The 141,665-nt window shown below is 43.1% G+C and overlaps 1 protein-coding gene and 1 long non-coding RNA gene across 2 annotated transcripts; both read left to right on the top strand.

Moving 5' to 3' along the window:
* The first annotated feature begins 5,723 nt into the window (after positions 1-5,723).
* Positions 5,724-7,218, top strand: LOC127050383 (uncharacterized). Its single transcript, XR_007774204.1, has 2 exons — positions 5,724-5,916; positions 7,136-7,218. It is a non-coding gene; the product is annotated as an uncharacterized LOC127050383 (long non-coding RNA).
* Positions 7,219-74,538: 67,320 nt separating this feature from the next.
* PAPOLG (poly(A) polymerase gamma) lies at positions 74,539-141,179 on the top strand. Its single transcript, XM_050952134.1, has 21 exons — positions 74,539-74,555; positions 83,597-83,755; positions 83,834-83,900; positions 85,819-85,900; positions 85,986-86,095; positions 91,051-91,104; positions 95,982-96,093; positions 97,140-97,229; positions 112,033-112,171; positions 112,363-112,435; positions 112,527-112,647; positions 113,132-113,216; positions 118,384-118,437; positions 123,563-123,682; positions 124,272-124,381; positions 128,853-128,974; positions 129,076-129,251; positions 129,365-129,474; positions 129,556-129,863; positions 139,043-139,102; positions 141,081-141,179. The coding sequence occupies exons 1-21, from the start codon at positions 74,539-74,541 to the stop codon at positions 141,177-141,179; spliced, it is 2,268 nt and encodes a 755-aa protein (XP_050808091.1).
* Positions 141,180-141,665: the final 486 nt, after the last annotated feature.

The following is a 141,665-nucleotide window of genomic DNA, read 5'->3' as shown; positions in this document are numbered from 1 at the left end:
AATCAGGACATCTGGTCACCCTAGACAAGAGTTCCGGAGTCTGATCTGGAGTTGGAGAGCTAGCAGCAGAAGTAAAATCCTATCTTACTGAAGCCTGTACACAAGACAAGCTGTTACCAACCACAATGTGGAAATGACCCTAACATGATGACCAGGTGATGTCCAGACAGCTGGAGGTGGGGCAAGACTAGGCCTGAGAGACCAAGAATCTAAGATTATTTTCATCAGAAGTGTCAAACTCATAGCCTTTGTAACATTTTTGGGGGCCTACATGGTGTATTCAGATTCTGTAGCTTCTCAATTATTTAAAAAAAATATGTTTCCAGTTCTCATGAATGTGAAGAAAAGTTTTTAAACATGAGCAGAGTGTAAACCAATGCAGTGATGTCTACCTGAGTCACAGACAGCCCCACGGCAGGACTGAGAGATGTAAACTCTTCCAGCTACTTCAGAATGTTTACACATAAGCCTAATATGGATACTTTAAATGTCAACATTAACTATTTCCTTGCTGATCGTTTGAGCAGATGGAATGGGAAAGCAGTGGCCCCCTCCGGGGGGTGGAATTTGGGATTTCCTATAGGGAAATAAATAGAAGGGAAAAAAAGATAAACACAGAGAAGAGGGAAAGAAGCAGGGAAAGGTGGATGGGGAAGGAAATGAAACAAAGGGGAGGGGAAATGCAGTGGTCCTAAAAGGCAGCATATTTTCCTACTGAATGCAACAGCAAGGCCAGTAAATAACTAAACACTTAGTTGCTTTCTAAAGGCCATATCTCACCATTGATCTTTGTGAGCCCCTTCCATTGACATCAGTGGCAGTTCCTTTGTGGACTGAGGGGAGAATAGAGTCCTTAGTTTATACACTGTCTCACAGATCGTAAGTAAAAATGGAAGTTGGTCTTCTCCACTGAATGAGTTTGACACAACTGGTTTAGCGAGATCTTGCAGTTACTGAACCCATGGAAATCTGGGGTGTCCTCCTGTTGTGTCCTATCATTGGACTGCTGCTTGGGTGAAATTTGGACATTTTCAGTATCTTTCTCTCTAATTGCTAACTACCAAGACTTGTAGCTAGAATATTTGCACCCTTTCTTTTCTGCCAATTCTAATCAAGAAGTCTCCTTCATTTATTAGATGTGTGTGAGTGTTTAATGGAAACCCACCAAAGGCTAAGGCCTGTACCATCTAGAGTCTGGAGTGTCTACAATACATGTCTCTGAACTCATGGGGCACATATCATGCTACCAAACATCTGAAAGGGATTGGTGTACCACAGCACTGGAACTGAACTCGAGCTGCTAGCCCTGGTTAAAAACACACTTTTTTTTTTTTAAGACATACACACAGTGAAGACAAGGTGGGGGGCAGGAGGGGAAGAAGGAGAGAAGCACTGTTAGACACATATTCAAGAATCATTAGTATGGATCTTTCCATTAAGTTATGTCATTTTTACGTTATTTCATAATTAGACAGTATTGAGCAGGTTTTGCTACTTTTAGTAATCTAGTTAAAAAAGCAAAAGAATAAAACAAAAGCAAATTCAGGTGAAACACGCAATTTACACTCTAAAAATTAAACTATATGGGGTTTAGATAGTGAAAAATGTTACTATTTTTGCTGTTAATGACATTTATGACTGGAATTAGTTAACATGCATTGTCATTTGCATAATGTAAATTGTTCTCCACCATTCAGTGGTCTGCACATGCTCAGACTGAAGGAGGACTGTTTCATATCTGCATTACTAAGGAGAAGGACCTCTGGAAGCTCAGAGCTCTGGGGCCAAGTAGGGGAAATAGAAAATTATGATGTGGACTTTTCCAGAATGCCTTTCCATCAAAAATTCATTTTGTTTCGTGGAGAAACTATCAAGAAATCTGGGTGGAAATTGGGTTTAAATGATATTTAGAATTTTATTCTTGGGGGTGTTCATGTTTAACCCTAAAAGTACTCTCCCAAACTAATAATACCTCTGTTCAGAAGAAAGTATGGCGATCATAAATAGTACTAATACTTTGTTATTTTAAAGCCACTTCCATCTTAGGATCTCAAAGCACTTTACAAACATTAATGAATTAAGCCTTGAAACAACATGCTCAGCTTTCAGAGAGGGGATCTATGACAATGTGTCCAACATCACAATGCAACTGTGGGGTAAAGCAGGAAACAGGACCCCAGATCTCTTGATTCCTGTTCCTATCCTGCTGCTGCTTTTCACAGTGCAGTAGTATTAATGTGAACTCCTACATAGTCTGGCAAAAGCTGAGACACATGAGGTGGGAATGATCAGTTTGGATTTGCACTGACAGCAACAAGATGTAGGTCTGATCCCCACTCTCTAGGAATCCAGGGAGGCAGTGGGGGTAGGAAAGTACACAGGAAAATCTAACAGCAAAGGGTAAAGGTCAAACTGTGTGTGACAGATAGTTCTGGGGTAGGGAAACTCTGAAAGATTTTGTGATTCTTGTTTAAAAGCCCACAATTCTTTCCTGGGTGTCTGGCTGGTGAGTCTTGCCCACATGCTCAGGGTTTAGCTGATCGCCATATTTGGGGTCAGGAAGGAATTTTCCTCCACAGCAGATTGGCAGAGGCCCTGCAGTTTTTATGTCTTCTTCTGCAGCAGGGGACACGAGTTACTTGCTGGAGGATTCTCTGCACCTTGAAGTCTTTAAACCACAAATTGAGGACTTCAATAGCTCAGACATAGGTTAGTGGTTTGTTATTGAAGTGGGTGGGTGAGATTCTGTGGCCTGCATTGTGCAGGAGGTCAGACTAGAAGATCATAATGGTCCCTTCCGAGCTTGAAGTCTATGAGTCTATGAGAACAAGGAGAACACATCCTATAATTTCAACAACTTCAGACCTTAAAAAACACACGCACTTCCGCAGGAGCGGCGCCAGGGTTTTTGGAGCCCTAGGCGCAGGGCCGGCTCGCCGGTCCCGCTGCTCCGGTGGACCTCCCGCAGGCGTTCCTGCAGACAGTCGGCTGGTCCTGCAGCTCCGGTGGACCTGCTGCAGGCATGCCTGCAGGAGGTCCATCGGAGCAGTCTGCCACCTTCCCAAATCCTGGCGCCCTAGGCGACTGCCTAGGTTGCCTAAATGGAAGTGCTGGCCCTGCACGTCCAGCTTCCTCCAGAGACTGCTCTAATGTACACTCCAAAGCAATGGCTCCCTGGCAGTGGTGGCGTAGTGATCACGCAGAGCTTAAGGTGCTTGCAAGAGCTCTGTTTTATTCTGTGTCTGGTTGGAACTGGCTGTTCTGCTGAGCATAGCAACAAGAGCTTCACAGCACCCCGTTCAGACTTCTCTGTCTGAGAAGCTCAGTCTTAATGACACAGCCCCGAAGACCACAGCACCATTGCACAACATGCTCTGGTCACACACCTTTCCTTCCTCAGCATGCCCACTTCAGCTGTGGGGAGAGCATGACATACAGTCTCAATGTCTCCTTGGTGATCCAGTCCACTACCTCTATGTGCCAAAATCTAGCACACCAGCCACAAAATTCAGCATAGACTCCAAACCTTCAGAAAATCCATCTCAGTGGCTAAGGAACCTCCAGGCTGCATCTCTCATTTACCTGGACTTTACTCAAAAGTGCTGTATTTGTATTGCCCATTTTTTTCTCCTAATCTTTCTGGATTGCCTTATATTTCTTACAAAGCTCACCCAAGGCACTGAAGAAGTTGTTGGAGCAGACCTTCTTGACCCTCTTCCAGTTGCCCTTTTCTTTGGTCCCTGCTTACCTCCTTCTCCTTTATATTTTGTCCTCAACTTCTTTCTATTCACTGTCACACCGTGCTGCCTCCAAAGGGCAAATCTAGCAGCACAGCATGGCACCAGCCAAGAAAAGCAGTAGCAGTGACTACAACAAGGGTGGATGATAACAATTATAAGCCAGTTTTATAGATGGAGAGTTGTATAAATGGACCATGTCACAACTGTACTAAAGAGCTGGATATATTTACATGTGATAAAAGTGAACCCATTACCTCACTTGTCTGTAATGAGGTAAGCATTATCTTGTCACCCTAATACACACTATTCCTTATAATTTTCCTTTCAAAGGTAGTAGTTAGTAATAAGACTTTCATCAATGTATAGTCTATTTTCCAGCATTGTCTATACTCAAGAGATCTCTATTACTGCAGAAAACATATCTATTTTTACCTCTCATTTCAGGACAGGTGTAGCTGTCACTTAAAGAACTTTAATTAAGATGGATCCATTGTGATTTCAGTGTAGCTTTTGCCTGAGCTTGATAAATTTATCACAGACAGCCTTAACAATACATAACGAGTTATGTCTGCACTTTCTGCAAGTGTATGCAATTAATTTTCTATTTGTGAAAGGTAATAGAAAATGAAATATTGTTGCTTTTTTAATGCAGAGGCAGGTGTAATGAATCGGCTCTGGCAAACAGTAGTCAAAGTATGTTAACCTGCATCTGGAAATCTCGCCTCCCTCCCCACCCTATCACCACCACCCCCAACAAGTTTTAGAGCTGAGGATAATTCACTTCTTCCTTTTTGTCTTGCTGATATGGCACACAGCAGTGAAGCGGGGGGTGGGGGGGGACTTGTGCTCAGATAAAAAGAGAAGCAGCATCATTCAAACCTTGAACATAATAGGATAGATGGTAGGCCCGTCTTACCAATTTTGTTTGCCATCAGCTGGAAGGGTCCCTGCACACCTGTGGTCACAGGAGGCCACATGTAGGGAGGTTTTTTGTTGTTGTTGTTTTAAAGATGGGCCCTCCCCCACGGATTCTTCTTCCTCAGTATTCCCAGGAGGGAACCAGATTTTCAACAGAAGTCAGGCTATCAAAAGCTAGGTAAAAGCCCTGGCTGTGGATGAGACTACCAACAGCTCCCACTTCCTTCATAATCCCCCCATTACATGAGAAGAGGATGCTTATATCCTGCCCTTCTTCCCAACATACCTGGCTGTGAAGGCCTACAAATTCCAATAGCCCCTTGAACTGTATTTCCAGGGAATCCTTCTGAATGAGAGAGGAGTCTTGTGCTACCCACATGTCAGGGCTCCAGTCCTGGGCTTTAGACAGAGTCAGAAGCTTGGTCTCTCTCTCAAACTACAAACTGCCACCCTGGGATTATTTAATGGGCTGAGGGGTTGCCCTTGTGCCCCTGGGCTCTGTTTTTGCAGTATAACCCCTGGCATAGGGGAGTATGGCCCCAGGGACTTCTCTTCTTAGTCTTAAAGGGCTACTATATCCCCATTAGAGTCCTCAACAAAGCTACCAGCAAAGGGTCTCAACCGCCTACTATGTACCTGGTTAGAAAACCCCTTGCATTCCCAGATAACAGCACACAGGACATGTGATCTGCTGGGGCTGGGAGGTCAGAGACCTCCCTAGGCCTTTTATGTGGGCAGTGAAGTCCCCTCCCTGGAAACAAATTCCAGCTCACTTTGTTGCCTTCTGGTCTCACCACTGCAATTGAATGGCCCATTATCAGCAGCTCATATGGGGTCAGGGAGGAGAAGAGTCAATCCCTTACCCCTTCTTAAGGCAAGCAGTTGTGTTATGATAGATAGCTTCTCAATGAGGGCGTTACAACAGTATTATTATGTATAAGGTCATATTTAGAAATTAAGAGAGCTCATTTTCAGGAAGTGCTTGATGAGAGAGGGCTGTAAATGTGGAGGAAGGACTAAAACCTGAATGTTTCACTGTCTAGACTTTTTCCTTTTAAGCTCACGTGATGGCTGCTCTCTTGGCCAGCACACCAAGGTCTGAAGCAGGGTCCTCCAGAGCTCAAAGCATGAGCTGCTACATCCTGAGCAAAAGAGCAAAGCTCCGTGATCAGCTTTGAGGACAACTTGGAACACACACTCACCAGTAGGTTATACTCACACACAGAATATGGCATCGGAAGTGAGTCAGCTCCTGAAGGTATGTGAAATCAGAAACAAAGAGGAGGGGGAGGAAGACAGGGGACACAATAATCATGGCAGCATGATCTCTGATCTCTATCCCCAAGCAGATGGGCACGAAACAGGGTGTGTTTAGCGCTTGGATGTTCCTTAGAACACAGTGGGAAAACTACAACATTGCAACAGGAATGAATAAAAAGGAAAGCAAAATAAGAGCAACCACGCTATTAGCTGTAATTGGCAAGGGCTGCCGTGAGCTCCAGCAGCATCTGGCTAGGTCAGCAGCAGACCAGGAGGACTCGTGTAAAATCACAGAAGTGCTCCACATACATTTTTAACCCACAAAAAATGCCATGTACAAAAGGTCTGTTTTCAACAAGTATAATCTGAATCTGGAGAAATAGTAGATCAGTATATTGCCAAATGGTGCAAAGTGACTGACTCATTAATATCAAATCTTAACAGATGAACTAATTCAGACTAGGCTAGTAACTGGGATGAAAGATGCAGGAACTCGAAGGAGAATGCTCAGGGAGCCCACACTAACTACCAAGTGCTATAGATGGCAAAACCAGAGAAAAAGCTCACATCAACTGCAGAGAATAAGTGGCACAGATACAGAGATAATTCACCAAGTAACACAAAAAAAGCATGAAAATACAAGTAAAAGTACACCACAACTAATGCAAAAGGAAATGCAAAAATTACAAAACAGAGACAACAAACAAAATTCAACCTCTGGGTACTGGGGAAAAAAATGTTATAACACAAAATGTCCCGCATAAGGGTCAAAATAGGTAGGGCTGGTAGCTCCCGTTGGCTGGGAACAGCGAACCATGGCCACTGGGAGCTGTGAGTGGCCGTACTTTAGACACTCAGGTAAACAAAGCATCTCGCGGCCTGCCAGGGGCTTATCCTGAACAAGCCATGAACCAAGTTTGGGAACCCCTGGTGTGGTGGATCTAAAGGTTCCAAACTTGCTAATGAACCATGCGAGTGTCAATATAATGCAACATAATAAAATGTTTGTGGTTTTGAGTTTCTTTTTTTAAAAACCTAGGAAATTACACATACAAAAGCTACATTAAAAGAACATTATTGAGATTACAAAGTCAAGTACTCAAAAGTTAGGAAATGCCAGAATTAAGGTTGCCTGTGCAATTGCAATTTGGCTTCCTTGTGTGTATACATTGTGACATAATCTTTAATTACATGATCATATACTATTTTTTCCACAGGGCTCCTGTCTCATTCCATGGCCAGGATGGATCTGCTCTGGGGATGAATCAGTGTTGTGTAGTAAAGCAGACTGTTGACTGTACCATCCCTGCCTTATTTGTTACAGAAGTAAGAAGGTATGTAGGGAACGAGGCAGGGGCTGGCAGAAAGAGAAAGAATAGTCTCCTGGTTAAGGCAGTTGAATGCTGCCCTGAAGAACTGGTTTCTATCCTCGCGTATGCCACAGCGTTCCCATGTGATGCTAGACAAGTCAGTTAAAGTCACAGTGTTACAGAGGTGGTCACAAATTATGTGTTCCTCATTTTTCTGGGTGCGTGACTTGAGACCCAAGAGTCTGATTTGCAGAACTGCTTGAGCACTCACAACTGTAACTGAAGTCAATGTGCTTTGCACATATAAAGTACTACATACTCTGAAAAATCAGGTCCTAGGCACCTCAGATTGAACATCCAAAATGAGTGGCTACTTTTGACCTTAATTTCTCTGCGCCTCACCTCCTCATCTGCAAAATAGGGATAATAGCACCCCCTCACCTCACTGGGGTGTTGCAAAGATAAATTCATGAATGTTTGTGATGCATTCAGATACTATAGTGATGAGCATTATATAGTAGACACATAAGGAAAACAAAAGCAGAGCAGACAATGCACAGTGGCATCCCGGCAGCAAAGCTGATAAAAAGATTACCAAGACATTTTGAAGGACTGGGATATCTTGTATGCATGTTGCATCTGGAAATAGATAAAACAATCCAGCCAGTACAACACCTGCCTCACAGAGTACCCATTGCATTATGAGAAAAAATAATGGGAGCAATAAAGCAAATGGAAAAAGAAGGCATCATTGCTAATGTCACAGAGCCCACAAGCTATATAAGCAGCATGGTAGCTAGTGAGAAGCCAGGCAAGCTGCACAGTTTTGAGGACCCAAGCAATTAAAGAAAGCACTAAAAAGAGAGCTCACTGTCAAGTGCCTGAAAAAATATTACCTGACTTGGCAAAAGCAAAAATATTCTCAGTACTTGATGCCAAAGACAGATATTGGCAAGTGTTCCTGGATAAGGAAAGCAGCTACTTCACCACATTCTGGACACCAGCAGTTAGATACTGATGGTTGAGAATGCTGTTTGGACTCAAACCTGTGGTGGAAATATATCAATACTGCCAGCTAAACATACTAGCAGGACTTGAAGGGAACAGCATCATAGATGATGACATTCTGGTGCACAGACACAGTGACAGCATGGCAGAAACTTTGGCAGATCACAACCACAACCTCATCTGCCTGCTAGAAAGAGCCAAGGAAGTACATCTAAAAATGAATAAAAGAGATGGGACTGGGAGAATCATTCCTACAGAAGAGAGAGCTGGTAGCTTCATGTCAAGGTTCCTATTACCAACAGAACAAAGATATGCTCAAGTTTAAAAGGAATGTCTTGTAGCTGTGTTTGCATGTGAAAAATTTAACAAATATGTTCAAGGATGGGAAGCCATTCAAGTAGAAAGTGACCATTAACTGTTGCACAACATTTTTAAAAGCCACTGTTTGCTAATGGCCCCAAACTGCCTTCAGCCCATGCTACTGAAACTGCATTTGTAACTTAGACATACACTACAAGAAAGAGACTGAGATATACATAACTGACTTCTTATCCAGAGCAGACATGTAGCATGAAAATATGGCAATTGAACAAGAATCAAACCCTCAACCTGATAGAAATATGGAAAACACAGAAAGACAGAGAAAGCATCAACCAAGCCAGTTATGTGCCAGTTTTAAGAATCTGAGAACAAACTAGACAAGACAGAAATTTACAAGTGTTCACATCCGTTTTTCTGTCAGGATGGCCATCCACCAGGGGAGAAGCCATACCCGCTTCTTAAGAATACTTGCACTATTAACATAACGTAAGAACTTAAGAATGGCCATACTGGTGAGACCAAAGGCCCATCTAGACCAGTATCCTGTCTGCCGACAGTGGCCACTGCCAGGTGCCCCAGAGGGAGTGAACCTAACAGGTAATGAACAAGTGATCTCTCTCCTGTCATCAACACCACCCTCTGACAAACGGAGACAAACCAAGTGTCCCGGACACCATCATATATAAAAGCAGTCAAATCATAACACCCCAGATCATTCACAGAAATTCTCTCAAAAATACATCAGAGCCATTCTGAATAGAAGCCTGTATCTGGAAAGCCAGAGACTCTATATACTGACCAGATTTGACCAAGATATCTGAAACCTGGTAAGCAATTGAGATATCTGGGTGTAGACCAAGCAGCCAAAAGAGACAATGAAAATACACAGTATTCCCAATAGACCTTGGAGTAAAGTAGGGATGGATCTTTCCATTCAAACCACACAAACTGCATTATTATTATAGTCTACTTTTCAGAATTCTGGGAACTAGACAAATTGTTAGACCGTACACAGCGATCATCATAGAAAAAGCAAGGAAGTATTGCAGCAGGCGTGGTGTCCCAAACCCTGTAACTTGAAACAACAGATCCTGCTTCAGTAGCACTGAGTTTGTGCAATTTACTCAGGAATAGAATTTCAGTCATATCATATCATCATCATAGACTCATAGACTCATAGACTCTAGGACTGGAAGGGACCTCGAGAGGTCATCGAGTCCAGTCCCCTGCCCTCATGGCAGGACCAAATACTGTCTAGACCATCCCTGATAGACATTTATCTAACCTACTCTTAAATATCTCCGGAGATGGAGATTCCACAACTTCCCTAGGCAATCTATTCCAGTGTTTAACTACCCTGACAGTTAGGAACTTTTTCCTAATGTCCAACCTAAATCTCCCTTGCTGCAGTTTAAGCCCATTGTTTCTTGTTCTATCATTGGAGGCTAAGGTGAACAAGTTTTCTCCACACTTCCTGATGACATCATACCACAGCCAGTGACATGGCAACATCAAAATGGCATTTAAAATGGCCAGAACTATTAAATAAAGCTGAAAAACAAAGACAAGAAAACATTTCTCGCTACTATCACCGGTTGAGTGTCTAGGAGTACAGTAGGACACCATGGCTATATGCCACTCTCATAATCAGTAGGTGTGATGCCCTCAGTTAAAGAGTAAGTTAAGTCTTCAGCCAGCATTTCACAATGTTTCCCCCTTACATCCATCATCCCTTGGGTTGAGTTTTGGCCATTTGCTCTTCATTCACATGTTTTTCTTACTCAGGCAAATGTGGTGATGACTCTGTCCTCCTTTGTCTAAAGATGTAGACTGGTTCTTGTCAATGTTTTCCTGGCACTGAAGTCCATAATGTCTCGGGACTTGCCCTAGAGGTTTGACATATATATTGAAAATTACTCATTTCCAGAACTAAATTTGACACTTTCAGGCAGGAACCACAACAGGACCCATCCTTTCAACAGCTTGCAAAAGTAACCCTAGATGGAAAGTCAACAGAAAAAAAGCCCAGATTTCTTCCAACATAAAAATTTAGTGAAAGTATCAAGACAAAATTAATGCACATGATGGGATTCTATACAAAGGACATTAGGTCATAATAGCACAGTGTGATGTTGAAAATAATGGCTAAGTATAACCCACAGTGCTCATCTGAATATAGAATAGTGTTTGAACAAAGCCAGACATGTCTTATACTGATCAGATATGATGTTCTCATTAAAAATAAAGTATCCAAGTGTGAAATCTGCAGTAAACACAGATGTTAAAATAGAAAAGAGCCACAGAAACCACTAGATTCATGCTTGCCCTTGATCCAAGATTGGTGCAGAACTATTAGAATTTAAAAGGAAAGATTAACTCTCATTATTGGACTGTTATTATTGGACTCTTTTTTTTTTCAAATTGAGCTGTTGCACCACACATCAAGTAAAATTAAATTCAATCAATATCTATCATATCAAGTCAAAAAGAATACATGCTTTGTTTAATTTGAAGAAATTATCAGAAACTTTCTGATAAGGGCAGTCATTTTGTAAGCAGGTGACATAAGGGCTGATTCCGTACACATACACAATTTCTCTGCTGCTCACACAATGAATCATAAGGTAGTCTCCCAGCAGTTCTTAAGCGCTGAGGAGAGAGGGAAATTGTAACCTGTTCTGCACGTCAGTCCAGACCCTGAACTTGAGGCAGCAAGCCCCAAACACCTTCCTGAGACCACTTCCTCTTTTGTGGTAAAACAAAATTTCTGCTTCTCTCTTCCTTCCTCCTTCTTTGAGACAGAGCAAGAGTAAAGTGGGTTGGAAACAGCCACAGTCTTTAAAATGCTTCCTCTTCTACACAGGAGAAAGGAGAGCCTTTAAACTAGCAACAACAACTCAGTCTCAAAACAAACAGAGATCCTGTCTTTACTGGGATTTTTTTTGCACTGTTGTAGCTATGCTGATATAGCTTTAACAGTGCAAATGCCCACAAAAGATGTGATTTGCCCTAGTGTGGCTTTTCCCAGTAAGCTCCCAGAGTTAGTTACAACAGGGTAAGCTGCATTTTACCTCAGTATAGTGTGTCTCCATTAATTACACCAGTGTACTTTTCCCTGGTCTAGACAAGTTTGCAGCCTTTAAACTAAACAGACTTATACTGAAGTTAGTTGCATCATCTTTCCGAGAAGCCAAACATCTCCAGTCCAGCCACTGGGATGCTTAGCTACTCCCAGCTCCTTCCTTCCTGAACATAATCTTCAGAAAATGATTACCCTCCTTTCATGCATACTGTGATCTTCAGTGAAACAATTAATCTTGACATTTATATTCTGGATAGGCTTCAGAGTTAACAGCCCATTTGTTTCTCAGAGCTTCAAGCTTCTTTGCTGCCATCGCTGTGTCAATTTACAATGAGTTCACATTTTTAATAGTATCTTCATGATCATAAGGGCTTGCAGTAAATGGATTTTGCCAGCAGAGAAGCCAACAACCCTCAATGTTTAAAAAAAGAAATGCTTAGATTCTGGATCACAAAATGGCAGCCACCAGGGCAGCTCTGCTTGTGTATTAAAGCCCTGTATGAAAAATCCTTATTATACTTTGTGACAGGGATCATCTTTCTGTTCTTTGTGCATATCCACTAACCCTCTTTTTGAATTGATAATCAGTTTTGTTTCCCTTTCCCCCACTTTCCAAGCTCAACATCTTACATTAAGTGGATAGACTAATGACTCAGCAAATTTCATTAAAAAAAATAAGTCATTTTTGAATTATCAGGGTGCAAAAAGGTATGGAAATAATCAAACATCTGTTTTATTATTTGAACGGCACCATAAGTGGACAAAGGACACAGAAGTGATAGCTCATGAGCTTTGCTTATGCTGCATGTACTTCTGAGTTCCTTTTTTGAGAGTAGGCAGGGGGATTTGCGTTCCTTGAAAATAGCTGCTTTCAAGCTGAGATACTATAAGCCTGGTTTCAGCTCCTCATGTTTTTGGTTTTTATTTACATCTCAAGTCATAAACTCCTACAAATAAGAGGATTATAATGAAAAGATTGACAGATTCTTAGCTCTAGTAGAACAAAACTTGTCAGTAAAATTCTTAGTCAGGTTATAAGAGCATTAGGGAGAAGTAGGGGAAATATTTCATTAATTTTTATTTCCACAATGTGTGTGACATTCATCTTCAGGAAGTATGATAAGTTACACAAACACAAACAGTTGTCCACCTAAAATTAGTCATTTTGAAACTCATACGCTGCTATGTTACCGCCACAAATACAGAAGAATAACGCTGGCAGAGAGTCAGTGGGTAATATAAGATGTGCTGAGTGCAAACAAGGAAGGCAAGTAATCAAAGTGTTTACGTGACTTGAGTGAAGGGGCAAAAACGGCAATTTCATTTCAAATACATCTAGAATTTTCTTATTGGGCCATGAAACTCCCAGGTATTAATCATGAAAATAAATGTTCCTTGCCCTTAGGTACAACACAGTTCTTACACAAGAGAAATGACCAATACAACTCTTTCTCTCATCAAATTACTGAAGATTAAATGCATTTTAAAACAATATCCTAGGCGTATTATACATTTAGCTACTTAAGAAGAGACTTTTGTAAGGATTCCCATTTATTATTTTGAAAAGCAATGCTAGTTACTGCCAATAATTAAGCACAGTCCTGTTCATGTCGCACTTATTTTATAGGCTTTGGAGCTGAGGAGTCTATGGCTAGTAGCCAGTCACCCTATTGTTAACTTGAATTTATCTTTGAAAAAGTTTGGATAGCTACAAAATGAATCAGCGGTAGTGCCAGACGGTGTATTTCAGAAAGATTTGGTGTTTTTTTATGCTAGTCTATGGAGGGGTGGGGAGGAAATAAGAAGGAAACACAAGGATTTTATATCTGTTATTTTGATTCGGAAACAAAGGCCCCAATCCTGCAAGCATTTACATACCTGCTCACTGTCATGTACACGAGTAAAACACTGAAACCATAAAGAAGTGGAAAGTCATTTTTGACCCACCAGTTAATGAAGTTTGACTTCAGTTGGAGTACTCACGTGTGTAAAGCTAGGCAGCTGTGTATTTGCTGGATTGGGACAACATGTAGTTCATGTACTGATTTATGTGCTGGCACCAACCTCCACCACTGAAGTCAGTGTGACTCCACGCAGTCATAGCTTCCCCCCACATCCTACATGGTGCCTTAGCTTGTCAAAATCATGAGAGCCAATCTCCTGAATTCTTTGCTGCTGACCCAGTTCCAGAATTGCCAGCCCCCAAGCCTTCAGCAATCATGAGTCATCCTTGCAAAAATCATGAGATTTTTTTAAAAATCCTGATTTTTTAAAAAATAAATTTTAAATTTTTATTTAGTTCCTCATTTTTGAACTGTAGGGCAAAAATCTGACCCTGGTGAAGTCAATGGCAGAACTCCCATTGACTTCAATGGGGTCAGGATTTTACACTTAGGGTATATTCGTGGCATGTTTTCAAGATTTTCTCCTCAATATGAGGGCAAGAAATGTAATGTACTGTTTTTTGAGGTTATCACATAATCCCATGACACCAGGAGCTGGACACTAAATACAGCAAGATTTGTAATGAAATCATAAAAGTTGGTAACAATGCCAGTCTAAAACTCATTTGATTGTAGTCTAATTAGGCTGAAGTATCATGCATACAAGATATCCAGAACAGTAGGTAATTTGCCTTTTTAATATGTTTTCAAATATTTCCTAAATACATTAGATCAAGTTCTACTTTCAGGTACACCATTGTAAATAAGGAGTAACTCTAAAGAAGCAAAGATATTCAGATATGCATTGGTGCAACTCAGAGGAGCATTTGGCCGGTATAGCATAAATACAACAAGGGGGATGTTTTAACAAAGCTAATAAATCCATGTCTGAAAGTTTCAATCCAAGGGTCTCTCTAAAATCACAGCTTTTATATGAACAGGTTAGTAAATATGGGAAAGTTTATAATTATGTCTTACTCGTGGTCAAGTCAATTGCAACAGTTCACCTGCTCTGTAACAATGTCTTTAATTTTAACTCAAGCAAATAAAACTAGTTCCTTGCCATGTTGTGTTCTAATCCCGCCAAATCCCATAAATAAACCAGGTTAAATCAGCTCAGTACTTTGATGGGAGGCCTCCAAGGAACACTTAGGGCTTGATCCAAAGCCCACAGAAGTGAATGGGAGCGTCTCCTTTGACTATGAAGGATTTTGGCTCAGGGCCCTAGATGAGTGCTTCAGGTACTTGTAGTAGTGATTACTAAGTAAGTGGCACGCTTCTATAGAAAAAAATGCCTCAACATGGTGTATACAGAAATGATGATGATGATGCCATCGGCTTTCTAGCAAGATGTTAAATTGAGGTCCGGGACTGCTTGCATGATAACAACAATAAATAATAAATAATAATTATTAATAAATATCTAGATTATATAAATTGAAGTTTACATGCACTTTTCAAAAGATTAGCCATACTAATCCTGGCTAAATTCTAACTGGGGTATTTACATTTCACCCTCTCCAAATTCTCCCTGTCATCATGCCTGTATCTCTTCCTAGCCAAATTGCAGCGTAGCATTGCTGTGCACCATTAAACAGTTGCTTTCTTTCAACTAGGTATTAGGTGATGGGCTCATTCTATCCAGTTTGTAATGTACTTTGGGATGGAAAAGCACTATAGAAATGAAGACTCATTATCACTAAAGAACCTAGCAGTGGTATTGATCTGTATGGTCCTTTCGTTAGTGTTTTCAGCCATCTTGCACTGGCTGTATTAAGGAAATGGTCAAGAAAAATTAATAGAGAAACAAAAGAAACACTATAGCCAAAATCCCCCATAATGTAAGATTGTTCAGCTATGGATTCACGAAACTTTATGCTGAACGGTAAGAGCAAACTGTATGATGGACTATAATTAATTCTAAAGCTAATTCATATGCTTGTGCAGTACTAAAATCGAAAGTTGCTATTCCTAAAGGATTTCTATTTTTGTTAACACTTTAACTAAGGACAAAAAAAATTAAAAGACATTAGAACTATTATCTGTTGCTAAATTACACAGTATAGGGAATGTAAATGTGATCACAGCACACTTCAATTCTTGTAACAATAAACTATTCTGTTTTCCTCCCCCCTGACATTTACAAAATTCATTTGGAAAAGCAAGATATACCTTACAGAGATTAGTGATAAATCATGTATTTTTAATGAATATCAATAGGAGAAACCCCATGACATAGCCCACCATCTAATTTGATTAAACTGTGCTTAAGGCAACACTACTTCTCTAGCTAGGGAATAGCTCTATAATGACTTTGTGAGCATTATTGCAGGCTGTTTTAATGATTTAATGAACTGCCTCTATATTTAGTTCAATAGCCTTAAAATGATTAGTGTTTAAGAAAAATTAGCTCACTTTGATTTGATTCTAGTTGATGGTAAGTTTAAATAACCTAACCCTTCAAAACACAGTGGAAATTTTTTTCCTCTAGAATCATAGCCAGCTAACTGCTAGAAAACATTATGGCAATCATTAATAACGGTTCATTTATGTTTAGCTACAGTACATGGGATGACATGTTCATCCCACAAGATGGGCTGCAGTGATATATATTATATTGTATTTCATAATTTTCCTACATATTTTTCATGTGAAAAATGAAGAAGAGAACAATCACTGTCTGCCTATTTAGTGCAAAAAATATTATTCATCCTTAGGCCACACACACTCAGAATTTTAACTCGGGAGTCCCAAGCACATTTCCTCTTTCCAGTGATACCTGTGCAGAAACCTCCTAGCGAGGAAAAGGAGGGTCTTCAAAGACCTTATGTGGTTGATTTGGCAGGGAGGCCGCTAGGTGTATAATGAGTTGCTTGTCAGGCACTGTGGTATAAGAATATGCTTTGTTGACTGGCATCTCCAGCATATAAAAAGACATCATCCCATGGAGGTGGGGAAAAAATTGAAAAAATGTCAAAGTAAGCAAAATAGCCTTGTCATAGAAATACATTTTATTTCAGTATGATTACTCATAGTACAATTACTCCTGTTACTATTACTGCTGCAAGGCAATGTGGCCAATTGGCTAAAGCACTAGCCTGAGAGCTAGGTTCAATTCCCAGCTCTGCCAGTGACCTTGGTCAAGTCATGTCACTGCTCCAGTCCTCAGTTTCCCCATCTGACCTCCTTTGTAAAGACCTTTTGGGTCTATGGATGAAAAGTGCTATATTATATTATTACCACAAAAACACCATAGGAGTGAGAAGATCTAACATACACCCAGTATATTTTCTAAGATGTTGAGTCTTTATCTTCAATTTAACCACAAAAATATCTTTTAAAACTATGTTAATTTGTCTAACTCATGCCACAAGGTACACTCTTCTGGAAGCCATTCCCACTTGAAGCCTAAGGGATCCAACAGAGCCTGTGAGATTTAACTTCCACTGAAAAACAAACCACTACCATAGGAAACGGGGCATCTGAGTGCACACGAGCACCTTTTCTCAATGGTCTTTTGTAACTTAGTCATGTGACACTGTTGCAATACTGTAACAATTCAGTGTGGTAGTGAGCTATATGACTTTCTAGGAGACTGCTAGCTCTTTTATAGGTCCCTTCATTTACTCCCCTATCTTTTTGCCTTAGCCCTCAAATGGCCAAATCCGTAGCCATCATCTAGACTTTTTCTTCATCTGTTGCTCTAGTATGAGAGATGTACTGAGCTGTTTTATATACTCTGTATTATGGAGCAAATTCTTGCCCCACTGAAGTAAAGGCAGAAATCCCATTGACTTCACTAGAACAGGAGTCTGCCCTAAGCGCAGGCTTGCTAGGGTCTTCCTGGTGCTGTCATTCTTTTACTTTATTTATCAGAAAATGTTGTTCACATTCTCATCTTCTTGCACAGGGATAAATGCTAATGGGAAACACACACAGAAATTGAGATAATTTACCTCTAAATCGTTAACAGCTTTCAAGCTGGAATACACAATAGGTATGTTTGGGCGGAAAGATCTCTCTCACCAGTGAATCATAGGTATCTAGTACTTAATAAAATTCCACTCATATAGGCATGCTGTTGAAAACTGCTACTGTCATTTAGTTTCACAAACAAATGGGCATACAAACCATTTATGTTTTGTTGTGGTCTTAGAAATAGACCAGATTCTGCTGCTGTTAGATTGCACAAGTGGCAATGCTGCACATGCAGGTCTGCAGCTTTATGACACAGCTTTAGATATTCTCACAGCCATGCTCCGGAAACAGGTCCTGGATGGGTGGTAACACACGCCCTCTTCAGAGGTCACCGTGAGTGAGATGATACACCCTTTCCCCCCATCTCTTTCACATACAGTATGATATGTGTGCCTCAGGCTCAGAGGCACACATAGATGACACTCCTGCCTCTAGGCCTTACAGACTCCAGACATTGATGGGTTTGCAGTAAACACACAAACAGTAATAATAAAAAAAGGAGCTTTATTATGACTGGCAGTAAAGAAAAGGTGCAAATAATCTAGGTGCAAAGGGCCAAATTCACCACTGGCACAAATTCCTGCTACTCTGTTGATGTCAGTGCAGTTGTATCAGCTGTCACAAACTGTGAATTTAAGCTAAAATCCTAGGGGCCCAGTCTGACTCCCATTGAAGACAATAGAAATTTTCCATTGACTTTAATGGGAGCAACATCAGGCCCTTAGGTGCAGTAGCTTTTAAATAAACGCCTCTGGCCAGGCAGTATCCCAATATGATATCCCTGCATCAATTTACCATTGTTCCTCGGTTCTGGTACCCAAGATGCTGACCCTTTTCCCTCAGCTGTTGCCTCCTGACTTCTCCATAGGTTTTGACTGTTCAACCTAACATACCCTACTTGCAGCAGCTGGGCTGCCTTCCCTCAGCCTAGCTCTACATAAAACCATCTCATGGTGGGCCTATTCCACCCCACCACAGAACTGTTCATCTCATTCCACAGAGTTCCTTTCCTCTTTCTGAGTATTACACCAGCTTGTGGTCACTTCCCCAGTCTTAAACCGGCTGCTCCATCTGCCCCCAGGCTTAACCAGCTACTACCTATCAGGCCCTGTAGCCTGGTCTCATCTCTGCAACTGAGCTTCCAGGCCACTGCTTCCAGTCACCTGCTCATACAGTGCCTTCTCTCTGTCTTCTCCAATTCACTTTTCCTGTTCACTAGAGACATCACATTGCCTCCTATTGGCCAGCTAGTCACTTGAGGAATGAAGTTCTGGAACAGCCTTCCAAGGGTAGTAGTGGGGGCAAAAGACATATCTGGCTTTAAGACTAAGCTTGATAAGTTCATGGAAGGGATGGTATGATGGGATAGCCTAATTTTGGTAATTGATCTTTGATTATCAGCAGGTAAGTATGCCCAGTGGTCTGTGATGGGATGTTATATGGGACGGGATCTGAGTTACTGCAGAGAATTCTTTCCTAGGTGCTGGCTGGTGAGTCTTGCCCACATGCTCAGGATTTAACTGATCACCATATTTGGGGTCGGGAAGGAATTTTCCTCCGGGGCAGATTGGCAGAGACCCTGGAGGCTTTTTGCCTTCCTCTGCAGCGTGAGGCATGGGTCACTTGCTGGAGGATTTTCTGCTGCTTGAGGTCTTCAAACCACAATTTGAAGACTTCAATAACTCAGACATAGGTTAGGGGTTTGTTCTAGAAGTGGATGGGTAGGATTCTGTGGCCTGCTTTTTGCAGGAGGTCAGACTAGATGATCATAATGGTCCCTTCTGACCTTAAAGTCTATGAGTCTGAGTCCCTCCTCCTCCTCATCTGACTTGGAAGGACTCATCATCACCTTCTCTGCTGACAGATTTGATCAATGTCAGGTCTCATTTTTCACTCTGCAAGATTGACATATGCCTTAGAGCACATGTTGGAAACTGGAATGTCCATTCTGCAGGATCGTCCAACCTTTCACAAGTTGTTTTTGCTCCAAATCGGAATGAAAAGCCAAAATTTCCTGAAAAATGAAAATTCTGAAAAATTTAATTTGAAACTACTGAAATGTTTCCTTTCAATAATGTCAGATTGTTTTGTTTCAATAATGTCAAATGCTTTGGTTTTAGAATGTTGAAACAATATAAAATATTACATATATTATGTTAAATATAAACATGTAATATGTTACCATTAACATTTTACTATCATATTAAAGTCCAAATGAAATTAATCAAAATATTAAAGTTTAAATTACATATTTTTACCTCATCAAAATGAAACAAGAAAGTCAAAAGGATTTATTTTGACTTTCTCCCATCAAAAATGTCTTTGAAATCGGCACATACCTATGACAATTTTTACTTTGACTAACTGCATTTTCTGACAGAAAAACATTCCATCAAAAAAATTCATCTCTAATGTGTCTGACATGTATAATTGACAAAGTTTCTAGGTAAAGCTTTGATCACAGACAATTGCAATCTCTTCACAAGTCCTTGCCCTCTAGACCATCCTAAAGGAGTGTGGGCATCCAATAATAAACCCAAAGGTTTATTAACCCTACCTGATTTTTATCTCTAGTCATTCCTGAGAGTTTCCTGTGAGTTTAAGATCATTCGGTTCAATGGACAGTAGCACCCTGGAAAGTCAAGCCTTTGACAGATAAGAATTGAGACAAAATACAACATGGTTTTACAAAAGGTAGATCATGCCAAACCAACCTGCTCTCCTTCTCTGAAAAGGTAACAGATTGTTTAGACAAAGGAAATGCAATGGATCTAATTTACCTTGATTTCAGTAAGGCATTTGACACGATTCCACATGGGGAATTATTAGCTAAATTGGAAAAGATGGGGATCAATACGAAAATTGAAAGGTGGATAAGGAACTAGATAAAGGGGAGACTACAATGGGTCATATTGAAAGGTGAACTGTCAGGCTGGAAGAAGGTTACTAGTGGAGTTCCTCAGGGATCGGTCTGGGGACCAATCTTGTTTAATCTTTTTATTACTGACCTTGGCACAGAAGGTGGGAATGTGCTAATAAAGTTTGCAGATGACACGAAGCTGGGAGGTATTGCTAACACAGAGAAGGACCGGGATATCCTTCAGGAAGATCTGGATGACCTTGTAAACTGGAGTAATAGTAATAGGATGAAATTTAATGGTGAAAAGCACAAGCTCATGCATTTAGAGATTAATAACAAGAATTTTTGTTATAAATTGGGGACATATCAGTTGGAAGTAACGGAGGAGGAGAAGTACCTCGGAGTATTGGTTGATCATAGGATGACTATGAGCCGCCAATGTGATATGGCCGTTAAAAAAGCTAATGCGGCCTTGGGATGCATCAGGAGAGGTATTCCCAGTAAAGATAAGGAGGTGTTAATACCGTTATACAAGGCACTGGTGAGACCTAATATGGAATACTGTGTGCAGTTCTGGTCTCCCATGTTTAAGAAGGACGAATTCAAACTGGAACAGGTACAGAGAAAGGCTACTAGGATGATCCAAGGAATGGAAAACCTGTCTTATGAAAGGAGACTCAAAGAGCTTGGCTTGTTTAGCCTAACCAAAAGAACGCTGAGGGGAGATATGATTGCTCTCTATAAATATATCAGAGGGATAAATATCAGGAGGGAGAGGAATTATTTAAGCTCAGTACCAATGTGGACATAAGAACAAATGGATATAAACTGGACATTAGGAAGTTTAGACTTGAAATTAGACAAAGTTTCTAACCATTAGAGGAGTAAAGTTCTGGAACAGCCTTCCCAGGGGAGTAGTGAGGGCAAAAGACATATCTGGCTTCAAGACTAAGCTTGAAAAGTTTATGGAGGGGATGGTATGATGGACTAGCCTAATTTTGGCAATTATTTGATCTTTGCTTATCAGTGGTAAATATGCTCAATGGCCTGTGATGCGATGTTAGATGGGGTGGGATCTGAGTTACTACAGAGAATTCTTTCCTGGGTGCTGGCTGGTGAGTCTTGTCTACATGCCCAGGGTTTAACTGATCACCATATTTGGGATCGGGAAGGAATTTTCCTCCAGGGCAGATTGGCAGAGGCCCTGGAGGTTTTTTGCCTTCCTCTGCAGTGTGGGGCATGGGTCACTTGCTGGAGGATTCTCTGCACCTTGAGGTCTTTAAACCACAGTTTGAGGACTTCAATAACTCAGACATAGGTTAGGGGTTTGTTAAAGGAGTGGTTGAGTGAGATTCTGTGGCCTGCATTATGCAGGTCAGACTAGATGATCATAATGGTCCCTTCTGAACTTAAAGTCTATGAGTCTATAATTCACATATAGAAAATCATGGACAGGCTGAGTACCTCAAGCTATTTGGTAACTAGAGCAGTTCATGAAGCAACAACTCCAGTTCTTTATCTCAGCAGCATGCTAATAAAATACACATATAGACTTTGATCCTGCCAAGCGCAGATGTGAAGAATTGCAAGTTTAAGTACATGGTAAAAAGGGATGTGCAGGAAAGGTTGCAGAGGGGAGCCAGATCCTGTGTTAATAAGAGCACGGCTTCATGGCCACCAGATTACATCTAGTAGCAGGAGGTTCAAAAGGAAAAAGTGCTACTAGCTGGTTTTACCCAGGGCTGAACATAATCCATGGTCTTCCAATAAGGAGAAACCATCAGAACATAAAAAGGCTAATAAAAATCAAAGTCAGCTCTGATGCTCATTTATAACTAACATGGAACATGTGCTTAGTTAAACTATCCCCATCACACATTTTCTCCAGCAAATAAGAAATATTTTTCCAAACACCCTGATGTACATTATGCAAAAGTTCAATGCTAGTGTAAAAATATTTTCACTCCTCCCATATATTTAAAGCCTTTCCTTATTTTGGATTCTTGATTCATAATTCCGCTAATAATACAATTGCTTCATTTGCCTTTAACATATTTACACAAAGCCTGTACCAAAGAGTTCAGGCACTTCATGTGAAGGAGAAGCATTTTTCCAGCTCATTTCACTCCTTTACTCCTGTTTTATGCATATTGAATTCCAATCTCATCTTAGCTGTGCCACCACAGTTACACTACGTCTAACTTGAAAAATACATTTTAGCTTACAGTCTTTTCATTTATGCAACCCTTCAAATCTTTTTTTTTTTTTGGCAAGTATCCTACTCAAACTCCAAATGCTGATCTTATTGTCTCCTGCCCCTCCTTCCAGCATTTAGAAATACACGATTTTGAGGCACCTGTTTGCACATGAATGCTCATTGTTTTCAAGGATTACAGTGAAACCTGTCTTTGAACTAATTTTTTCTCTTGATTGATCGCTGCTGCAATGTGTCTGCAGCATAGCTCTCCAAATATATATTTCAAGCACTGACTGCCCTGCACCTACTCTGCAGATAGACTTGATTAATGTAAGGCTTTATTTTTCAGTCAGCAAGAATTACATGTATCTAAAACATGGTTTCTAAATGCATTTCTGACCACAAGGAATCCAGCTCTTCTAGCAAGGGTCCAACTGTAGAAATCAAGCCTTCTGGTACAGCTTGATAAAACATACTTTTTTAAAATGCAGGGTTCTTGACAGCTAGCTTTCCTTTGGCTGTCCATACGTTATCACAAAATTGTCTCCGTCGGGGGCTGTGTGCACTCCACCCTTAGCAAGGAGTCCCATGGGGGGGGGGGGGTGAGGAAATGCCAACCCTGTTCCAAACGGAGTGTGTGGAGGGCAGGGCTTAGAACAAGGCCTCACTAAGAAAGTGCTTTAAGGGGGATCATACTCTGCTCTGGGTATGGGGCTCTACCTACCGGGCCAAAGGGCACTGAGGGTGGGAGACTCTGAGCACAGGCTGCTTTGGTCTCATGGGACTGTTGTAGTTCCCTGTAGAACCAGGTGCAGATGTTAGGCGTTAACCCCTTTGGGGGGCTGGAATAAAACTTTGCTCAGTAGCTACTCCTGTGCTGTGACTTGCTGTAGGAATTCCAAAGACACCCAGACTCTGGCCCCACTGCTCCCAAAGTCCCCTCTTCAGACATCAGTAACTGTATGTCCATCAGATATATTAAAGAAGCATTCAAAACCTAATTTTCATAAAGCAAGGGTGCTGACAGGCTCACTGTATGCTTTTTACAGTGGCAGTGGCTGTAGGGTACACGTAAAGCAGGATGCATCCACACTGCAATGTGTATCTACACACAGCAGTGAAAGGCTCTGGCAGAGGGGAGGCAGCCCTGTTGTTGGAGCCTTTTCCAGCTGCTTCCCCCCTGCCAGAGTCTTTCTCTGCAGTGGCTGGGGGGCACAGCAGGACACTACACTGCTAACAATGGCAGGGTAGACGAGGGATGCACTGCTTGGGCATATAGAGAACTGTATAGGGTACATACCATAAGGTTTGTCTTGTCTTTACTCACCTAAGTCATGCCTCACTGCTTACCCTGCTATTTACACCTGTGCTAGTGGGGAATGCAGTGTCAGTACTCTACATGCTGCCATAAGTGTAGACATAGTCACAATGTGGCCGACTTCTTAATAGAGAGAGTGTCTTGAGGATCACCATTCACAAGGGCGCACACCAGCTCCCATCCCAATCACAACTGCATAACATCCCTCTGGCAATTGCTCCGGGAGAGAAGTAACATTAGAAAAGTCCTTAATGTATTCGTAGCTGTCTTGGATACAAAGCTAGCATCTGGAAACAAAAAAAGAGGCAGCTGCATATAACCAGTCAGCTCTCCATGGTCTCTTCTGCGGACCATTGGCATCTACAGACTACAGTTTGGGAACTAGTGCCATAAGGCAAGGCTCATGTGTAATTTTTGAGTGCATTTACTGCAGTAGCGTATGTAACTTGGTCATTTGCATGTGAAATTAATTTAAACCTATTTGTGCACATAAATGCCTGATTGTGCATACAGTTGTGACATTTGCACATACAAAAGTAGGTACCCAATGGATGTGCCTGGATCTCAGGGTTCACTTTATGACTATTAGGCCCTCAGAACTTTTAGCCCCTTATTATTCATGATGTTTCAGATTGTTCAGGGATGGTTAAAGACTGAATAAAACTGGTTCCACAAAACACCTTTTTGTCTCTTTTCCTTCACTCCATTTAAGGAGAATTTTCCTCCCATCTTTCCTTTCCTCGCTCCATCAGACTCTCTTCCTCCCCGACAGGGGTGGCTCTAGCTTTTTTGCCACCCCAAGCATGGCAGTCAGGCAGCCTTTGGCAGCTTGCCTGCAGGAGGTCCCCGGTCCCGCCAAATCCAGGAACCTCCCACAGGCAAGCCGCCGAAGGCTGCCTGGCTGCCACCCTCACAGGGACCGGCAGGACACCCCCCACGGCTTGCCGCCCCAGGCATGCGCTCGGAGAGCTGGTGCCTTGAGCCGCTGCTGCTACCAGATCCCACATGAACTTGTGTCATCCTCATGTTCCTGATTTTCCCTTCAAATGATCCAGACCAAACCTGTCACCCAGTTCCTGAGGACAGCCTAAAATGAACAGAGTATAGTTGCAGTCAGCCATGTGCTATATCACCACCTGCTGGTCTGCCTACAATTCATCAGTGAGCCAAGCCCCTTTGTCCGCAGGACCCAGAATCCAAGGGCCTTGTCTTAATTTACCACTTAGTATTCTAAAGACTGTTCTAGCCACTAGTCAGTCAGTAACATACTCACAGCTTTTTCCAGATAACACACTTATCTTTTATGCTTTCTGGCACCATTCTGGCATCTCCTTTTCTCTATAGGAGCCTTAGTAAGTCTTTGTATGTAGCCAAAATAGCTTTTTTATTCTGCTTCCTCTTTCTAGTAAAACATTGTTCTGAAAAATAATGGGTGCAATATATCTTGTCTTACAGTTTTTGTCTTGCTACAATATTTTCGTTGGGACTGTTTTGATAGAGAAATAGAACTTTAAAGTGGTAAGATAAAACTCTTCCTGAGGATTACATTATTTAAGTACTGGAGAACTACTGAGCTAATCAAGGAGTCAGTGGGTATTGATCAACATCAGGGGACTCAGCTGTAGGGATATGTCTGCACAGATATTGCTGCCTGAGATCCTAAAAGAAAGAATGTGGTTAGTTTAAACCAGAGAGGTGTCTACTGGTTTAGCAATTACTTACATTTCTCAGAACATGATCTGAGAGTGGCTGGTGGAGTCTCCCGTTGCAGGGAAGTGGGCAGGAGCTGGTGGCTCCTGGAGAGAGTGGTAATTTTCCTGCTCCATACTTTGGCCTTGTGCCTAAAAAAATACATGGCTTGAGGACATCTAACCTAAGGTCACCATAACGTCCAGTATTAAACAGTTGCAGCTGTTGCAGATTTCCTAATTCCAGATTTACAAGAGGCTGTGAAATTGCTTGTTTAAATTCATGAAGATCCAGGAATAAAAATGTAGATTTAAAAAACTGTAAAAATTGCACTGGACTGTACAGACTAAAATTGTGATTTTGTGTATTTCAGTGGAATTACAACAAGACTGTCCTTGTATTACAATGTGTTTCCCATTGCTTTTAAACAGAATCACACATACAGAAGGACCCAGGAACAAAGAAAAATAAAAGAAACATGTATTCTTTCAAGGCTGACCTATTTTGTTCAGGTCATCCTCAATTACTTCTTGTTGGCCAGACAAGCAAACCTGTTATTTGACAATGCACCATGATCCAAGATAATAAACTTTATCATGCTAGGGTCATGAGAAAATGGCCAAGGGTACAGTTTGCTAACCTTCACCAGATAATTTTTCACAGTTATCATCTAAGCTCTGTAAAAGCACAAAAGATATCTTATCTTGGAGCTTAGTTTATTATAAGGTGTGGGTGAGAATCCCTATAAAAGCACTTACTAAGTAACTGTTGCACGTTCTTCAGCACAGAAAGTCAAATCAGTAAGACATCTTTTTGATGCTGTAAGACTCTGGAATAAAAGGACAATCTCCTACAGGAGAGAAGCACATTATTTATCATTCCACTCTGCTTTTACCTTCCCTCCCACCCACCTGCTCTCTCCACAAAAAAGCCTTCACTGCTTCATTTGCTATTTTCTAATTTTTATTTTTTTAACACGTTAGTTACTCCAGAATAAATATTCCACGTAATGTTACTTGAAAATAGAGATGAGCCTGAGCCAAGAAGTTCAGATCTAGATCCAAATTTTCTCATCATTTTGCAATGTTTCAATTCAGGATTTTGATCTGGGGCTAGATAGGAAATTTTGACTCATCTTTGAATGTCTCAAAAGTTCATAGGTGTCAAATTAGAGTTTTCGATTCAGGCCCATCTCTGACTTGAAATACTAACTGTCCTCAGTTTCATTATGGACAAAATAGTAAGCTAAATTCACTTCTAGGGTAACTCTATAGACTTCAATATTGATATACTCTGCTTGCTTTTGTCTTTCTCTGAATATTCTTGATAGTCCAAGATTTTGTTGCCCACAAGATCATGTGTTTTAAATAGAGACCAATTGACCTGAGGGATGTTTACTGCTAAATTGAAGTGTAGCCTGGCAATAAAGTTCTACACTGTCTTGGAACAGAATAGCAAAACTCCTGAGCCAGATTCTCTTTAACTCTAAGGCATTTTTACATCACTCTAGCAGTCACCCTTTTCACTGCTTGCACGTCTGTTAATATACATGAAAACCAAGCCCATCGAATCATTTTTTGATACCTCGTAAGTATTGTTGAAGAGCCAAAATTAGCATGGCAAAGTTCATGGCTGGCTGAAATTAAAGCAGGAAATTGTTAATGAAGAGTTATATGCTGAGTGTTCTTCACAGTTCTGCTGTTCTCTACAAGCACATGGCACATACGTATTATAGTCATTATTAGTATGGTGATAGTATAGCACCGACAGCGGCAGGCGGGATCGAACCTGGGACCTCTGGAGCTTAGTGCATGAGCCTCTATATCCTGAGCTAAAAACCAACTGGCTGTTAGCTAAGGCTGTAGAGCAGACTCATTTTTACCTCTCTCTCTAAGTGGTCTCGGTGCCGCTAGATGGGACAGAACACGACACCCACGAGGTGTGTGGGTTACAATAGCACCCAAGGGTCTCAGTCAGGATTAAGGCCCCATTGTGCTGTGTACTGTACAAACTTAGAAGAGAGACAATCCTTGCCCTGAAGACTGGCTACAAAGTGTAAGTAAAGGGGCCAGTGCTCTGAAGCACTGAGCTCCCTCCACTTCCATCAAGGTAAATGGGAGCTGGGGATGCTCAGCCCTTCACAGGATGCACGCAGCACCTCATTTTGGTACAACAGTACAGCATCGGATCATTTATGGCTCCTTATGTCAGTGCAGTTTCACAAATCTGGGTTAATTCTTTTAAAGGGTAGCTTCTATCTGTATGGGTTACTCCCTTGTTGTAACAGACTTTTCAGTAGTGTAGGAAACCAGTGGAGGTTTCAGTTACTCTTGAATCAATTTTTGTATCATGGAAGCTCATAATTCTGCTCTATAGTGAGCTTGAAACAAGTTCTCTGCAGCTACAATATTTTGTGGCACCGTAGCTGGCATTACCAAGACGGCTTGGATTGCGTGAATTTACCATTGACTGTAGACTTCCTGGATGTACTGCTTATTTGATGCAGTGCTGCTGCACAGTACAACCATGGTTTTCACATATTTCCTGTTTAGATCTGGCAATGATAAACAATTAATTCTGAGAGTCTAGGGCAAGCATTTTCCATATGTTCATGAAAATTGTCAGGGAGACCACTGCAAATGTGCATAGTAATTGGTAGTTAGATGCCTAACTATCTGGTCTGTAGTAGAGTGACCAGATAGCAAGTGTGAAAAATTAAGTTGGCAGTGGGGGCATGGTAATAGGCACCTGTATCAGAAAAAGCCCAAAATATCAGAACTGTCCCTATAAATTTGGGACATCTGGTCACCCTAATTTGCATATGCAAATCCAAGCTTCCTAAGCAAACAAATACTTATGCCCCCAAATATGTGCGGGTTGAGAGTGCTCAGCAGTTTGCAGGAGACACTTGACATCTCTCCGTATCAGGCCTCAATATACTTCTGAAATTTCCCCTCTCAGAAGCAGTTAACTTTATACAATCCTTAGCTCCAAATCATCCTGTGGCTGGAGTTGATAATTTAAGTCCTTAAGTGACAAGTTTTCAAATGACCTCAGGCCTGCTTCTAAACTTGCATATAGTTTTTGGTTTCAGAGGGGTAACCGTGTTAGTCTGTATCAGCAAAAACAATGAGGAGTCCTAGTGGCACCTTAGAGACTAAAAAATTTATTTGGGCATAAACTTTCGTGGGCTATAACCCACTTATCAGATGCATGGAGTGAAAAATACAGTAGGCAGGTATAAATATACAGCACATGAAAAGATAGGATTTGCCTTACCAAGTGTGGGGTCAGTGCTAACGAGGCCAATTCAATCAGGGTGGATGTGAAATGGACATATTTTGAGACAGATATGTATGGTTGCTGCCCAGGATTGGATCAGATTAAATGCCATTCCCAACAGTTGACAAGAAGGGGTGAATATCAACAGAGGGAAAATTACTTTTTGTAGTGACCCAGCCACTCCCAATCTTTATTTATGCCTAATTTGATGGTGTCAATTCTAGTTCTGTAGTTTCTCATTGAAGTCTATTTTTGAAGTTTTTTTTGTTGACGAATGGCCACTTTTAAGTCAATTATTGAGTGTCCAGGGAGATTGATGTGCTCTCCTACTGGTTTTTTAATGTTATAGTTCTTCATATCTGATTTGTGTCCATTTATTCTTTTGCGTAGAGAGACAGTCCAGTTTGGCCAATGTACATGGCAGAATGGCATTGGTGACACATGATGGCATATATCACATTGGTAGATGTGCAGGTGAATGAGCCCCTGATGGTTTGGCTCATGTGGTTAGGTCCTATGATGGTGTCCCTTGAATAGATATGTGGACAGAGTTGGCAATGGAGTTTGCTGCAGGGATTGGCTCCTGGGTTAGTGTTTCTGCTGTGTGGTGTGTAGTTGCTGGTGAGTATGTGCTTCAGGTCGGGGGGGGCTATCTGTTAGCGAGGACTGGCCTGTCTTCCAAGGTCTGTGAGAGTGAGGAATTGTCCTTCAGGATAGGTTGTAGATCTTTGATAATGCACTGGAGAGGTTTTAGTTGGGGGCTGTAGGTGATGGCTAGTGGTGTTCTGTTACTTTCTTCATTAGGCCTGTCCTGTAATAGGTGACTTCTGGGTACCCTTCTGGCTCTGTCTGTTTCTTCACTTCCCCAGGTGGGTGCTGTCGTTTTAAGAACGCTTGATAGAGCTCCTTTAGGTGTTCGTTTCTGTCTGAGGGATTGGAACAAATGCAGTTGTATCTTCGGGCTTGGCTGTAGACAATGGATCATGTGATGTGGTCTGGATGAAAGCTGGAGGCATGTAGGTAAGTATAGTGATCAGGAGGTTTCCAGTAATAGGGTGGTGTTTATGCGACCATTGCTTATTTGCACTGTTGTGTCCAGGAAGTGGATCTCTTATCATTTTGGGGCATCTAAGTATTTGTGAACCCAGAACACCTAGGTTTGTGCATGCTGATGAGGTTATTAGATACTTAACTATGTAGACAAAGGGATCTTCATTTAGGGCCTGATCCAAAGCCCAGGGACATCAATGAGCTGTGGATAAGACCAATCATCACAAAATCTAAACTGGAAGTAAGTGGAAAGCCATGGTTGTTTGTGCTGCGACACAGTGATGAGTTAGCAGTATATCCAGGAACTCCATAGCCAATGGTAAATTCAAGCAATCCGAGGCATCTCAGCAACGCCAGCTACAGCTCAATACAACAATTACAGAGAGACAGCTGTACTGTTTCAAACTCACTATCACTTATAGAACAGAATCACACCATGAACTTCAGTGATAAGAAAAGCGATAAAACAGCAGCGAAAATCACCAACAGTTCATGGCGCCACAGGAAAGTGTGTCTCTCTCTAACATCCTGGGACCGACATGGCTTCAGCTACACTGCATACAAGAGTATAACACAGACAGAGGGAAGTGATGGTTTAGAGAGAATGAACGTAGACTTGTGAAACTGCAGATTGCCATAAGTGGAGAAACTTAGGTTAATTTCAAGAACAGACTAAAGATCTTTCTGCCAAATTTACACCTGAGGCCTCATTCCCCACTGCCTTGCTCCTTGTGTAGTCATTTAGACCTAGCATTTAAATACATACTTACCTTTAAACACACAAGTTGTTCCAATGAAGTCTACTTATTTGCTTAAAGGTAAGTACACACGTAAGTGCTTTATTGGCTCAGGGCTCAGCACCTAGCAGAACTGAGCCCTAAACTAGCCAAATGTGCAAACTGTGGAAATGATGTCTAGGTTAGAGTGCTAGCAAAAAGGACCAGAGACTCACAGAAGTAGCTGTTGAAAAAAGGTGCTCTCTGATTGAGTCAACTGAAGCATTTAATCTGATCCAGTTCTGTGCAGCAACCATACATATCTGTCTCAAAATATGTCCATTTCACAGTGCAAAATAAATAAACAAAACAAAAAACAGCTTATAGCCTTTATATTGTTAAATATCTTAACAGTATATGCCAGCAAATGTATTCTCAATATGAAATTTTTGGGGGTGTTATTTTGTTCAATTGCTACTGAAGATAGATTCATATTTTTAAAAACCTCAGTGCAATGAATTATTGTCTTGAGACACCCACTGATTCGTGCTGAAGTAAATCTGCACTTGACCCACACACCTGGGCATCATCTGATCCAAAACAAACCGGCAATCTTTGTATTTATATCCTGCTGCAGTCAACCTGAAGGAGCATCAGCTGGTGAAAGGAAGTACAAAATAGCCATGAAATGGAGAAGAATTTTTTTTTTAATGCAGCAGTCAGTAATCCTGAAAATGATCACATTAGATGAAAAAAAGGAGGTCTTTAGGGCGGCATCCTAGCATGTGTATGGTCATGCACCAAGCCATGGAAGAGCCCTGTCTCTGTCACCTCTTCATTTTCTACAGGAAACATACATACATATGCCACAGTATATTTTTCATCTACTCATTTAAAAAAAATTGGTTATCTTAATTGTAATTCCTTTTCATTTATCTGCATTTTATTTCAATTCTATTCCAGCTACTGGTCTGGATAGATTATACTTAATGGCTTTCCCTGTTATATTTTCAGGTTTTCATTTTTTATAATCCCTTGTTTTGTTTTTCCTTCTCATTTTGACTCAACTCCCTTTTCAAGTTTTAATCCCTTAGGCCTGATTCTCTACAGCCTTGCAACTTGGGTGACTATTTACAGCTGTGCTAAGTGAGTATAGAGTAACCCAATGAAAAGTTACACTTCACAACTTCTGTTGCTTTTCTTACCAACCCTCATGTTCCACTGCACTTAATCAAAATGTGTAAAACAACAGAATCTGAGTTGGAATAAAAGTGGATTTTTTTTTAAACACAATGGTAACATTTTAAAATCTGAATGTAGACAGGGAAAGTCATAGTTTTAACACATTTTAGCTGAATGAGATGAACCCCTAGGTGAGGGAGAGAAAAATGAAGATATACATGTAAGACAGAACTATATGATCTCATAAGATTTCAAAGGAGAAATACAGCTCATATACTCATATTCCACCCACAATACTAATAGCTATACATATGAATCATTTTACACGTAAATGATTACCTGATCTACTCATATGGGCAATATCTAGTCAGTATTTTCTTCTCTAGCTAGAACAAAAACTGGTACAAATACCTTGATCCTACTTGTGTTCTGACTCCTGTAAATAAGACGCGGCCGCAGTGAAGTCATTGAGATTACACCAGTATAAATGTGTTCTCAGAACAGACTCAGATTTCTTATGTATAGCTACCATACAGTGGCAACTGGAGGTGATGACAATTCATACAGCTGATAGTGGTCCCCAAAATGTTCTTCCTCGGTCTTTCTCCTGCCTCTTTTCTCTAAGCACCGAAAGGCTGGGATCACCAGGCAAACCTGCACACATTACAATGAAACCATCAGACTGGTATGGATGAATGCAAATTTGTAACCAAACCGATAAACGTTTTCATTGAGTATCAGAGGGGTAGCCGTGTTAGTTTGGATCTGTAAAAGCAGCAAAGAGTTCTGTGGCACCTTATAGACTAACAGACGTATTGGAGCATGCGCTTTAGTGGCTGAATGCCCACTTCGTCGGCATCCGACGAAGTGGGCATTCAGCCACGAAAGCGCATGCTCCAATACGTCTGTTAGTCTATAAGGTGCCACAGAACTCTTTGCTGCTTCATTAATTGATGCACTCTGGATAAACCTTACATGAGGTCAGATAGATAAAGTCCACAAAAGGAAAAATTAGATTAGTCTGTGAACCAATTTTGATATTTGATATTCCATTTGTTCTATTTGCATTGGCTAAAGACTCTGTCCACTCAGGCAATTTCTAATGGTTATCAAAGTGAATATAACTCTAAATGTAACAATTTATTTTATGGCCTATTTTTCATTTGTCTGAAAAAGCAAGGATGGCCCCCTTTTGACAACTTTAAATGTTTTCCATATAATACCAGGAGAGAGAGCAGTAGGTATATTTTCCTTAAAAAAAACAATGTTGTTTGCTTAGCAAACATTCTATTCCTCAGCAGATTAGGGTTTAATCTCCAGGTTTCTTAAAACCATATGGAGAACTTTGCCAGTTAAGATGCATATAAAGAAGAAATTGTCTAAAATTACTTTTGCCAGGTAGCAAGGACTGTAAAAACACTCTCTCAAATCAATGGAGAGACAAAAGACGTGTTGGGAGATAAATATACCAGTGCAGCATTGGTCCATTATCTATTAATCAAAGGATGCTCTATGTATCAGAGAGGTAGCCATGTTAGTCCATCTTACAAGTGGAGAACCAGTACTGACAAAGTCAATTCAGTCAGGGAGGATGTGGTCCACTCCCAATAATTGATCAGGAGGTGTCAATACCAAGAGAGAGAGAAAATTGCTTTTGTAGCGAGTCAGCCACTCCCAGTCCCTATTCAAGCCCAAATTGATGGCACTAAATTTGCAAATGAATTGTAGCTCTGCAGTTTCTCTTTGAAGTCTGTTTCTGAAGTTTTTTCATTGAAGGATGGCTACTTGTAAATCTGTTATTAAATGTCCAGGGAGATTGAAGTATTCTCCTACTGGCTTTGGTAGGTTACCATTCTTGATGTCTGATGTGTGTCCATTCATTCTTTTACATAGAGACTGTCCGGTTTGGCCAATGTACATGGCAGAGGGGCATTTCTGGCACACGATGACATCTATCACATTAGCTGATGTGCAGGTGAATGGGAAGCAGGTTTAAAACAAATAAAAGGAAGTTCTTCATTGCATAGCACACAGTCAACTTGCGAAATTCCTTGCCTGAGGAGGTTGCGAGGGCTAGGACTATAACAGGGTTTAGAAGAGAACTGGATAAATTCATGGAGGTTAAGTCCATTAATGGCTATTAGCCAGGATGGGTAAGGAATTGTGTCCCTAGCCTGTTTGTCAGAGGGTGGCGATGGATGGCAGGAGAGAGAGCACTTGATCATTACCTGTTAGGTTCACTCCCCCTGGGGCACCTGGCATTGGCCACTGTTGGTAGACAGGATACTGGGCTGGACAGACCTTTGGTCTGACCCAGTACAGCCATTCTTATGTTCTTAATGATTCCCTGACAGTGTGGCTGATGTGGTTAGGTCCTCTGATGCATGGGATTTGTTACAGGAATTGGTTCCTGGATTAGTGTTTCTGTAGCATGGTGTGTAGTTGCTGGTGAGTATTTGCTTCAGATTAGGGGGCGAGGACTGGCCTGCCTCCCAAGGTCTGAGAGAGTGAGGGATCGTTTTCCAGGATAGGTTGTAGATCATTGATGATGTGCTGGAGAGGTTTTATCTGGGGGCTGTATGTGATGGCCAGAAGTGTTCTGTTATTTTCCTTGTTGGGCCTGTCCTCTAGTAGGTGACTTCTGGGTACCCATCTCACTCTGTCAATCTGTTTCCTCACTTCCCTAGGTGGGTATTGCAGTTTTAAGAATGCATTATAAAGATCTTGTAGGTGTTCGTCTCTGTCTGAGAGCCTGGAGCAAATTTGGTTGTAACTTAGGGCTTGGCTGTAGACAATGGATCACGTGACGTATCCTGGATAGAAGTTGGAGGCATGTAGGTAAGTATAGCGGCCAATAGGTTTCCAGTGTAGGGTGGTGTTTATGTGATCATCACTTATCTGCACTGTAGTGTCCAGGAAGTGGATCTCTTGTGCGGACTGATCCAGGCTGAGGTTGATGGTGGGGTGGAAATAGTTGAAATCCAGGTGGAATTCTTCAAGGGGCTCCTTCCTGTGGGTCCATATGATGAAGATGTCCTCAATGTAGTGCAAGTAGAGGAGGGGTGCTAGGGGATTAGAGCTGAGGAAGCGTTGTTCTAAGTCAGCCATAAAAATGTTGGCATACTGTGGGGCCATGCGGGTACCCGTGACAGTGCCCTGACTTGAAGGTATAAGTTATCCCCAAATCTGAAATGGTTGTGGGTGAGGACAAAGTCACAAAGCTCAGCCACCAGGTGTGCCGTGGCCTCATCAGGGATATTGTTCCTGACAGCTTGTAGTTCATCCTCATGTGGAATATTGGCATAAAGAGCTTCTACATCCATGGTGGCCAGGATGGTGTTTTCAGGAAGATCACCAATGTATTGTAGTTTCCTCAGGAAGTCAGTGATGTTTCGAAGATAGCTAGCAGTGGTGGTTGCATAGGGTCTGAGGAGAGAGTCCAAATAGCCAGATAATCCTGCTTTAAGAGTGCCAGTGCCTGAGATGATAGGGCATCCAGGATTTCCAGGTTTATGGATCTTGGATAGCAGATAGAAGACCCCTGATTGGGGCTCTAGGTATGTGTCTGTGTATATTTGTTCCTGTGCTGTAGAAGGGAGTTTCTTGAGCAGATGGTGTACTTTCTTTTGGTACTCCTCAGTGGGATCGGAGGATAGTGTCCTGTAGAATGCGGTGTTGGAGAGTTGTTTGGCAGTCTCCTGTTCATAATGTGACCTGTTCATAATGACACAGCACCACCTTTGTCAGCCCCTTTGATTATAATGTCAGAGTTGTTTCTGAGGCTGTGGATGGCGTTGTGTTCTGTGTAGCTGAGGTTATGGGGCAAGTGATGCTGTTTGTTCACAATTTCAGCCTGTGCACGTCTGTGGAAGCATTCTATGTAGAAGTCCAGTCTGTCACTTTGACCCTCAGGAGGCGTCCACACAGAATTCTTCTTCCTGTAGTGTTGGTAGGAGGGTTCCTATGGGTCAGTGCACTGTTCAGTGGTGTGTTGAAAATATTCCTTGAGTCGGAGACGGCGAAAGTAGGCTTCCAGATCACTGCAGAACTATATCATATTCGTGAGGGTGGTGGGGCAGAAAGAGAGTCCCCAAGATAGGACTGACTCTTCTGCCAGGATAAGTGTTTGGTTGGATAGATTAACAATATTGTTGGGTGAGTTAAGAGTACCACTGTTGTAGCCCCTGTGGCATGTAGAAGTTTAGATAGTTTACTGTCCTTTTTCCTCTGTAGAGAAGTAAAGTGTGCATTGTAAATGACTTGTCAGGTTTTTGTAAAGTCCAGCCATGTGGAAGTTTGTGTGGAAGGTTGGTTTTGTATCAGAGTCTCCAGTTTTGAGAGCTCATTCTTGATCTTCTCCTGTTTGCTGTACAGGATGCAGATCAGGTGGTTCCTCAGTTTCTTTGAGAGTGTGTGGCACAATCTCTCACCATAGTCAGTGTAGTATGTCGATTGCAATGGATTTTTTTTTTACCTTCAGTCCATTTAGTATGATGTCCATCTGTTTGCACTTGGAGAGGAAGATGATGTCTGTCTGTATCTATGTGAGTTTTTTCATGAAGTTGATGGATTTCCAGTTCATAAGGCTAAATTCAGTGCTTTGCATGGTGCCAAGTATCAGAGGGGTAGCCGTGTTAGTCTGTATCCACAAAAACAACATCAGAGGACCTAACCATATCAGCCACATCATCAGGAACTCATTCACCTGCACATCTACTAATGTGACTGTAGCGAGGCGGTGTGGCTCCCCTCCTCCCCAGGGAGGGTTGAGCCCCATCAATCACCCCCCAGGGCGGAACCGCGGGGAGGAAGTGCCGCCCCTCAAAGGGTGAGGCAGCGACCCGGAAGGATAAAAGCTGGGCCCCAGCCCTCAGTCAGGGCTCGGCCGCCGGCAGGAGCAGACGTGCCCGCTGACCCTCATCACCGGGAAGCCGCTGAGGCCCGAGGCCGGTACGACGAGGAGCTGCCGGAGCTGCCCCGCAGTTGCTACGACGAGGAGCTGCCAGAGCTGCCCCATCCCTACTATGGCCCCGAGGAGCCGCCAGACCAGACCTGGCCCGCCGTCCCGGAGGTATTCCCGGACCTACCGCCCTGCCCTGGCTGGAAGGAACCCATGGTGCTGGACACCCCAGCGGACCAGGTAGGAACTGGGGGGGTAGGCTGGCAGTAGCCCGGGGGCAGCTGACTACAGTCAGGCTGCAGAAGGCCCTGCGCCTATGTCAGTGTGTTTCGATCAGGACCCCCCCCACTGACCGCCACTAGCGGTGGCAGCCGCTACTAGGGCCCCGGGCTGGAATGCAGAGGAGTGGGTGGGCCTGCGTTCCCCCTGCCACCCGTAACCGGGTGGCAGACTCCTCCTCTTCCCAGCCTAGTGCCACTGCTCTGCCCTGCTCCAAAGGCCAGAGCTAACTGCTGTGTTTGTTGGTGCCCGCCCGAACCAAGGGCTGGGCCCCTTTGACTTTACCACTGCCCTGCCCTGCTCCAAAGGGCCAGAGCTAACTAGACTTGTGTTTGGTGCCCCGCCCGAACCAAGGGCTGGGCCCCTTTGACTTTACCACTGCCCTGCCCTGCTCCAAAGGGCCAGAGCTAACTGCTGTGTTTGGTGCCCCGCCCGAACCAAGGGCTAGGCCCCTATTATGTAACTGTGTAGCTGTTCAGTCCCGCACACAGGGTCCGAACCACTGGAGCGGACTGCGGTCCCAAGGGCAGAGGCCCTCGGACGACGAGAATAGGCCAGTGCGGCTCCCCTCCTCCCCAGGGAGGGTTGAGCCCCGGCACCCCCCTCGTCCACAGTGATATATGCCATCATGTGCCAGAAATGCCCCTCTGCCATGTACATTGGCCAAATCAGACAATTTCTACGTAAAAGAATAAATGGACACAAATCAGACATCAGGAATGGTAACCTACCAAAGCCAGTAGGAGAACACTTCACTTCAATCAACAATAGATTTACAAGTATGAGAGGGGTAGCCGTGTTAGTCTGGATCTGTAAAAGTGGCCAAGAGTTCTGGGGCACCTTATAGACTAGTAAACATATTGGAGCATGAGCTTTCGTGGGTGAATACCCACTTCATTGGATGCAAGATTTACAAGTAGCCATCCTTCAACAAAAAAACTTCAAAAACAGACTTCAAAGAGAAACTGCAGAGCTACAATTCATTTGCAAATTTAACACCATTAATTTGGGCTTGATTAGGGCCTGGGAGTGGCTGGCTCACTACAAAAGCAATTTTCTCTCTCTCTTGGTATTGACACCTCCTCATCAATTATTGGGTGTGGACCATATCCACCCTGACATAATTGACTGTGTCAACACTGGTTCTTCACTTGTAAAGTAACCCCCTTCTCTTCATGTGTCAGTATATTTATGCCTGCATCTGCAATTTTCACTCTATGCATCTAAAGAAGCGGGTTTTTTACTCATAAAAGCTTATGCCCAAATAAATCTGTTAGTCTTTAAGGTGGCACTGGACTCCTCATTGTTTTTCTGGTATATCTATGTAAATTCTGTTCTTAGTTACACAGCTGGTTGTCTACTATGGAGTTATTGCGACCAATAAATGTAGCCCCCTCTTCACCTATATACGGTGTAATGAAACATCTGAAGGAGCTACTCCAGCATCTCCATCAAAGCTTGTGGCATTTGTACTGTTGATGACTAAGAGAAAGCTGTGGGCTGCTTCGGGTCCAAATATGAAGACACTTAAAAGCTGTTTCACACCTTTGAAATTTTCATGATATTGAACCTAGTTTATAATCACTCATCAGATGCTCTGTGGTGCTCTGCTCTGTTCAATGTTGATATCAATCAGCTGCGTGCATGTGTTCCCTCTGTGTGCTGCCCCAGCTCTGCACAGATAGCTGACACAGCAGACCCTGAGAGAACCCCCAATGACCACAGGCTCCAGTAAGGTACGAAGGCATGTTGGCCAGGTTTATTGTCAAAGAGAGAAACAGTCTCCAGCTCCCTGGCAAACGAAGTCCAAGGTGCTGCTAAGGTGCAGCTAGCCAGTACTTATGTGCTTCCTGGCAATAGACTCAACTCAGTCAGTGGCGGGACTTTCCACTGCCCCCTAGGCTGGACAAAGACACTGCCCCAGGGATGCATTCTTATACACAGGTACAAACAAGTTACACATCACTCCTGACATATTGAGGTGCAACCCTTCTACGCAGCAAGGTACAACCCCTCTACGTAGTAAGGTGCCGCCTCTCACGTTGTACATGTCGGTTCGAACAAAACAACTCTATGCATCATATTCCCCTTTTGGCCCTGTCATTGGGATGGGTCAGCCTGTTCCTTGTTATCTGTGTGGAGTGTGCAAGTATGCGAATGTTCTGATATCTGGTGTTCAGTACCTTTTAGGTATGTCTCTTTTTGCAGTACCAGCCCTTTCCTTGCCAGGCTCTGTGAGCAGGGCCTGCCTCTGGCTCACAGCTTAACTTTGCTTTATGTTAGCAAAGTCTTGACCATTACCTTAGTTCAGGCCTTAGGCCTTAAACCAGGCCTCTGATACCAAAGTTTATATCTCAGGGCCTCCTCTTACTTCAATCACAATTTAATATATACTGAATCTGAAGCCAATTTTGAACACAAAAATCTCTGCAAAGTTCAAGTCTATTCAACCTCTCTCCAAAAAACAGAATGTTTGTGAAAAGCCTTGTAATATTGCTTAAGGCTTAATTGGGTATGGACTTGCCCAGGTCCATAACTATTTCTCAGGGGAGACCACAGTATCTAGGGTACTTTTGCCATCCTTTTCTGCTCCTACCATGCATCCATCTTCTCTTCTAGGCCCTGCTATCAGGGGCTAGTATAACTCCCATTGTTCCCCAGGATTGAACCAATTTCATTTAAACAAACCCTCCGTACAAGGCTCACAGGACTGCAACTTAGTTTTCCAGCTAAGACTCATGGCAGCTAATATTTAATTTATGTATTTATTTTAATTAAGATCCAAAAATTGTCCTAAATAAATGAACACAAATAACAACTTAGTGACTTTCATCCAGAATTCCAAAGAGGTATACAAAGTGATTACAAAGTAGTTTGTTCAGAACCTCACACCTAGCATCCTGAACCCTAGTCAGGAGACCTTGGGTTCTGTTCACAATCCCAGCTCTACCACTGTTGTGTATCCTGAGGCAAGTCAATTCATCTCTCTGTTCCAGTTTTCCCACCTGCAAAATGAGGTTAATTATACTTACCTTCCTTTGTAAGCCACATTAAGATCTATGGATAAAAAGCACTATATCAGAACTAAGTATTATTGTATATTACTTCTAGAGAAAATTCAACCACTTCTAGAGAAAAAACACAGCAGCTGTTTAACAACGCGTAGCAACACTACACAACCATTTTATGATAGAAAGTCCAGAATCCTTTGGCCAATTGAAATAAAGGGAATTGTAGGCCAGCAGAATGGAATAACTGAAACTAGACTTTGGTCAGTCACTAGGGCTAACATCCCTACAGTTTTTACTTCAGTTTCACATCTACTTGGCCTCCATACACAGCAGTAATTCATCATTACTGATCCTGTTCACTGATCCTGAAGTTCTTACTCTACCCTTACTCAGTCCTACCTCAGGCAAAGTCAATGAGACTTTTGCCTGAATAACTAAGGAAGGATTGCAGAAGTTGGCCCATTATTTATTATTTTTTATCTAGATCCTTAAGAGTCCATATCACACACTGCAACTGCATGCAGCCAGCCACGGGAGAACTCCCCAGGCACAGGCCCATTCATTAGGCCTGCCCTGGGCAGCATGCTGGGTGCAGAGCCAGGAGGGCGGTAGGAGGTGTGCAGTGCTATGTACATCCTGATGGAGGCTGCTTCAGCCCCCACGGCAGCCCAGAATTGTCTTGAGGCTCCCAAAAGGTGTATCACAAAATCTAATTCTATACTTTTTATCCTAAGGAAATGAAGTCTCCTTTTGCAATACTTGATAGAGTGAAAAATGACTTCACTGTCGCTTTCTGGCTTTTTAATTTCAGGTCAATAAGTGGGTTTCCTGGGCCAGCAATTCCACCTACAATATTGTTTTTGAGGTGCACTGCTGTGTTCACCAGGGTCACTATGACCTGTTTCAACCCAGTTACTACATTTTCAAAGAGTTGCATGGCTATTTAGCCACACACATCCCATTAAAGTCAAATTGTCTTAGATCAAAAAATCATTGTGTGTCTAATTACCCGTGCACTCCCAGAGAAATTGTGAGAGACTATATTTACATTATAGTCTCACTTTTCTCTTAACGGAGCCAAAGATTTATCAACCTATTTCTTTCTTGAACAAACTAAGGCCTGGTGTACACTACGATTTTAGGTCAAATTTAGCAGCATTTCCTCAATTTAAGTCTGGACCTGTCCACACAATGAGGCCCTTTTTTCGACTTAAAGGGCTCTTTAAATCGATTTCTTTACTCCACCTCTGACGAGAGGATTAGCGCTGAAATCGGCCTTGCCGGGTTGAATTTGGGGTAGTGTGGACGCAATTCGACAGTATTGGCTTCCGGGAGCTATCCCAGAGTGGTCCATTGTGACCACTCTGGACAGCGCTCCTAACTCAGATGCACTGACCAGGTAGATAGGAAAAGGCCTGCAAACTTTTGAATCTCATTTCCTGTTTGGCCAGCGCGGCAAGGTGCAAGTGAGTGCAGATCTCATCAGCAGAGGTGACCATGATGGAGTCCCAGGATCGCAAAAGAGCTCCAGCATGGACCGAACTGGAGGTACAGGATCTGCTTGCCATATGGGGAGACGAATCCCTGCTAGCTGAGCTCCATTCCAGTAGACAAAATGCCGAAACATTAGAAAAAGTCTCAAAGGGTATGAAGGACAGAGGCCATAACAGGGACGCTGTCAAGGGTTTTTCCCCACTTTGAACTTTAGCATCCAAAAACTGGGGACCTACATGATCACTTTTAAGCTTAATTACTAGCTTAAATTAGGTATGCTGCCACCAGCCAAAAATATAGTGTTTGGCACACTTCCTGTTCCCCAAAACCTTCCCTGGGGAACCCAAGACCCAAACCCCTTGGGTCTTAAAACAAGGAGAAATAAACCATCCCCCCTCTTTTCCCCCCCACCAGACTTTCCCCTCCCTGGGTTGCCTTGGGAAGCTACACAGATCCAAACTCCTTGGATCTTAAAACAAAGAGGAATTAACCATTCCCTTCCTTCCCCCCACTCCCCCCAATCCCTGGTGAGTTTAGACACAAAGTTCCATGAAAGTGTCCTTTACGCATGCGAAAGTTTCACAGCCACTGGGAATCGTTCCAGACATGCAACACTACATGGTCCCACCAGTCTGTGCTTGTTTCCTGGGCCCACAATCGGCATTCCACAGCATGAACCTGCCCCATTAACACCATGATGTGCACATTGCTGGGGCTCATACTTTGTGAGAAGTCTATGTCCATGTCTATGTCCGCATCACTCTCATCACCGCGCTGCCATTACAAAACAAAACAAATTGGGTCTCTTTCTTGTTTTGATCCACTCCATCTATCTTTTACATCTTTAGGCTGGCAGCAGACAGTGCAGTTCGACTGCTAGCCATCATCATGTCCTGGGTGCTCGGCAGAAGATGCTGCATTATGACTGCTAGGCATTGTCATCTCCTGGGTGCTCGGCAGAGGATGGGAATGACCTGGCTGAGTCACTCCCACGTCTGCCCAGGTGTCCCTGACTGACCTCACCAAGGTCAGCTAAAAGAGCACCCAGGAGTACGACGACAATGGCTATCACTCATAATGCACCGTCTCCATGCTTGCCGTGGTATGGCATCTGTGCAGGTAATCCAGGAAAAAAGGCATGAAACAATTGTCTGCTGTTTCTTTCATGGAGGGAGGAAGGGTGGGAGGAGCTGATGACATGTACCCAGAATCACCCACGACACTGTTTTTGCCCCATTGAACATTGGGATCTGAACCCAGAATTCCAATGGGCGGTGGAGATTGCAGGAACTGTGGGATAGCTACCCACAGCGCAGCTCTCTGGAAGTTGATCCTAGCCTCGGTACTGTGCACACAGTCCACCGACTTAATGTACTTAGAGCATTTTGTGTAGGGGGACACACAATCGACTGTATAAAAACAATTTCTGAAAAACCAACTTCTATAAATTTGACCTAATTTCATAGTGTAGACATATTTCATGCATGTTTTCATTAGCATGTCATTCACTAATAGCACTGGCCTTGATCATTTTTCATTAGCAGCACTGGCCTGACAATTGAAAAATTCTAACCTAGTACAGTGAAGGGATCTTGGTCTAGATCATATGCTGATGTAAACTGTCAATGGAACTATGCTGATATATACAAGCTGAGGATCTGGCCCATTATTTCTAAGCAAGGAAGAGATGAAACAAAAAAATAACCAAATTCTCTATCCTGTCTAACATTTATGCAAACAGTGTCATTATAATAGCCCACATCCAACAGAGCTGCTTCTTCCAAGTGCTGTATCAGCACAAATATCAGGTAAAACCTGGTGACAGAAAATTAATTCAAGACCCTTTCCCAAAGGTATTTTCTGTGTTGTCATTGTAAGGAATCTCTGTCTGCTTAAATAGAGAAGTATTTGCTATTCTGTAAGCAAATTAAGATCCTGCAGTTAAAGGAGGTCACCTTTCCTAAAGGTTCTCCATCCATCATTTAAGGGTCAGATCCTATATGGCCGTAAGCATAACCTGAGAAATGCTGAGTGCCCACCTCTGGAAATCTCAGTTAAAGCAAATAAGCACTCAGACTCTTTCAGGAGCAGGTTCTAACATACAGATATGACTGGCTAAATCCAATAGTCACAAAACAGTCACAAAAACCAAACTTCAGAGTTCATTATTTATTTACTTTACCTTGATTTGATTTAATATATAGTTAGATTTTTTTAACACGTCTCTTCCAATGCTCTAGACCACAAGTTCTCAGACTAGTGGGGCATGCCAGGGAGAAGAGGAGTTGAGACGCTTTAGGGGAAAAAAACGTATTGTGCACATTTTACCCACAGCAATAAATAACAAAGCTAATTCCTCCAGCATATCAGCTCCTCATATGACAATATGCATTTGATCCTAGATGGCACTGTGCATTTTGATGGATTTCTGTTAAGCTTGCATAGCTTTATACAAAGTCGTTGCCCTCTATACATTAATCCATTTTCTATGATGTGGTGTGCACATTTAAGTGTAAGCACTGACGACAACCACAGTTTTGCTTTTGCTCTTATTACAATGGATCCTTGGCTCTGTTTGAATCAATGCTTACTGTTTTAATAGTAAAAGTTGAGTGTTGATTTTTTTTTTCAGTATATGTTCTTGTGTAGTGGGGGTGGGGGAATAAACTACTACAGACACACAGAAGGGGGACACGATCAAATCAGTTTGAGAACCACTTGTCTACACTCATCTACTAACATTATAAACATATACATAGGAAGTAGGGTCTAGAGTTCCTAAATAGCAAGGTCCTCCTAAAATCCAACAGCTTAAAAACCCTCTGCATTTCAAAACATGCCTTTCCCATCAACCTCACCCACTTTTCATCCCTCTTGCTCCCCAATAGAGTGGAGAGCTTCAGTTGTAGTGGAACGTGGAGGAAATAAATTCAGGTTAACTGCAATTCCAATCTCGATGTGGACTCATACCACCCCATGCCAAACTTCAGCAGGGCATTCATTTTTGTGGTTTTCAGTTTAGACCTATCTTTAATTGCTGGTTCTACAGGTCCTTATTTTATTTATTTATAGATTAGATTATATATATATATATAGAGAGAGAGAGAGACACAGACAGACAGACAGACAGACAGACTTCCTTATGCTACCCAGGCCTTTAGCAGCTTAGAGTGGTTTGTATTTGTTCCCTCCCTTGCCTAATACTGCTATAAGAGGTTTTACCCTTCTCTTTCCTAATATTATTCACATTTATACTTAGTTTGGTTTCTGGTTTTCTAAAGTAGGGCTGTATTCAGAGATAGTAATCACTTGATAGATTTAGAAAATTAATTTAAATCATTTTAGCCTTTTTAGAGCTCCAAGAACATTCACTGCTATGCTTCTCTGACCACTCTTTCATTATTAAGTAGCTTAGGGATGAGATTATTCTTTGACTTAGAGAATATATTATTGGCAGCAAGTTCCAAGGAGATCCTTTCTTTTCATATTCAGTGTGTTTAGCATTCACTATCAGCTCTGGGATTTACTGCAAACTCAGAAAAGTCTGTTCTCTTATTTTGTCAAAGATTAGAAATTTTAGGATTTTCTATAGACATAATGAATTGGTTTCTAGAAATCTCTATCACAAATGAACTCTGCTTTGCTGAAATTAAACTCGTATTGTTTAGAAAATTCTCAAGATCATATAGTCAGTATCAAAGGGATTGAATCAGTGGCTGCACAACCTGCACTTATTATACCCCTCTGTTTACCAGAAAAGAAATGGTTACCTACCCCTCATAACTGTTGTTCTTCAAGATGTGTTGCTCATGTCAATTCCAATTAGGTGTGCGTATGTCACATGCACAATTGTTGGAAGGCTTTTCCTCTAGCAGTAACCGCCGGGTCGGCTGTGGAGCCCCCTGGAGTGGCGCCTTTATGGTGGTTTATATAGGTTCCTGCTGACCCACCACCTGCTCAGTTCCTTCTTGCTGGAATACTCCAACAGAGGGGTAGGAAGGTGAGTATTGGAATGGACATGAGCAACACATCTTGAAGAACAACAGTTAAGAGAAGTAGGTAACTGTTTTTATTTCTTCAAGTGTTTTCTCATGTCCATTCCAATTAGGTGACTCCCAAGCCATACTCTTGGAGGAGGGGTCAGAGTTCATCTGGTTGCAGATTGCAGCACTGCCCTGCCAAACGCTGCATCATCTCTGGACAGTTGCGAAATTGCATAATGCGAGGTGAAGGTATGGATAGAGGACCATGTGGCTGCCCTGCATATATCCTGAATGGGCACTTGAGCTACGAAAGTGGCAGTTGTAAAGTGTGCCATCAATGTCAGGGCTGGAATTTTGGCCAAGTCGTAGCAAGTCCTGATGCATGACATGATCCAGGATGATATGCATTGGGAGGAGATCGGAAGCCCTTTCATCCTCTCTGCAACAGCAATGAAGAGCTGTAGGGACTTCCAAAATGGCTTTTTGCACTCAATATAGAAAGCCAGGGTGCGTCTCACATCCAAGGAATGAAGCATGTGATCTCTGTTATTGGCTTGCAGCTTGGGAAAAAACACTGGTAGGAAAAATGTCCTCATTTATGGAATTGAGAGACTACCTTAGGGAGAAACACGGCCATGGGCCTAGTTACACCTTGTCTTTATAAAAGACAGTGTAAGGGGGCTCAGATAGTAGCATAGCTGGTGGGATTCAGCAGAAGGAGCTGCTTCTGCTCAGGCCGGCAGGCGCGGAAGCGGTGCCTGTCGGCCACACGGCCAGAGGAGCCGTGGGGCAGCAGGCCAGCTCGGAAACGCAGGAGGGAAGGTGAGCAGGGAGGAGGGTCTGGTCTGGGGGCATAGCCAGAGGGGGAGCCAAGGGGGGCACCTTTTTATGTTTTTTGCTCCCCCTACCCTGAAAACCTGGCTATGCCACTGGGCTCATATGTCAGTGCCTTGAGTTTGGAGACCCTTCTGGCTGAGGTGATGGCCATGGAGGAAAGCTACCTTCCAAGACAGACAGAGCAAGGAACATGTCACCATGGGCTCAAAGTGGGAATGGGGGTATCCATGAGCCTGGAGAGGACTAGATTGAGGTCCCAAGGAGGAAGAAACTGCCTCACCTGAGGATACAGTCTATCAAGTCCCTTGAGGAAGCAGCTTACCATTGGGTTTCCAAAGACCGACCTACCCTCCACCCCTGAGTGAAAAGCAGAGACGGCAGTCAAGTGAACCCTGATCGAAGAGGTCTCCAACCCCTGCTATTTCAAGTTGAGCAGATAGTCCAAAATAAACGGGATCTAGGCTTGTGGTGCAAAAGTACCCTTCTGTATAGACCAAATAGATAACCACTTCCACTTGGCAAGGTAAATGGCTCGAATAGAGGGCTTCCTGCTTCCAAGAAGGACCTCCTGAACTGAGTTGGAGCACTGAACTTCAGACTGGTTTAACCATGGAGCTTCCACGCCATGAAGTGGAGGGACTCCAGGTTGGGATGTCGTAATCTGTCGTGGTCTTGTGTGATGAGGTCTGGGAACAGGGGAAGGGCTAAGGGCCTGTTCACTGATAGGTCCAACAGCGTGGTGAACCAGTGTTGGCAGGTCCATGCTGGCACTATGAGGATCAATGAGGCCCTGTCCTGGCAGACTTTGAGGAGGATCCTGTGTATGAGAGGGAAAAGCAGAAACATGTAGGGCAGGTGATTCGCCCATGACAGGTGAAACACATCCATGATGGAACCTGGGCTGTGGTTCAGGAAGGAGCAGAAGTGCAGAAACTTCTTGTTGCTCCATGTCACGAATAGGTCCAAGTGGGGAAAGCCTCACCTCCAGAAGATGTCCAGGACAATATCCACTCTAAGGGACCGTTTGTGCCCACTGAACGAGCGGCTGAACCAGTCTACTGGCTCATTCTGAGCTCCCAGCAGATATGATGCCTCCAGGTGGACAGAACGGGCGACGCAGAAGTCCCACAGGTTGAGGGCTTCCTGGCACAGGGGAGAAGAGTGAGCATCATCCTGTTTGTTTATAAAGAGCACTGCTGAGGTGTTGTCCGTCAGTACCAACGCACAGGTGCCATGAAGATGAGCTTGGAATGCCTGGCATGTCAGACGGACCGCCTCAACTCTCTGACATTGATATACAGCAATAGTTGTCAAGTATCAGAGGGTAGCCGTGTTAGTCTGGATCTGTAAAAGCAGCAAAGAATCCTGTGGCACCTTATAGACTAAGAGACGTTTTGGAGCATGAGCTTTCGTGGGTGAATACCCACTTCCTCAGATGCATGTAATGGAAATATCCAGGGGCAGGTATATATATGTGTGCTAGCAAGCAAGCTAGAGATAACGAGGTCAGTTCAATCAGGGAGGATGAGGCCCTGTTCTAGCAGTTGAGGTGTGAAAACCAAGAGAGGAGAAACTGGTTCTGTAATTGGCAAGCCATTCACAGTCTTTGTTCAATCCTGAGCTGATGGTGTCAAATTTGCAGATGAACTGAAGCTCAGCAGTTTCTCTTTGAAGTCTGGTCCTGAAGTTTTTTTTGCTGCAGGATGGCCACCTTAAGGTCTGCTATAGTGTGGCCAGGGAGGTTGAAGTGCTCTCCTACAGGTTTTTGTATATTGCCATTCCTAATGTCTGATTTGTGTCCATTTATCCTTTTCCGTAGAGACTGTCCAGTTTGGCCGATGTACATAGCAGAGGGGCATTGCTGGCATATATTACATTGGTGGATGTGCAGGTGAATGAACCAGTGATGGTGTGGCTGATCTGGTTAGGTCCTGTGATGGTGTCGCTGGTGTAGATATGTGGGCAGAGTTGGCATCGAGGTTTGTTGCATGGATTGGTTCCTGAGCTAGAGTTATTATGGTGTGGTGTGCAGTTACTGGTGAGAATATGTTTCAGGTTGGCAGGTTGTCTGTGGGCAAGGATTGGCCTGCCACCCAAGGCCTGTGAAAGTGTGGGATCATTGTCCAGGATGGGTTGTAGATCCTTGATGATGCGTTGGAGGGGTTTTAGCTGGGGGCTGTATGTGATGGCCAGTGGAGTCCTGTTGGTTTCTTTCTTGGGTTTGTCTTGCAGTAGGAGGTTTCTGGGTACACGTCTGGCTCTGTTGATCTGTTTCCTTATTTCCTCGTGTGGGTATTGTAGTTTTGAGAATGCTTGGTGGAGATTTTGTAGGTGTTGGTCTCTGTCTGAGGGGTCAGAGCAGATGCGGTTGTACCTCAGTGCTTGGCTGTAGACAATGGATCGTGTGATGTGCCCGGGATGGAAGCTGGAGGCATGATGGTAGGCATAGCGGTCGGTGGGTTTTCGATATAGGGTGGTGTTAATGTGACCATCACTTATTTGCACCGTGGTGTCGAGAAAGTGGACCTCCTGTGTAGATTGGTCCAGGCTGAGGTTGATGGTGGGGTGGAAGCTGTTGAAATCATGGTGGAATTTTTGTGCCTGGGACCACCTGCCCTGTGTCCTGATAGTGCTCAGGTGTGCTTCCACCCAAGCGCCAAGGCATCCATGACTAACTCTAGTGAGGACTGTGGTTTGGCAAAGGGTACTCACCCGCAGACCACCCAAACCTGCAACCACCAACCAAGGGACTCTAGAGCCTGAGAGGGAAGTGTGACTATTTTGTCCAGAGAGTCCTGACTGGGCTTGTATACCTGTGCCAGCCACATTTGTAGGGTACGGAGACGCAACCTGTCATTGTGGACCACACAAGTGCAAGCTGCAATATGCCCCAACAGTTTTATGCAGTTTCTAGGAGTGGTTGTGGGGAATCAGTGGAGGTTCTCAATAACGTCCCTGAGAGCTTATAAGTGGGCTTTGGGCAGGGATGCCCTGGCTTATGTGGAGTCCAGGAGAGCCTCAGTGAATGCTATCCTCTGCACTGGGGTCAGTGCGGACTTGGGAACGTTCAGCATGAGGCCCAACCTGAGAAAGGTAGCACGAATGAGGGCCAGGTGTGCCTCCACTTGTGCTTGCGACCTGGCCTTGATGAGACAGTCATCCAGGTATGGGAAGACTTGGACCCTATGTTTGCGGAGGAAGACCACCATGACGACCATGCATTTTGTGAATACCCAAGGGTCTGCTGAGAGCCCGAACAGGAGCACGATAAACTGGTAGTGCTGGACGTTGACCACAAACCAGAGAAATCATCTGTGGGCCAGGATGATGGAGATGTGGAAGTATGCGTCTTTCAAGTCGAGGGCGGTGTACCAGGGAAGGAATGATGGATATCAGGGAGACCAAGCAAAACTTCATTTTCTTAATGAATACATTGAGGTCTCACAGATCTAGGATAGCTCTGAGCCTGCCCTTGGCCTTGGGGATGAGGAAGTGTCGGGCGTAGAACCCTTTTCCCCTGAACTCCTGAGGAACCTCCTATCATAACCTAGTCCCAGATTTGGACCTTAGCGTCCAAAATATGGGGGTTAGCATGAAAACCTCCAAGCTTAGTTACCAGCTTGGACCTGGTAAAGCTGCCACCACCCAAAGATTTAGAGTGTTTTGGGGCACTCTGGTCCCCCCAAAAACCTTCCCTGGGGACCCCAAGACCCAAATCCCTTGAGTCTCACAACAAAGGGAAATAAACCTTTTCCCTTCCCCCCTCCAGGTGTTCCTGGAGAGAGACACAGAAGCAAGCTCCGTGAATCTAAACAGAGGGATTCCACCCTCCCCGTTTCCAGCCTTGGAAAACAGAAGTACCGAGAGCTAATCTCTCTTCCCCCCTCACCCAGAGGGAATGCAAAGTCAGGCTAGTAAATCTAACACACACAGATTTCCCCCTGATTTCTTCCTCCCACCAATTCCCTGGTGAGTACAGACTCAATTCCCTGAAGTTCCCCACTAAAGAAAAACTCCAACAGGTCTTAAAAAGAAAGCTTTATATAAAAAGAAAGAAAAATACATAAAAATGGTCTCTCTGTATCAAGGTGACAAATACAGGTTCAATTGCTTAAAAGAAATATGAACAAACAGCCTTATTCAAAAAGAATACAATTCAAAACACTTCAGCCACTATACCCATGTAAATACAAAAGAAAAACAATAGAAACCTTACTGCCTTACTATATTTGTACTTACAACTTGGAAACAGAAGATTAGAAAGCAGGAAATAGAGAAATCCTTCCCATAGCCAAGAGGGAGTACAGGCAGAAGACAAAGAACTCAGACACAAACTTCCCTCCACCCAGACCTGAAAAAGTCTGATTTCCTGATTGGTCCTCTGGTCAGGTGTTTCAGGTTACTTTTTTTCAGGTGAAAGAGACATTAACCCTTAGCTATCTGTTTATGACACCTCCTCTATCACCTCGAGAGCAAGGAGCAATTGCACCTCCTGTAAGAGGAGTTGCTCATGAGAGGGGTCCCTGAAGAGGGATGGGGAATGGGGATGGGAGGGCAGGAACAGAATTGAATAGAATATCCCACCTCTACCATGCTCAGTAACCCAGCCATCTGAGGTAGTCTGGGCCCAGGCACGGAGAACTGGGACAGACGGTTCGCAAAGGGGGAAAAGGATCCGAGAGATGGACTGGTGCTCTGTCCTCGGGCACACCTTCAAAAATTAGGCTTAGGGCCAGGAGGCTGTTTGGATGAACCATGGCCCTGATAAGAAGAGGAGCTTGATGGCCTCCTCCTCCTGTCCCTGCCCCCCCTTCTATTGAAGTCCTGCCTCATGCTTCCTGAGTAGAAGTGCTGGGGATGTTGGGACTTGAAGGACTTCCTCTGCGGAGCCGGGGTGTGGATTCCCAGGAACTTAAGGGTTGCCCTAGAATCCTTCAAACTGTGCAGCCGTGAGTCTGTCTGCTCTGCAAAAAGACCAGCACAGCAGAAGGGGAGGTCCTGGATGGTATTCTGGTCCTCCACAGGAAGGCCCGACACCAGAAGCCATGAGCTTCTGTGCATAGTAATTGCAGGGGTCATGATCAGCGTTTTTGTGGTTTTCACTTTAGACCTATATTTAATTCCTGATTCTACAGATCCTTTTATCTGCTCTAGAGGGATGGAACTGAATATGTGGTTGCTGAGATTCAAGGCAGCAAGTTAGTAGCTCCTGTTCTGTTTCTGTATTAACAGTAAATATTACTTTAATCCCAACCAATAAGAGAAGTTTTAAGACAAAGCATTCTATAGTGCTATAAAAGCTATATGAGGGGAAGACTTTTTTAAAAGATGCAAAGAAGAGGGACTTCCCATGTGAACACCTTGCCTCCACATTATAGAATTTGCATCAATGAGTGAGATATTTGACAAGTTGGCTCTCTTTTTCCTCTGATGAAAAACTGCATCTGTGGGTGTAATTTAGGTCTATTAGAGGTCTTGGTACTTGATAGCACTCTACTATTTTGACATTTAAAAATTTACCTAAATTGTGCCTGCAAGTATTGGCACCACTATATTGTAGGCACAAACAAGGAGACTCATTTAAAGCCAGGATGAAAATCAGCCTGTATGTTTCTACCTTCACACCACTACAGACAAGGTCAAATCCTGTACCCTATGAAAGGGTCACAAAAGGCCTCAGAACAGCAGAACCTCTACAGTTCTGCTGCTGGAAGCTCCCAGCTGTGAAGTCTATCCAGAGGCACTCTGCCCCTGCCATGCAGTACAGAGCAGTGTTTTGTAGTAACTCTCCATGCCACTGCGATCAGAGGCAATTTCAGGAAGCAACAGGTGTGCAGCAATTAGACCACACGCCAAAACCTCCCATGAAGGCAGTGATAGAGGCTGCAGATACTACTGCAACCTTTAGGGTGCATTAACAGCCATGGAAAAGCCCCACAATGGGTACTCTGCTGTGTAGGGAGCAGAAAAGCTTCCATTCTCCCACTGAGAATCCCTACACTCTTCCCTGTTAATAAGTTTTGCATAGGGCTCAGGATTTGGCCCAAAGTGATTTTAAAAATCATGGGGAAAACAAAGATGGATAATGTGTGATGATTACCCAGATCATGGTTCAGATCTCTAAATCAAGTGTTAATAGACAATCCCCAAGACTTGAAGAGTTTTCAGTTTTTGAAGTACCTTTGAAGTACTTTGGGGTTCACTTCAGTAAAAAATCATCCCAATAGAGAGCCACTTGTCTTATTCAGGGAATCATTGCAACTGACGATTATTTATTTGTTATTATTCCCTGTTATTAGCACGCATTCCCATAGTTCATAGGTGCCATTACATACATTAAAAAAAGCAAATCAATGATCCATCAAGAGAAGGAAGCTGTGGTTTGTCAAACAGGATATTGGTGTGGACATGGGTCACATCCACTTGTAAACAAACAACACCCCTTTTCCCTGTGCCATACATTCACCTACTGGACACATGGGGATACATGTCTGTTTTTATCCCCTCAGGCACAATTGCAGCATCATGTATTTTCAGTGTCTAGCAGTTTTCAGTTATCTTAAGTTGACATACTCCTTTATTTTCATGCCTATGTCCATGTGGCTTTTCTGCCAGAATTTGTTCTTCATTAAGGTGCATATGGATTTAGCTATGTAACACTCTTTAATCCCTGTAAATGCTGGTTGTTTGCACAAGTTATGTAGCAAAGGCAGAAAAGTATGTACAAAAAGCAAGTGTTGAAGTGTGACTTTTTAATCTTGTACCTGTCCCCAGCCTCACACTATAATAAAACATCCCCAAAGCTTGTCAGAGGAGAACATAATTAAAAACAACTATGCGCAAATTAATTAATACTGTTCCCTAAATATCTGCAAAGAATGAAATATTACTGTATAAAATAGCAAAGTGCAGAGCAGCAAGAGACTTGCCTTTGAACAGTGAACTGATCCATCCCAAGAGCTGCTACCATATCTAGTTCTCATCAATTAAACAAGAGCTCCTTAAGGAAAACAAAGTGCTTCAAAGATGGAAACCTTATCTATTGACAAATTCCTACTGCATCAAGAAAGAGATTACTTGAAAAACAATAATACAGTACATTGGAAAGCAATGTACAGGCATCTACACTGCAAACACTTCCTTTTTTATTACATTATCACAGACAGCAAGTAGATTAAGTGGAAGGTTTTAGATTAAATTGGAATCGTGTTCCCTAAAAGAAAAAAAGCAAATATACATTATTTAACAGGATGTGGATGGAACAGAATGGTACAAATCTAAAAGTGACTGACACACATACAGTAGGGATGCACTGAGTTATAGCACCTGAATTCTGTGGGCCCAATTCTCAGGTACAGTAAGGTCACTTTACATCATTCTGGTAGTGCAAAGGAGTCTTAAAGTGAGAGTAAATTGTATTTATACACCCTCTAATGCCTCCTTTGCATTGCTAGCACAGTGGAAAGTGACCTTAGTGTACGTAAGAATCAGGCCCTATATTTCAGTAGTTCCCTGCTTTCTTTTCTGTTGGAGCCCCTCACCCATTGTGAGATTGATAGATAGACCCACATTTGCTCGATTCTCCAGCAGGTGTCATGACTGTACATCTTTCTGTCCATTCTCTCTTTCTCTCCAACCCCTTTCCATTCACATTCTTTTTTCCCTTCTCCTCCATCTTTTCTCTCTCTCTTTTAACTTCTCTTTTTATTTAATTTTATACTTCTCCTTGGTTGTGGGGGTTATTTTAGCTCCTCTCTCCTGATTGCTCCCCTTACCTGTTGTCACTTACCAAAAGCCTACATATTCCTTGTGGAGGGGGATCTACTGGAGCTCTGTGGAGATGGCATACAGGTCCTTCCAGCTGAATTACGTGTTGCAAAGACAAAGCTTTGAACCTCTGAGCTGCTTCCTAAGGTCTCAGTTTAGTCGAACACTGAAATACACGCCTAACTTCAAGCACATAAATAATCCCTCCATGTTGAGGAAAGCACTAAGGCATGTGCATAAATTTAAGCATGTGCTTTAGGGACTTTGATGACCAGAGATGGGATTGTTCATATGCTTTATATTCATGAGCTGTTCCTATGACCAGCTGTATAGGGAACAGCACAGAAGAAATGTAGGTTGGTGGGTTTAAAAAAGCTGCTCACTGCTTTTCCCAAAGCAGCACATTTGCAGGCAACAGTTGGAGATTCATTAGCTCAATATGGTACTTCTGTGATTAGAAGTAGAGTGCAAAAGTTAAAGTTATTTAGCTTGGAATGGAGAAGTGCAAAGGGGGATTTGATTGAGGAATTTAGAATTATGAAGGCCATAGTGAAAACTGATTTGTCTTTCCTTTTTACAATGTTAAATAATACAAGAACAAGAGGATTTTTAACGAAGTTAACAGGCAGCACCAATAAAGGGGAACAGTGCTATTTGCACTGCACAAACAACCCATGGAATTCAATGCACAGGTAATTCAGACGATATGAGGGCTAGAGCTAAAAATCTGAGATAACAAAATTAACAGCTGTGCAAGCAAAAAAAATCCAACAACAGGATGCAAAATTTCTCCCTAGTACAACATCTGAGATTCAGGATACATGCAGGAATCATGGAGTAATGTGTCCCTTATGTATAGTTTATACCCACTGGCTAGATGCATTTTTGTCCTGCCATCCTTTAGGGCACTAGGCTACTGCTAGAAGCAGGATACTAACCAGACTGAATCCGACGAAGTGGGTATTCACCCACGAAAGTTCATGCTCCAATACGTCTGTTAGTCTATAAGGTGCCACAGGACTCTTTGCTGCTCTAGCTAGACCAGCGGTTCTCAACCTGTGGGCTGCATACGACTAAAAGCAGGCCTGCGTGCTGGGGTCTGCAGCGGAGGTTGGGGCAGCCGGTCACCCCAGTGTGGTAGGGGGTCTGGGGCAGGCAGCCAGCTGGCCAAGCGCAGCGGAGGTCCGGGTTGGGACTGCTGGCCTGCCCAGCGGGGTCTGGGGCTGCCAGCCGGCCCCACGAGTCCAGGGTCTGACTGGTGCAGCCGTGCGGTGGGGGTCTGGGGTGGGCAGCCAGCCAGCCCCACATGGTGGAGGTCCAGAGTCAAGGTCCAAGCTACCGCTGCCCTGCCACCCAGCCCCTGCAGCCCAGGTAATACATTGTGTAATAAGATGAGAACCACTGCAGTCTTGGGATGCATCAGGCAAGGTATTTCCAGTAGAGATAAGGAGATGGTAGTACCATTACACAAGGCACTGGTGAGACCTCATCTGGAATATTGTGCACAGTTCTGGTCTCCTATGTTTAAGAAGGATGAATTCAAACTAGAACAGGTATAGAGAAAGGCTACTAGGATGATCTGAGGAATGGAACCAATGGTCTGATCAAGTCCCTGGTGGACAGGGAGGAGTATAACATACTGGCTATTAGGTCCCTTACTTGTAACTGAAAGAAGACACAGTGAAGGGGAACTGTGAAGCTTTTACATAGCTGAAAGCACATACAGGAGCTGCTTTCCTACTTGCATACAACGTGCGCTCTGCCCCCTTGACCTCTGTTTACTAGTCATCAAGGCAACAGTGCTATGTTCATGTATACATATTTATGTACAAACATGTAAAACAGCTTCAGGATATGCACATAAAACTATGTAAACCACATAACCTTATTCTGTAACCGTTTCCTCCCTTCCCAAGTTCCTTGTCACGTCGTTTAATGATAATTACACAGCAAATGCATCCCATTTATGTCTATCAAGAGTGGGAGCACAAAATGGAGACAGACACAAAGGAAACAGCTGGAGTTTGTAGAGCCAGCCTACACTCTTTTGATCCCCCTGCACCTCCGGCATTGACCAGAAGTGTAAGTAGTTGGTGAATGCACGCAGTAAACAACAGAAACTTTAAAAATCCAGAACAAATCTGGAATTTACCTAATAAGAGCTGAGGAAATCTTCTAGGTCAATGGGACTCCACCTACACAGGTGTCCACCCACAGAGAACTCATTGTGGGATGAGGTCTCTGTCTCTGACAGCCTGCAGGTTGCATCCTCCTGATCACACTGACTATGGGTCCGATTCCAGCTCAATAATTTCTAACTTTTTATACAAGGAGCATTTGTAACAAGTTCTCATTAGTGATTTAGTGTTTTACATTCAATCAGATCCTTGGAAACTATTTTTTATTCTCCTGTAGCTTTCCTTTAAATCGTGGGCCAAAACCACATGCCTCGTGGCATACTCCCATTGATTTCCATGGAGCTCTGTTAATTTACACCAACTGAGGATCTGGCCCATGGTTTCCTCAAAGCCCAAGAAACAACCAAGATACAGCAGGAAGCCAGGGATTTGAGAGTTCCTCACTATGAGTATGTCTGCACTGCAATGTAAGCCCAGTTCATGGACCAGGGTTTGAAAGCCCAGGGCTTGACTCTCCACACTCATTGGAGACCCCAGGTTAAGAAAGTTTGAGCCCAGGTCTCACACCAGGACCCCAGAGTCCACACTGCAGTAGGCAGACCTGAGTCCAACCAATCATATCCAAAACAACCTAGTGCCCTCCCAAAATGTGGCCACTTTAGCACTTAGTCCATGGTGTTGTGTGGGAAAACTTAACTGTCTCCCTGTCAGACCACACTACATCACAGGAAGTTTTTGTAGCCTGCCAACACATCTTGTCGAGCCATCATTTTGTTCTGCACACTCCCAGCAACCAGAGTCAGCAACGTGGAAGAGTCACCATTTGAAGAATTTCTCTTGCTTAGGCTTTTACTCCTATTTCAGGAGACAGGCAGAGCTGAAATGAAATGCTGATGGACCTTTTGGTGGTGTTTTCTGACCCACAGAAGGAACCTGACAGAACTAATGATGGAGCAGGAGGAGGAGAAGGATATAGACATGGAAGATCCCAACTGGCTGATGCTGCTTATGACTCTCAGAATAGCCACAGATGCCCCCTGCACAGACAGGCACTTCTGGAGCAGAGCCACAAGTGCAGACTGGTGGGATCACATCATCAAGTGGACCTGGGATGACCAGCAGTGGGTCCAGGATTTTCGCATGAAGAAAGCTACATTTCTGGAGCTTTGCGAGCTGTGTGCCCTGACCCTCCAGCATCACAACACACATATGAAGGCAGCCATATCAGACCAGAAGCGGGTTGCTATAAGCATCTGGAAGCCAGCTACTCCAGACTGCCACAGATCCATTGCTAACCAGTTTGATATTTGGAAGTCAACTGTAGGTAAAGTGGTGGCAGAGGTTCTGAACTGATGAGGCATGTGGTTTATGCAAAAGTGATGGGCATAAACAATACTCCTAAAATAATTACTGCCTTTGAGAGAATAGGCTTTCCAAATGGAAACCCATGTGTCCATGGTTTAGCCTTCTGGGGGAAGCATATACCTCTATACCCAGAGGCAGATTAAGCTTTTCTGGGGTCCTGAGCCAGAGCAAGTGGGGGTCTCTCCCCGACCTTTCTGCCTGCATCCCTGCCCACTCCTGCTTGGGAGCAGAACTGGAGTGCAGGGGCTTTCCCTGCTCCCCGGCACAAGTGCCGGGCAGGTGGAGCAGGGCAAGCCCTGCACATCCCAACCCCACTCTCCAGCAAAAGCACTGGGTGGGCAGAGCAAGGCAAGCCCCCACGCCCTGACTCCATTCCCTGGCAGGATCTCTGGATGAGTGGATGAAGCGGGTCAGGGTGTGGTGGTGCCCATTTTTCCAGGGCCTCCCAATTGGCTTGGGCCCCTGGGCACGGGCCCTGTTAGCCCAGTGGGTAATCTGCCACTGTATATACCCTGTATTTATCTTTATTATTCAAAATACAAGTGATAAGATATGATGTAGTGACCACATCATTTGTATTACAAAACTAACAATATTAGAGCATTGCTCGGCTACCCAGCTGCCACTAGAACACCTAAACAACAGTAATTAACCCACACAACAACCAGTTATCAAACACAGTGCACAGATCAAATGTTGAACAGTGCAAACAGTGCTGTCAAAAAATCCCCTAATTTTGCATGTCCCCTGGCATGTTCTCCTTTCCCTACCTTATGTGTATAACATGCATTTTGGGCCACTGCACAAATGTGAAGACTTGCTTCAGATCCTAGAAGCATGGACACAACTGGGTTAATTACAGTGAAGACTGCACAGAGAATGGCAAATTAAAAATCACAGTTTTGTTTAAAAATTGCAGACAGTTTTGTGGTGCACATTTTCTAAGTTATTTTTGTTGTTCTTACTGATTTTTGTTTTAGCTCTAACATTTTTGAAAGGTAATATACACTAAAAACACTGATAAATCCCTTCCATCTTAACTTGATTTTAACAAAAGATTTTTGTATTGGATTACATTTGTCTTCTAATTTCAGGGCTGCCGGGTGGGGGGGAAATGGGGCAATTTGCCCCAGACCCCAAGCCCTGCAGGGGCCCCCCATGAGAGTTTTTCAGGGCCCCTGGAGCGGGGTCTTTCACTTCAGCAGTGGGTCCCGGAGCAGAAGGACCCCCTGCTGCTGAATTACAACGGAAGTGGGGGTCCCCTCGCCGCCAAAGACCCCAGGCCCCCTGAATCCTCTGGGCAGCCCTGTCTAATTTACTTTTTCCATTGTCATGGGTTCTAAATGAAACATAAGAACAAGTCCCTCTCCTGATTTTGCTGGGAGGTTGTCCACTTCTAATGTAATATCCTCTAACACTAAGGCTATCAGCCATGAGGGATTCAAAGTCATAACTAGCCATCTATATCCACACAACTTTTAGTTTGACCTCTCTGCTACCGATGTTAACTTGAGTCTGATGCATTACTTTTCCCTGCCCATTAGCAAATTATCAACCCTTTTTACAGAAAACAGTAATCAAACTGCAGCTGGAGTCAGCGCCATGAATTATTAATACTGCACTATCACTTTGAGCAGGGGTGGGCAAACTTTTTGGCCCGAGGGCCACATCTGGGTTGCAAAACTGTATGGAGGGCCGGGTAGGGAAGTCTGTGCCTCCTCAAACAGCCTGGTCCCCAACCCCTATCTGCCCCCTCCCACTTCCCGCCCCCTGACTGCCCCCCTCAGAACCTCCGACCCATCCAACCCCACCCTTGTCCCCTGACCACTCCCTCCCAGGACCTCCTGCCTCTAACTACCCCCCCAGGGATCCTTCTCCCTGACTGCCCCAACCTCTATCCACACTCCTGCCCCCTTACAGGCCCCCTGGGAATCCCACACCTCTCGAATCCCCACCCCTGTTCCCCATCCCCTGACTGACCCCCCCAAAACATCCGCCCCCTGCTACCTGTCCCCTTACTGCCTCCCGGGACCCCCCACTCCCCGCCCCTTTAGCATGCTGGAGTCAGCCACATTGCCATGCTGCCCGGCGGAGCGGTGGCCAGAGCACAGGCAGCGCAGCACGCTGAGGCTGCTGGGTAGGGGAGACATTAGGAGATGGGCTGGGAGCTAGCCTTCCTGGCCCGGACTCAGGGGCCAGGCAGGGGCTAGATGTGGCCTGCAGACTGTAGTTTGCCCACCTCTGAGTTAGAGGCTGTAATCTGGGGCCCATTGTGCTAGGCACTGTACGTACATGTAATGAAAAGACAGTCCCTGTCCAAAGAGGCTACAATCTTTGCATATGACAAGAGACAAATAGCAGAGAAAAAACAAACATAGGTTTATAGACTCTAGGACTGGAAGGGACCTCGAGAGGTCATCGAGTCCAGTCCCCTGCCCTCATAGCAGGATCAAATACTGTCTAGACCATCCCTGATAGACCTTTATCTAACCTACTCTTAAATATCTCCAGAGATGGAGATTCCACAACCTCCCTAGGCAATTTATTCCAGTGTTTAACCACCCTGACAGTTAGGAACTTTTCCCTAATGTCTAACCTAAACCTCCCTTGCTGCACTTTAAGCCCATTGCTTCTTGTTTATCCTTAGAGGCTAAGGCGAACATGTTTTCTCCCTCCTCCTTATGACACCCTTTTAGATACCTGAAGACTGAGAGGGGCCATGATAGCAGTTTTCTCTTTTCCAAACTAAACAAACCCAATTCTTTCAGCCTTCTTTCGTAGGTCATGTTCTCTAGACCTTTAATCGTTCTTATTGCTCTTCTCTGGACCCTCTCCAGTTTCTCCACATCTTTATGAAATGCGGTGCCCAGAACTGGACACAATATTCCAGTTGAGGCCTAACCAGCGCAGAGCAGAGCGGAAGAATGCCTTCTTGTGTCTTGCTCACAACACATCTGTTAATGCATCCCAGAACCACGTTTGCTTTTTTTGCAACAGCATCACACTGCCCCCTGACCCTCTTACAGCACTCTAGAAATAATGAACGCTAATGACATTGTCATGGTATAAACCCCTACTCTGAACCTTAGCATCCAAAAGATGAGGTACCAGCATGAATTCCTCTAAGCTCAATTACCAGCTTAGTATTTGTAGCGCTGCCACCAACCAGGAATTCCAGTGCCTGGTACACTCTGGTCCCCCCAAAACCTTGCCCGGGGACCCCCAAGACCCAGTCCCTCTGGATCTTAACACAAGGAAAGTAAACTCTTTCCCTCACCGTTGCCTCTCCCAGACTTCCCCTCCCTGGGTTACCCTGGAAGACCACTGTGATTCAAACTCCTTGAATCTTAAAACAGAGAGGAAAATCCACCTTCCCCCCTCCTTCTCTCGACTCCCTCCCAGACTCTCCCTGAGAGAGAAAGTACTCCTAACACAGAGAGAAAATTAACCTTTCTCCCCACCAATTCCCTGGTGGATCCAGACCCAGTCCCCTGGGGTCTCACCAGAATAAAAAAAAAAAACAATCAGGTTCTTAACCAAGAAAAGCTTTTAATTAAAAAAAGAAAAAAAACAGTAAAAATTATCTTTGTAAATTTAAGATGGAATATGTTACAGGGTCTTTCAGCTATAGACACTGGGAATACCCTCCCAGCCTAAGTACAAAGTAAAATCCTTTCAGCAAAATACAAATTTGAACTCCTTCCAGCCAAATATACATTTGCAAATAAAGAAAACAAACATAAGCCTAACTGGCTTTATCTACCTAGTACTTACTATTCTGGACATATAAAAGACTATATTAGAGAGATTGGAGAGAAACCTGGTTGCATATCTGGTCACCCTCAGAACCCAGAGAGAACAACCACCAAAAACTAACAGCACACACAAAAACTTCCCTCCCTCAAGATTTGAAAGTATCCTGTCCCCTGATTGGTCCTCTGGTCAGGTGACAGCCAGGCTCACGGATCTTGTTAACCCTTTACAGACAAAAGAGATATAAAGTACTTCTGTTCTATTAACTCCTACTATCTGTTTATGACAGACATAATATAGAAAGTATCAGAGGGGTAGCCATGTTAGTCTGGATCTGTAAAAGCAGCAAAGAACCCTGTGGCACCTTATAGACTAACAGACGTTTTGGAGCATGAGCTTTCGTGGGTGAATACTCACTTCGTCAGATGCATGTAGTGGAAATTTCCAGGGGCAGGTATATATGTGCAGGCAAGCTAGAGATAATGAGGTGGTTCAATCAGGGAGGATGAGGCCCTGTTCTAGCAGTTGAGGTGTGAAAACCAAGGGAGAAGAAACTGGTTTTGTAATTGGCAAGCCATTCACAGTCTTTGTTTAATCCTGAGCTGATGGTGTCAAATTTGCAGATGAACTGAAGCTCAGCAGTTTCTCTTTGAAGTCTGGTCCTGAAGTTTTTTTGCTGCAGGATGGCCACCTTAAGGTCTGCTATAGTGTGGCCAGGGAGGTTGAAGTGTTCTCCTACAGGTTTTTGTATATTGCCATTCCTAATATCTGATTTGTGTCCATTTAAATAAGTGCTGGCCACATTACCACCACCCTATACCGAAAACCTACTGACCTCTATGCCTACCTTCATGCCTCCATCTTCCATCCCAGGCACATCACACGATCCATTGTCTACAGCCAAGCACTGAGGTACAACCGCATCTGCTCTAACCCCTCAGGCAGAGACCAACACCTACAAAATCTCCACCAAGCATTCTCAAAACTACAATACCCGCACGAGGAAATAAGGAAACAGATCAACAGAGCCAGACGTGTACCCAGAAGCCTCCTACTGCAAGACAAACCCAAGAAAGAAACCAACAGGACTTCACTGGCCATCACATACAGTCCCCAGCTAAAACCTCTCCAACACATCATCAGGGACCTACAACTCATCCTGGACAATGATCCCACACTTTCACAGGCCTTGGGTGGCACGCCAGTCCTCACCCATAGGCAACCTGCCAACCTGAAACATATTCTCACCAGTAACTGCACACCGCACCATAGTAACTCTAGCTCAGGAACCAAGCCATGCAACAAACCTCGATGCCAACTCTGCTCACATATCTACACCAGCGACACCATCACAGGACCTAACCAGATCAGCCACACCATCACCAGTTCATTCACCTGCACATCCACCAATGTAATATACGCCATCATATACCAACACTGCCCCTCTGCTATGTACATCGGCCAAACTGGACAGTCGCTACGGAAAAGGATAAATGGACACAAATCAGATATTAGGAATAATCAGTAATCTAATAATCAGTCCTAGTTTGCTCTTACTCTGAAGTGTATGAAGTGTGTTGAGAGAGACACACTTCTCTTTTACAGAGCAGCACCAGAGTTGAGCAGTGTATGGAAAGAGGGAGTAGAGTAAAAGGAGGATGAACAATTTCTTTTGGATTGGGTAAGTGTGCAATAGAGGTGGGTCAGAGAGAGCGTAGCAAGGAGAGAACTAGCAGCTCCTTACTTCCCCTCATGATCTTCTGCTGGAGACCATGACATTTTAGGAATTGTTTTTTTTCTTCAACCCATGGGGTAGCTATCAGGAAGCAGCCCCTCACAACCCACCTGTGGGTTGCACCCCATCTATTGAAAAGTCTTGCTTTAAATGGAACAGAGGAGTCTTTCAGAAGACTGGCTCAGGTAATCAAAGTAGCAAACTACCAGCCATAATACTGCCAAATGATTAGAAGAGAACTGGTTGTAAATTTAAATACCACTTTTATTCATTAATCTCCAATGGCTAAAGACAAACTAGAAGCAAAATTAACATGATTGTAAACTAAACACTGGTATCCTGTGGCTATTTTTTGGCCTGCTGAGAGAGAATGAGTTGATCAAAGGAAGAGACCCTCATTGAGAGCAGTGAGATTAGTGCTGCTTCAGTGAGCTCACAGAGTTTCTATAACCTAACTTGTTTTAGAAGCTGGTGAATACCACAATTAATCTTGGCTTCAATTTGGAGTGAAATGGGGGAAAATGACCTGTTCAACACACTAATCCGAATGTCCACTGGGATCCAGACTAAGTAATGTACAGTCTCCCGCAAAGATATTTCCATTGAAGGGGTGAAAAAAATATAGAAAATCTTGTGGAACTCCATGGGTGCCAAGTAGAGCACAACATTAAGAGACTTCTCTAGGCAAGATGATCACTATTTGTCTCTCGCCGATACAAGCAGAAGCCTAGCTGTTCAAGCTGGAGTCTTAACAAGCAATTGAAAACAGGCAAGGATTCAACTACAACAGTCAGTACTAGACATGAATAGCTCACGCCACTAGTAGAAAACTAGCTCAGTCAGAAAAATTACATACCACAGGCTAGCAGTGAAGTCCCTTTCTTGGCTAAATATCCAGAGCCATGTTCTTTGAAGACAATTTCTGAGTACGTATTATAGCAGAGTGCCAGTTCCACTATAGTTAAAGTTAAGAGTCACTTTCTGTTTAATGGATGACTCTTCTAAGTGCTCTAAAATCTGCATGGTTACTTGGATTGCTCTGAAATTTGGTGTGCCTTATGAGGGCATGGGTTAGGGTTAATGGGCTAATTTTGGGGCCATTTGAGTACGAGGTGCTTGATGTACAGTCTCCCCAAAAACATCTTTCCTTAAGCATGGCAGATTCTATGAACATTTTTTGCAAGCCAGGGCTCTGACTGGGCCCCAAAGGGTCTCAGACACTTAACATCTAACCCAGCTAGTGCTTGCCATCCACTATCCTGTTGGAGCAGCAATACTGGAAATACTATTCAAGAAAGAGTTAGGTTCTACAGACAGGGTCATGCCTAATGCTCACACATCAAAAGGAATACACAGATCGTATGCAGATAGAGTGCCCAAGAGGGTGGCTAGCCATCCGCTATTCACCGGCTCTGTGTGGCTGGGACATATTATGCCAATTAAACTGCACACCATTCAAGCACCGCAAATTCAAACCCAACCTTGGGCAGAAATCTGAAAATGAAATGTAGACATGTTGCTACCATCGGCCTCTGACAAAGGCTTTTAGTGGGGGAGAAGAGGGGTTATGCTGAAGAAATGTAACCCTACTACAAGCAGAAAATTCAGGACTCCCAAAGTATTTTCCAAAAGAAAAATAAATGATATACATAAATGCTTGCTGGGAGAGGAGAGGGAAATGGAGGTGGGGGAATAGGAGGAGAGGGCTTTGGGGCTACAGCAAGCGGAGGGAGATTATGGGAAGAGGGATGCATAGGAACGCGTGATAGGAGATGGGGACTCCGGTTGAGGGGAGGATGTGGGGATTAAGGAAATGGGAGAGAAGAGGTGAAATACTGGAAGGGGTGACATGTAGGCAGATAGCAGGATGAGTGGGGGGCATTAGGGGCTTAGTACCCCCCCTCCACTACACCTACCTCTGGAGGCCCCATGTGAACCAGCATCTGGAGAAGCCCTGCCCCTCTGGAAAGCTGAGTGGAGAGCTGAGAACAGGCATGCTGGGAGCATGCACCAAGAATACACTGCTGAGTCTGGGGTGAGGAGTTGAGAACGGGCATGCTTGATGCATATCACAGGTTCTCAAGCACTAGCATTGAGGTAGGTGTGGTGGAGGGGGGAGAGTACTAAGACACCCATTGAGATGAATGGAGAAGTTCCTATGTCTCAGAGCTATTTTTCAGGCTGTATTCATCACAGCAAGGTGTTCTCATTCATCTGAAAATATCACATTGAGATGACTGGCCACTTCACACCTCTCCAAGCCCCCTATGTTGTAGATGGATGTGTAGAACCCCACTCAAGTCATTTTTTGTGCCTCAATTTCCCCATCTGTACAATGAGGATAATTATGTTTTCCCTTCTTGGTAAAGTGCTCTGAGCTCTACTGATGAAAAGCACTATGTAGCAGCTAGGTATAATTATCATTACCTGGCCACAATAGCATGTCAATTGCAAACCTACATAACAACTACCATTGCCTAAATGACCATTAACTCCTACCAACAATACTTCTTTCTGCTTATAAAAAATTAATGGACAAAAACTTAATGCAGAGTTAAGATTGCCCAATGATATCTCATACCCTCTCAGAATGCTGAGTTCTGCAAAACTCAGACTTCTAAAACCCCGGAAATAAAGAGTTACGGTAACCTTAATTCTGCCCTCTTTGAGCAGTGCTCCAATACAGCCAACGCACATACTTGTGTAACCTTGGGGTGGGCTAGAGTTCACTCCACTGCCCTTCTCCAGTGCCTAAAAAAAAAAAAAAAAACCCAACTCCCACAGAAAAGCAGCTAGAAACCAGAGTTTCTAAGGATTTTCAGCAAGGATTGCACAGCGTCAACCTTCTCATATTCAAGTCCCAAAAGGAACTAAAGAAATGAAGTTAATTAAATATCTTTATAAAATCTTATAATAAACAAATCTATTTTTTACAGCATAACATGGCTGTTTTATAACCCACAGACATTATGTTTATGTATAACTGTGAAAACAAAGAAAGAAAACAAACCAAAATCTGAACAGTTTAGTCCCTGAAGAAACTGAGAGTTCCCAAAAGCTTAGGTTTAGTTCACCTAAGTCTCAGTTAGTCTTTGATAACCAAATCTAGACAGTCTGCTAAGTCAAAAAAAATCTTCCCTCCACCTGTTTGTAGGAATCTTCAGTTGGAATCCATGCAGATTCTTCCTCTGTTGAAATCACCACTAGTCAGTCAGCTAACTGATTAACCAATCACGCAGTCACAAATGTACAGGTTTAAAGAAAACCCTACTGCAAAATGCTTCCAAGTTAGGGACAACAACCTGCTTTCTGCTCCTTGGCTCAGCTTCTCCCAACTCACATATGACACATGGCCTTTACTAAACCAGCTACCCTGACTGCTTGCCCTTATGGAGTCTGATCCCAGCAACAAGGGAACCCATTGGAGCATACTACCACACCCAATTCCAGAAGCTTCTGGATGTGGAGTACTAAAGCTGCCTAGCAATGATGACTCAGACTCAACTCACTCCTACCTCCCCTCAATGGGTCTCTTAAAGAGCTCTCTCCCTGTTAGGCACATGGGTTACACTTGCACTCTGCATTTGCACTGTACTGAACAGGAGCTACCTATGCCAGCCCTCCACTCAAATTTATATTTAGCCTACGCCACAGAAAGAATATATGTTAAATTTTACAATCCCTTCATCCTTATGCACATGATGCCATCTAACATTGCTTATCCTTCATTAAACCCACAGACCATACTCATCTCCCATCTAACTGCTGACAATCCCCATGGCAGGAAGACCCCTGTGCCCTATTACTGAAACAACCTACACAATGCAGTGCGGAAATTAGGCATTCTGGATCTCTCAGTGTACACGTGCACCTCTTTCCTTTGATCACACAGATAGGGATCTGGGAGAGGGACTCAACCTGCTCCCAGAGGGGCATGCGCCCCCCGACTCACCTCATATCACAAACACAGCTCTAACAAACTGCTCCAACTAATCCTTTCGCCATGCAGTACAGCTACACATAATACAGTGAATGCAGCTGGAGTGCATGCAGAAAATTCCCAGTAGCTATTGCCAGCTTCACAGGGCAGAGTTGAGATCACATTGGCATGTACCTTAACTTTACATTTCCTGGTTTTCAGAAATTTGAGTTTTGCTGAAGTTTATGTTCAGGAAGGACATAAGATATCACCAGGTAACCTTAACTCTGTGTTAACAATGTTTTTTGTCAGTAAATATATTTACATATGCCTAGTAGTGTGACAGGCAACCTTAATCCTGGCCTTTCCTAACTTTTGAGTGCTTGACTTTGCAACCTTTATGTCATTTCCTAATTAAAAAAAAAAACAAAAACAGAAATACCATGATGAGGAACCCTACAAACCCATAAGTTGGGTCATTAGCAGAGCTCAGGGTTTAGATCCACAGCACATACCTCTACCACTTGAGCTAATGGTAACAGTAGAAGCCTGTTATCCTCTATGTGAACCAGTCACTAGAACACTTTGCCAAAAGGTTTCTCAGCTCTTTACTGACAGGACTCATGAGCTCAATTTCAGGTTCTGCATAGGAGTGTGAGATAGTGGTTATAGATACTTCTGCCCTTAGCCCATCTCCTCCTACCCACCCATCCCAACACAGCTCCTGTCCCTACCCCCATCCACTCCTCCATACCAGCTCCTTGCCCTTCTCTCCCTCTGCTTGTATCCCCCCACATATCCAAACTCCGTCCTGTCCATCCACTTTGCTCCTATCCAATCCCCTTTCACTCTGACTCCTGTCCCCCTCCTCCATTGTTGATCCTTTCCCCTCCTCTTCCTGACCTCCTCTGCTCCTATTCTACCCACCAAGCCAGCTACTGCCACCTCCCTGTCCTACTCCTCTAGGGAAGTGGTTCTCAACCAGGGGTCTGGGATCCCCGGGGGGGGCTATGAGTAGGTTTCATGGGGTCCATCAAGCAGGGTCAGTATCAGACTCACTGGGGCCTAAGGCTGAAAGCCAAAGCCCCACTGCATAAGGCTGAAACCCGAGGACCTGAGCCCCACCACCTGGGCTGATGCCAAAGCCAGAGCAGCTTAGTTTCATGAGGCTCCCTGTGGTTCCAAGCAATTCCCCTGTTTGCTACCCCCTAATGCCAGCCCTGGCTTTTATATGCAGAAGATCAGTTGCTATGACACAGGTGGGCCATTGAGGTTTTATAGCATGTTGGGAAGGCCTCAGAAAGAAAAAGGTTGAGAACCCCTGTTCTAGGGCCTTCTCTACCTATATAATCCCCTATCGCTTCTGCTTCTACTACACCCTCCCCACTCACGTCATCCAACCCCCATTGAAGGCAATGGAAAGACTCCCAATATCAGGGCCCTAATACAAATTAAGGCCCCAATGCCACAAAAACTTATGCATGTGTTTAATTTTACTACTGTTGCCCCTTTTTGAACCAAGCAGTCAAAGTTGAGGGTGGAAGTAGAGACTGATGGAGTCTGGTATTTTCCTTAATTCTTATTTATTTACAGGGAACATATAAAGTCCTTCTCAGAAGGCAGGAGGAATCGAGACAAAAAGAAGCAGTTTCTTAGCTTACCATTTTAAGCCTCTTTTACCAAGCGAGGCAAGCCCTGGCTCTCTATCTTTTTCTAGGGTCACTGTCAGGATGGGTTGAGAACTTGCAGCTGTAGCTGCCCAGTCTAGAAGCAGCCTATGAGCACAGCTGAACCACAGCAGGGCTACTTGATTGATTCCACTTCCTGATTGGCTGGGGAAGTCAGCAAACCTGCTCTTAACCCCAACAGCAAGAGGTGCTCTCTGGCTACTTAATGCTTGTGCTATCTTTCCCCTCCCTATGGGTGCTGTAATTCTAATGCTGATCCCTTGGCTTTCGTTTCCTGGTGATGGCTGTGACCTCTGGCTGTGGTTCCTGACTCTTGCTCCAACCACTAGGCCTGAGCCCCCTCATCCTGGTTTGTGATGTTTGCATGGTCACATTACTTTTGCTTTGCTTTTTTTCTCCCCTCTGCAGTAGTGCTGGAATATTTTTAGTAGTGGAGGGGTGCTGAAATCCAGCCCACTTACTCCTATCTGTCCCCCTGCCCTGCTAAGGTTGGGAGTAGAGCTGTATCTCAGGGTGGAGAGGGAATCTGGATGGGGTAAGGGGGCCAAGGCCATAGCTGTGAGTGGGGCCAGGAGCCCTGGAGTCAAGAGCAGAGAGCCCTGGGAGCTTAGGGCCAGGCATAGGGCTGGAAGCCAGGACCCCAGAACCTGGGCCAGGATGGGGGCTGAGCATGGAAGCCTGGGAGCAGAGGGTGGGGCCAGGCATAGGGCTGATGGTTGGGGCCGGGAGTAGGGCCTTGGGCACAGGTGCAGTGCCTGGGGAGTGGGGCTGGCGACCAGGACTTGAGCCTGAGGTGAGGGGTTGGGGAGCAGAGTGGGAGTGGAGAGCTAGGAATAGGGCATAGGCATGGGAAACACCCTGAGGATTTATGTGCCAAGCCAGAGATTGGGGTGTGGGGTCAGCAGCCCTGCATAAAACCTAGGGGTGCTGCAGCACCCTATACTTCTCATGCCTATGCCTTTCTGCCTCTCTCTCCTTGTCTTTTTCAGTCTTTTGTTTTTTCTGCCTTACCACACACCCAAAACAATACTCAGCCAACAGCTCCTGGACTGGTTCAGATGCTTTTTTGGTCTTAGGTGGGGGTTTATGCTTACACTTAATTACAGGGTGAGCTTGCACATATCAGTATCAATGGGGGTTTAATGCAGCCTCCCGAAAAGATTCCACCCAGTTCATTAATGCTGCCATGAACAGTTCCAGTGATTTTTAATGGGCTTGTGTGGGATAGTAAAGTTAAGCACTGGAGTAAGTGTCTAAAAGAGCTCCCCTTACTTTCTTCTTCCATGGGATTGATATTTGTATTTACTACTTTAGGCATCTAGCTTACTTTGATTTAAATAACAAGCTCCAGGGGAGACCCCCTTTGGTATAAATAAGAGTCTGTCCTTTTCAATATTAAAGGTAATAATAAAATACCATTGATTTTTTTATTCCATTTACTGTTTTAAGATGAGCTATTTTTATTAAATAAGAGATCAACAATGCAGAAAGGAGCATTCAGTGCACAGAATATAAATATAAAGTGCATAATAACTGACTTCAAACATATTGATAATTCTGTGTATACTACTGCAGAGGAGATACATGAAAACAGTATCTTTTTTGTAACTTATTACAAAATGAGGGGGAAGGAACAAAATAATGAAAATATCACATAGATCCAGAATTGTGTCTAGGCAGATTGTTATAAACATTTTCCACAAGGCACTAGCTACTCTTTAATAAGTTGTTATATCTTATCTGTATCTTTAGTAAAATGTGATGTTTAAAACTCTTGAAGAAGAATTTATTTTAAATGGAGTAGAGTTAAAAATTAAGAATTTTTCCTAAGTGGGACTGGATAATTAACATGGGCCTTTCACTACTTAGTCAGCAGTAACCCAAGCTTGTTACAATCTGATGATTTTTGGTACCCTGCTGAGAAATGAGTTTGCTTTCTGTTCAGATCCCGGTGGCCACATCACAAAAATGACCAGTTAGTATTCTCTGTCAGTTTCATCAAAGAGACCAAGAATGACCAAGTATGAGGACAAGTATTAGAGGGGTAGCTGTGTTAGTCTGGAAAGAGTCCTGTGGCACCTTATAGGCTAACAGAAGTATTGGAGCATAAGCTTATGCTCCAATACTTCTGCTAGTCTATAAGGTGCCATGGGACTCTTCATTGCTAAGTATGGAGACTGATCTACTCTTTCACCTTGAGAGATTGCCATTGTTTCAAATCTGACCTAGGGTGACTATGTGCCTAAGCTTCAACTGCCACTGCCATACTTGTTCTGTGAATATATACAAACGCATGGGTGGCAAATGAACCACCGGCTGGGGGAGGCTAGCCCCAACCCCACCTCTTCTGCCTGAGGCCCTACTCCTTCTGCACACCCCCCCCATGGCTGCCAGTCCCCAGCCTCAGGCTAGAGCCCCCCAGCCCCAGAGTGCCAGGAGGGTGGACAGTGCAGCCCCCTGCTTGCCCCGGAGCACCAGGAGGGCAGGTGGCACAGCCACAGGGCCCATCCCGGAGCGCCGAGCCGGGACCACTGCACAGGGGGAACTGCAGTGGGATGCAGGAGCAGGTCTGGGTATGAAGCATGGCTGGGGCTGTGCCTGGTTGTTTGTGGAGACACAGCCTCCCCCAGCCTATGATACCCCCCTGCCCATAGACTTAGGCCCCAATCCTGCAAGTTGGTTCATGTATGCAGATGCCTTATAAAACTCTACAATAGACAGATACTGCTATCAGTTCTGTAACTTTCACAAGCACTAAATTTACACAGACACAGTATGACTTAAGGAGAGCAATGGAAAGTAAGAATCTTTATCCACCCTTGTAAAGTGTACTGAGAGTTTCTGTGGCAGGTACTGATCCTGTAAAATGATTCTGCACAGGCAGAAGGGTCAGCTCTTGTGGATCACTTTCCAGAATTGGTGCCTAAGTGAACTGAATAAAGAAAACTGAACTACTAATATTCTACCATTAGATGGACCTTAAAATTACATTTACCCTTTTCCCTGAACTGAGATGAATTAGTGTGCAAATCCAATAAAGATCCCTTCCACCTGATTTTCCAGACAAGAACTGTGAGGCTAAATAGTTGCAGTGTAAACCAGTAAAAGACTTTCACAAAGTTATGTCTTATCTTTGTGAAAGATGTACAAAATTATTATTTTGGTGAGCACTCGGGCTTTCTGTTTGGGACAGAATGAAACTCAAGAGTATATTACATATTTGCACACAGATGGCTTTTTAAAAATTAATGCTATTGGCTTCTTTTAGACCAACAATTTTCTGAAGATATTATAAAAGTTATGGTGTATATGCTTGAGAGGGTTAACAACTTAATACAAAAAAAAATTCACAGATTTTTATGAAAATTTTCAAAATGATAATAACATTGTTCTGCCATGTTGTGAGCCCCAGCACTGCACTGGTGCAAGAGAAGCAAGAAATAATCATGACCACTTTGGTTTCCCCATCCAAATACATTCAGTGAAATACAATAAACCATATATATATTATTTAGTTTTAATTTTAATTATCAAAAGCTGTTAGGGCAAGTAAGTACAATGAAAGTGAGTGTTAGCATCTTTTGTGTACACCTTGGCAGTTTCCACTGTGAGAACAATGTGAATGGGAGAGATTCAATATCTCTTTGAAAAACACAAAGGCAAGATGCACAAAATATGCACTGCATACTTGAGATACCAAAATAAGGTGTCACTTTCAATAGATTGTGCAGACTTAAGTTCTTTGGGAAAGGAACTGCCATTTTCTATACGTCTGTGCAGCGCCTAGCATAACAGGGTCCTAGCCAGGTCAGTTTCTAGGCACTACTTCAATATAAATATTAAAAAAATAAGATCATGTGTGCCCTAGGGGCTCTGTTGATTCCCTCAGGTTAACTTCCCTCTCCCTTGACAGTGGGACTCAGAAGTGCATCTGGGCTGCTTGGGCTTGATTCTTTGCAGAAAAAATAAGGGTGTCTTCACTGCAGAGTTAACCTGAGTTAGCCCGGCCCAAGTGTGAGCTATCTACAGGGGAAAGGGGGAACATGGCAGAAAGCCAGATACCTAATGCCCAATGCCCCACTACCTATGAGGGAAAGGGGGAACAGGACAGAGACACACACACCCCAATACCCATTCTTCCCACCACCCTACAGAGGAAAGTGAGAACATGGCAGATCGATAGATACCTTGATCCTCTCCTGCCCCAGCACCTACTGGGGAAGGGGAGAATACAGCAGAAACCTTACATCTCAGCAGCTACTGGAGAAACAAGTAACATGGCTGAGAGTCAGACACCCCAACCCTCTTCAATCCCACCACCTAGGGTTTGTCTTCACTGCCAACTTTGCCCAAGTGACCAGCATCCAGGTGTGAGCAGCCACATTGCAAAGCTCTGCCTGAGTTACTGTGTCCTCACTGGTGCTGCACTCCCCCTTGTGTGTCACTATAACTTCTGAGGACACATCCCATGCTTCTTTGTGCTTCAGCTCTATGATTCTTCCCCGGTAAATTGTGAGAGAACTTGTCTGTCCCTCCCTGGGCAGAATTGTGGGACTATTACTGCCAAGGGGGTTGGTAACCAGCTCAAAGCCTTTACTTCACCACTAATAGAGGTGTGTTTTTATACTGCGGTAGCTAACATGCATGAGCTATCCTGAGGTAAAACCATTGTGAAGACAAGGCACTTTAGTTTTAACATGAGGTAAACTAGGTGAGGTCAACCCCAGGTAAGGATATTGTGCAGACCTCACCTGGTTTATTATGTGGTAAAATTAAAGTTCCTTGTTTCACCCTGGTTTCACTTTGGGATATCTCACAAGCCTGTTACCCAGAGATTTAAAAACACACCTTTTTAGCATTGAAGACAAGGTCTCAACAAAAGTCTGACTCTGGTTCTCTTCTAGCTCCAGATAAGCTGGTTACCCTCAGTTAACATTAACAGCATCTCTCAACTTTGGTGAGAGGGATTTGTGTCGACACAAGGGGGTTAGGAGCAACTCCTGAGTCAGAGCCCAAGTTAACTCTGCAATGGAGTAATACCCTCCCCAAGACATTCTCTCCCAAGCTGATGGCACCAAGAAGAGTTGTCACTCAGGTAGATTGCTTAGAGTTTCATAATATGATCTACTTCTTTATTACATGCTTTGATGGGCAATGAAATAGTCAGCATTTAACTATTGGCATCTGAGTCAGCACTCACTGAGATGAATGGGGCAGATCACACTTGTCAGTACTGTGGCTGCAAGCTCTCCACAGACATGTCTTTACCCTTGTTTCAACTCTTTGGAGAGATGCTGGTATGCACTACTGCCAAGGACAGCCCCAGCTCATGCTTTCCTTCATAAAGCAACATCCTCCAGCTGCAAAGGAGAATCACCAATTTGAAGCTGAATCCTAATGAGTGAGGGGAGCCTGGAGCAGTATCTGTGGGAGGGAGTCTCCTTCCTATAAGCAAGAGGGGTTCAGGACTGGGTCTGTATGAGAAAGTGTCCCCCTGAAGAGTGAGGAAGCCCAAGACAGGGTCTCTGTGAGGGAATGTCCCCCTGAGGAGCAAAAGGGGAAACAGGACAGGGTTTGTGTGAAGAGTCAGTCTCCCTACATGAACATGTGCATTTCCCATCAGAGACTGTTTACATTCCCCAATAGGCAGCAGGCTGAGGGAAGGGCGGGGCAGTCTTTGGCCTCTGGGGCTACTGGGAAAGCTGTGACTTGAAGAGGCGTGGCACTATATAAAGGCAGGCAGGGGCTAGCAGCTGCTTGCTTTTGGAGAAGAGTGTTGGTTGATTTCACGTGTGCAGTGCTTGGAGTGGAGGCGATGAAGGAGATGTGTGGGTGAGGATTAGCTGGACAGCCCTGGGGAGCTACTTTATTGTAGCTGCAGTGAAGTTTTGGGGGTGGTCCCTGCCCCCCTTCTCTGGCTATATCTTGGTGTCCTTGGACTTGGCTACTTTCCCTGGGGTCCTTCTTTTTACCATGGCTGTTGAGGGTGGGTGGAGGTTTCACTAGAGCTGTTTGTTCTCCCTGGGCCCTGCTGTCTGAGGTTTTGGGGTGGACTTTAGGAGGGGTAAAATTAGCCGCTAGCTCTGCTGTGTTGAACTGTATGACCAGGCTCTTCCCAATGTCTAGTTGTCTCCATTTCTCCCTATACCCCATCCAATCATGCTGCTTTATGCCCCCTTTCTCCTGCCTCCTTTCTTGGAAGAGGGGACCAGTTGTGGCCAGTTTCCCTGTGAGATTTTTTCACAGCCCTGAGTGATGCAGCTAGGTCAACCTAAGTTTTAGGTCTAGACTAGGTCTGATCTGCTTCTTTCTTATGTGCTTTGATGAGCAGTGAAATAGTTAAAGCCCCATCACTGGCATAAGAGTCAGCACTCGCTGAAATGATTGGGGCAGCTCAGGCCTATCAGAGCTATGGCTATGAACTTTCCACAGACATGGCTTTACTTTTTGCTCCTCTCTTGGGAGAGGTACTGGTATGTGTTCTTGCCAAGGAGAGCCCCAGTTTATGCCCTCTCCATAAAACAACATCCTCCAGATAAAAAGGACTGTCCTCAATTTGAAATTAATCTCCAGTGATTGGGGGTGGGGATCTGGAGCAGAGTCTGTGTGAGGGAGTCTCCGTCTCAATGAGTGAGGAGGTTTGGGGGAAGGGCTGTGTGAGGGAGTCCTTCCTCCCCCTCCACCCATCATGAGTGAGGGGGTCCCAAGGCAGCATCTGTGTGAGAGTTTTTGCTTCTCTCTGCTGATGAGTGAGGAGGGCTGAGGGCAGGGCCTGTGTGAGGAGGTGCCCAGTTCAGAGTCTGTGTGAGGGAGTATCCCCACCTCCCCCCCAAAATTGGGGGAGCAAGTCAGGGTTTTTGTGAGGAGTCATGAGTGATGTGGGGACCTAGGCCACAATCCGTATGGGGTTTCCTGGATAACCACTCAATCTCCCTGCATGTGCATTTCCTGCCAGGGACTGTTTACACTTCTCAGAGGCTTGAGGGGGATGGCCTCTTACTGCAGGGGCTGCTGAGATGGCTGTAACCAGTGGAGGTTTCATTATGTTGCAGATGGTGCTGCACTGCACCATATAAAGGTAGGGCAGTGGGGCTGGGTTGTTTTTGGAGTGGAGTGTTGGTCTGTTTTGCACTTATGGAGTTTGCAGCAGAAGATGTGAAGGTGAGGATCTGCTGTGCAACTCTGGGGCAGGGTGGAGGCTGCTTTATTGTAGTTGCAGGGTAGCTTTGGAGGTGGTCTCCAGGGCCCTCCTCTCCTGGCGGTTTGAGTGAGGTCTTCGGACTCGGCTGCTTTCCTCAAGCCTCTGCTTTTTCCCCAGGCTGGTGGGGTTATTCCTCGACCCAGCCACTCTTTCTGGGACCTCCAGTCTAGGGTCATGGTCACACTTACTAAGCCTTAGACAGGGTGAAGTGAGACCCCAGAGGAGCTCTGCTGTGGAAAACCATATATGGCCTTTCTTTAATGCCTGCTTGTTTCCCTCCCCTCCATCCAATCATGCTGCTTCACATCCCTTCCTCCCCATTTTTGGGAGATGTGGGGGGGCGGCACAGGGTCTGCTTGAGGCCAGTGTCCCTCACCTTCCTTCTGACTGATTAGCCCAGTCCACACATTCCTGATCAGCATGTGTGGGAGTCCTTATTGTCTTTCTTTCCCCAGTGATGGCTATAGGGTTCCTTCAGCCCTTTTTTATTACTCATCTTCCACTGTCTCTTAACCTGTGTTTAAAGCACCCCTAATCTAGAGTGACAGGGATTTGTGTGTGAACAGGTAGGAGCAACACCTGAGTAAATGCCCAAGTTAACTCTGCAATGGAGAAATATACTCTCCCAAGCTGACAGCACTGAAAAGAGTTTCAGTGATTGCTTAGAGCTTCAATATGATCGATTTCTTGCTTTCATGTTTTGTTGGGTAGTGAAATATATGCCAATTGATACTTCGAATGTTATCTATTTTAGCACTAAGATGAGTGGGGCAGTTCACACCTGTCAGAGCTATGGTGCAAGCTCTCCACAGACATGGCTTTACACTTAGGTGATTCAGCTCTTGGGAGGGATGCCTGTGCCCTGTGAGGGCAGTAGAACACCATCCCCTTGTTCTTTTCCCCACACACCCCTAGCACAGGACAACAAAACATGACTGATTGGGGGTAGTGCACTCCAAAACAAGGGCACAAGTGGTTAACAGACCACCTGGGAGGGTTTGAGCCATTGAGCAGGGTTTGGAGGGGGAACAAAAGAAGCTGGAGCTGCCCCAGGTGGACTTCAGCAGCACAGAAAGATGCTGAAGCCCAGGGTTGTGTGAAGTCAGAACTGAGAGCTGCTTGAAGGAGAGGTAGCTGCTGTACTGGTGATTGTGCCTGCACGGGTCCCCTTTTTGCAGAGTCAGACTCACCCTTTTGAGCTTTCAGCGCACACCAGTGTCTGAGTGCCTGGAAAGATTGGACTGACCCGAGGGGGTTGCATTGATGTGGGGCAGAAAGTCTGTGTGTCTTACACCCCACAGCCCTGACCTCTAACCTAGTATGTTGTGCTGGAGCTATAATGTCTGCTAGAAATTCTACCCTGGATTTACTCCCAACTTTGCCTGGGTTAGATAAAAGTGGTGTTCTGTTATAGTGTGGTACCTTTTACAGGGGTTAACTCTGTCCCCTAGGAGTAGGGTTGGTGTTTATGCAGAGGCATATGGCTAGGACCCTTTCCCCAAACTGGGGAATCCCACACCTGACATGCTGGTATGTATTGCTGCCAAGTAGACCTAGCAAAATCCTCCAGATGCAAGACAGAGTCACCAGTTTGAAATTAATTCCCAGTGAATGGGGGCAGATGGCTGGGGTCTGTGCGAGGGAGTCTCCCCACAGTGAATGAGGGGAACTGGGTTAGAGATTATCCCCCAAGGAATGGGGGGGAGGAGGAAGGCAGGCCAGGCCAGGCCAGAGTCTGTGAGGGAATCTTCTCCCAAAGATTGAAGGGAGCTAGGGACAGAATCTGTGTGGGGAGTCCTGGACAACTACTAAGTTGCCCCTGACTGTGCACTTCCTGTTCCCTACTCGACTTGTGGGGGACTTTCTAGTCGCACAAAACAAACACCCCTGCCCCTTCCCTGAGGCCCTGACCCCTGCTTGCTCTCCCCCACCCTCACTCACTTTCACCAGGCTAGGGCAGGGGATTGGGGTGGGGGGGGGGCTGAGGGCTCTGGGTGGGGCCAGAAATGAGGGGTTTAAGGTGTGGGAGAGGGTTCCAGACTGGGACAGGGAGTTGGGGTCTGGGGGAGTGAGGGCTTTGGATAGGGGTGTGGGCTCTGGGGTGGGGTTGAGGATGAGGATGAGGGGTTTGGGTTGCAGAAGGAGGCTCAGGGCTGGGGCAGAGGGTTGGCGGGGTTCAGGTTGTGGGCTCTAGGAAGGAGTTTGGGTGGGGAGGTACTCCAGGGGGTTGGGGTGAAAGAGGGGGTTCTGGGCACAGGGTCCTGGCAGCACTTACTGCAGCTCCCAGGAAGTTGCCTTCAGGCCCTTGTGACTGCTAGACATATGGGAGGCTCTGCATGGTGCCTGCAGGCGCTGGCCTCCAGCTCCCGTTGGTCATGGTTTCTGACCAATGGGAGCTGCTGAGCTGGCCCTGGGAAGGGGGCAGTGTGTGGAGCCTCCCTGGCTGCCCAGGGACCTGGCATCTGCTTCTGGGAGATGTGCAGAACCTGGGCGAGCAGGTAGCCTGCCTTGACCCCAGGCCCCCACTGCACCACTGACCGGACTTTTAATGGCCCAGTCAGTAGTGCTGACTGGAACCACCAGGGTACGTTTTTGACCAGGCATTCCAGTTAAAAACTGGACACCTGGCAACCCTAAGGTTGAGGTGGGAGCAGTCTCCCTGCAGAGGTTGTTGAGAAGGCTGAGCTGTGGCCGTGTTGCTGAGGTTGCTGACCATGCTATACAGAGGCTGGCTGTGGGAGCAGGTTGTTTTTGGAGAGGAGCATTGGTCAGTTTCTCACACCCACAGCTTGTGATGAAGGCCATGAAGTAGATGTGGGGGTGAGGATCTACTGGGCAACATCTAGGGTTGGGAGCGACTTTATTGTAGGTTTGGGAGTGGCCCCTGGACCCTTTCTTCTGGCTCTCTGGGGTGTCATTGGACCCAGACACTTTCTTTCTGGGACTATTTCTCCCCTCCAAACCCCCCCCAGTCCCACCCCCAGGGCAGCCTGCACCCCAAACCCCTCATCCTTGGCCCGCACCCCCCCATGCCCCAATTCTCTGCCCTAGCACTGAGTTGCGTCCTACACCACAATCCCCTCAACCCCAGCCCCACCCCAGATCCAGCACCCTCAAACAGAGTCCTCACCTCCCTTCCCTCCCCCTCCCACCCCCCGGCATCCCAGACCTCAGCCCCATCCCCACCACACATCACCTCCATATTGGTGCACATAATAAAATTCATTCTGCTTGTGGGCATAAATTAAAGGGAATGCTGCCCAGTCCATACATTACTGGTAAGGGAGTGTGGGGATCCCCATTGGGCCTGTGTCACACTCAACAATGTCTGTTCTCAGTGATGGCTACAGAGTCCCTTCCATTCATTTTTTTTGTGTTCATCTTCTGCTGAGTTCAGCCTTGTCTAGATTAGGAAAAAGATAATTTTAAACAATAGATGACAAACTCTATTTTCGATATCATGTAGGCTTTGTTTAGACTAGGATATAAAGGTGAGATTTCACTGACAAAATAACATGGACAAGGCTCCCTACTCTCAAAGCCACTGAAAGCTCAGCCAGTTTTGCACATGTTAAATGCAATGTGTCCTGTTGTCAAAATACTCTTTCAGTATATTAGCTATGCCATGACTAAGAGTTGGCTGAGGAGATCTCTGGCCTGCTAATACTGTCTTTTATTAAACCTTGGAATACCAGGAATATTCCAGAAGAGGGTTAATGTTGTACCTGTGTTCAAAAAGGGTGAGCTCGATGACCCAGGTAATGTCAGTTAGCCTGATATCAGTCCTAGCAAAATATGGGATTTAATTGAGAGAAATATATTTCTCTCCTTTTAATTAATGCCAATCAATGTGATTTTATGGAAAATGTCCTGTTATACAAACCTGATTCTATTTGAGATGACAAGATAAATGTAATTGCATAGATTTAGTATACATGATAATATGAAATCACTGCTGATAAAATCTGCAGATGTGAAGATTGGCAAGTCGTAAATCAGGACAGGGCAGTCACACAACATGATCTGCATCATTTGGTAAATGGCTGTATTAAAATGCATTTTCTTGAATGTGCCAAGTGCCAAATTAGAAATTTAGGACAAGGAATGCAGGCCAAGCTTACAGAATGGATGGAGGCCAATATCCTGGATGATGGGTGGCTCTGAAAAGGATGTAGCACTTATGATGGGCAAGCAACCCAATACTAGCTCCCAGTGCAATGCTCTGGCAAAAAAAGGCTAATCCTATGCTTGGATATATAAACAGGGGAGTTAGAAAGTGGAAATAAGGAAGGAGATTTTTACCTCTGTATATAGCACTGAAACGACTGGTACTGGAATACTTACTTGCATATAGTTCTGGTGTCAATATTTTAAAAAGAATTGAACAATTGGAATGTAGGAAAGAGCCACAAAAATGGTCTGAGGGCTGGAGAAACTGATTTATGTAAATTCTCACTGCAAGGCAATCTGAATTAAATAGCTACTTCAAAAGATTGAGGTGACTTGATTACCCTGTAGCAGTTCTTGTGCTGGAAGAAAATACCAGGTGCTAAAGAGCTTTTTAATCTAGTGGAGAAAGGCATAAGCAGCTGGAAGCTAAAACCAGAGAAACTCAAATTAGAAATAACTAATAATAATACAAATAACAGATTTGTAAGGGATGGTGATTAACCATGGAAATAAAATGCCAAGGGAAGTGGTAGATTCTCCATCTCTTCGTATCTTCAGATCAAGACAGGATGCCTTTCTGGATGTTATGCTGTAGCTATACACAAAATATTGGGCTCAGTACAGGGGGTAACAGAGTGAAATTTAACCTCCTGTGATATACAGAAGGTCAGACTGGATGATCAGATGATGTCTTCTGGTCTTAAGTTCTTTGTTTAAAAGTCTGTTTTAGCAAGCGTTAATAGGAAACAGAAGCTTTTATGCCACAACTGAAATGTTATGCCAAAATGCTGCTATAATTCCCATTTTTACAGCATTGTTAGCAATTTTTGACTTGCAGTACCATATCTACTTCTAGAGGGGCATAACTGTCCAGTTATTGACTTGAATGTGGACACTGACCTGTTGACACTCCTCATGCGAAGGCAAAGACACACATTTGGCCTGTCATAAATATTGACTTTGTACACACTTTACAATGGTGCATACACATTGGAGAATAACACATTTTATATATATATATATATATATATATATATATATATATATATATATATATATATATATATATATATATATATATATATATATAAATAAAACTTAGAAGTAATCTTAATTTATTAGAAATATGATGCCTTCATAATCAAAATAATTTCACTTTTAATGAGACTTTAAAAGGAGGGTAACACTGAAGGAAACAAATTCACATAAATACTTGATAGACCAGATCTGAGGCACCTACAGATATACATTCCAAATAAATAAATAAATGCTCTTACTGAGGGAGATTAGCTTTCAAATCCCTAATTATGTCACACAGTGCTGCTGCATGTTCTATTAACTTGATTTTATCATTGATAAACCTTAAGCTAATCCACAAAAAATGCGTGTGTTGTCCATTTTGTGAATTGTTCACTTCTAAAAAATAAATCAACTCAGGAAGATGCAACTTTAGTCATTGCTTTCTACACCCCTCCCCCAGAGACTGCTTTCCTATCCTCCTCTTCTGGTGTTAGAGAATGAGCATAGGGATAATGATTTACAATCTTTACCAAGAAGTGGTTGAACTAGCTTTCCTTTCTCTTCCCCCTCTCCTCCCCTCTTTCACAGCTCCATTAATACCTGAGTTCTGCCACTGTTGATCAGCTGTTCTCTCCAGCTGATATGTTATGATGGAGCCACAGAGAATTCTATAACCGTGAGAAGAAAAACTTTAGAACTAACACACATTCATTCAGCTTTGCTTCTCTTGCAGACACATACCTTCACTATCAACTTTCTCTCTAGAGTCTTGTTTTCCCTAGGAAAAAAGTGTACTTAACTTGTTAGCTAACTGAAATTAATACACTTCTGTCAGGAAAGCCTTGTTGAACCTGAGAACGGACCACTTTATACCTTTGCTATCCTCCTGTGCTACAGTTGGGTGTGCAGTGCCTGTTCCCCTTATGGTAGGGCCAGGTTTTGAGTGAGGAGTCTGTATCTCCATGCTCCTTTCCCTTCTTGGCTCCAGCTGGTACATATACTCTTTACTGCCCCCACCACCTTCCCTTGTTGCATAACCCCTCAAAGTTTACCAGTTGCATGGAGAAATCTGTAAGAAGTGGGACTTGGTAGCTGAGTGGTGAAGTATGTCCAGATGTGCCACTGGGACATGGGTGGTGGCTGTACTGCAGGTTTATGGTCATTTGGTGAAGGGGGTTCCTGAGATACAGCACCTCCAGAATGAATTGCTTATAAATTTCATAGTGCTTTAAAATTGATATGCAAAAGGAAATAGCTTTAAAAATTGGGGTGGAGTTTGTGCTTCAAATTCAGTGTTACTTGATGATGTTCCCAAAATGCAGCCCCAAAAACTACTTTTTAGTTTTAAAAATGTGCTAAAATTCACATGGATAGTTAAATTGTCTTGAATGTTATCCTGCAACAGGGGCAGGGATATACTTTTGGTGAAAATTTGGGATCATCTGGCCAAAGGTACAGATACAGCCTGCTAATAAAGAGCTCATTTTAATACTTGATTTAAAGCCCATCTGCATAAGGAGATTCATTTTTAAAATTGGTATGCTGCAACAGTGGCTGGGCTAGGATACCTTTTATGGGGGGTAGGGGAAGAACGCTCATTGCAGATGTGCAAAATGACTCCTCCATCTCAATCCTTGTATGCTGCAGAAAGTTATGCAGAGCCCCTTCTCCTACACTACCCCTGAAGTGAAGCAGGAAGTCTGGAGCTCCCGCTCTCCCATTTACTGGTGGTAAACATGCTCCTCACAGCCCATTTCTTACCATTTTCCTTCTTCCCTACGTCCTCTCCAGCCCTACTTTGGAGCTGGTAGTGGGGTCTTCCCAGGAAGGCACTTCATTCCTACCACCATAGGTACTTCATTCATGCCCCCAGATTACCACCAGTTTTCTCTAAAATGGTTTATAAGGCTAATTTTGCTGAACTTTAAATGACTCTGGTTTACTGTATCTAATACGTAACTAAAAGTAAACCAGTACTGAGATGTTTGCTGCATACCTCTTCATCTTGCTGGGTGTGGAGTTAGCAGGAAATTGAAAATGACTAGAATTTGAAAAAGAAGGTGGGGAAACAGAACAAAAGTAAAACTTGAAAGTAGCCACTGTTATCTTTACTGGCCCAGTGACCAGCTTCATCCACCTGATTCTATATGTAAATGGCTTGAATTAAGGTCTTGAGTATGGCAGCAGTAAATTTCTTTTCTTTTCCTCCTACATCTATATAGGTTACTAAAATATAATGCTTTCATCATCATTGCAATGCCATTAATTTGACCTCTTGCATTTGGATATGCTCATGGATAATCATTACTTTCTCTTCAGTCAGGATTAAGTCTGACTTCTGATTTTGCACCTGCTTGTCACCATGGGTGAAAGAGCAGAGGTTGGTTTTGAAAGTGTAGGCTAAAGTGGTGTAACCATTGACTACAGTAAGAGTACCATTTCTGGCATTGGTTATATTTAACATTACTGTTTCCTTCAACAGAAATTCTATGCTGGAGAATCCGCCTCAGAAGCACTATGGAATAACATCTCCAATTAGTTTGACTCCTCCTAAGGAAATAGATTATATTAACACTCAGAAATTAATTGAAGCCATGAAGCCATTTGGAGTATTTGAAGATGAAGAAGAACTAAATCACAGGTATAACTTTTTAATATAATTGAAACACATTGCTTGAATATTTTTTAAAACTAAGTCTAATGATGATTCTCATTGCAGGCTGATTGTTCTTGGTAAATTGAATAAATTAGTCAAAGAATGGATTTCAGAACTCAGTGAGAGTAAGGTAAATATTTTTAAAATTCCAATTCAAATAATTCTCAGTCTTGTATTCTGGATTCTGTCCTCTGACAAAGGAATAATAAGTTTTCCATTTACATATTGGGCAATAGACTTGTAGCAATTGTCACTCACGTTAAGGTTTGGAAGACTTTTAACTACCTAGATCCTTAAACCTTTTTCTAGCAATTAAGTGAATTTGTAAATTGTCTGTAACTAAATCTGTGTTTAGCAATACAAATTAGAACCAGATCACTATCTAATGAGTATAGGGCCTGGCAAAATGAGATTTTTTTTTTCTAACTTCCATGATCTTATCAATATGTTAAAGATTTTTTGCTAGTAAATATTTTTATTTTTATAGTTACAGGGGGTGGGATGAGGGTAGTTCAGACAGCAGGGCTGCAGGGGGGCTCCTGATGTGGCCAAAGGTCCATAGCCACTGGGGCACAAGATTTGGGGGTAGGTGCAGTCATCCTGGCTCAGAAAAGTATAGGGCCCCCCTGCCAGGACTGTAAAGAGCAGGAAGAGCCCCAGCTGTGGGTGAGGCCACCCTGCTGCTCAGTACTTCCTGCCTGGGGATAGCCTCCATGCTCCTGGCTGGTGAGTAGGCGAGTGGAGCTGCATAGGGTTCCCTGCATTGTCACAGAGCTGGTGACACTGGATCCCTGGAAGGCTGGGATCCTGGTGGGTCAGAGCAGAGAAACCCTGGCCAGAGCTGTGAGGAGGAATCATCCCTAACCAAGGAGGAGGCCACCTGCTGCTAACTGGCTCCTTCCCAGGGATGGCTCCTCCTCTTCCACCCAGTCCTGATCAGCAGGCTCTGCTCAGCCTGGCCAGGATCGCAGCCTTTCTTCACCTTGTTCCTGTGGAGATTAAGTGTCACTGGCCCCACTCAGTTCCCAGCCAGCAGTGTGGAAGTTGTCTCTAGGCAGGAAGTGTTAAGCAGCAAGGTGAGCGCTGCCACTGCTTCCTTCTTGCAGCCTGAAACGGGGGGTTCTGCTCTGCCCTGCCAAAACCACAGCCAGCCTGTCTCCATCCCTCATCTCCTCCCCCACACCACTGCCTGCAAGGATCAGATGCTGCCAGTCCTGAGGCAGTTCAGGGAGCCCTCTGAAGCACTACTGCCACAGACTCACTTGCTCCAGTAACAACAAGGCTGCAGAGGGCTCCCTGCATGGCTGCAAGACAAGTGACACCTGATCCCAGCAGGCACGCCCACTGTTAAAACTGATAACTTTTTTGTCAATTTCAGCATCAACCGAAATTGACATTTGCTGACCCTTATCGATTAAAATGTAATCCTGCAGAGCCTCTCTATAGGGCAGAGAGTGACAGTCTAGCCTTGACCAATGTTTTAAAAGTATCTCAGTCTAGCAGTGAAATAACTACTGGTAGCTCATCAGTTATGACCCAGCTTATATCCTATACTGGCTGTATTTAATTTTTTACATGGCTCTTCAAATTCACATAAATGGAAGTATCTTTTACCTACACTGCAGATGTTACTTTTATAGTAATAAATGCTTCCATTCTATTTTTGTAACTCCACTAGGAAATGATTGCCACTGTGATTTCTTATTGCTGTTACTTCAGTTGGCTAGAGAAGATTGTTAGGAAATGGGTAACAAAAATTCTTACTCCAGTGATAACCTTTTGTACCTGAGCAATCAGTGTGTTGCTGTTCATCAAGGCAGCCTAAGCTAATGTCCCTACATAGAGCAATTTTTATTTGTTTAGAAATTGCTGAGATCTTATTCTCAAATTATTTCATCTGTAGTAACTGCACTTTATCTGTTGGAATCTTACTAACTGCCAAAACAAGCCAACTTAAGCTCTTTCATAGTGCTAATATAGCTTGTAGGGCTTTTGACCCTGGGAACCAAGAGCTGTATTTTAAACTTGTATTTCTGCTCTATTTATAGAACCTCCCACCTTCAGTTGTAGCAAGTGTTGGTGGGAAAATATTCACGTTTGGTTCCTATAGACTTGGAGTACACACCAAAGGTATTTCCTTTTTAACAGTGTCTAGTCATGCACTGTTTCAAACTAACTGCGTGATTAACTGAAGATGTATGGGATATTTTTGCAGGTGCTGACATAGATGCTCTTTGTGTTGCTCCTAGACACGTGGAAAGATCAGATTTCTTTCAGTCATTCTTTGAAAAGCTAAAGGTTCAAGATGGAATCAGAAATTTAAGAGTAAGTTTTCTACTTGTATTCAGAGTAATAAACTTATCCATGTTAAAGGGACACTGTCAACTAAACTCTTAAACTGACCATTTTCACAATTACAGTTGCTGACAGCAGTCTTCAAATAGTATTGTACATAAACTCTAAGGTTGCAAAGTCAAGCACTCTAAGTAGGAAATATCAGAATCAAAGTTGCCTGCGCAACTTTAATCAACCCCTTTGTATATATGCATTATGACAGTGGTTAGTTAGATGATCACATAGTATACTCTTTCTACAAATTGTGTGCCCAATTTGAGACACCCTGAGAAAAAGCATGTCTTAAGTGGTTAGCATTATACTGCACTTATGTTTAAATCACAATGCCCATTGATTTCACTTGCAGTTGAATGCTCAGCATTTCTGCAAAATCAGGCACAAAGATCTAAAGTTGGGCATCCAGACAATGAGAAACGCACACATTTAGTGAAATTTTTGGTTTTATGTAACTTGCCTAGATTACATAGGAACTGTGCAGCAGAGACAGGGATAAAATTCAGTTATCCAGGGCAGCATTCATCTGATTTAACCAGGAAACTGTCCTTCCTTCTTCTTACGGTCCCCTGCCTCATTCACTACATGCCTTCCAGCTTCTGCAACACACGGCAGAAGTCCTATAGGAGCAGCCTCCTTTAATATACATCCCAAATTCATCCTCCGAACATGTCCATCCTGTGTACTGAATGAGGCAAGGGTCCTGCAGAAAAAACTAAAACTGTATCATAATGCAGGCACACAAGGGGGTCAAATGAAGGTTGAACAGGCAACCTTAACTTTGGCATTTCCTAAATTCTGAGTGCTTGATTTTTAAGAGCATTAAGGTTGCCATGTTTTTGTAACTTCCTATATTAACAATAAAGGGCAAACTGGAAAAACAAACTCCTTCATGTTGCATTATAGTGATAGCCACAGGGGTCATCATCAGGGCTGGAACACTTAAACCTGCCACACAGATTTTGCCCATTTAAACTAACTGGGTAACTGATACTGTAACCATTGTGGAATAAAACTAAACTGAAGCATGTGAAAGAAGGCTGGTGTGTCTTTCTCCTCTTCCCGCTATCCCCAACAACATATAATATACCCTGAACCAACAGCTCAGGTGTGTGAACTGCTCCATTCAACTCAGTAGGTGTTCACCTCTCTCCCCAAGCCTGTGATAGGAATGAAGCTGGCTGGTTCTCATTCCAGTCTCAGCAGTGTTCTTGGTGCAAGCTCCCACTATGCTTGTCCTCAATTCTCCATCCAGAGGGACATGGAGGGACATCTCCATCCTCAGATGACAGCTTGGGGAAGGAGCCGAGAGAAGGGGAGATCTGGTGAACCTCCATTCTTCCAGATCTGAAATGGAGGTTGGACACGGGCAGGAAAAGGGGTTTAGATACCCACATGGGCAGGTGTCTTCTAGATCCTGGCATACATAGGAGACTATGGGACTGATAAGCCTCACCACCCACTTCCATATCATCCCTTACCTTACCACTCCCCTTATACCCAGGGCTGCCCAGAGGATTCTCAGGGGGCCTGGGGCAGAGAAGGGTCTTCGGCGGCAATTCAGCGGTGGGTCCCTCTTGGAGAGAAGGATCCACCACCGAAGAAATGAAGCGGCGGCAGTAAAGCAGCCTAAGTGCCACCGATCACGGCTTTTTTTTCTTTCCCTCAGCTGCTTGCAGCGCTTGTACTCACTGGGCAGCACTCTGAGGCTTTGGCAGCACTTCAGTGGCGGGTCCTTCATTCACTCCGAGTCTTCAGCTGCACTGAAGGACCCGCCACCAAAGACCCAGAGTGAATGAAGGGCCGGCCACTGAACTGCCACCAAACACCCGCAGTGGCTCACAGGGAGGGGGTGGGCCCTGCAGTTCCCAGGGCTTGGGGCAAATTGCCCCACTTGCCCCCCTTCTCTCTGGGTGGCCCTGCTTATACCTGCTCCTCATCCTGAGTCCCCCAACCCTTCTCCTCTGCCACCCTTCCCCATGTATCTTCCTCCCCTCCCGGGAAGCGTTTTCTTGTGCAATATTTTCTTTTCAAAGATAGTTTGAATCCACTCATAATACATGTTCCCAAAATTTTAAAAAAAATCCTTTGACAGAGGCAGATTTTTAGAAACATGCTTACATTTTTGTCCTGATTTATATTTTTGGCTAATGGCCAGATTAGAAGTTACTGTGCTCGGTGTTGCTCAGGTTCAGTGGTAGTAATATGTACCTTTGAGCTGCTCAGGTCCTGTGCCTCATGGCTGGCTAGCAAGCCTTTGGGGCTCTTTCTGCACATACACAGTGTAAACAGTTGGCACATGAGCATTAGGCATGTACATCCCTTGAGAGCTAAGCTTCCTGGGAAATACTATTCAGTTTTGCTCCCCCAAAAGTTTAGTGGGTGCCTTGCACTAGCTGGAATAAATGACAAGCAACTGAGACCATTTTGCACATGATGAGAGCCATGGCTTGATTCCCAAGTCTGTGCAACAAAGTTGACTGACTGGCAACCTTAAGACAAGCTTTTTTGGGGCAGAGGGGGGGGGTGAGGGTGCGATGGAAGCTGTCTCTTAGGAAAATGACCCTAAACTTGGTTCAGTAATTCTGACCAGTGCCCCTCTGAGTTAATCCTAGTTTCAGTATCTAGCAATTGGTGGAAACCATAGGCAGGACCGGTGCTAGGGGTTTGAGCGCCTTAGGCGGACAGCAATTTCGCCGTCCCGCGGCTCCGGTGGGGCTGCCGCAGTGGTGCCTGCAGAGGGTCTGGCGCTCCACGGCTCCGGTGGAGCTGCCGCAGTCGTGCCTGCGGGAGGTCCACTGGAGCCCCGCAAGGAGCCAACCGTCCGCAGGCACGACTGCGGCAGCTCCAACGGACCCTCTGCAGGCACCACTGCGGCAGCTCCACCAGAGCTGCCTGCCACCCCCTCCAGCAAAATGCCACCCACCAATTATTCTAGCGCCCTAGGCAATTGCCTAGGCTTCCTGAATGGTAGCTCCGGCCCTGACCATAAGAGAGAACAGAATTCAGACACATAGATAAATGCTATATATTGGGGAAGACTGTAATGATCTTGGGGTTCATTAAATAACAAACCAACAACAAGAAAGGAATAAAACTTTTAATAAAACAAACTGGAGAGCTTCTGTAGTGAGCTGCTGAACACCAAATTGGCTGTGTGCCCAAGGCCTGCCTCCAGGGCACATCTCCAAATTCCTATGTTCACAATACCCCTTATGGGGAGCATCTCTAAATTATATCCTTCTACAAACATCCCTACAGACTCAACATGGCTTTTGTAAAGGGAAGTCATGTTTACCAATCTATTAGAATTCTTTGAGGGTGTCAGCAAGCATGTGGATGAGGGTGAACCAGTGGATGATAGTGTAGTTGGATTTTCAGAAAGCCTTTGACAAGGTCCCTCGCCAAAGGCTCTTAAGCAAACTAAGCCATCATGGAATAAGAGGGAAGGTCTACTCCTGGATCAGTAACTGGTTAAAAGATAAGAAACAAAATGTAGGGATAAGTAGTTTCAATAATGGAAACAGGCAAATGGTGGGTTTTCCCCCAAAGACCTGTACTGGGACTTGTGAGGTGGCAAAATTTGCAGACAATACAAAATTAGTCAAGATAGTTAAGTCCAAAGCTGACCAAGAAGAGTTAAAGGGATCTCACTTGACTGAGCAACAAAATGGCAGAATAAATGCAATGTTAAGTGCAAAAAGAAAAAAACAAAAGACCCAACTACACATATATAAAGGTGGTGTCTACAGCTAATTTAGAAAGATCCTGGAGTCATTGTAGATAGTTCTCTGAAAACATCCATTCAATGTGCGATGGCCATCAAAAAAAAAAAGTTAGGAACCATTAGGAAAGAGATGATAAAACAGAAAATATCATAATGCTACTATATAAATCCATGGTATGTCCACCCCTTGAATGCTGCATGCAGTTCTTGTTGCCCCATCTCCCAAAAGATGCATTAGAATTGGAAAAGGTATAATTTTTGTTGACCTTCTTTGTTAAGGATATGGAATAGTTTCTATATGAGGAGAGATTAAAAAGACTAGGACTGTTCATCTTAGGAAAGATGACTAAGGGGGATATAATCAAGGTCTATAAAATCATGAATGGTGTGAAGAAAGTGAATAAGGAAGCGTTATTTACCCCTCCACATAACACAGGAGCCACCCTCTGATATTAAGAGACAGCAGGTTTAAAACAAACAAAAGTAAATGCTTTGTCATACAATTTACAATTAATCTGTGGAACACATTGCCATAGGATGTTGTGAAGGCCAAAAGTATAACTGTGTTTAAAAATATTAGATAAGTTCATGGAGGATATCAATGGCTATTGCAGAAGATGGTCAGATGCAACTCCATGCATGCTCTGGGTATCCCTAAACCTCCAACTGCCAGAAGCTGGGACTGGATGACAGGGATAGATCACTTGAAGTTGCCCGGTTCTCTTCATTCCCTTTTGGTCATTTGGCACTGTTAGAAGACTGGATACTGAGCTAGATAGATGACTGAACTAGTATGGCCATTCTTATGTTCTCTCATACGCCAAATTTCAAGGCTATCCAAGTAATCATGTATATTTTATAGCACCTAGAGGAGTCACATTTCAAACAAAGCTTTTCTCAACTTTGAAGATAGCTGAGAATTAATTGTTGTCAGTTGCAATCTTACTGAATACAGTAGGCAAATGGAAACACCTTTTTTAAATAAAGTGGACTTTCCACCTTCCCAGGAGAAATGGGAAGACTTGTATTGTATTGCATATATACAAAGTGGTCTAGCAAATCAATTTGTTAGTATTTTTAAATACTGATAAAATACTTTTTTCTGGCCTTACACCCAGGAGTAACAAAAGGTCAGAAGGTGAAACACAAGACTTGCTTTTAAAAATGCAAAAATTATTTGCCTTTTTCCCTTCCTGCTTTACAGGCAATAGAAGATGCGTATGTACCAGTTATCAAGTTTGAATTTGATGGTATTGAGGTAAGAATTAAAGCTTAGTGTCTAGTTAAAATGCAGATTATTGTTTTTTTGCTTTGGAATTTGGATGATATAACATTTGTTCTGGTCTCACTGGCACAACAATCTATTTTTCAAGGTTATTCATTAGTACTCCAAGGTCTAAGGGCTTGTGTACACAGCTCTGCCGTTCAGATTACGGGGGTGTGAATTGCAGCATGCACCAAAGTGCTACACTGTAACTGCCCCATGTGGACGCTGCTGGCATGAACTAAAAGGCTCCTGGCTTGGGTTAGGACTATGTTAACATGAGCTAGGTGCCTTTTAGTTCATGCCAGCAGTGTCCACATGGGGGAGTTGCAGCGCAGCACTTTGGTGCATGCCGCATTTCAGATAAGCCTTAAGGGATGTCTACACAGCAAAGAGAACCCCCTGGCTGGCCAAGTCAGCACACTTGGGCTGTGAGGCTGTTACATTGCTGTGTAGACTTCCAGGCCTGGGCCTGAACACCTAGGACTCTCCCACCCTGCAGGGTCCTAGAGCCCAGGCTCCAGCCCAAGCCCAGAAGTTTACACAACAATGAAATGGCTTCACAACCTAAGCCCAAGTCAGCTAGCACAGGCCAGCCACAGGTGTCTAATTGCTGGGTAGACATACCCTAAGAGCTTGTCTCCACAAACATCAAGCTGGGGTGTGAATACAGCCCGCACTAGTTTGCTGCAGTCTCATTGTGTGCCCCCTGCTGACATGAATTAAGTCTTGTTTCCAGGGCCGGCTCTAGCCATTTTGCCACCCCAAGCACGGCGGCACACCGCGGGGGGCGCTCTGCCACTCGCCGGTCCCGCAGCTCAGTGGATCTCCTGCGGGCGTCCCTGCGGAGGGTCCGCAGTCCCACAGCTCCGGTGGACCTCCCGCAGGCAGACCAGCGGACCCTTCCCAGGGACGCCTGCAGGAGGTCCACCGGAGCTGCCTACTGCCCTCCCAGCAACCGGCAGAGTGCCCCCTGCAGCATGCCGCCCCGAACACGCGCTTGGCGCGCTGGGGCCTGGAGCCGGCCCTGCTTGTTTCAAGGAGGACTAGATCAAAGCATGTTAACAGACTGTTACTATGTCAGCAGAGTACCTGAACAGATAGTCTTAGTGTGGGCTAGATTCACACCCCAGCTTGCCACAAACTAAATGTTCACATTCTTAAACTACTGCAAAGTTGTCAGGCTCTCACGTGGGCCATGCCTTTGCCCAGATTGCATTACACTAAACTTCTATGTTATGGTATGTCTACACTAGAAATGTAAATTGAGCTATATTAGGTTGATTGACAGCCACCACAGTAATTACTGCTGTGGTGCATGTCCACACTACCCTCCTTGAGTCAGTGTTGCATGTCCTCCCCAGGCATGCTTCCACTGACCTAAGAGAGGCAGTGTGGGGAGTTCAGAGCCCTGTGTCTCAGCTCCTCTGGCAACTTGGCCCACAGGCTCCCAGCAGGCTGCCTCCATCCCCGCTTCCCACCAGGAATGGGAGCTGGGGAGAAGCTGCTCACAGCTTTTTGGCTCCCTACATGGGAGCTGAGCAGCCTAGTCAATTTCCCGGTGGGGAGCAGGAGCATGGTCCAGTAGTGCAGGGATTTTTGCCCCAGCTCCCAGCCAGGAGCAGGGTCTAGCCACCCAGGATTCCTGCCGTGAAACTGACAGACAGCCAACAGCTGATGCAAGTAACACACACACTGCATTGCCCTAATTACATGGACGTAAGCCCTATGCATCTTGTGAAGGTGGAATTATGATGTCAATGTAGTAGGGCACGTGCCTCATTGGGAGCAAGGCAGACGCGTAGACACTGACATAATTAGGTTGACATAAGCTGCCTTATGTAGACCTAACTGTGTAGTGTAGACTAGGCCTTAGTGGAAAAAATATCTGCAGGATAAAAATAAGAGCTAGGGTTTTGGGTTACCCCCTTTCTTCTCCCCTCTGCCCCTACAATGTGTAGCATGAATTGACTGGAGTAAATGTGGTGAGACTTTCAAGGAAGAACATATCACGTTAATGAAGCAAAACAGACTTGCCACCTTTTTAGAACAGGATTTTCCAGTTTATGTCCCTGAGGCTGCTTGTGACCCTTCATAAGAAAATGTGTATTTAAGTAAGTTTCCTTGAATTAAAAATGTGTTCCCTGAGCCAGAGACTTTTAAAATGAAGTCTTTGAATTAGCTCTCCCTGCAGTTGGGGGAGAGTGTTGCAGAGCAAGGCAGTTCTGTGGAGTAGTTCTAGTGTGAGCCAGATGTATGCTGAGCAGCTAGTGTCCCTTCTCTGCTGTAGCCACTTAGCTTCCTGCTGGCTGGCTACCATATTCCAGCAGAGGGAGACAAGTGGCTCATTTGCTCCCGTCTGCCAGAGACCCAGAGCAGGATTTTGTCTCCAGAAACTGTCCCTGAGCAAGGGAAGCGTTTTCTAAGAGCAAAAGCTGGTTCTCCTCCCACATGGTTATCCTGGGAAAGACAAAGCTGGGAACTAGCAACCAGTTCTCTCTGAATCTCAGCCCCAGATTCCTTGAGTCATCTGGCAAATGGGCCCTTTATGACTAAGACTAAGCAGGGGAAAGGTGCAAGCATATTCCAGCAACTCTTGGGGCTGTGCAAGGGGAGCCATATGAGCTGGTTGAATACATTAGTTGAGCAGAATAATAAGCAGGTAGTTGCAGAAACTAGTTGATCAAACAGCGAGATAGCGACATGGGACAAACGTGAAAGTTTGAGGCACAAAAGTTAAGGTGGTGTCAAACAAAGACTTCTAAAAGTTCCTCATTTAAGTCCTGGTTCACGGTGTCTGCCAGTTGCGGGAAATGCTGTCAGAAGTAGTGTGTCTGAGGATCAGGGTGCTATTTACTTGTTCTATGTGCTAACATACTTGTTCTATGGCTAATACGTAAACAGTACATCACCAGAAAGTCTTGGTGCTGTGTATTGGTGTAGACTTTAACTCTTTACAAAAGTAGATTATTGTTTACAATTCCACTTAAACTGTCTAAATACTAAATATACATCAAGGAACAGCAGCTGCAAAATGAGAGGGGGTTTCAGAAAACTTTGGTAATGACTGGGTTTTTTTAATCTTTCCTGTTTTGGATCACTATCTAAACAAGATATTGTATTTTGGGTCCTTATTTCCTTGAGATTAAGCACTGCTTTCATATAAGTAGGTCATATTGCTATTTCTCTTCCACCAAAAATGAATTGGATTACTTTATTGCCTTAATGTGTTGACAGGACAAGTTAGAATACTCAAAGCAGTACGTCTATTCTGATGGGCAGATACCTTCTAGAAAAATGAAGCTGTTGGCAGAGCAGTATAGTGTTGCTGGCATGACTAAATCAAAATCTAAAAATTCAGAGGATAGGGGATTAAGAAACAGTACTGAAAACTGTAAAAATTGGTTTTAAAAGTTAACTGGTTAAATGATTAAAATTATATCATTTAACCAAGGTCACTCTGGCCGGTCTGGCATGGCAGGGGCTGGGATAACGGTTAAGGTCGGTTAACGGTAAGCATAATGCTTACCGGTTAACCTTTTACATTCCTACTGAAAACAGCATCTGGTAACTGTTGCTTTTTTTTTTTTTTTAAAGCAAATCTTCCTTGTCTGAGTCTAAATACTTCCTGACATAGTGGAAAAAGTACACATGGCTGCATAGCAAAGGATATAAAGTTCAAGGCCCACATTCTTCAAGCTGAGCTTTACATGGCACGTGTTAATGGGAGGAGCATGGGGGCAAAGGTTGCTCTAAGCTACCTTTTGCCTTCCCCCAATTACAGTTGTGCTGGTCTATTGCATAATAGGGGTCTACAGACTCATGGATCTTATGCTAGCTGTTCCTGCATGCAGGGATCAGCCCCACAAACACCTTGACTGTGCCCCATATGCTGGGCCCAAGGAGGGGGTGGCATAAGATTATTATTTTTATTATGGTTCTATGTCACTCAAGGATTCCCAGATGTAGGGAGAATGTGATGCTCTAATGGCTCAAAGAAGCTTTAACAGGCAGAAGAATCTGGTCCTGAAACTTAATCGCAACATATGAACTGTAACACAGACTTTTGTGTATTTAAAGACTAGTCTCATCATGAAAAGAGACACTTTTGTAGAAAGTACAAACAGGGGCGGCTCTAGGGATTTTGCTGCCCCAAGCATGGCAGGCAGGCTGCGTCCTGTGGCACACCTGCGGGAGGTCCACCGAAGCCACGGGACCAGCGGACCCTCTGCAGGCAAGCCGCCAGAGGCAGCCTGCCTCCTGGCCTCGCAGTGCTGGCAGAGCACCTCCCGCAGCTTGCCGCCCCAAGCACGCGCTTGGTGTGCTGGGGCCTGGAGCCGCCCCTGAGTACAAAATAAACATAGCATCTGTAATATCACAGGAACCATTAATGCAGAAAGAAAGTTACCCAGCCTTTAGTCATGTATAGCAGAGCTGGTCAAACTCTTTAAAGAAAGGGGCTGATGTCTGGAATAGAAAAGTTCCATTTTTGGTTTTCAATGAAACGTCAATTTGTTTAGAAAACCTCCACTTCCTGAAAATTTTGTTTTGAAACTTAAATTATAGGCAAAATGTCGTCTTCCCTTTTAAAGGGCGGAACAGTGGAGAAGAGTGGCCTTTCCTGTCAAAAGAAAAAATGTGAAATTTCAAACAAGGCAAAAAAATGTTTTCCATGAAACATACTTCTTGACACCTCCAGTATATGTCCTGTTTTCTTGATGTATCTAATGCATTAAATCCTAATAATCCGGTGATGAACTCTCCAGACTTGCACAGTTGTAGCATTTGTTGAGGAGAATTTAAAATTGTTACTTCATCTTATACTTCTCTATAGATGCAAAGTATAATGCACTTAAATTTTTCTCCCTAAGATTGATCTTGTGTTTGCAAGGCTGGCTGTACAGAATATTTCTGATAACTTGGATCTTCGAGATGATTCACGTCTAAGGAGCCTGGATATAAGATGTATACGAAGCTTAAATGGTAACTTCTGTTTTAATCTTAAACATGATAACTTTTATTCATGTGAGATACGAACATATTTTGTAAAATGTTAAGTTGAATTAGAAATAGACATGTTTTGTTTACAAATTACTACCTTTTCCAATTTTATACAAAAAAGACATTACTCCTGTTGCATAGATTCCTAATGTTCTCCTGTATGCTTTATTGGATAAGATCTGAGATATTCAGATACCCATCACTGTGGTAAGTTAAAAAAAATTCTTGATAGATCAAGGTTTGGTTAATTCTGGATATTAGACGCTTTAATAAGTCGGGCAAACGTCTGACCATACCCACCATTTTCCTACTTCTTTGTTCACTGTGCTTATGTCAGTTGCCTCTTACACAACACACTGGAATACGGCTCGTGTAGTGGATTTGGTAGTCATGGTTTTTGTTCCTATGGCAACGGAGTTAGATTATTAGGGGATAGCCCAGCCAGCTTCGGCCGGTTAGGCAAGCTCTGTGTCTGTAAATAAATGGTAGTTTTGTTAGCTGTCTGCTGTCTGGCCTCAAGAGATTTCTTCCTAAACCGGCTGCCCCCAAGGATATAACACAGTGCTGCTGTATGTAAATAGCTAAAGCATTTGACATGAGGTGATACCTATAAAAGTAAACTATTGCTATGAATTACTTGACATCTTCTGATACTTCGAGCTTAACCTCACTACTCAGCAATCCTGAGTTCTGTCTAATTGTGTATGGCTCTTAAAACTGACTGACTTGACTCTCAGATCCCCCCTACCCCCAAATGATCTCATGCAGATGGCCTTTCACTTGTTAAAAATCGAGTGATTATAGCTGCAGCCTAAACTCTAAAAACCTGTGATATTCACAAGGTATATGGATGCATACTGGAGGATACTAACATGTCTAACTGGATTTATAGTAGTAAAATATGGATTTCATTTATAAAAGCAATGTTATCCAATACTTACTTTAGAAACCTTTTCACCAAGACAAAAAAGTGGTAAACTAGTAAAAACCTGAGATGATTAAATTTGCAATTTAAATCTCTCTTGCAGGTTGCAGAGTTACTGATGAAATTCTGCATTTAGTGCCACACAAGGAGAACTTCAGACTAACACTTAGAGCAATTAAACTGTGGGCAAAACGTGAGTAAAACACACAATCGTTCTTGATCTCTACCCAGAAGCTTAATTGTGCTTGAAAAAAGTTCATGAAAAGTCTAGATAAGTACAGGCTGAGAGTGACATGTCTAACCACTTGAGGAATATTTCATGGGGTAACTCAGGAATCTTTTAAAATGCCAAACTTGCCATGTATGTGATCGTGAATAAGAACCGTGATCTTATTTCAAAACTAGATTTTATTCTGACATGCTAAAGTAGTAAACGCTCATAAATAGAGTATTGAGTAGTCATGATGCTAGTAAATAGTCATGCATAGAAGATGAGGCAAATGTCTCCATGGAGGTCAAAGTAGCTTAAGCATGTTCATATATTTGTCATGAGAATGGCTGAACACAACCTTTTTTACACAATAACACTCTATTTTTCATGTGCCTACTTGCACAATGGATTATATAAATTTAACTAACATTCTTCTTTGAGTGTCCTCTGCATATTTTCACCCTTGGGATGTGCCAACCAGTGCAATTTGGATAATGCAATTTTCTGGTAAGCGTACTCCATTAGAGTGCTCCCACACCCTTCCTGCCCCTCACCCCAGTGTTTGAGTACGTTCTGAGGCTTTGGCACCAAATGCTGCCTGAGCCTCTTCCAACAGCAGCAGACAGATGGATGTGGACTTATCTAGATCTCTCAGAGCCATAGTTCTTTAAGTGCCTTAGTGGTAGATGGGAAGGAATGTGTTGGTTTTTTTTTTGTTCTTTGTTTTTTTAAGATGAATCAATTAATTGTAAGTTTAGGTTTTAGAGTAGTTCAGATATTCAGCAGGACTTTTTACAGGTGTCCACGGCAGATCTGAAAATGAAGAAACATGGCTTTAAAAGATGTCATGTCGTGCAGTCAGATATCCTTACCAGATGTCTTAAATACCTTGGGAAAGGCATTCCCCTTTGCCTTGCACTATTTATAGTATGTTCATTCCCCAGGCCAGAAAGAGGCTAAACAGACTCCAAGCTACCTTATTGAAGGAGGCTTTGATTGCCAGACCTCTGGGATTGTAGGTGTTGAAGAGATCTGAAGGAAAGGATAGGAAGCCTGAATAGGCTCAGAGTATTTCTGCATCCAAGCAGAATACCACGGTAAAAATGTCTGCCTTAGCACCAAGTTCTGGTTCCAAATCAACAGAGCCATCGATACCCAAGACGTCAAATCTGGTTCCAAAACACTGGAGCCCCTCTGACATTCTATGGGGCAATCCAGACCAGGGGAGGCTGTCAGCACTACCCTGCAAACTTAGGTGCCTCACAATGCTTTGCTGCTGTAGCTCTCAGCTAGGCCACTCAGATTTCCAGCACGCAGGTAAGATCCTGAGTATCTGTGTATACTGAAGCCTGTCATCCACACATCAGTCACACTCTGGCTTCCACCAGGCTTGGTTTTCACTTTCAAGGTGACCCCAACATATTCCCACTCCCGAAGTTTCCCCCAAAACATGTTCTGTACTGTCCTGGACAGTCCCAATAACTTAGAGGGGCAATGGATCCAGTATTTCTACCCTAAAAGGAGTTACCTGCACAGTTTAAAACACTGGATTGGTTTTGATGAAAGAATGAAACCAACTTATTTAACTACAAGGAGATAGGTTTTAAGTGAGTACAAGTCTAAAGCCATAATGTCAGAAATGGTTACAAGAGAAACAAAGATAAAATGCTTCCTAGTACTAAAACTTAATAAACTAGACTTGTTCAAGGTGAAGTCCGTTAACATGTGTTCCCAGTAACATTGCTGACTGATTTCTCAGGCCAGAATCTGCTCCCAAAGGCTGTTTCTTTCCTCTTAAGGGAAAGAGGTGAGAGATGGTTAGGGAAAGCTAACTTGGGGTCTCTGTGACTGAACTGTAAAAGTGAGGGGCACTCTGAAACATTTTACTGAGGGTTACCCCCAGATAAAGTTAATTCCCACTGTGAGGATGGAGACAAGGAGTCTGATGGTAAGAGGTTCCATGCTGTTTGCTAAAATGTAGATTAATCCGTTCCTGCCCTGCTTCTTTGCCACAGAAACACCATTTGACAGGTGATTGCCCATTAATTTTGACAACTGGCTAGAGGCATCAGCTTGTCCTTTGTCTTTCAGGAACTGGCTTACCCAGACTTATCCGGTAAACACATTTCAAGCCTAATTTCAGCTTATGTTCATAACTTAATATATAATGTTGCTATATATATTTCACTATGATCTTATTCAGCAGCAAGTTGTTAGTTTTCAAATTATACCTCACAAAGCATATTTTGTACAAAGATTACTACAATGGTTTGTAGGGAGGCAGTTTCAGATAAGGGACCCAAACAGCCAGATAACATACCAGGACAAAGTATTTCAGTTCCAAGGAAAAGGAAAGCTAAATCAAAACATGTCTGACCTTCCCACTCTGGTGACTCATCAAAAAAATTCTCACTAATTTTCATTATTGGATCTACATTTTGAAGAAGTGATAAGTTGATAAGTGATTTCAGAGGTAGACTTTTTTTCTTCACAACACTGTTCCCCTGCTCAGTTTGAGAATGACATCCTGTTCATTTTATGAAATAATGCCAGATTGAAGTAAATGGCCAGATTGGCATATGCTGCCACAGGCATCCTGCCTGACTCCTAGTTGCCCTAAGCATTCTCAAAAGCCAGGATTCCCGGTTCCAGATCAAGGGAAATCTAGCTGTATAGACTTGAGACAATTGGATCCCCAAAATTTGGAACAAACATTTGGAATGCTTTCCCACTTTAGAGTCTGGTACACCTTCTGAAGAAAAGGAGGATCCACCTCCTCAAGTGGAGTTTCAGAACAAGAGTTGGAGAGATTCTCCTCCTGATGAGAATGTGAGTGTTGCTTCTGCAGCATCCCCTTCTGAAGACATTATCCAGTTTCATGAACTGGTGAACAGGAAGGTGCCAGTTTAGAAGTTCTTCCAGTGGTTGCAGACATGTCCTCCACTCAGGTGTGCACACTTAGTGCACCAAAGCTGGGGAACTTTACTTAGTAGTACATGGCAGGGTGGCACTCACATCCTCTGGCCCCTTCTAGCTCCTCCTCATGCTATTTAAGGGCAGCCCCCTCAGTTCCTTCTCACCACTATGCAGCTGGGTTTGGTGTATTCTGTGTAAGATCATCCCTCACACTTCACTGTTTGTGCTTTGCTGTGAGCTTGTGTATATAGTTTTAGAAGTACCCTTAGGCTAAATCCTAACTAAATAAATACTGATGTGATGCCCTCACCAGGTTTTAAATACTGCCTGTTGTGTGGGGTAGCTATCGGTAATAGGGACCTCCACACACACTGTATTTACTCTGCCTTGGAGAAGGGCACATTTTTAAAGGAAAGTGCTCCGTCAGTAAGTCATTCAAAGACAACGCTTTAGAGACCTGTGCTTGAAGCAGCACCTTAAGGAGCAGGCCGTGAGCTTGCTTTGGTACTGGAGACCTCTGCCAATTGTCCAATCCCTCAGCCCACTTCAGAGCCGGTAGGGACAGCTGTTCCACAGCCAGATTTTGATTTCTATCTTAACTGAGAGAGAGATCATTCTCTGAGGAAAAGGAGTCACAAAATGGAGGAGAGCCATTGCAAAGCTAGGAGAGATTCCTCCTCCTCCTCCTTTCCTAAGAGGAGTGCAGACTGATACACAGGATAGAGGGGGGCTGTCTACCTACACTCTGGTACCAAGATGAGAACAATTGGACAGCATACTGTCAAGTCTGGTGCCAATGACATTGGTGTTGTCAGACCAGAAACAAAATCGGTGTCATATCAGGCAAATCTGATTTGCTTTGCCTTTCAGCCCCAGACATTCTATTAATTCAGCACCACTCAACTGTGGTGGCCACTTCTGTGTTATCAATACCTTATAGACTGGGTTACAGAATATTCACTGTCAGCACTGTCTTCTGCACCGCTTAAAAATCAGGATGCAGAGCTGAGTTTGAGCCCCTTTATTGGTACTGTGGGGTCATCCCTGCAGCTACCATCTTCAGTAATGGTCAGTTTAGAAGCAGACCACATCTGCAGGACTGGTACTGGGCTTGACTTCATGACTGATGTCCATTCCAGTGTCGCGTGAGTGCAATACCCTCTACTGCTATTCCAGACACCATCGTCAGCATTGATGCAGCCTGCACGTTGGGCTTCAGATGAGTCTGGATGTTTGCTTGCTCTACCTGAGTGGTTCCTCCATTGCCACAGGACTGCTTGGAAGATTCTTCAAGAGAGGATTTGGGAACATCGTCTGCCTCTCTGGTACTTTGAAGGTGACGTTCTCAAAAGTCTTTGAGACCTCCTGGGGATCACTAGCAGTACAAAGATTAGCACTGCTCCCACAGTAGGGATAAGGGTTTTGGTCCAGTTCCCACTGGCCACCAATCTTCAATGGCCTGTCTGGGATGTTGCTCTCTCTATCTGTGAGGTCCCAATGCTTAGGTCAGTCCAGGGCAAGGTCACTGATCTTTGTTCATCTCCATTCTGAGCAAGGTTAGCCTCAACCATTGTTATAAAGGCAGGTGTTTTTACAGGAGATTTCATCCTGTACCTGAGGATCTTAAGTCGTATCAAGATCTCCTGAGGTGAATGGCTACAGGCTTGGGCATTCAGATAATTTGTTACAGACAGTACTAATAAGTTGGTATATTTTCTCCAGTTGTTCTCTCCGGGGAGAGTAGCTCTCCCTATAAATAAAGCACTTTTTGGAGCCTTCAAAAATGTACCCTAAGTTCCTTACCACTTGCAGTGAAGCATACTGAAAAGAGATATTGTGCTCTTATGCAGGGTTTTCAGTGCTTCTACTCTCATCCAGCCTCTAACTCACTTGTCATAACAGCAGCAAGTGAGAGGTTGCGTCAGGCGAGATATAAGTCAGCACCTAAAGACTGAGTCTAAAAAGTTAGATTTAATGGGAAGGAAAAACTTACTCAACCTCTTCTTTAGAAATTCACATTGCTAATCAGCAGGTGCTGTTAGCCTCCTAATTTACAAAATCGTATGTCCAAATTTACATATAAATGGCTAGAATCCTCCAGGGAAGAGTTTAAGACATTCATTGTGGAAGGTCGTCTGGTGGCCAAGATGTGTCTGCAATACATGGAGGACACTTCCCACCCCCTACTCCCCAAGGATTATTGTCTTGGCTGTAACAATGAGAATAGCCTCATGGTTACAGAATTCTGGCATAGCTTTTGAGGTCCAACAAAGCATAGAGGGCTTAACTTTTGATGGTTGTTTTTTTGTTTCCAGAAAAATTGATATTCCATTCTTTTAAGGACTGTCATACTACTTTGTTAATTGGGAGCTTATATTCCAGTGATAGAGGCATCATGGAAGTCAGCAGAAGCAGCGACACCACTCAGTCAGCTTCTCCCACTAGGCAGCAAGACTTTTTTTTTTCTGGGAAGGGACATAAGTCCCAGAAGAGGTGGTTTCCTGGTCCCAATGGGAACCAGCCAGCCCCTTACCTATCAAGAGCAACACTCCAGTAATCAACTTCCTGACCATATCGCCTCCATTTGAGGGCAAGCTATTTCACTTTTACAGGGCTTGGGGAAACAGTAACTATCATAGAATATCAGGGTTGGAAAGGACCTCAGGAGGTCATCTAGTCCAACCACCTGCTCAAAGTAGGACCAATTCCCAGACAGATTTTTGCTCCAGATCCCTAGATGGCCCCCACAAGGATTGAACTCACAATCATGGGTTTAGCCGGGAAATGCTCAAACCACTGAGCTATCCCTCCCCACTATGAACAAATGATCCTAAGTACTGTGGGATCAGGTTATGCCATCCTGTTCCTGTCCATTTTCCCCCTTCTTACCCCCTACCCCATCCCTTTTCAGGGACCCCTCTCACAAGTCACTGCCTCAACCAGCTCTGTCCTGGAGCAATGAAGTTCTGGCACTTTTTTGCATCAAGGAAGTCATCATTCCCACAGCGGCACTCTAACTGGGTGCTCAGAATCAGTGGCTGATCACCTTAGCAGGCATTTCTCCCAGAATCACAATCAGTCCATCACCAGGGTTCCGAGGTCCATCTTCAAAGAATGGAGTATTCTGATGACTTGCCTGCTAAGAACAAAAGACAGCAAACAGTGCTGTCAGTTTTGTTCTTGAGCAGATCTCAGTCCAGGCTCTTTAACTGATGCCTTCCATCTGAACTGGGGATTAGCAATGATGTATGCCTCTCCCATCCCCAGCCAATCCCACTCATTCCTCAGATTATTCTCTAACTGAAGTGAGATTATGCCAAGCTGATACTCGTTGCACCACTGTGGCAAAGGCAGTGTTGGTTCTCTGATTTACCTCAAGCTATCTGACCTCCCAGATATCTTCTGCTGTATCCCAACCTACTGATTCAACACCATAGTCAAATCTGGCATCCAGCACTAGGCAGTCTCTACCTCAGTGTAGATGCTGTATGGATAGACGAAGAGGAAGGACACTGTTCAGAAGCAGTTCAGTGACTTTTACGTAATAGTAAAAAACATTCCACTATGATGATTGATTTGGCCAAGGGGAAACATTTTTTCAATTTGGTCACTAGCTCAGGTCCTGAATGTGAGCTAGACTCACCTGAATTCCACTTTGGATTACCTGATTACACCTTCAGTCCTCAGGTTTATCTCTGTTTGCTGTCTATTTACAAGCAATCTCTGAATTCTATCCTCTGATTCAGTGGAGGTCCATTTTTTTCTAACTCCATGGTAGTCATATTTCTGAAAGGTGCTGTCCATCTCTTTCCACCTCCAAAGAAAATTTCCATTGTGGGACCTGAACAGTGTATTAGCTGCCCTCATGGAACCTCTGTTTGAGCCACTAGCCTTTTTTTCCCCTCTCCCTCCTTTATTAAAAAACAGCTTTTCTTACTGCCATAACATCTGCAAAGAGAGCAAGCAAACTGAATTCCCTAATGGAAGGACCTCCAAGTATTTCAAAGATAAAGTGACCCTAAGGCCACATTCAAAAAAATTTTCTGAAGTGGTTCCACAGTTAGCTATTAAGAGCAATTTGCTTACTGGTATTCTTTCCTAAGCTACGCTCAAGTCTAGATGAACTGCAGCTTCATATGTTGGATGTAAGAAAATGCTTGGCATTTGTCAGGGTTCCCTCCCCACTCTGAACTCTGGGGTACAGATACGGGGACCTGTATGAAATCTTGTATTCTACCAGTTTAGGTTAAAAACTTCTCCAAGGCACAAATTTCTTTTTGTCCTTGGACAGTACTGCTGTCACCACCAAGTGTTTTATACAAAAATTTAGGAAAGGGTCACCAGGAGTTCCTATTCTCCCAAACCCCTTCATCTCCTTTCCTGGGGAGGCTTGAGAATAATATATCAACCAATTGGTTAGCAATGTGAGCACAGACCAAACCTTTTGTCTTAGGACACTGAAAATCAATCAGGTTCTTAAAATTTTCTTTATAAAGAAAAAGTAAAAGAATCTCTCCTGCAAAATCAGAATGGAAGGGTAATAAAAAGATTTAAAACAGAAGATTCCCCTTTGGCTCAGCTTCACAATTACAAAAACAGGAATAAAACTACTTCTGTAGCATAGGAAAATTCACAAGCCAAAACAAAAGAACTTAATGAATTTCCTTGCCTACTTACAGTTTTTATAATTTTAGATGGATCATTCCAGGTATATTTTCAAGAGATGTTATTCCTGCTTGGCTTCTCTCCCCGTCCGGAGAGGGAACAAATGAAGAGCCACAAACAAATCCTCCTCCCCCTCCCCCCAACTTGAAAGTATTATTTTTTTCTCATTGGTCCTTCTGGTCAGGTGCCAAGTAGGTTATTTGAGTTTCTTAACCTCTTACAGGTAAAGCAACTCGGTACAGCTGCCCCAGAGGGATTTTATGCTAACCTCATTTCTATGTTTGACAGCATTCTATGTGGAGAAGGCTAGACCATCTCGTTCATCGCCTTGATTCTTTGTCTCCTATGCAGGATGGATGAAGTATCAGGCAATTTCTTCAGACAGTTTCCAGGTGGATAACTTCCTGCTTTACCACGGCATATGGAGTAATTCAGACTACAACAATCATAGTCTGCAGAAGAGAAGAGTGAGGGGGGATTTGATAGCAGCCTTCAACTACCTGAAGGGGAGTTCCAAAGAGGATGGAGCTAGGCTGTTCTCAGGGGTGGCAGATGACAGAACAAGGAGCAATGGTCTCAAGTTTGAACAGGAGATTGGACTAGATGACCTCCTGAGGTCTCTTCCAACCCTGATATTCTATGATTCCTCAGCAATGTTTTGATATTGGACATTTGCAAGACCTTCAATGCATATTTTTACCAAAAACTATGCTGTTACAACTGCATCTAGATCAGATGAAACTTTCACAAGTTTGGGAAAGTTCTTCAGTTGTGCTTTAAATAGACTCTGAGCCCCAAGTCCTTCTGTTACTCCTTGTGAATCAACTGAGTGGAATACAAATCTGCAACCACTCAAAGAAAAAAAAACTGTTACCTACTTGTAGTGTAACTGATATGTGGGTGTAGATGTCTATTCCACAACTCACTCTCTGTTTGATGTTCAGTGTGAAGGAACTAAGAGAGGTCAGGGTGGTGCTGCATTTAAATAGCCAGTGGAGGACTATGAGGGGTCAGAGTACCACCCTGACAGGTAGTGCTAAGCAAAGGTCACCAGCGGCCGTGCGCTGGGCATGCAAACACCTGAATGGAATACGTACCTGCACTCTCATCTTGAAGACCAACAATTACATTTAAGGTAGATAAGTTTTTACCTTCAGTGGCTTTTGAAGAGGTCACCAATCCAGTTTTTGACATTTTAGATACCATTTCAAGAAATCAAGTACTTTTCTACCAATACTAGATGGACTTTGGGAACCAGATAAATCAATATGGTCCAACCCTTCTTCCTATCAGCCAGTTTCAAAGAAAGCTGACAAGTCATATCCAATTTGCTGTTTTCCTGTACACCTTCTTCTTAACTGACTGACTTGTTGTATCAGCTATGGTTAAATGATCCAAAACTGGTCATTTTACTCCTTGTCAAAGAAAAGGGAAAGTTAATTCTCTAGGAAGAAAATTAGACTCATAAACTTTAAGGTCAGAAGGGACCATTATGATCATCTAGTCTGACCTCCTGCACAATGCAGGCCACAGAATCTCACCCATCCACTTCAATAACCAACCCCTAACCTATGTCTGACTTATTGAAGTCACCAAATTGAGGTTTGAAGACTTCAAGCTGCAGAGAATCCTCCAGCAAGTGACCCATGCACCATGCTGCACAGGAAGGCCAAAAAACCTCCAGGGCCTCTACCAATCTGCTCTGGAGGAAAATTCTTTCCCGACCCCAAATATGGCAATCAGTTAAACCCTGTGTATGTGGGCAAGACTCACCAGCCAGCACCCAGGAAAGAATTCTCTGTAGTAACTCAGATCCCATCCCATCACAGACCACTGGGCATACTTACCTGCTGATAATCGAAGATTAATTGCCAAAATTAGGCTATACCATCCCCTCCATAAACTTATCAAGCTTAGTCTTAAAGCCAGATAGGTCTTTTGTCCCCACTATTCCCCTTGGAAGGCTGTTCCAGAACTTCACTCCTCTAATGGTTAGAAACCTTTGTCTAATTTCAAGTCTAAACTTCCTAGTGTCCAGTTTCTATCCATTTGTTCTTGTGTCCACATTGGTACTAAGCTTAAATAATTCCTCTTCCTCCCTAATATTTATCCCTCTGATATATTTATAAAAAGTAATCACACACACCCCCCAACCTTCTTTTAGTTAGGCTAAATAAGCCAAGCTCTTTGAGTCTCCTTTCATAAGGAGACTCCTTCCTCGGATCATTCTAGTAGCCCATCTCTGAACCTGTTCCAGTTTGAATTCATCCTTCTTGAACATGGGAGACCAGAACTGCACACAGTATTCCAGATGAGATCTCACCAGTACCTTGTATAACAGTACTAACACTTCCTTATCTTTGCTGGAAATACCTCGCCTGATGCATCCTAAAGCTCCATTTGCTTTTTTAACGGCCATATCACATTGGTGGCTCAGTCATTCTGTGATCAACCAATACTCCAAGGTCCTTCTCCTCCTCCGTTACTTCCAATTGATGTGTCCCCAATTTATAACTAAAATTCTTGTTGTTAATCCCGAAATGCATGACCCTGCATTTTTCACTATTAAATTTCATCCTATTACTATTACTCCAGTTTACAAGGTCATCCAGATCTTCCTGTAGGATATCCCGGTCCTTCTCCGTGTTAGCAATATCTCCCAGCTTTGTGTCATCTGCAAACTTTATTGAACATGAGTGGCCAATTACTAAACAGTTTCCCAAAAATGAAATTTGTACCTTGACATGATTGTCTCCCTTTTCACTAAATCTTCCAGAGATCAACAAAACTAGGTAATGCCCTCCTAAAAAAGCAAACATCACAAAGCATGTACTTGAAGCATCATGTGAAGTATCTGACACTGCATCAGGATCAGTTCCTTCATTCACTGATCTCTGCAGATACGTGGCTAAGATCTTCTTCCTCTTCTTTCTTCTTCTCTGCTTCTGGAAACAGCCTAGGAGGAAGGATCTTCCTTTTAGGGGTGACTGTTTATGTAGTGTCAAAACTGATGAAGTTCTAGAAAAGACAAAAACAGTTTTTTCTGCAAGGTCACTGGAAGTGTTTCACTCCTTTAGATGGTCACCTGGTCCCATGTTTAGATATCCTAGCAATACTACCTTCCTTCATCCTACTACACTCAAACAGTATCAGCATCAACAATAGTCCTCCTTTGTCTTAGTAGAGGAAGAGAACCTTCAAGCATCAGAGGAGGATGAAGAATTCTTTGTTGCCTTATGTTAGGCTGCAGGTTTGACATAAGGTTTGAGTGCTATGAACCAATCCTGGATCAATCTATCCTTGTTTTAGGAGGAGTCTCTTAGAATTCCATGAGTTGTAAAAATATCACTTCAAACAGGAGTGAATGTTGGACATAATAAAGGAAGGCTTATACCATCCAATATGAATACCTTCCTCCTTACAACCCCATCCCCACTCCTCCCTTTCTAGGGGGTCCATCTCACAAGAGGGTACTAAGAACATACATACAAAGTGTTACAGGCAGGAGCAATAGAGGCGGTCCTGGAAAAGTTCTGGAACCAAGGAGTTTATTGCAATTATTTCTAATTCCAAAGAAAAAAGGAGTCCCAGACCAATCCTAGAGCTGGACAGTATGTTCAAAGTCATCACCATTTCCCTCCCCCCCAAAGCCACTATCCTCTCTAATATGGTGGCTGAGCCCAGAGAATGCTCTCAGAGTAGTATCGTTCTACCTCCCCCACACTCATGCTACATCAAATGTATCCAAGAAGGGATAGAGGAGGGGTATCTCAATCTATTCAAGGTCTCTGGATTTCTCAGAGTCACACTTGCACATGAACATTAGAACTGAAGGCCATCTTTCTGGCTGTCAAGTCATTCCTCCAAGTACAGGACAGGGTGGTTCAAGTCACCACAGAAATATGTCCGCAATGTTTTATGTGAACCAACAGGGAAGCACATGTTCATCTCAGCTTTGCAAGGAGGCAAGAAAGCTATGGAACTGGTGTATTCTACACAGTCTCTGATCGCTCTGCGTGTAGTGGGAACTCACAAGCAGTTCAAGGGTAAGCTGAACAGAGATTAGACTAAGATGCTTGAGCGCTTAGTAAAGGACTCAGTAATTCAGGACATTTTCAGCCTTTGCAACTTTCTGGACAGGGATATTTTTGCACCAGGTTCAATACAAAATTCCTTTGTTTTTGTTCATGTGACAGATGCCTGCCTTCTCTGCTGGGGGACCAGTTTACTGTAGGCCTTTCCTGATTTCCCAATAATGTTAGCTAGTGAAAAAGATATATCAAACTTGGTCAAAATTATGCAAGTTACTCTAGCATACCTGAGACTGCAATGGTAGATGCACCTAATTCTTCTTTCCAACAAGAAATGCAAACTTCTACAAGTAACACCAGTCCGATTGTCCCAGCAGAGAGGGAGAGTTCTTTATCTAGCTCTCCAATTGTTATGCCTAACTGCTTTGGGCAATAGGACTTTAATAGATCTAGAAAGATCTTGCTCTGCAGAAGTGCAGCATGTCCTAATTCTAGGAAACAATCATTTTGAAAATGTTATGATTCTAAATGGAAAATGTCTGATAAGGCTATTGATCCAGCATCTGCTCCAATTCAATGTATTTGAGAATATCTGAGTCCTGTGGCACCTTATAGACTAACAAATGTATTGGAGCATGAGCTTTCGTGGGTGAATACCCACTTCGTCAGATGCATCTGACGAAGTGGGTATTCACCCACGAAAGCTCATGCTCCAATACATTTGTTAGTCTATAAGGTGCCACAGAACTCTTTGCTGCTTTTACAGATCCAGACTAACACGGCTACCCCTCTGATACTTAGAATATCTAGTACACCCAAAATGTGTGGGTTTGTCTATTTCTTTGCTTAAGGTCCATCTTATGGAAATAGCTGCCTTTCATAATCCTATTGATGGTAAATCTATATTTTCACTTGACTCTGTTTTTAAAAACCTTTTAAAGGGTTTTTGGTCTTCATCCATCATTAGATAACCATGGAGGAACTGGATTTCTTAAATCTGTCATTAATATATTTTATGACTGTATATTTAGACATCTCTCAAATTCATTGTTTCATCTCTCCATTAAAAACAGCCTTTATAATAGCAATCTCTTCACCTAGAAGAATTAGTTAATTGTAGGCCTTGATGGCTGACCCTCCTCTTACAATTTTCTGTAAAAACAAGGAGGCACTTAAGCCTCACCCCAGATTTCTCCCTAAACTTATTGATTGGTTAACATGAAAATCCGTTTCTCTCCCCCTTCCCTAACCTAATGTTGATACGTGAATCTGGATTGCATTATTTAGATTTTAAAATCTCCTTATTTTATTGCCTAGACAGGACTGAGGAGTTTAGGGTTTTACCCAAAACTATTCTGACTGCGCCGACAATTGCAAATGCCGTGCTTTTTCTGTGCAGACATTGTCTAGGTTGGTTAGACAAAGTATAAACTTATAAGAAATCTTGTCTCTCCAGCATTTGGTCTCAGAACTATCTCTACTAAAGCAGTTTCTACCTCTGTAGTGTATGTTAGATATGATCCCCTTATTGATTATATATATATTTTTATATATATAAATAAATGCCACTTTAGGGTTCAATTCACACTTTCACTAAACCTTATGCTTTTAGATTTCTAGTAGATATGATGCTCAGTTTGGCAGGGCAATGTTTCAATCTCTCTATTTAATTAGGACCTTGTGTCCCTCCATCCTTTGAATATTGCTTGTCAACACCAAGAGTGGGAATATGCAGAAGACGTTCAAAGAAGGAATGAAGGTAACTGGAGTTCTTCCAGATGGACTCAGCATATTCATGCTCTCCACTGACCTTCCCCTCTTCTGCGGACTCCTAACTAAGTAATACTCCTGTACTCTGCACTAGCTGTGGGGAGAACTAAGCAAGTGCTCAACACCAGGCTCCTTTTTATAGCCACACCCTTACAACATGCTTGAACACTGAGGGGACTAGTAGGAGGGGCATGTGGGCACTCACTGGCCGTACTACCAGAAAGTTCCATCAGATGGTATATCACAAAAGTGAATATGCAGAGTCAGTTTCAGAGAAATTGGGTCATGACTGAGTAACCTTCATGTATAACAAAAAAAAAGACACCAAGTTATTGCCTTCAAGATAAATGTTATGAGAATTGAAATGAATTGGAGCAGTAAACTGGATGTTTGATAGATGACTCTTGACCTGAACAGACTTAATCTTGTCTGATTTCTAAAAGTAAACCAGTCTGACTCTGGCTAATGTTTAAATGGATGACTGAGAACTGTTGCTGTTCTAGGCTTGTTGCTGCTTTTGTGATAGCAATGGCTACTCTTAATTTGTCTTGCCTATGGGCAATGTGAAGTGTTCTGAGATCTGCTTTTGGTCTTTGAATGAAAATTACAATCTCTCTAGCCTATGATCTTGGTCAGCCTGAAATATGACAAGATTAGGATGGAAAAGTCCATAGGTAATCATGTGCACCAGATTATATATGTTAACTTGAGAAACATTCTATGATCTTTGAGATGGGAAAGAATTGCAATCTACCTTCACAGGAGGGATCTCGGTGCTGATCCAAAACTGGCAAAACTTTTCACAATTCATGAAAATTCTTACTAGGCCTCTGTCAAAATATTGACCAGCTCTAGTCTCTGAGCAGGACCTGAAATCCTGTGAAGTCAGGGAGATGACTTGCTGAATCTGGCTACAAATGCTTTCCTTCCCTGGCATGACTGGGGTCTGAGGAAAGCTGCCTGGAAAACACTGATGAAAATGCTCATTGACTAAAGCAGCTACAAATACACTGTTGGCACTTGTCTGTATTCTTAATGTGATGTGGTTCAGGCCCATCAGCCCCAAGTCTTGAAAAGGAAGGCAATTTTTAAAGGCTCCCCTCTCCAGCTGCCAGAACAGTGCAAGAATCAGTGCAAAATGAGCACAGCCAAAGAGCACTCTGGTTCTGCAAACTGGAAGTATGAATGGGGCCTTCAGTATATCTTACTATGAGAGAAGGGCAACTGGAATCAAATATCTTTTTTGGCTTATAAATATGAATAAGTAGACATAATATAAGTATAATCTGTAACGTTTGAGTTGTAACCAGTTTTGGAAATCTTTTCTAGAGCTCTAAGTTTGGAAGGAAACATACTTACGCACTTGAAAAATAAAGGCTAACTTTAAAATGTATCTATTCTAGGACGTGGTATTTATTCCAATGTGCTGGGATTTCTTGGTGGTGTTTCCTGGGCGATGCTGGTAGCAAGAACATGTCAGCTCTATCCAAATGCATTGGCATCTACTCTAATTCACAAATTCTTCCTAATTTTTTCAAAATGGTAAGTTTAAACACTTCTCATAGCAAAAAAAACAAAAACAAAAAAAAATTAGCTAAGCATTGTCTTGTCAAACTAGCTCTACACCTTAATTAGACTTAAGCTAAATTGTCTTCAGTTTGTGTAATTTTTTTAAAAAATTACTTTAAATGGACAAAACTATGCATAATAATCATTCTTTGGTCTCTGTACAGGGAATGGCCAAATCCTGTGTTGCTCAAACAACCTGAAGATAGCAATCTAAATTTGCCAGTCTGGGACCCTAGGGTATGATGATGATGATGATTGATGATGTATTTTCTTACCGGTAATTTATAATCCCTTTAAACACAGTACTTGAACCATTCTAATGCCATAGGTAAACCCATCTGACAGATATCATCTAATGCCCATAATCACGCCAGCCTATCCACAGCAGAATTCTACATATAATGTGTCTACTTCAACACGAGCAGTAATGGTAGAGGAGTTCAAGCAAGGTAAAGCATTTCAAACCTCTTCATACTTTTTACATGATGTAAAAAAAGAGCCAAAGTAAATAGATGCCAAGTAAAAATTTGTTCAGTCTTTCCCCTTAAAAGAAAACACATTTACATGTTAAACAATTATATCCTGGGAGAACCAGTCCTGCGCTGGTGGGAGGATGGAAGAGATTAGTTGAGTCTCTTCTGTTTCTCACTTCTAGGAATCCGTTTGGACTAGCATGGTGATGCAAGAGGTCAATTTTCCATAGTGTATTTCATTAGGGTAGTAGGTGACCCGTTCTGTGCAGTGGCAGGAATTCTCATTTGTTCTATCCTTTTAACAGTGCAGGATGATAATTACTAGCTTTCATATAGCCTTTTTTCATACATAGATCTCAAAGGAGTTGGTATCCAAGATCTGGGTAGAAATTTAATGTGCTAACCTGACCAGGTTAACTGTCTACAAAAATAAAACATAGCAAGCTTTTTTTAAACATAGGTCTTGCTGTCACAGATGAAATTCTCCAAGGAAAATCAGACTGGCCAAAACTCCTTGAACCACCAAACTTTTTTCAAAAGTACAAGTATGTATGACTCCATTGTCTGTTTGAAATATTTTGAACTACAGTGCAATTGGAATAAATTTTTTGCTCTGATTTAAAAAATAAAAAAAGAGAAATTTTCCGAGTTAGTACAACTGCCATAATTTGCTGTTTGCCTGTAGGGACTTCATTTTCTCCCATCCTCATTCTGCCCAATGAATTAGAATGCAGTAAAAGTAAAATGCAAATTACTCTTCAGTAAAAGAATGTGTAACTTTTATATTATGCAGAAAAGTTTTCAATACCTCTAAATGTGGCTTGAAAATAGTTTGAAGAAAAGGCAATTGGAAGAGCCTTATTTCCATTTAGGCTGAAATAGCTGAACTGTTCCCCACATTTATTCTAAAGCTATGAAGAAGCATTACCCAAAAGAGCATAACTCCTAGCTTATGGTGGCATGTAGAGTACAGGCACTACACATGTAGCTACATGTGGTAGTGAAAGGCTCTGGCAGCAGGGAAGGGCTCCGGCAGTGGGGATCCTAAGCAGCTAAAAATAGTGTAGATGTGGGAAACACTGTGTGCATGTGAGAGCACCAAGTAGGGCAGGAGTTCTCAAACTGGGGGTCAGGACCCCCCAAGGGTTATTACATGGTGGGTCATGAACTGTCAGCCTCCACTCCAAGCCCTGCTTTTCCTCCAGCATTTATAATGGTGTTAAATGTATAAAAATGTGCCTTAATTTATAAGGGGGTGTCGCACGCAGAAGCTTGCATGTGAAACGGGTCATCAGTACAAAAGTCTGACAACCACTGGTGTAGGGTGCATACCGTAGGGCTTCAGGTGTGTAGAACTCTTATTTCTACACTACGAAATTAGGTCAAATTTATAGAAAACTATATAAAAATTGATTTCTAAAAAATTGACAATTGTGTGTATCTCCACCTAAGACCATTAACTCGGCAGAGTGTTCACAGTACCGAGGCTAGTGTTGACTTCCAGAGCATTGCACTGTGGGTAGCTATCCCACCGTTCCCACAGTGTCTGCCACCCATTGGAATTCTGGGTTGAGATCCCAATGCCTGAGGGGTCAAAAACATTGTTACGGGTGGTTCTGGGTATATGTCAGGCCCCCCCTCCCTCTCTCTGTGAAAGCAATGTCAGACAATTATTTCAAGCCTTTTTTCCTGGTTTACCCATGCAGACGCCATACCATGGCAAGCATGGAGCCTGCTCAGCTCACCATCACTGTATGTCTCCTGGATGCTGGCAGATGTGTTACTGCATTGCTACACAGCAGCAGCTCATTGTCTTTTGGCAGCAGATGATGCATTACAACTGGTAGCTGTCATCATCTCCTGGGTGCTCTTTTAGCCGACCTCGGTAAGGTCGGTCAAGGGCACCTGGGCAGACGTGGGTGCTCCTGGAAAACCTCTGTGAGGGAAGCCTGGACACAAATGGGAGTGGTTCCAGGTCATTCTTTTTTTAAGTTTCGTCTCATGGAAATTCAAGTCCTGCCTGCAGTCGTACTGCAGTGTCTTCTGGCGAGCAGCCAGTAGACAACGGCTAGCAGTCTTACTGCACCATCTGTTGCCAGCCTAAGATGTATAAGAGAGATGGAGTAGATCAAAACAAGAAAGAGACCAGATTTTTTTGTATTAATTTGCTTCTCCCTCTCTCCATGAATAGTAGGGTGGTGGGATAGCTCAGTGGTTTGAGCATTGACCTGCTAAACCAAGGGTTTTGAGCTCAGTCCTTGAGGGGGCCATTCTGTGTGACAGTTGTTTCTCCCTGATGCAAACCTGCCCCCTTTGTTGATTTTAATTCCCTGTGTCATAAACAGATAGCTAAGGGTTAATGTCTCTTTCACCTGAAGCACCTGACCAGAGGACCAATCAGGAAACCGAATTTTTTTTCAACTCTGGGTGGAGGGAAGGTTGTGTCTGAATCTTTGTCTGCCTGCTTTTCTCTCAGCTTTGAGGAGTGATTTCTGTTTTCTAATCTTCTGTTTCCAAGTTGTGAGTACCAAACATGGTTTTGTTGTTTTTGTATTTACATGTCTATAGTGGCTGGAGTGCTTTGATTTGTATTCTTTTTGAATAAGGCTGTTTATTCAATATTCTTTTAAGCAATTGACCCTGTATTTGTCACCTTAATACAGAGAGACCATTTGTATGTATTTTTCTTTCTTTTTTATATAAAGCTTTCTTTTAAGACCTGTTGGAGTTTTTCTTTAGTGGGGAACTTCAGGGAAATTGAGTCTGTACTCACCAGGGAATTGGTGGGAGGAAGAAATCAGGGGGAGATCTGTGTGTGTTGGATTTGCTAGCCTGATTTTGCATTCCCTCTGGGTGAAGAGGAAAGTGCTTTTGTTTCCAGGACTGGAATTACAGAGGGTGGACTCCCTCTGTTTAGATACACAGACACAAGCTCTGTGAATCTCTCCAGGAGCACCTGGAGGGGGGAAGGGAAAAAGGATTATTTCCCTTTGTTGTGAGACTCAAGGGATTTGGGTCTTGGAGTCCCCAGGGAAGGTTTTTCAGGGGGGCCAGAGTGCCCCAAAACACTCTAATTTTTTGGGGGGTGGCAGCTGTACCAGGTCCAAGCTGGTAACTAAGCTTGGAGGTTTTCATGCTAAACCCCATATTTTGGATGCTAAGGTCCAAATCTGGGACTAAGTTATGACACTCTGTAAACCAGCCATGTAAGCCATGTCATCAGTCGCCCCTTCCTCCATCAGAGCAACAGCAGACAATCATTTTTGCATCTTTTTTCAGCGCAGACGCCATAGCACTGCAAGCATGGAGCCTGCTCAGATCACCACAGCAATTATGAGCACTGTAAACACCACGTGCATTATCCTGCAGGATATGCAGAACCAGAGCCTGCCAAAGCAAAACTAGGCGAGGAGGCGACAGCAGCACGGTGACGAGAGTGATGAGGTCATAGGCACAGACTTCTCTCAAAGTACGGGCCCTGGCAATGTGGACATCATGGAGTTAATGGGGCAGGTTCATGCCGTGGAATGCTAATTCTGGGCCCTGGAAACAAGCACAAACTGGTGGGATTGCATAGTGTTGCAGGTCTGGGATGATTCCCAGTGGCTGCGAAACTTTCGCATGCAGAAAGGCACTTTCACAGAACTTTCTGACTTGCTTTCCCTTGCCCTGAAGCACAAGAATACCAAGATGAGAGCAGCCTCACAGTTCACAAGCGAGTGGCGATAGCCTTGTGGAAGCTTGCAACGCCAGACGGCTACTCATCAGTGGGGCATCGATTTGGAGTGGGCAAATCTGCTGTGGGGGCTGCTGTGATCCAAATAGCCAACGCATTCAAAGAACTGCTGATATCAAGGGTAGTGACTCTGGGAAATGTGCAGGTCATAGTGGATGGCTTTCCTGCAATGGGATTTCCTAACTGTGGTGGGGTGATAGACGGAACCCATGTCCCTAACTTGGCACTGGAGCACCAAGGCAGCGAGTGCATAAACCGAAAGGGGTACTTTTCGATGGTGCTGCAAGCACTGGTGGATCACAAGGGTACATTTCGCCAACATAAGGTGATCAGATGAGAGGGAGAAAATATTGGGACACATGGGGGGGGCGGGGTGGTCCACTGGCGGAGCGCAAAAAAAATAGTGAGTGCTGCTGGCAGAGCGAAATATCAGGACAAACACCTACATATTTTATAGGGACGTCTGGTCACCCTACACCAACATCAACATGAGATGGTCAGGAAAGGTACAGGATGTTCGCATCTTCAGGAACTCTGGTCTGTTTCAAGAGCTGCAGGAAGGGACTTTCTTCCCAGACTAGAAAATAACCATTGGGGATGCTGAAATGCCTATAGTTATCCTTGGGGACCCAGCCTACCCCTTAATGCCATGGCTCATGAAGCTGTACACAGGCAGCCTAGACAGTAGTCAGGAGCTGTCCAACTATAGTCTGAGCAAGTGCAGAATGGTGGTAGAATGTGCATTTGGATGTTTAAAAGTGCGCTGGTGCAGTTTACTGACTTGGATAGACTTCGGCAAAACCAATATTCCCATTGTTATTTCTGCTTGCTGTGCGCTCCACAATATCTGTGAGAGTAAAGGGGAGATGTTTATGGTGGGGTGGGAGGTTGAGGCAAATTGTCTGGCTGCTGTTTATGTGCAGCCAGATGCCAGGGTGGTTAGCAGAGTACAGGAGGGCTCAGTGAGCATCAGAGAAGCTTTGAAAATCAGTTTCATGACTGGCCAGGCTACAGTGTGACAGTTCTGTTTGTTTCTCCTTGATGAGGCCCCCCCTCCCCCTTGGTTCAGTCTACTTCCCTGTAAGCTAACGACCCTCCCCCTGTCCTCCCCCCCCTTGATCACCACTTGCAAAGGCAATAGTCATTGTTGCTTCACATTCATGCATTCTTTATTAATTCATCACTAATTCATCACACAAATAGGGGTATAACTGCCAAGGTAACCCAGGAGGGGTGGGGAGAAGGGAAGGCCACACTGTGTTTTAAAACTTATTGAATGCCTCGTCGGGGGAGCAGTACAGAAATTGATTTTAAGAGCCCTTTACGCCGAAAAAATGGCTTCATCGTGTGGACAGGTGCAGGGTTAAATCAATGTAATGCTGCTAAATTCGACCTAAACTCGTAGTGTAGACCAGGGCTTACTCTATTAAACTATATCCATGCTAGCAGGGCATGCAGTGTCTGTACATATGTATATATGTATGTCTCTACATACCGCCATAAGTGTGTAGATGTACCCCTAGACACATGGGTACCTATCCCAAAGGAAGAGAGAGCTTTCTACATAAGTAGAGTTCTTTTAAGAGCCATCCTAGAACAGTTAAAATATTCCACTAGTTTGGAGAGATTAACCTTTCAAACTGCATTCATGTTCTAGGATTGCTCCTTCATTAAAATATAGTATAATGCTAGATGAGTGGTTAAGCAGTAAGGTATTGTATTAGTTCATTAATGTATTACAAGAGCAAATTGCATGTGTATGTTTTTGGTTCAGTGGAATGTGATCTTTCAATCTGTTTTTCAGTTACACATCTACTCCATGTAGATTTATTCTTCATAGTTCTGGGAAAGTATGATCCATGACTTCTTTCATGTCAAGAAGTCTTGGAATTGTTGCAGTGAGTTTTCTATTGAGTTTGACGACAAAGCTCTCTGATCCCAGAAATGGACTAAATAAATATTTTAATGTTTTTCAGGCATTATATTGTGTTGACTGCTAGTGCCTCTACCGAGGAACATCATTTAGAATGGTAAGTCATTCTTAAATATGGGTTTATTCTTTTTAATTTGAAACATGGTTTAGAGTTGGATTTTCTTCATGTAATGGGGAAAATGGTAGAGCACTAACTTCTCCTTTGTCTAAAACTATACAACTTAGAATTAACTATTGTAGTGTAGTTGAAAACACAGGTATGGATGCTAAATGTGGAAAAGCTCTGTATAAATCTCTTGGAAAAAGTAGATCAGTGTTCTAACCCAGAAGGTTGGAGGGTTTTTTTTCTCAAAACCCCACAAGCAATGATGAGCGCTAGTAAGATGAAACAATGTGCAGTTTAAGTGCTGCCTGACTGTTTGTTTGGCAGTATGCAAGAGGAAGACATGCTATCTGCACCAGATAACCTGCAATTAAAACACACAATGGAGAGCAATAATGCATCAAGTGACCAATTTAATCATAAAACTAACCATTTTTAATATAGGTGGTGATAAATTTTGGCTGATCAAACTTCTGCACAGGCCACCAATACTGATGAGGAATTTGAAAGAGGATAAAGGATTGGGACATAAGCAATATGTGAAAGCATACAAAGAAAAATATTCTTGAGTGTTCTGTGGTTTGTGTTTTGTGTTTTTGTGTTTTTTGGTTTTTTTGTTTGTTTTTTTTGGCCCTGGGTAAACCTGCTCCTCTCTAAAAAGCTCCATTGGTATGGTGACTCTGAAGCAAGTGGGGAGTGTTTGGTGGTGTAGTCCTCTTATGTTATGCCACCTGTATGGTCACTTCTCTGAAATTGGCTCTTCAATTCATATCTTTCCAAATGCACGATTTCTCCTTATTACTTTCTTCTGAATAGCAAGTGTATGCTGGGGTTCAGAAGTAAGCTTCGGTTTCAAAAATTTTTCAGTAGTTATAGTATCAACATATTACATGATTTGTTCTTATAGGGACTTGTGTTTCAATAATCAACCATTTCTCTGAGCTCTAGGTGTGGGATCACACTTCTGAGGCTGAGAATTTAAACACTGACATGGTGATGGACTTTTTCCTATATTAGCCAACAGCATTGCCTTCAGATCAAGCTCCTCGCTATTCAGTGCTAAAAGCAGTCAGGATTCAAAAACAGTTGTGTAGCCATATGCTTTTAAAAGGCTGCAGAATCTTAAAATATCAGGGTTAGAATGGACCTCAGAAGGTCATCTAGTCCAACCCCCTGCTCAAAGCAGGACCAATCTCCAGACAGATTTTTTGCCCCTGATCCCTAAGTGGCCCCTCAAGGATTGAACTCACAACCCTGGGTTTAGCAGGCCAATGCTCAAACCACTGAGCTATTCCACCCACCACTAGCAGCTTTAAACTAATCTGCAGGACTCATTGTGAGAGCACTATATCAGAATAGCAATTCAAGAAAAAATTGGTTGGCACCACTTGCTATATTCTAACCTATTTCTATTTGTTCTAATGAAGTTTGGTTATAATAGCTTATTTATCTTATGTGTAGCAACACCAGGTAATAGGTACATATTTCACAATATCCTCCTCTTTGTTCTGTAACAATCCAAATGTGTTCATTTCAATCAAACAATACCATATTTAATACCAATCATTTTTAAAGCCAAAACTATGTATTATGTCATAATAGCCTACGTTAAGCATTAGTTTTCGTTTCTCAAATGAAGTGCTTAACTGTGTTAAGGCTGCATGTTAGAGTTAATGGGGGCGCCCTGCTAGAAACTCCATAGTTAGGGTTCTGTTTTAAAATGGAGCATAAATCTCTGTTACTGCTCTAAAATTAAGTGGCTTTTTGATGCAAAACTGTTTGGTTTTTTTTTAAGGCCCTTTGATTTTTCTGTGCAGCCTTGGCTTTTTCTCATTTTAATAGGAAGGATTTTGAAGTTTGGCTCTCATTTTCCTTGGCAGTCTGACCATCCAATGGCAGCTTTCTTTTTATAAAATGGATGTATGTTTGCATGCACACATGCCAAAACAGTACAGTATATGCCACCATTCATTCATTCACTCAGACGCTGCTCCCCTCAACCTTCCCTTCACACGTTCCTTTACCAAATGACCCTCTTCTAGTGGTGTGTGTTGTGATCCACTGGGAGGGGATAACTCAGAGGTAATGAAAGGCTGGCATGTGTAGGGGAAAGAGTAAAGTTTGTAGTGTAAATAATTGTGGTAATGATAAGGTGTCTGGGTATCAGAGAGGACATGTACTGTTGAGTTGACACATCCATTTGTTTTTGTGGATTTGAGTCACGTATTAGTGTAGCAACCCTAACTGTGTGTGTGTGTGTGTGTGTGTGTGTATATATATATATATATATATATATATATACACACACACATACAGGCAGGAGTAACCTACGACACACTATATAAATGCAGTAACATGCTCGTCGCAGTTTCAATAAAATATTGTTTTAACTGAACTAATAGTTGTCACAGGTGGCTACTCGAGCAAAATCTATCTGTAAAACATGGCTGTTCTGAGGCTATAACTTATGCTATGTTGATTAATAGTATAACTGATTTCTTCACTAAACTTTTGGTTCATTATGAAAAATGTTCAAGCCCAAATAACCAAATGTTACCAAAATGTATGGCCCATAGACAAGAAATACAATACAAAAAGGAGACAGACAGACATATCCACCTTTCAGGAAGCAATTATTACCTTGCAGCATGTTCACCTTCTGCAGTAAGTGTATGTTGAAGAGGCATCTTCAAAATTACCTCTATTTATATCATGATTGTTTACAAGTTTTAAAAGCACTTTATACATCACCTACAATCCAGCCCACCATTCTTTAACATGTTGTTCTGTACCTTTCATTATCTCTGTTTTGGAAACCACATTCCAAACCAGCTGGACTTAGAACAGGTTGAGATTTACCTATAAGACACACCATTTGCATAATTTGGCTTTGACAGGCTTCTTATTTTCTAATGCCAAAGCTGACTTCAGCTTTGCAGTGTTGTGGGATACTTGACATGAGTGAACAGGATTGTGGGAAGTGTATAATACACCCAATTAACATAACTTTCCAATACCTATACATATTAACACTGTGTACATAATACCAATTAATGTAGTGTATACTATGCCTAACATATATGTATGTATTGGCTAACAACTGTTACCATACACTTAAGGAGTTTCTTTTGACATGATCCATGTAGCTTTTTAATTGTAGCATGACTGATATCTAATGTTACAGTTCTAATGTAGGATGAAACAATTTACATACAATAACATTCTAAGGAACAAGGAAAATATATTTATTTTAAATCACTCTTTATGTAATAAAGCAACATAAGGACAAGTTTGGTCTTTTTCCTGTCCTTAACACTTCTTTTCATGGTATCATGTTTAATTGTTTGACTTTTTAAACTTACTGGTTTATGCAATAGTTACGCTAAAGTACTAATGAAAAGGGGGAAATTAGTCAATTTGTCACTGTGAATAGAAAGAGATGTCAAGTCTTTCTTCCTTTTGTTTGTCTTCCACACAGACATAAGAGTTAGGAAAATATAATTTAAAAGTCAAATAATTTTCAGGTGAATTCAGGGGTCAATACAGTGCCTGAATTCTATGGAATTGACTAGAAATTTTGATTTTTAATTTTTTCTTTTTAAATTTTAAACTGGCTTCAGGTTAACAGCATTCCTTTAAGTAACTGAGGAAAACACACTACTGTTCAGGTCTTCAACATAATGTTAAGTGTGTTCCAGAATAACTTGGGTTATTCTGCCCTTATCCTCGGGGGTGGCTCCAAGCACCAGCACACCAAGTGCGTGCCTGGGGTGGCAAGCCACGAGGGGTGCTCTGCCAGTCGCCATGAGGGCGGCAGGCAGGCTGCTTTCAGCGGCATGCCTGCGGAGGGTCCGCTGGTCCCATAGCTTTGGCAGACCTCCCACAGGCGTGCCGCTGAATCCGAGAGACCAGGGACCTCTCATTGGCAAGCCGCCAAAGGCAGCCTTCCTGCCATGCTTGGGGCGGCAAAATACCTAGAGCCGCCCCTGCTTATCCTCATTACAGACTTTCCTCTTTGGTTTGGAGATGAAGGCATTCTCCTTACACTTTCATAAGGATGGACAGCTAGAGCTAATTGGGTGCTGGCTGGTGACTCTTGCCCACATGCTCAGGGTTTAGCTGATCGCCATATTTGGGGTCGGGAAGGAATTTTCCTCCAGGGCGGATTGGCAGGTGCCCTGGAGGTTTTTCGCCTTCCCCTGCAGCGTGGGGCACGGGTCGCTTGCTGGTGGTGTCTCTGCAGCTTGAGGTCTTCAAACCATTTTTGAGGATTTCAATAACTCGGTCCTGGGATAGGGGTTGTACAAAATTGGATGGGTGGGGTTCTGTGGCCTGCCTTGTGCAGGAGGTCAGACTAGATGATCAGATTGGTCCCTTCTGACCTATGAGTCTATGAGAAAATGCCAACCAACTGTTTTGCTGGCAAAATCTAAACATGTTGGTTAGATTTAGGCAAGGTTCTGATGGGACACAGGAGAAGCTCCAACAGAACCCAAGTATTCCACTGCTTTCCCTTTTATGGGGAATTTTTTGCTTACCTTCCAAATCAGAACAAGAACAAATTTCAGAATGTCTAAATATTTCAGAAACAGAACTTTCTCTACTTAGCTCTAGCAAGAACTCTGCTCTTCCAGCTAAAAAGCTCTAAAGTGCAGTTTTTAAAACACAATTCGCCCATGACATCTCAAGCTACAAACTAAAGTACCTTTCCAAGTATCGTTTGTTTCAGACTGGCTTTCCTGCCTACCTACAATCTAACCAATGTTAACTTGCAACCTAGTACCTTGATCCTACAGCCCCCTGATGACATAGGCTAGGATGGTAAGGGCTGTATTTTAACTCCTTTAGAGGATGATGGTTATGAACTTGTCACAAGTTTTTCAGTCTTGTAAAGCAATATTTATTTTCTAAAGGGAACTTCCTCTAGTCCTAATTAAAGTGAACATAAATTTTGAGAGATCCAGCCTTGGGTGGTTGTATTTAAATCCCACTGAGCTACGTGTCATGTTGGGCCGATTGTACTGGTCTTACACTTTTTAAACTAACTAGTAGCTCAAACTATTGTGTTGCGCCTGATTCAGTAAAACCAAACTAACTTAACACTTGATGTTTTTATTAGGGTTGGTCTAGTTGAATCTAAAATTCGTGTACTTGTTGGGAACTTGGAAAGGAATGAATTTATAAACCTTGCACACGTTAATCCTCAGTCTTTCCCTGTCAACAAGGAACATTGCAAAGAGTAAGTTTCATTTTTTTTAAAGTTTTTAAGAATGTGGTTGTTTGGTCACTGTTAAAATTAAATTGAAATCTGATAGTCTTCAGTCATTCTAGATATCTTGCAAGAATGCATGTTGAGCAGGGCCAGCTCTAGGTTTTTTGCCACCCCAAGCGCGCAAAAAACAAAAAAACCTCCGGGAGCGCAACTGCCGAAGCGTGCCAAAATAAAGGGGTGGGGGGCAGAATGTCACCTCTGAAATTGTGCTGCCCCAAGCACATGCTTGGTTTGCTAGTGCCTAGAGCCAGCTCTGATGTTGAGGTATTTCAAGCTAGTCAAACATTGCTTCACAGCTGTGTATCTTCAAGAAAAGACCATCTAAACGTGTCATAACATTGAAGAATGAGTGAAATATTGTACCTCTGACTAGTACTTACATGTTTTGGTATACTAAACTACAGATTAAATCTGAAACTCTAATATTAATGAACAGCTAAATGATGGAGATTATTTTATTTAATCCACTGCCTGAAGGTCAATTTGAAACATCCAAATAGAACTGAAATTAACACACAAATGAGACACATCTGTGATTGATTTATTTTATTTAAAGGAGCAACTATGTATCAATGTGGTTCCTTGGAATAACTTTTAGGAAAATGGAAAATGCAGAAAGTGTTAACATTGACTTAACATATGACATACAGTCATTCACAGATACAGGTAAGCTTATATTTCACTTTAGTCTTGGCATAGTTTTTTTAATTTGACTCTCTTACAAGATTATATTGGCTATCTAGACAATCAGTTAAACTCTTCTCAAACTCTGCCTCCTCCAGAGTAGTTATGGTGAAGCTCTCAGCGCAGAGCATGTGGAGGTTTCATTTTAAAATAGGAAGTTTACTGTTTTGACCACAAAACAGATATCTATCTTGGACATGTACCTGCTATAGCCATACAATAAGTGAGAAGGAACATTATTTGTCAGATACACGAACCATATTAGGAACGTGGTGAAGACTCTGAGTTGAAGCACTCTATAGTATAGTCTTTTACTCTAAAGAGTTCTGCTAGACTTGTAAATATGACACTGTTTACATCCATCATATTTTCTTTTTTTTTCTTAGTGGTAGAAAAATCATAACATAAGAGCTACCTGTAAAACAATTAAAATACATATTCTATCCATGTAGCACAGTGGGTAATGAGGGAAAAGCTAAAACTCAAGCAGCACAGTAGATGTGTGAACCTCTTCTCTGGCATAGTTGGCACAGCTGGCTCAGTGATGTTAACCCTGCACTTGCTAGGCCAAAGGCAGCAAAGCTGGTGCCAGTGATTTGAAATAGATGCCTGTGAAGGCATCATATGTATGGAAGTCAAAAAGGGGCATGAAGTTTGGGAACCCATACTTAAGACCATCAGAACAGGATTGCTGTATGTAATTTGTAATAGGAATTGTCAAAAGTAGCAACCAAGAACTTAGAACCCAAAATTTTTATACTATTGATAGTTCTGAACTAACTCCCGTCTGAGTCTTAAAACTAGATTGAACATCAGAAAACGTATTGTATTGTCATGGACACTTCATGCCTTTACCAATGTAGAATACTCTTCTCAAGATTTGAGTACAGAGTTATTCTAATGTTACAAACATACAACCTTTAGTAGCCACCTTGAGCATCAGGTTATCAACTCTTCCCTTCTCTTCCCTTTCATTTGTAATATGTTGGAGCCACTGAAATGTAGATCTGAATGGACAACATTCATTTAATCCCATAATATTTTACTTAGTATTGTTACAAGTAATTCCCAAGGCTACTGTAATTGGGGGAAAAGTTTGTGTTTTTTTGTTTTTGTTTTAGTTTGATCATTTGACAGTAATCTGGCTCATTGCTCTTTGACTTAGTTTCTCAGTATGTTATTGGAGCTATGGTGAACGTATTGCCTTGAGTGCAGGTGACTGGACTAGATGACCAGTTCCAGTTCTATGATTCTATCTGAAAAATAAGTTAAATTCCACATAGGCATCTGATGGGTAATGGAAAAGGTGCTTGTTAGACTTCAGTTGTGAATGAGGTGGCAGTGGTGCTTGGATAACATGCAAAAAGAACAAGAGTACTTGTGGCACCTTAGAGACTAACTAACAAATTTATTTGAGCATAAGCTTTTGTGGGCTACAGCCCACTTCATCAGATGCATGCAGTGGAAAATACAGTAGGAAGAAGTATATAAAATATACATAGAGAACTTGAAACAATGGACGTTACCATACACACTCTAATGAGAGTGATCAGTTCAAGTGAGCTATAGCCCACAAAAGCTTATGCTCAAATAAATTTGTTGGTCTCTAAGGTGCCACAAGTACTCCTGTTCTTTTTGCGGATACAGACTAACATGGCTGCTACTCTGAAACCTGGATAATATGGTAACTTCTAAAAATTCCTCAGGGCAAGAGTCACTGAGAGTTGAAGCTTGAAGAAATCTGGCATACAAATGTGTAAGCATTTGAAAATCTTAGTGTGGAAGCCCAGTATGCTAGTTTTAGACTTAGGAGTGGACTGTCTGATACTTACACTGCAAAAACTTTTGTGCATGTATATATTTGAATGTCAACTGTCTTATTTAATCTTTTAAAACTTTAATAGTGCACTGATGTATTTTTTTATTGTGTTTAAGTTGTTACAATGATTTGGCCAGCAAGTTAAAGTAGTATGGGCTGGATGAATGGACTATAAGGTGAATAGAAAGCTGGCTAGATCCTCGGGCTCAACGGGTAGTGATCAATGGCTCCATGTCTAGTTGGCAGCCGGTTTCAAGTGGAGTGCCCCAAGGGTCGGTCCTGGGGCCAGTTTTGTTCAATATCTTCATTAATGATCTGGAGGATGGCATGGATAGCACTCTCAGCAAGTTTGCAGATAACACTAAACTGGGAGGAGTGGTAGATAGGATACAGAGGAACCTAGACAAATTAGAGGATTGAACCAAAAGAAACCTGATGAGGTTCAACAAGGACAAGTGCAGAGTCCAGCACTTCGGATGGAAGAATCCCATGCACTGCTACAGACTAGGGACCCAGTGACTAGGCAGCAGTTCAGCAAAAAAGGACCTAGGGGTTACAGTGGATGAGAAGCTGGATATGAGTTAACAGTGTGTCCTTGTTGCCAAGAAGGCTAATGGTATTTTGGGCTGTATAAATAGGGGCATTGCCAGCAGGTCGAGGGATGTGATCATTCCCCTCTATTCGACATTGGTGCGGCTTCATCTGGAGTACTGTGTCCAGTTTTGGGCCCCACACTACAAGAAGGATGTAGACAAATTGGAAGCAGTCCAGCGTAGGACAACAAAAATGATTAGGGGGCTGGAGCACATGACCTATGAGGAGAGGCTGAGGGAACTGGGATTATTTAATCTGCAGAAGAGAAGTATGAGGGGGGATTTGATAGCTGCCTTCATCTACCTGAAAGGGGGTTCCAAAGAGGATGGATCTAGACTGTTCTCAGTGGTAGCAGATGACAGAACAAGGAGTAATGGTCTCAAATTGCAGTAGTGGAGGTGGATATTGAGGAAAAACTTTTTCACTCAGAGTGGTGAAGCACTGGAATGGGTTACCTAGGGAGGTGGTGGGATCTCCTTCCTTAGAGGTTTTTAAAGCCAGGCTTGACAAAGCCCTGGCTGAGATGATTTAGTTGGGAATTTGGTCCTGCTTTGAGCAGGGAGTTGGACTTCCAACCCTGATATTCTATGAATGCATTTATGGATGTCGTTATGGATGTTTTGTTGTGCAACTGTTACCAGACACCAGTTCTGAAGTCATTTAGGCAAATGTTGGGCCTTTCTAAACAAATTGTACCATTTTAATTATAACCAGTATAGTTCAACACCTAAATTGGTATAACTGCATCCACATTAGAAATTTGCTTTATATGATACAGCTTATTCCTTGCTTACCCAAACTCTACCCTGAGGCACAGGTTTTCCTAATCAGATTGGCAGTGGGGAGGGGAGATACAGAAACCCTGTGTTTAGGTAAGCCCTTAAGTCTTTTCTACTGATTTGAAATCAATATAGCTAAATGGGTGCAGCTCACTAGTGTATATGCAGTTATACCTATGAAAAGGGGTTTACATTGGTAAATAAGCTATACATAAACTTACCAATATTAACACCTTTATACTAATAGTACATAGTTAAATTGGTACATAAACCCACTGATTTAGATTTAGATGTGGGGGTTTTGAGTGGAGCAGGGTGACCAATTGAAGCCCAGGATCTTTTAATTCTAGTATTCCACATGCTCTTGGCAGCCTATTAACAACAAACTTAAATTGCTATACATCAGTTAAACAAATTCAGAATATAAAGTCCAACAAGTAAACCCTTAAGACTGAATATCCACAAATGTGATGCCCAGTATTAAACTCTGAATCAGTAAGAGTAAGGATGGTATCACTGTACTTGGTTTATAGGGGATGGAAACTGAAGATGCTGTCTTAAAGAGACACTATCAAAAAAGATGTGCCTAATTTTAACTTACGTTATCAGTTCTATTTTTGTCTACCTCTGCTTTGCCTGTCTGCTCAATTTGTGGTCAGTCATGCTAGTAAAATGAAATAAACTGCCTCAAGCTTTTTTGGTCTGCATTTTTAGATTTAAATATTTAAACAGCTGAGTTATTTGATCTGCAAATTACACATTTGAATCCAACACTGTTTGCAGAGGCTAAAGTTAACTGAACTTTTAGTCCAGTGAATCAGAGGGAATTAAAGTTAAGATTATTTAAAAAACCTACATTCCTCCTACTTTCCACCATTGTTTGCAACCTTTTTAAGCAGCACAGACACCTGTAATTAGTTCTTTTAAACAAAGTTTAAAATGACTACAGGATGGTGACAGACTACAAATATCAAATGGATCAAGTTGGTTATGAAATGTAACAGTTTTCCCCCATTTTTATCAACTAGCATGAATTTAGAAACTCTCTCCTGGTAACCTTCTGTTATTGAAGCTTTAGTTTAAATGAGCTTCAACATATTATTGACAATATTGCAATATATGTTCAGTGTAAAAACACTTAATGAAGGTCTGCTGTTGGCTTCTTCATTCAGAAACATAATTTTACAAAAATATAATTTAAGTTGAGGGAATTGGAATCAACATGTATTGTGGCTTTAAACTGGGTAATTGCATATTACAGTTCATAGGCAGGCAAATAACATCAATATGCTAAAAGAAGGCATGAAGATTGAAGCAACTCATGTGAAGAAAAAGCAACTACATTATTATTTGCCTGCTGAAATCTTGCAGAAAAGAAAGAAGGTATGAGGAAGTTTTGATCCTTCACATAACATTTTCATGTGTGCATCTCTTTAATTTAAAAATATACATTTATCTTGATATCTTGTAACCTTTGTTTTCAGCAAAGCATACCAGACATTGGTCGAAACTTTAGTGGACTTCCATCCAAAAGGGCTTCAGTGGATGTAAGCTCTTTGGATGGTTCCACAACCACAGACGCAGGAACACAATATAGCTCCCCTTCTTTGTTAACCAGGATCTCTAAATTGGACAACAACTCTCTGATAGAAACAGAAAGGTTAGTAATTTGTAAATTTGGATAATTCAAGGAGATTGTACACTTGTTACTAATTGATAGACTAGCTTTGTAACCTAAAATGTGTATGAGCATATACAATGCTTATTTAACAGGAACACAGCACTTCAGAGAACCAGTGCTGCTACCAATAGAGAGAAGCCATTGAATGTAACTATGCCATCAGTGCCTGTTAAAGGACTGTCCATTCCAGTTATTGGTTCAAGTATGTATCCAAACATAGTGAGGAAAATGTAACCTTTAACTCTATGTAATTATATTTTTAAAGGCTGTTTTCTTTGTGCAGAGACCCAGATTGCAGGTACAACAAAAGCAGTCCTACCTCCAACTGGATACACCATACCTACAGTAGTAGGACGAAATGTGATTCCTCGACTTATTACACCTCCTTCTGCACAGGGACAACAGCTCCTAAATGGAATTTCAACTATAAACTCTAAAAATGCTGCACCTAAAAGACCTCATTCACCTTCCTCAGAAGAATGCACTAAAAGACTTAAAGATATAGAAAAAGTAAAAACACACTTCAATATGGAATCAAAGAGAGGAGGAGTTGGAGAGATGTGTATAGATAAACTCCAAAAGACTCTGCAGGTAATCTTATCTTCAATTTCTTATACTGTCCTTTAAAAAGAAAATACTGGCTGCTAGAATTACCCTAGTGTTTAATGTTCAGAGTTCATGTATGTAGAATGCATTTTCAGATCTGATATGACCATTTCATTCCAGCAACCCAGTGACTGAATCCTAAACTTTGATTATAGGCTCTTGGAAAGTTTGAAACCATTGCTATACCACACCTACCACTAGATACTATAGGAAGAGAGAAACTGTCTCATAAGAATAACATCTAATCTGAAGCTTTGAAACATTTAAAAATAACCTGGACAAGATGGTTGGTTGGTTGGTTTTTTAAACTAGCTTGTGCCCTTTGTTGCCTAGTGATTTATAAAGAGGGCCCAAAGTTCCTATTGTTACACTTATTTTAACCATGGAAATAGTCCAGAATTAACAATGATGATGATTTTTGTTGAATGACCTAGATGCATATTGTTAGTGCCTTTCATTATAGGGGTGGTATTGAAATATTTACCAAAGCCTTTCTTTCTCCAAAATGTTCATTAGTCACTGAAGTTTGACTAAAGAGTCTAAATTTCTTCTACTTCGAGTGATGATCCCTATTGTATTCCACTGTGGGTTAAGCATGCACACCATGCATCTGGAGCTAGAAATTTGATTGTAATTTCTGTTGGTCTGCACATGCACTCTGATTCTCCTGTGCCTCTGTCCGAGGGGATAGAGAGCAGGGCAGATTGATCACCTCTTCAGTTTCTTCTCATCGCTGCATGGTCCAGGTTGGAATCTTCAGTGTCTGCAGCTTTGGCTACATCCTACAAAATAAGAATGACCTAGTTTGTAAACAGCTTTAACAGTCTAGTGTTTTATAGATCAGTTTCCTGGGGACAACCAACCCATTTAGGTACAGGGTTATGCCCAGGACTCCAGGCATCAAATGCCATGCTTCCTTCCCATGATCCTTCTTGGTCAGCGATGAACAACCCAGTCTGTACTGCCTTGGGAAAGCCCACATCATGATGAGGTGCAGTATCTGCCAATTGTCCCTCAGCCATACCAAAGAAAGGCACAAATACCTCATTGAGTAAGCCATGAGGCCCCAGTCAGATCCACCTCTGAGGGAATTGACCATGAGAAGGAGTTTATCACCCATCCCATACACAGAACACATCTCCCCTCCAACGGCACTGACAGTACCACCACTGAAACCTGAATCAGACTTCTCTTCTTCAGGGGATTCTGAGTCATCCCATGAACTTTTCTTCCCCTACCCATGTGTTCACCACCACCCAAGAGACCTGCACCAGTTTGGGACCAACCTCTCCCTCATCTAACTTGGAGCCGCTGGTACTTCATGCCATGGGGGCCCTCATGACCACTTACTGACCCTTCCTACTGGGGGCCTTGGGACCAGTAGTCCCATGCAGAATCTAGCCAATCTGCCAGGGAGTCACCCCTTGCTTCCCCTCTAAAGGGACACTCCAATTTTCCCCCAGATCTGGCATAGGAGGAGGAGGGACATTATGCTATGGATCAGGTGGTTCCACTGGAACCAGTAAGATTGCCATTTTCATCCCTGGACGAAGCGATGACTCCTCCGTCTCCTTCCACCTCTCTTCCCCCAATGACTTCAGGAAGTTCCAAGATCATCTCCACAGAGTTGCTGGAGAGCTTGATTCCTCTCCAGGAGATCCAGGACTCTCAGCACAAATTCTTAAACATCCTCCATGCATCCAGGTCCCCCTGCTAATGAAGCCATACTGGAGCCATTTAGAACAGTTTGGTGCTCCTCTGCCACCTGCACTCCTACCCTGAAAAGGGCAGAAAAGCATTATTACATACCAGCCAAAGAAACAGAATCTCTTTTCTCACCCACTCCCAATTCTGTGGTGGTCCATCCCACTTCTGAAAGGGCCATTCAGAAGTCCAAATTAACACTGAGGACTTCAAGGAATCACACCTCTTCAATCAGAAAACAGATGAGTCCCTCTGTACCCTGAAGGACTCCAGGGCTGCCCTTTGTTTGCTGGGGATATACACACCTGCTTCTAAGAGGAAGTTTCACTGCACATCGGTCACACATAGGCACATGGCTCAGCTGTGTTTTTTTCCATCAGAGGCCCTATGAACCATGTAAGAGACAGAGGGTTCAAAAGCCCTGCTTCATACATCCTCTTCAACAGGTTCAGCATCTCAGTATCAGCTCCTGGCTCAGTGCTATTTTTGACGGGTGCTTGAGAGCCACGAAACGCCAAGCTTCACACCTCCTGACCCCTCCCCCACACACACATACCATTTAGGGATCTTTCTATGCTACTGCAACATTTGGACTGCTGCAATAACAGATAAGTGGGTGCTGAATGTCATCCACTAAGGCTATGATAGTATGCATCCGTACCACCTTCAAAAACCCCTGCCCGCTCCCTTTAGAAGCCACTCAAACAAGAGGTGAACTCCTTGTTGCAGCAAGGAGCAATAGAACTTGTCTTGCCTCAATACCAAGGGAGAGGGTTTCACTTGACTGACTTCCTGGTACTCAAAAAGAAGTTTGGTTGGAGACCACTCCTGTACCTCTCCCATCTCAACCACTTCATTTGAAAACTAGGATTTTGCATGGTCATGTAGGCAGAAATAATTCCATCTTTAGAAAAGGGCATGTGGTTTATGGCACTCAATATGAAAGACACTTCCTTCCATGTAGACATTCATTCCACCCACAAATGCTTCCTCAGATTCATGGTGGGCTCTATCCATTTTCAGTACAGAGTACTCCCCTTGGGAACAGCGACTGTCCCCAGAGTCTTTTACCAAGATGTTTTCTGTAGTAGCTGCCCATGTCAGACACTGGTCTCATTGTCTTCCGCTACCTTGATGACTGGCTCATTGTTATCAAGTCCTGCAGGGAAACTTGTGTGTTAACTTCCATGATGCTACACCTGCTCTCCTCACTGGGAGTCAGTGTAAACACTGAAAAAGCTGTTCTCACCCCCCACATGATCTCCGGATTTCATCCAAGCAACCTTGAATTGTACAGCAAGAGAGTACAGGTTCCAGACTATGAACGATATCCTAGTCTACATCACAAACAAGCCTCAAGTACTGGTCAAGTCATGTGTCTCTCTACTAGGTCATATTGTCTCATGCAACTACAGCACTCCATTTGCAAGACTTCACTTTCATTGCCTTCAAATGCAGCAGTTGGTGTACTTCCCAAAATGTCAGTGTCAATAACCTATTCCCAGATTTGGACCTTAGCGTCCAAAATATGGGGGTTAGCATGAAAACCTCCAAGCTTAGTTACCAGCTTGGACCTGGTACTGCTGCCACCACCCAAAAAATTAGTGTTTTGGGGCACTCTGGTCCCCCCAAAAACCTTCCCTGGGGACCCCCAGACCCAAATCCCTTGAGTCTCACAATAAAGGGAAATAAACCTTTTCTCTTCCCCCCCCTCCCCTCCAGGTGTTCCTGGAGAGATACACAGAAGCAAACTCCGTGAAGCTAAACAGAGGGATTCCACCCTCCCCGTTCCCAGCCTGGAGAACAGAATTACCGAGAGTCAATCTCTCTTCCCCCCTCACCCAGAGGGAATGCAAAGTCAGGCTAGTACATCTAACACACCCAGGTTTCCCCCTGACTTTTTTTTCCTCCCACCAATTCCCTGGTGAGTACAGACTTCATTCCCTGGAGTTACCCAGTAAAGAAAAACTCCAACAGGTCTTAAAAAGAAAGAAAAATACATAAAAATGGTCTCTTTGTATTAAGGTGACAAATACAGGGTCAATTGCTTAAAAGAATATTGAATAAACAGCCTTATTCAAAAAGAATACAATTCAAAGCACTTCAGCAACTATAGACATGTAAATACAAAACAAAAAACCAACTTTGTACTCACAACTTGGAAACAGAAGATTAGAAAGCAGGAAATAGAAAAATCCTTCTCATAGCTGAGAGAGATTCAGGCAGACAGAAGACACAAACTCAGATGCAAACTTCCCTCCACCCAGAGTTGAAAAAATCCTGTTTCCTGATTGGTCCTCTGGTCAGGTGCTTCAGGTTACTTTTTTTTCAGGTGAAAGAGACATTAACCCTTAGCTATCTGTTTGACAGTCAGTCAGTGACCCTCATGATGACCGTTCTGGCCAGTGTCTTCCCTCCTATGGTGAACACCTCCAAATCCTTGTCAGCTGTGCATGGGCTCCTTTTTTCTCCCTTCCTCTCCAGACAGGACCATTACTACAGATGCATCCCTGTGGGATGGGGAGCCCACATGAACAACCACACAGCTCACAGTACCTGGACATCTCGAGTCTAGCACCCTCATGATGTCATTGTCCTCCTCTTATATCTTTCCACTTGCTGGAAAGCTCTCTTGCTGTGACATGGGTCAAACAGCACTGTACAATGGGAACTATCTCTGAGAGGTTTCTATTGTACACAGTTCCTGGGGTAATCTTTGTGCTTGTGTGCTTTTCTTCAATAAGCCATTACCATTGTTTGGCCTTTTTACTGTTGTACCTGAAAAGCTGCTTTTGGGTGTTTACCCTCACAACAAGTTTCAGTAACACATACATAGCCTAACTTCACACGTGATGATAGCACACACAGTCCAACAAGATATTAATGTCTAGCAGATCAAGACTTTTATAACGATACCTCAAAGATATACTTTGTACAAAATGTGTCCTAATTACATGACAATGGTGAATATTGGGTAGGATGACCAGATGTCCCTATTTTATAAGGACAGTCCTGATATTTGGGACATTTTCTTCTATAGGTGCCTATTACCTCCCCACCTCATCCCGCTTTTTCACACTTGCTGTCTGGTCACCCTAATATTGGGGTGTCAGGATGTCCAGAAGGTTATCCTGATTGCCCTCTTCTGTTCCACAGTTCTGATTTCCCGAACTCCTACACATGTTATCTTGACCACCAATCATCCTTCCAACATTTTTTGAGCTCCTGACCCAGTGGAATGGCAAGATCAGGCATCCGGATTCACATCCTCTTCACATCAGGATTTGGTATTTGGATGGGCATCATCATTATGTTCATGCTCCACAGCTGTAAAAGACCTCCTCTCTAATAGAAAGGACTCTACTAGAAAATGTTACCTAGCTAAATGGAAGTGCTTTTCTTGCGTACATCAAAGAAGCATTCTCCTAGAAACTAGATATTCCTCTCATCTTGGACTAAACCTCTTTTGAAGACATCAGGTTTGTCCATTAACTCCTTGAGAGTCCACCTGGTGATAATCAGGGCATACCATCCACCTTCTCAGGGCTACCCAGTCTCGGCAAATCCTCTGACCATTAGATTCTGGAAAGGCCTAATAAGAACTTTCCCAGCTATTCAGAAGCCTACTCTCCAGTGGTACCTAAAACGTGTTCTCTTGGTACTCAAAGGTGCCCCCGCCCCCTTTCTGAACCTTTAGCTTCTTGCACCATATCTCTCCTTTCCATGAAGGCAATTTCCTTGTAGCCATCACCTCAGCTAGAAAAACTGGCAAACTTGGAGCAATGATGGCAGATTCTCCATACACTATATTCCATAAAGATAAGGTTTCTTTGTGTCTACACCCCAAATTCACCCCTAAAATAGTTTTTTGGAATTTCACATTGATTCACTTACCTGTGTTATTCCCAAAACCACACATTTCCACAAAGGAACGAAAACTCCACTCCCTTTTACCTGCACAGAGCAAAACCAATCAAGAAATCCCTGAGACTATTCATCACTACAGCAGAAAGTCAGAAATCTCCACCCAGAGAATTTCTAAATGGATCTCTGGCTGCATTCAATTCTGTTGCTATCAAATCTTCTCTCCAATGATGGGATAAGAGTTCGTTCCACCAGAGCACAAGCAACAACTATGGTACTTCAGAAGGTACCCCTCCTGGACACCTGTAAAGCAGGCACATGAGCAAGACATTTCGCTCTGGTGCAGGACTCTTCTGCTTATGCCTCCTTTAGGACCACAGTGCTCCTCTCAGCCCACCGTCTACGTCCTTGCACCCTTTTCCTACTTAAGTACTGTTTTGTCGATCACCTCCAGTGGAATACAATAGGGACCATCACTCAAAGAAAAGGAAGTTATTGAGCTGTAATTAGAGGTTCTTTTAGATGTGTGGTCACTATCTATATTCCACTACCTGTCCTCCTTCCTCTCTGCTTTTGGATCTTATCTGATTCACTGTAGAGAAGGAACTGAAGAGGCAATTGGTCCACCCAACCCTGTATCCCTTCAGAAGGAGGCAATGAGGTGAGCCAGGCTGCATGTATGCACCAACGGACGCTATTTTTCTCTGGCTCTGAACGTATGATAACGACTACATATCTCAAAGAACTTCCAGTTACAGGTACGTAACCTCCACTTTCAACTGCTCAGCTGTCACCAACTTTTGAAATGCTGTCATTTAACTAGTTAAGTCAAGCTTCTAAGCAAAACATCAATTTTTATGACAAAAGAATGAAGCCCGAAAGGGCTTCTTCTATGTCAAATTATCAAAAAATACAAGCCAAATGTTTTGCTGATCATCTTTCAAAAATTAAAACCTCATTGGTCTAAGCAGCAGTTATGTAAAGAAGTATTCCATTTCTGCAGTCCAGTTGCATAAAGCCACACTTGTTTACTCCATAATTGCTATCAAGTATCTTAAATATGGATTATAGAATTAGTTATAGAAGCATTAATTATGCATTTTGGCTGAAGTAAATAATTCCTGCCCCACCACTTCTAGTAGATATAGGTGTTGGTAGTATAGCAAAATTATAGATGAAACTGATTGTTAAGAAGGCTCATCAGCTATTCGGATTAGCTGAAAATTCTGTGGAGTGTGAGTCCTGGTTAATCTGTAAAATTTGCACTGACAGGTAGCAGACCAAGAAAACTACAGAATCTTCCCTACACAACGTTAACGATTAAACCACAAAGATGGGTTAAAATGGTAGAAAATAGAGTTCATTTGTCCAATGTTGCACAGTTGACAGACACAGTATGTGTCTTCTGATACCCTTATAAAAAGGGTAATACACTGGAGAAAATGGCTGTAGGATGTATTCCTACTATGATTAATCTTCCCTGTAGTGTTTGTTTTTTGTATAATATCAAGTGCAGGTGGCATTTGGGAGCAGACGCTTAACCTGCTGGACAGGTTATCAGCAGCTGACATTGACAGAGCACTACGTTGTTTTTTATCAATTCCATTTCCCTGGGGGAAAAACAGCTTTTGCTAATTCTACCTCCATTTTTGTGGAAAGGCAAGCAAGAGCTGGAAAACAGTAAATTTTTGGAATTCGTTTATACATTTCCAAAAATTTAAACTTCTTAATTCTCAACTAATTGAAAGTTCCTATTGGGCCGCAGAACAGGCCAACTCCTCTGGTTCTTGCTTGTGTTTTGTAGTCAAACAGCAATGCTTTCTTCACTAAGGACTGTTTGTGCTAGGTCAAGTTCAGCCTCAATATGTTCTCACAATTCCTACTTGTTTGAATGAAAGCTGTACTTGTATCTGAGTGTAGTTTGGTCCATGAGCTCTAACCATATAAATGACTTGATACTATGTATCCTATCTTGGACTGGATTCAACATTCAAAGATTGTCACATCCAAAATAATGTAAAGAGAGAATCTGCAGGGAAAAAATATAATTTGAGGCATTCATCTTAACTTTTTTTAATCCTGAATGAACTAGTTTAAGTGAAAGTCCTTAGATATTCTACTTAATGACATGACTAAGAATAAATTTCAGTTAATCACGGTTAGACAAACTTTTTTGTATTACTTACAGCTCTTATCAAGCTTTATCCATTTTCCTGTTTCTCTACACATCACACCCAGAAATTATTTGCTGGGAAGCCAAAGTGTAACCTGGTTTAGTTCTCTCGGAGCATTTGAATTATTTCTAGACCTAAACTAGAACTGGGTGAAATTTTTTTGACAAATAGCTTATTGGACGAAAAATTCAGTTTTGGTCAACTCTAAACTATTTGAATTTTTGATACGAATTTGCCCAATGATTTCAGCCAATGTTTTTAGCTTAGGCACCATTCACAAAATGGTGGGAGGAGGTGGTGCCTTCTTTTTATATGATAATGTTGCATTATGCCACTGGGCTATGGAATATTATGGGACAGGTCTCTCAATCTCTTAGTCATTGGAGCAGGGACTTGAACTTGGGTCTTTCCCTTCCAGATGAGTACCCTAATCATATGGCTATAGTCTGTCTCTCCCAATGACTATTCAAATATTTTTGTATACCAAGAGGAACAGCTTCAATAGGAGCGATTGAGACACCCAGCCCAGATCATGCTATAGTATGGTCGTTTGGGCACTTTCCTGCAATGTGGGAAACTCAGTTCGGGAGCAGGGGAAATTGAACCCCAGTCTCCCATATCCCAGCTGAGTGCCCTGACCAGTGGGATAGAAGGTATAAGGGAGGTACAACCACTACCTCTGGCTATCTTGAGAATCCTTTCCTTTGCTGCTTTATTTTTAAAAGTGCCATGAAATTAAATATTTTTGGATCAAATTAAACATTTTGTATGACCTAAAGTTTTTTTCACATTGGCAAAAACTTTTTTGAATTTAGGTCGACCCAAATGAATTTTTTTTTTCAGAACTGCTAGTAAACCAAAAAAGCAGTTACTTGCTCAGCTCTTCTAACTCTTCGATAACAAACAAAATTTTAAATCTTGTCTCCTTCAAACATTTAAAGAAAAGGCAGCCAACCTATAGGCAGAAGCTGGGCACTGCTTAGGTAAGTTCACAGAGCCTGGATTTATATATAAAATAACCATGTCAAATGAATGATCTGTTTTATGTAAATTCAAATTTTGAGCAATTTTAAAGACACTCTCTCTCACTTCCCCTTTCCTGTGAAAAAGGTCTGAATGTCTCATGTAACAAAAGTCTAGCTAAAAAGTATCATGTTGAGCGGGCACACCCTGTGATTCATCTCTTTGGGTACATACGTAGGCCTTCCTTTACAGAAGAATAAAATAACCCAAAATGCCTTCCACATAAAGAATAGATGTCATGAGACTTCTAAAGTTTCATAAATACTTTCTTGCCTGCTGTATCTATATTTCTGGTTCCAGCTAACATTTGTTTGTTAGCTGATATTTGTGCTTTCCATATAAAGGAACTTACTTGCAATGCATTCAGTACGCCATTCTTATATACTTTTGGGTTTTTAGGATAGCCGTGGAGGAGGGGAATCCATGCCTATTCCAACTATTGACACATCAAGATCACAGGTACTGTCTACTGAGTCTTTTGCTTTATCAGTGAACATAAACTAGTGAATATTTCCTGCATACATTAAGGTAATATTTGTTTACACACACAAGCTATCTGACAGTGTCAAGTACTTTTCTGTTGATTTACTATAATTCTTTAACTCTTGTGGCAACATATGGTAACTGAGATTCTCACTTACACACTATGCAATGGTATTTTGGAGAGCTGCTTTAGCAGCTCTCAAACAGACAGAAGCCCCAAACTGCCATACTTACTTTAAAAGGTTTAGGCATCCAGCCAAAGATTGAAAACACTTCATTTGCATGCACAAGCATCTGTCTCCTACCATCTCAGGCATTCAAACTTCACAACCCCTTCAAAAAACTAGACAAAGCCCCTTTCTTTCCAAACTGCCTTCTTACCCCTGGTCTACACTGGGGGAGGGGAGATGGATCTAAGTTGTCATACTTATACCTACTCACGGCAGTGTCTTCACTGCAGTGAGTCGACTGCTGCCACTCCCCTGTCAACTCTGCCTGCACCTCTTGCAGCGGTGGAGTACAGGAGAGTGCTCGGGTCGATTATCATGTCTAGACTAGACACGATAAATCGACCCTCGCTGGATTGATCGCTGCCTGCTGATCCGGTAGGTAGTGTAGACATACCCTTAATGTCACTAGAATCTATACTCTGCCTCAATCACATTCTTTACTGAGTGCTCTGAGCTGTTAATCAACCTTCATATCAACCATGCAGGACTTGAATGTCAAAAACTGGATATGCTCAAAAACATCGGTAAATTATAGCAATACACTTCAGATTCTGAAGCCTACTTTTTTTCATGCAGTCTTGATCTAAAGCTAGGCTAATCAAGATATGCAGTCTGAAATTTAATATTAAAGACTTTTACACCACTCTTTAAACTCAGCCAACAGTTTGGACTCTCCTATAGGATTGCCAACTTTCTAATCACTCAAAACTGAACACCTTTGCCACATCCCTGCCCTGCCCTATCTCCAAGGCTCTGCCTCCACTCACTCCATCTCCCCTCCCTCTATCACTCACCCTCACTTGCTCATTTTCACTGGGCTGCGGTAGGTGTCTGGGGTGGGGCCAGAAATTAGGGGCTCAGGGTGCAAAGGGGGTTCCAGGCTGGGGCCAGGGGTTCAGAGTGTGGGAGGGGGTTGTGATCTGGAGCCGAGGCAGTTGGGGAACAGGAGGAGGTGTTGGCTCCAGGAGGGAATAAGGGTGCAGGAGGAGGCTCAGGGCTGGGGCAAGGGATTGAGGTGTGAGATATGGGCTCTGGGAGGGAGTATGGATGCAGAAGGGGTCTCAAGGCTGGGGCAGGGGTGTAGGAGGGGGTGAGTGGTGTGAGCTCAGGGTGGCGCTTACCTCAGGCAGCCACACTGCCTCTGCCCATAAGCACTGCCCCTGCAGCTCCCATTGACCACTGTTCCTGGCCAATGGGAGCTGCTGAGCCGGCACTTGGGGCAGGAGCAGGGGCAACACGTGAAGCCCCCCCAGCCGTCCTTCCACTTAGGAGCCAAGGGACATGTCACCACTTCTGGGAAGCCACACCGAGCCAGGTAGGGAGTCTGCCAGCCTCAGAGCAGCCAGGGTCCCTTTTTGACTGGACACCTGGCAACCCTAACATGACGCTTGATGCTGGTTTGCCTAATTCAGTTGAACTCTTGAGGGAAGACTGTGCAGGATGGGGGAATGTCCCTTCCCTACACTATTGTAGTGAATAAATGCCATCACAGTGAGAAGCAGACACTTCACCTGCAAGTGTGTAACTTCTAGTAGAGAATTGGCAGATAATCACTATGGTGGGGGGAATAGCATATTCTAAACCTCTTGGTTTGGTGTGGTAGGTCATGGAATTTAATCTGTAGGTCTTGTTCATAGCTGAAACAGTTTCACTTTCTACCCAACTTCTGTTTTACATTATGCGTATTTAAAAATATTTTCCCCTTCTCCATTTTTCTATTGTAGAGACTTGCCAGTAAAGAACTACCAGATTCATCTTCTCCTGTTCCAACAAATAACATTCGTGTCATTAAACATTCGATCAGATTGACTCTTAACCGGTAACTACAGTGCCTTTTCAGGTAAAGATAATATGCACTTGTTTAGTGGTTTACACAAGCAATTAACTTTGAAACTGCAGTTGCTGTCCCACATAAAATATGGAGTTACTGCCACCGAATTGGAGATTTTTCCAGTTATTAATTTTTTGTCTGCATTTTGACCTGCAGATGCTGTAGGATACTTCCATTACTGTATAGCTTTTCCAAGATCGCCTGCTGACAAGCCACTGTCGACAAAATCATGGCTTGTCTTTTTTAATTGCCTTTAGTTTAAATATTTGCTACTTCTGACTGATCTACTTCTCATTTTGAACACTCTTCCAACAGCAGTCCTTGTTTTTTTTAAATTCTTGTTATAATCCATTGTCTTGAGACGAAAAAAATTGTTCTGAAAAATACAAAAAAAAGTCCCGTGATACCATTTTTCTGAATGTATGTAAACATGTTTACTTTAGTCACTGGAGCTACCTTCTGGTTAGAAGTGTAAGTA

Source organism: Gopherus flavomarginatus, chromosome 4 (genome assembly GCF_025201925.1).
Source record: "Gopherus flavomarginatus isolate rGopFla2 chromosome 4, rGopFla2.mat.asm, whole genome shotgun sequence".
In the NCBI taxonomy this organism is placed as follows: Eukaryota; Metazoa; Chordata; order Testudines; family Testudinidae; genus Gopherus; species Gopherus flavomarginatus.
The sequence above is the reverse complement of the archived record's forward strand: the minus strand, read 5'-3'. Positions and strand labels throughout refer to the sequence as shown.

Bases quoted from the DNA above. Each gene is read 5' to 3' on its own strand.
- PAPOLG (XM_050952134.1), top strand. The intron at 85,901-85,985 runs GTATTTCCTTTT...ATATTTTTGCAG, and splicing joins ACTTGGAGTACACACCAAAG to GTGCTGACATAGATGCTCTT. The intron at 113,217-118,383 runs GTATGTATGACT...AATGTTTTTCAG, and splicing joins AACTTTTTTCAAAAGTACAA to GCATTATATTGTGTTGACTG.